The sequence below is a fragment of the Strongylocentrotus purpuratus genome, unplaced genomic scaffold (genome assembly GCF_000002235.5).
Source record: "Strongylocentrotus purpuratus isolate Spur 01 unplaced genomic scaffold, Spur_5.0 spur5_scaffold_10, whole genome shotgun sequence".
NCBI lineage: Eukaryota > Metazoa > Echinodermata > Echinoidea > Camarodonta > Strongylocentrotidae > Strongylocentrotus > Strongylocentrotus purpuratus.
Window position 1 is genome coordinate 1,246,620 of NW_022145595.1, and position 114,233 is coordinate 1,360,852.

Genomic DNA, 114,233 nt, shown 5'->3' on the forward strand with positions numbered 1-114,233 from the left:
TTAATAAGCCACTTTAGATACAGTCTGCACATGGGCAGATAAAGGTCATTTGTACAAACTGTAAATAACAGAAGAGACGAATCAGGGAGATGAACGAATGCTGGATACGTGTTCATGAAGGTAATGTATTCGATATTCATTTACGCGCTGACGATAGATTTTCTTTTCAAGAGGGCAAACAAAAAGGTATATGAAGCGCCTTGATCATCACTTTGGCACTGATTATTCGGCCCGTTCTCACATAACAATTAGTGCCAATTGGATTGCGATGCAAAGATCGATTATTTTTTGTTGTCCTTTGGCAAGACATTGATCTACATTTGCCACACTCAACCCATGTGATGTAAATGGGTACCTTGCAGGAATTAATTCCTTGGAATGCTAGAGCGCCGTAATTGCAGCCGTGCTAAAGCTGGGGGTAATAATCGGGAGCGCCAGAAATGTCAAGTGTGACAGACATGAGCGCTATACAATAACCCACTATTATTATTATTAAACCTCTCGACAAAGACCTGAGACCCGAAGAATCCATGATTCCATCAAAGATCAAAGGTTCAAGCAGTTTAATTTTAGCCATTACAAGAAGTGGGTTATTGATGTAGACAAATGCTCATGTACCCTTTACAGCTCATTTTATGTATGTTATTACCAAAGAAGAAAAAAGCCAGCCAGTCACTCAATAGTGTCCGACAGTGAAGTCTAGCAAGTATACGGGTTTCCTTGCATGAGTTGAATACTAGGACACTGCTAACGTTTAAATTCCACAGATAGGACATACATTAAGTAATACAAAGTTTTGTGAAATTTTGAAAATTGGATGGATAGTATTTCTTTAAAATGTTGACATATTTTGATGCCCTTGTGGATATATTATAACCACTAGAAAATTTAGCCCCTAAAACATTTTTGCTTTCGAGTAATATTGAATAACCAAAAAATTACCGGTGCTCCCGGTAAATTTCAAATATTTCAAATAGCTCCTAAGGCCGTTCCATGGTAGCGACGACCATGAAAATCTCAGAATATGCAGTTCTGATGTATAATTTCCGAACGGAAATAGCAAATTGGTTGATTTTAGTCAAAAAACTTTGTTTTCAAGCTAAAGTAATATCAGTCCTGAGGGCGCTATACAACTTAAAGAGTTTATTATTTACAATTTCATCACTTTAAACTCGATTTCAACCGCGACAACGATCACTGAATATTGTTAAATCGCATATGCTTCTAATATGCTTATTTGAACCAAATTCATGACCCCATACCAAAACTTTGTATTACTTTGTCATTCATTTAATACGCAGGATGTTTTACCACAACATTTTTTGAGGCAGCCTATCGTACCTCGTTTGAAAAGGATCTTACTCATAATGCCCTGGGCAGAAGAAGAGCTTCTTTCTAAGCATGGTGACGGGGGCTGGCATCTGCTTATGCCTGTCGGCGGCAGATTCGAAAGCTCTTGCTACTTTGTCATTGACCTGAATAGACGGATGAAGAAAAATAAGCACACTTACTATTGTACCTATCTGATACAATATCGGGAAGTAATGGCCCGGTCCCACTGGACGTATACATAAAGGACACAGCGGACGAGCAAAATTTCGAGGGTGGCTCAATCCGTTTTCATCCGCTCCAGAAATGGACAAAATTTGCGAAAATTTGCGAAAAAAGAACGGAAAATAACGGACGTGGGTAGTAGGCCTATGTAGCGGGGATGTTAAACGGATGTTCATCGGAAGCCTTGCGGATGAAAGCGGATGGAAGTGGATGACAGCTTTGAATACTTTATATACGAGATGCATACGCTTACATCCTTTCCATTTCCGTGCTACTAACGATGTATAGACGTTCCATGTACCTTATCTTTCCTCCCTCTTTCCGTTTTCAGCTCCAGCGGATGTGAGTTGCGAGGATGCCCAGAGGATGCAGAGAGGATACAGCGGATGTTTAACGGATGATAACGGACATATAACGTTTGTTGCTCGTATTTGTGGCGGATTTTCATCGTACACGGCGGAAGTTCATCCTTTCTAAAAGCTTTGTGCAGCTCAAAACTTTTTGCGCGGATGAAATCACAGTGGACGGATGCTCGATGGATAGAGCGTATGAAACACGCATGCAATGAGTACACAACGGATGCATAGCGTTTTCCAACGGATGGCAAGATATTTTTACGTTTTACATCCTCTTTGCATTCCTAAGTGCAGTGGGACCGGGCCTTAAGTAATAAAACCAATGTCAAAACTGTGCTCCACATGGCAAAATGTAATAAAAGGGAAGTTTGAGAATTCGTTAACAATATGTTGCGTAATGCATTAACCCCATTTGCAGGCCAAAAATAAGAAAAGGTTAAATTCCAACGGCATTTGAAAATACTAATTTAGAACTTGCCTAAAAAGAGGGGCTTGAAAATGTCATTAAGTGGGAAAATAACGACTATTAGTTGTCGAATCTGATTTTCAGACCATCGTACCGAATGGTCGTACATTTTATGCTGTGCAAAGATTCAATCAGTTTAATTTGGGCCATTACAAGAAGTGGGTTATTGATGTAGACAAATGCTCATGTACCATTTACAGCTCATTTTATGTATGTTATTACCAAAGAAGAAATAAAGCCTGTCAGTCACTCGATAGTGTCTGACAGTGAAGTCTATCACAGATAGGACATACATGACATAATGCCTGCAAAGTTCTACAGAATTTGATGTTGGCTGCAAAAGGGATATAGTATCTTAACTGACATGTGCAGGTTTCAGGAATGCCAAGCTCTTTTTTATTCAAAGAAATTGATGTATTTCCATGTAACTTCTTTCATTCGCGAGCTCTCTTATTTGAATATTTACATTTGCAGTTGTAATACAAAAGCACATGTAAATACATGATTAATTACATGCAAAATAACCCCCCGAGCTAGGTTGATAAGTATGCATAATCTCTGGCAGTTCTTCACAGGCAAACAAGGAGTGAACACGTGTTTTGTCATGCTCTCTGCAAGATAGTAGGGACTTTTAGATTTGCGTGGACTGATACGTGGTACTTCCATTCAAATCAGTTCTTTAAAAGGACGTCGATCGCAGCATAGACCTATTGTCTTCGTGCGAATCTAAAAGTCCCTAGTGCCACACACTATGAACGTGACTGACAAAGAAAGCAGACAAAATATACAGTTCCTCAGGTAGACAAAGGAACAACCCTTCACTGCTATTATGTAAAAATGTGTAGAACAGGTGTCACATGCATATTCACCTGTTTACATAATAGCAGTGAAGGGATGTTCCTTTGTCTACCTGAGGAACTGTATATTTTGTCTGCTTTCTTTGTCTGTCATGTTCATAGTGCCACACCTAGCCTTGGCTGCAAAGGCCAGCCTACAATATTTGTCATGATTATGGATACATTTGCATGAATTAGCATATTATTCCTTTGTGTTACAAAGTTATTAAGTCTTGAACTACATGTGCATGTAGCCCTAGATTTATCAAGTGAACAGAAAGAAGAAAAAAAAAGATCAACAAATGGGAGCAGCATTTTATTACAATTTCTATTAACTGTGAATAATTCATACTAAAGGATAAATAACCCCCAAGAATAAGTGTAGCTAATCTGAAAAAGAGACAAATTCCCGTTTTTAAAAATAGTAAAATATAGCGGTTGAAAAATCTATTGAAGTTATTTATTTATTGATCTAAGTTTCAAAGCCTGAAATGACGATTTTAATTTTAGCTAAAGAAGCATCAAATTAAAAACCATTTACTGCTAATCTTAATAATTTTCACAACTAGGGAAGAAAGTTGACCCAAAATTGTTGTATGAATACATATTGCACAAAGATACAAATTTTGCTGAGGTAGATGTTAAGCATCAGAAGAAAAAAAACAACAGAACTTACTTTTTTCTTACTTTAATTAATTAAGTAACTCCCTTGTAGTCAAACGATCTCACAGTATTTGTGTGCGTGTAATATGGGGGTACAAGAAAGTACACAAATATATCTGTCCCATGATTGATAACAACAAAAAGGAGCATGTATAAGTTAGAAATACAGATGGAAATAATATAGAAAAAATAACTCCTGATGAGGCTTTAAGCACAATCTAATTATATGATACTGAAATACCATATAAATGAGAGCCAGCTTTGGGTGAAATTTTTATAAAATAGTTGGGTCTTAAAGGTACTATGTCCCTTTTGCAGCCAACCTCAAATGCTGTAGAACTTTGCAGGAATTATGAATATGTCATGTATGTCCTATCTGTGAAATTTAAACGTAATTAGCAGTGTCCTAATATTCAAATTATGCAAGGAAACCCGTTTACTTGCTAGACTTCACTGTCAGACACTATTGAGTGACTGACTGTCTTTTTTTCTTCTTTGGTAATAACATACATGAAAAGAGTTGTAAAGGGTACATGAGCATTTGTCTACATCAATATTACATCAATAACTGATTGAATCTTTGCGCAGCATGACGTATGACCATTCGGTACAATTGTCTGAAAATCAAGACTATTACTTTTGGGCTCTATAGCCCTAAAGTCGATTTGACAACTAATAGTCGTTATTTTCCCACTTGAAGACATTTTCAAGCCCCACCTTTTTTTAGGGAAGTTCTTAATGAGTATTATCTTTCAAATGCAGTTGGAATTTAACTTTTTCATTTTTTTGGCCTGCAAATGGGACATAGTACCTTTAATCGCTTTGAATTAGTTACTGTAGCACATTCTATGAGAAAAGTAAAAGGGGGCACATACCCAAAGGGAAAATTAGCACATGTTAAATTCAAAGGGGAATTACCAGAGGTGAAAGTAAGGTGCTCCATCACTTAATAAGGGGCACTCACCAGAGATGAAAAAGGCTCTTATCACAAGGGAAAAGGGGGCAATTATCAGAAGGAAAATGGCACTTATTAGAAAGGATATGGAGCACGTGTCAAAATAAAAGGGGCAATTATCAGAGATGAAAAAGGGGACTTATAAGAATGAAAAGATCTCATGGACATCTATCACCATGCCAAATTTGGAATGTATCAGAGTTTCTATTGCTGAGTTCTTGGGGGGGGGGGGGGGGGGGGGGGAAGAGGGCTTTTAGCCCCCCCCCCCCCCCCCAGTTTTGATGAAGGTTAAAATAGCCCAGTCTTTTTAGGGTTAACATGTCTGGTGTGCAAACTTATAAAAAAAAACACCTTGTTTACTCTTTATAATAGAATGGGCTCAGGCTGAAATGAAACTGAACAAGCTTATACAAGATTGGTTTCAGAGGACCGGAAAGAGACTACCAGGTCTGCAATCTGTCCACATCGGCACGAAGACGAAAGCTCACCACTTTTTACTGAAATCAAAGTACAGGTCCTTGTTCAACATACTTCTGAAATCAACAGCAGCCAGAGATGCCATGACCACCACTACTAAGGTTGAAATCAGAAAAGAAATGGCATACCTACAACAAAAAAAAACCTCTACCCCAGGAACCCCAAGAAGGCCAAGTTCGATTGGACAACTTTTCTCCACAAGATTCAGGTTGCAGCACCCACCCTATACAGTGTTGTAGAAGCTGCAATGACAAAAACAAAACAGAGGTATGAACATACAAACAATTCAATTATATGTCACCTAATAGAGAAAGAAAAACAAATCATAACATTGTAGTAATTTGACAAAGTTTTTCCTATCTCGCATTTCAAATCAAATTTAAGAATCTACTTACATTTCAAAGAAAAATTTATGTAAATTTTAAGAGATGAATGTGACTGAATCCTTAATAAGCCTCCATTGATTTTCAATTAATGAATACTCCTTTAGCTTTTAACATCTGACCTCATTATCTCTTAATCCTTTTAGTTATTGGTTGTTCTTGAGCAAGCTAAGTTTAGTTGAAATTGCCTCAACAATTCCTAAGTTGTCACTGTAATGAGATTTCTTCTAATTATCTTGTCATTCTTTTACAATTTTACGACCTTTGGCTTATACCGTCCAAATACTATTTGGCACATCATTACATTCTCATAAACATGTCAAGGAGGGGAAGCTGGTCTTAATGACAAATAAAAACGAGAGAAAAAGATTTGTGAAAGTTTGAGGAATATTTAGTATAAAATAAGTTATCAACATTTTGTAAATGTGTTAATAATAATAATAATAATATGGATATTTATATAGCGCCGGTATATAACATAAATTGCCAACTCCATAACATACTTTTCATGGATCTCTCCCATTAGTTTGTGCTGGAGTTTCCATAGAATCTCATTTTCTTGGTTGTTGAGGAAGGGTTACATTTATATCAAAAGCTGTGCAAAATATATATATTGCAATAAAACTATTAAGAGTGCATGGAAATTAATGAATTGTTTAGTTCAGAGCAAATTTTTAATAAAAGACACAATAATTTGAACTAATAACATTAGTGTTCAACTATAATTCATGTTCATCTTTGGATATTATGTAACAACAAGAGAAACTATTTTCTATCAGATAAGACAGAGATGTGAAGAAGGGAAGATAAGGATTAATATGACCATATCAGTCAATATGGCTATAATACATTATAATGCATGTAGATGTATATCAATATAATCCTTAAAATTATATGTTCATAGCGTTCATAATAGACTTGTGTTCTATAATTATGTAAACTAATTTACCAGATACCCCATTTTCATTATTCAAAATTTAATCTGCATAATGCGATGTACCTATTTTCTTTTCAACATTATCCAATAGATCAGCGCAGCTAGCTAGCTAGCTGTTCTGAATTTTTTTAGCAAGCGCCCTCAACGTTTGATCACAATAAGGTCAAGGAAAAAATGTAAAAATTCTACCACTAGAGTCTACTTGTACTTGTACTGGCTGAGCAGAAGCTGGTATTGTTAGCTTCATATTTTGCAGACAAAAAGGTGGTGTAACATTGAAGATCCTCATTATGTTAGTCAGACATGATGACGACCCTTCTAAGATGGAAAAAAGTGAAATTTGCAATTATAGCAGTCATCATACTGTTCCTTTTGTCGCTGTTTTGTTCGCTGCAAATGCAGGTGAGTTTTCGAGCGGAACACCGAGAACCTCCCTCCCGTCGCACCCGGGGCGCGGGGTCGGCCAATATAATCCTACAATGCATATGCATAATTATGCTTGAAGTCTAGTCTAATTAGTTTATAATATAATAAACAGTATCATGTTGGGTCGGCAAGGATACAATTTCATGATTGGTACTTTTCAGGTGGTGGCCGCGATCGTTTGTCTGTTTGTATGAATGATAATTGATCACTGATGTTGAGTTGTTGATGAGAATCAGAATGTCAATCCAACTTCCATGACAACAAGTTACCTTTTTGTTATTAAGTTTTATCTTGTTTGAATCTATTTGATTCCAAATGCTGAATTCGTATCAAGAATTTTTAGAAATAGAATAGATATTACTTTGATATTTATCATTAATATAATAAGGACTTGTTAAAGAATTTGGGGCACTAAATTTTGTTAGATGTCTGTTGTCTTTGAATTGCTCTTTTAAAGACAGTTAACATTTACAAAAACAGAATGAAATATTTGTTTTCAAATGTAGTATTAGACCTTGACCTACAACCGTAGTAAATTATAAAATTGGCCTCTCTTTTCCCATGATTTAGGCTGTAGGATGGGATGAAGAAATAATCTACACAGGAGATGGACCTTTCTGGCAGATGGAGGATGTGGAATATGGAGGGAAGCAAGTGGACATGGGTGAGTATTAGAGACTTCGATTGAAAGCGCTTTATAAGCAATGCTTTATGAGCACCGTTTTTATTATTTATTTTTATTAAAATGATGGCGATGATGACAATTGATGTCTGATGATGATGAGGGTATCGCTTTGATCATTGGTGATGCATTGGATGGTGTGGTGATGATGATGAGGGTATCGCTTTGATCATTGGTGATGCATTGGGTGGTGTGGTGATGATGATGAGGGTATCGCTTTGATCATTGGTGATGCATTGGATGGTGTGGTGATGATGATGAGGGTATCGCTTTGATCATTGGTGATGCATTGGGTGGTGTGGTGATGATGATGAGGGTATCGCTTTGATCATTGGTGATGCATTGGGTGGTGTGGTGATGATGATGAGGGTATCGCTTTGATCATTGGTGATGCATTGGGTGGTGTGGTGATGATGATGAGGGTATCGCTTTGATCATTGGTGATGCATTGGGTGGTGTGGTGATGATGATGAGGGTATCGCTTTGATCATTGGTGATGCATTGGATGGTGTGGTGATGATGATGAGGGTATCGCTTTGATCATTGGTGATGCATTGGGTGGTGTGGTGATGATGATGAGGGTATCGCTTTGATCATTGGTGATGCATTGGATGGTGTGGTGATGATGATGAGGGTATCGCTTTGATCATTGGTGATGCATTGGGTGGTGTGGTGATGATGATGAGGGTATCGCTTTGATCATTGGTGATGCATTGGGTGGTGTGGTGATGATGATGAGGGTATCGCTTTGATCATTGGTGATGCATTGGGTGGTGTGGTGATGATGATGAGGGTATCGCTTTGATCATTGGTGATGCATTGGGTGGTGTGGTGATGATGATGAGGGTATCGCTTTGATCATTGGTGATGCATTGGGTGGTGTGGTGATGATGATGAGGGTATCGCTTTGATCATTGGTGATGCATTGGGTGGTGTGGTGATGATGATGAGGGTATCGCTTTGATCATTGGTGATGCATTGGGTGGTGTGGTGATGATGATGAGGGTATCGCTTTGATCATTGGTGATGCATTGGGTGGTGTGGTGATGATGATGAGGGTATCGCTTTGATCATTGGTGATGCATTGGGTGGTGTGGTGATGATGATGAGGGTATCGCTTTGATCATTGGTGATGCATTGGGTGGTGTGGTGATGATGATGAGGGTATCGCTTTGATCATTGGTGATGCATTGGGTGGTGTGGTGATGATGATGAGGGTATCGCTTTGATCATTGGTGATGCATTGGGTGGTGTGGTGATGATGATGAGGGTATCGCTTTGATCATTGGTGATGCATTGGGTGGTGTGGTGATGATGATGAGGGTATCGCTTTGATCATTGGTGATGCATTGGGTGGTGTGGTGATGATGATGAGGGTATCGCTTTGATCATTGGTGATGCATTGGGTGGTGTGGTGATGATGATGAGGGTATCGCTTTGATCATTGGTGATGCATTGGGTGGTGTGGTGGTGATGACGAGGGTATCGCTTTGATCATTGGTGATGCATTGGGTGGTGTGGTGATGATGATGAGGGTATCGCTTTGATCATTGGTGATGCATTGGGTGGTGTGGTGATGATGATGAGGGTATCGCTTTGATCATTGGTGATGCATTGGGTGGTGTGGTGATGATGATGAGGGTATCGCTTTGATCATTGGTGATGCATTGGGTGGTGTGGTGATGATGATGAGGGTATCGCTTTGATCATTGGTGATGCATTGGGTGGTGTGGTGATGATGATGAAAAATTGGTAGTGATGATGATGATGGGATGGGGTGGTAATAATGATAGTGATGGTTAGGAGGAGGAGGAGGAGGAGGAGGAGGAGGAGGAGGAGGAGGAGGAGGAGGAGGAGGAGGAGGATGGGAATAGTAATAATCGATGATGATGATGATGATGATGATGACAGTGATGATGATGATGATGAGGAGGAGGATGATGGGGAAAGTGATACATGGTGATTGTGATGATGATGATGATGATTAAAGTGATGATGGTGACAGTGATGATAGTAATGATGGTAGTGATGATGATGATGAAAATGGTGGTGGTGATGGTGATGGTGCTTACCGGTATGAATTTTTCAAACTACATGTGCAGCAAAGCTATGGCAAATAACAAATTGTATCCCTATATTCAAAGTGGCAACAGCCACAGTATTACACAGTTCATGTTTAAGAGAAAAATCAATTGGTAAAGTTAATAGGTAAACTATTTACTGTAAATGTATTTTACATGAGGTTCCCAAGAAAGTCGTGAGACTAATATTGTCATATTTACAGTAAAATACAAGAAAACATGAAATAAGGTTGAATAAATTTTTCATTTATATACATTGTATACAGGTGTAGTACAGTAGTTCAATAACATCTGAAAAGAAGGATGTGACTTCATGCATTAAAAAAAGACAATATTAAACAGTAATTATTACATTGAATTCAATTGGATAGATTGTCTGGATTTATAAACAGAATGTAAGAATTCACTGAAATGTGATGGTAATCATTAACTTAATTTACAGCTGATGTTTGCAACTTTGCACATTACATGAAATTAGGGATCCCTGATGAGACTATTTATACATCATATTAACATGTAATGTATTATCTGAATCTAAGTGCCCATTACTCAGCTATAGTTCTGTCAAAATTGTTTTTGCGAATGTAGTGTTGTGGTACAGACAGTACTTCACATGTGCTTGCACTGTGTACATACATGTACATTGTACATATTTTTTTGTACACATTTTGGATATTTTGTTGTATTGTTAGAATACATTTGGTAGATTCTGATAACTTAAAATTACCTTTTAGTCAATAAAATGTTTTGTATATTAATTCTATGTAAGTCTGTTCCCTTCACATCAAAGTTCAAATCCATCTTAAATCTTTGAATATTTTTCTTTAATGAACGTGCTCTAAAGTCTAAATAGGTCATGCCTGTATTAAAAATGACTGCATCTAGAAGGCTTTAGGGGGTATACAGGGTGAACTTGTAAGAGACCTGCCCAGCTCATGACTAAGTAAACTGCGCTTATTAGTAAGCTTTGATATGGGTGCTTAGGATACACAGGTTCTATCATGATGATGTCATCGATCTGAGATGTGTTTACATTATCCCAAGTTCATTACTGATATGCAGTTCTGTACACTATACCTGTTACATAATTTCTGCATCAACACACAATAATGAATATGTTTATGCCTTGAGAGTTCATAAAGATGTCAAATTGGTCAGTTGTGATCTGGAAAATTCTATAGTTCTGTGTCTGTATTACATCTGTATAAAACATGCAGACTATCTACTTGTACATTTCCTTGTATTCAGGAAAAAACTTGAAATGGAAAATGGAAATGTGATTTTGTGATACTTCTGGAATTCGGCATCTCTGATTTAATGGAAGTTTGTTCACATTATCTGAAGTTTAGGAAGATGTCAAAATGGATCAATTGTGATATATGGAAATTTCGTGGAGCACTGCTGACTAAAATATCTAAATCATTAACTAGAATGTGCATATTTTTACCACAAGCACTTGAGGATGTCAACATGCATCATGATCTGGCAAATTTGTGGAAAACTGTCTGCTTTTGTGTCATGATGTCATCTCACTAAAATGTGCTTGCATTATATGACAAATATGTGAACATGTCTACATTCATCAGTGATGACCTGGTAGATTTAGTAGGTCTTTACTTTTGTGTCATCCTCACGTGAAAGTGTGTTCACATTTAATCCAAAGTTCAGTGAGCCTACTTGATGGATTAGTGGCAATCTGTTACATTCACAGTGTTGTGAAATGTCTCTGTTCACACCAGTCCCAACTCCCAAATGTTGGAAAGAAAATGTGCAGAACCTCTATGCTATTGGATATTGCCAGGTCTGAGAGAGTCTGGAAAAATCAACAAGTGCTTTTTTTTCTTCTGCACTTGACATTTAGTAAATAGTCCGTGACTTTTTGGCATACATGTACAATTTTGTTTAAATAAATATGGACACATGATATACCTGAAAAAAACACACAGCTATATTTACATGTATTGTGTAGTCAATAATACTTCAATACAATGGCCCTTCAGAAGGAGGTATTTGCACAAGATATATCATCTTGTATAACAAACTTTGGGAAGGAAGTACACATGGTTGGTTGTATACTATTTTCACACTGTATGACAGCCAGGCAACTGCAATTTTCTGTTGAGTGCTTTTATGATACAGACCTCTCTAAACACTTTTAAACAGCATACATGTTGATAATGTATACAGTCAGTGTTCTGGGTTTTCACACAAGAAAATAACTTAGACCCCGTTCTCATTCACTTCGTTGGAGCGGTCTAACTAAGACCCGTTCCTCAGGAGCAGTTCTTAGGTGAGTGAGAACGGTCAAAGTGGTCCAGGAAGTGAACTTCTGGACCGCTCCAGAAGACCACCTCGGGAGGTGGTCTTGAGGAACGGGTCTTATTAAGAGCGGTTTGGACCGCTCTAACGTGCAATGTGAACGGAAGCGTACTTTGACCGGAAGTGAGCTAGTGACGTTCCGTGCGAAACATGTAGTACGGTACATACGGTACATACGGTTTGTATTCCGCACGCGAAAAAATTGACCTGCTGACCTGAGCTGCCATAGCAACAAGACTACTTTGACTCGTGGAGCGGTTTGAGCCATAAAAAACTGCTCGGAGTGTGAACGCTCGCAAACCGTTCCTCAAGACCCGTTCCTTCGGAGCGGTCTAACTAAGACCACTTTCAAAGTGAGTGAGAACGGGGTCTAAATATTTAAACATTACTTCCATTTAATATTGATAGACACCATAACACCATAGTTTCAATATCTGAAAAGGGATTATGATGACATTTCTGAAGTTACAGAATGTTGGCTTTGTTAGAACTTTGGTTTTAAAAGGATTACAATTTACAAAGTTTCATTCTCCTTTGAACTTTATGCTTGACACCATCATAATGTTTTTAAAAACAGAATTTAAAAGTTTCAAGAGTTTTTTTATTAGATGGGCTGGACTAGTAATATCCCCTGTCCGTAAGTACATGTAGTATATTTGTTCACAGCAAACTTTGAAATTATTGAACTGGGCATCATCTGGCAGGTATTTAATACTGAAATAGAGGCATATTGTCATGGCAACCATGTATGCATAATATTCATCCTTTAAAATTCTTTATTTCTATGAGTGGCATGTCATGACTACATGCAGGTTTTACTGAAAGAAGACCCGGTACATGACTAACCGATAATCAGCTTAATTTCCTGAGACAACCTGAACAGCATGGTAGAAAAGGAAATTCTCTACTGCAGAATTAAAGATAAAGCTCAGACTTTACATTTATGTGTAGTTCTTACTTTATACAATCTGTCATCTTGTTTAATAGCTTAGCTAGTTTGCTACCTTCTTTAATTTTGTATAAAGTCTCCCATTGATAAAACATATAATTTTTCTTTTGTTGTTATGCATTGTTTATTACTGTAAGTTTTATCATACCCAAACTGTAATTTCAACTTGTTGTGGTCTCTAACATACAATACATGCAGCCTGTAGGACTACAGTTAATGAAATTTAAAAGTTATTTCTTTAATAGCCTGAGACTGAGAGGGTCATTTATTCTGGTCTGTCTACCATGACTCAATGCATTTTGTTGCAATTTTTGTGTGTGTTTATATCATGTAAGCGATGACTTTTCCTGTAGATGAATACTATGAGGTGACCTGCAAAAAAAATACAAGTAACTTCCTTCCTGACATACTTAGTGCTGACTATTATCCCCCAAACAATATATGAAAGTGAATATAAGACATTGTGTCAAATATGGTATTATCAGGTGAAAGAGTTAAAGGAGAGAATCTCTCCTAAAGATGGACAGGAGGGGGAGAGAGAGAGATATAGGGTGCGTTTATCGTGCCTTGCAACTAGATATGTACATATCGAACCCCACTATACGAACATGATTTGCGGGATGTCGCGTTTATGAAACAAAAATTTACATTTTACAAGGAGAAAACTGCAAGCTTTTATATGCATATTATACAAGACTTACTACTTCAACATAGTTGGTATTAGTACAGTCTGTCAGTGTGGACAAATTCTACTTGATATTAAAGGGAAAGTCCACCCCCAAAATAAGTTTGTTTCGATAGAGGCAGAATAATAAGAAAATCAGGTGAGTGAAAGTTTGAGCAAATTCTGAATGAAAATAAGAAAGTTATGAATTATTGAAGTTGTGATCAATCAAATACAAATTGACAACTCTGTGACTTATCATACGAGCTCTCCTTCATTTGCTTTGTGCATAATATTCCATAAAATCATGTTTTCTTCGTTATTGATGACGGAATATATATTTGTTCCTTGCAGGGGGAGTAAAGAAACATATTTGCAATTATTATATTTAGGGTGCATGTATGGTTGAAATTTTTCTTGAGGGAAAATGAAAATTTTAGATTTTTTTAGTACTGAGCAAATGGAAGTTGAGCTTGCATGATACGTCATAGAGTTGCCAATTTGTGTTTGATTGATCACAACTTAAAAAATCCTAACTTCCTTATTTTTAATCGGAATTTGCTCAAACTTTCACTGACTTGTTTCTCTCATTTTTCTACTCCTATTAAAACTAACTTAATTTCAGGGTGGACTTCCCCTTTAAGCAAAACTACAGATAGCCCAAGACTAGGAAGGAAATACTTTTATTGTAGCTTCCCTCTGGTATTCAGTGCTTTCAAAGATCCCTATTCTCCTAGTCTTAGATAGATACAGTCGTACAGTATATGCCCACACTTTGATAAAATGTCGTTAAAATCCAGCAATTAAATCACAGCTGAGGTAATTAAGAACTAATTTGTTTTACCGGTAATTACTTGTAATTTCCTGTAATTTTGATTCTGATTTCAGTACATGTAGTACCATAACCTGCCAACTAATTAATGCAGACTTGTGAAGCAGTCCCCTTGTTCAATGAGGGCCAACATTGCATCAAGAAAATTGCCTCAATCTCTTTTTTTTCACCAGAGCTCTTTCATATTTTGTTGAAAGTCGGATTAAGACATTTAGCCAATGGGCATGATGACAGATGTCATACCCTGACAATTTGCGTCCAGACAATTTGCCTCCAGACAATTTGCCTCCAGATAAACTGGCCTGGCTAGATAATTACTCACCTAATAACAATTACCCCCCCCCCCCCCCCCTGAAAAGAATTTGCACAAATTTCTTGCTGTGAAAAGGCTAAGTCACAAGCTATCATAAGTTTGTAAAAGATTCATGCATGCAAAGTTCTAGATTTAGACTATGGGGAGGTGAATGTCCTAAGGGGGGGGGGGGGAGTACATCCTATAGATGTGTTGCTATGGCTCAGTGGTAGAGCAGTGTTCTCATAAACGGGACGTCTGGGTTCAGAATCAAGTTGTTGCGCTAGTGACTTTTGTTTTGTAGGCATAATTAGTCCTCATTACCCAGACCCTCAAAGAAAACTTAAAGCCGTCAGTTGCTTACTTCCAACAGTACAATACACATGCTTTCTTAGCAGTCAGGTAAAACAAAACAACAATACAAGATGTCAACCTTTGTCTGGTCTGAAGGCACAAGCTCTAATTTGACACTTTACCACAAGTCCTAAAGCCTTGAGCAGAGCCTAGATCTGTCAGTTTCTATCTGTGCCAGCTTAAAGAGAAAATTGAGTTCTGGGAAGAGGTGAAAAAATAATTTGTGAGCATTATCATTGTATTGCATGCAAGTAAAAAAATCAGATAAAAAATGTTCCCTGAGAAGCATGGCTCTGCTGCTCTTCAAATGCCTTAATATTCTAAATATGGCATGTAACATCATAGAAAGCGGGACAGATTTTTATGCCACATGTTCGTGTACTCTCATACATCTTTCTGCTTGTAACTTTACCAAGACTGGGCCAAATTTCTTACCTTTTTTAAAAATGACTCCAGAACCTTGCAGTACACACCAATACTTCCATGTACATGCTAGATGATCAACCTTTTCTGATTGATTTCACAATGTTTCTTTCCACAATGCAATCACATGACCAGAACTCAACTTTATCTTTAAGTACAGTATAGAGCCTAATGTAGTCTCATTTTGCAGATACTGAGAAGGATTTGTGCCTGCTAACTAGTAAATCAGGATAGTTGTCATAGAATTGTACTGGTACTCTTATACAATAGTACATCCCACAGGCCATAATCCCAAGGTGTTCATTCCCTGTTTAATGACGCTATTTAGTTTCCAAGAGGAAGGGAACAGTTATCTGAGACAGTTAAAGCACACAATAGGCTTTTTCAGAGTTTCAGAGTGGACAAATTGTATGCCTTGGTTAACAATAAAGCTCTAATTAATCCCTTCTTTTGTGTTTCCTTTTTATACAGTAAGTGCTTTTTAGGTGATAAAATCTTGCTTTACCTGATCTAACAATTGCCCATTATTGCTTAAATCTGTCTTTGTCTGCCACCTTGAGTATGGACTTGTATAAATAGCTTGAATGTGAAACTGAATAATGACATGTTACTGTATTGATTTTTGAGGAAGGACAATAAATCTTTTTCAGGGGGAGATCTTCTTCTTCTTCTTCTTCTTCAAAATAATCTGCCTCCTTCACTGCTGAAGATTCTTGCAGATGTGTGCGAGTGCATGTGTGTGGCGACATGGGGATGTCCAGGTGTGCAGGTGAGAGGTGTATATATATACATAGTGCCAGTAAAAAAATTGCCGGAATTTACTTCCCCCCGGTCTTTTAATAGTTGTCGCTGGAAGGCTTCCACTGATGGAGCCAGGACAACCTCAAGAGGGAGAGCGTTCCACTGTCGAACAGTGCGAGGAAAGAAGGAGATCAGAGGACCACTTAACATTGTCCTTGGTGAAAAGGACAATAAGAAAGTTCTGTTAAAAAGATGGTGTAGAAGGAGCTTGAGCATAAGATCCAATGTAGAGTGTTATAGTTATTAGCATAAACTTCCATATGCACTTTATTTATATATTTAGGAGTCGATCTGGATGATGTATTAATCAATTCAGTTAAACAACAGCATCAAGAATGAAATGTATATGTAGTGCATTATGGATATTTTATGCTGTCATGCTTTCTTTTTTTCAGGGTGTGGATATAAATGTACAATTGTAGTATTGTAATAATACTACTATACTACATTACTTATTATCGTTCTAGTAAAATAAGTAAACTATTCTGAGGCGCAGAGGGAGATTAATACCAAGGCTTTAGCATTGCTACCATTACGGCACTCTAGCATTTTAAGGAATTAATTCCTGCCAGGTACCAGTGCCCAATGTGTACATGTGTCTCATTTTGTTCTTGACAGATGTTGTGGGTTTTACCCAATGATGATATCTAACACTGCCTCAAACAAGGAAATTAGAAAGTTCTCACAACAATCATGTTCTGATTTGTCTAACACAGACATATCTCAGATCTCAACCTTTGCCCTCTTGTCTGTCTGTGCATTTCCGTCTGCCCGGCTCCCTCTTGTCTGAATCTTAATTTATGGAGACTTCCTGACCTGTTTCTTTCTTCCTTCTCCTTTCATTCATACCAATTTCAATTTCAATTCGTTTATGTTTCCAACAAAACATTACAAATCAATTATAAACATTTACAGCAAATGGATCACTAAAAAGCAATGCTTGTACAAGTGTGGACACCTCAAATGATACCTACGAATAATGAGTAATTAAATTAACATGTCCGTAACTACAAAAGGAACTACAAAATAGGGGGAAAAGGGAGGGGGAGGGATGCCAACAGAGACGAGACAATGACCAGTGTACGCGTGTACAGTAGTTTCTATCTATCTATCAGCTTTGGCCATAGGTATATACATGTACCGGTAGGCACAATCATTGGGCCTTTTGCAGGTGCGTGTGTGTGTGTGTGTGGGAGGGGGTGCTGACATTTCTTGCCTGAATTTCAACACCTGTTTGCTGTTTCTGTTTTGTCAATGTATTCATGAACAAAAATTGTAACACTTTACATTTTTACAACAGTAAAAATGTAACTTTTTCCTGGAATATTGACACCTGGGTCTAGTGCTTTTGAAGTGGGTGAACAAAAGTTTTAACACTCTACTAAAGTGATAATGTAATTTATTGTCCATGTACTACATGTACAGATATGACTTAGAAATTACAGAGACTTTACCTTGCTGCCTGCATTCGAGATGACAGCTGTGAGCTGTCCAACTATTGATACTTTCAAAATTATGTTGGGGATGGTGCAAGTTACTCCAAGTCTCCCACTCTTTTTTGTATTTTGATCAGGTCTCATCTGTGCAAAAATAAACATGCCAAAAGCTCTATTATTTCCCACTTTCAGATCATTTTACTTATTTTGTTTGGGTTCTCTTTACTTATTCTATTTCATAAGCATTTGGGTTACATGTACAGCTACATGTACATACGCTGTGGGTCTACATGTCCCTAAATGTCCCTATTTGAAGTTTCCTGGCTTTTTGCTGTGCATATAGCTATCATTGTACTGGTATTGCTTAAGCTCGCGACACCCTATTCATGCTTCAAATGAGGTTGCTATTGACAGGATTCGCCAAGGAGAATGGTTCAAGTATACTCCTTTGAGATGATGCTTTTGCACTTTCTTTGTGTGCTGACTTGTATGTTTGCTTTCTGTTTATTTGCACACCTACAGCGAAACATGTCACTGGGCCACCTCTTGTCCAGATTCTGTCTGTTTTTATAAGTTTATTGTTTAATTGTCTTCATCCCACTCCCTTCCAAGCATCCCACACAGTATGATTCCCCAAATTCACACCAGGGGGATTGTCCATGGGGTCATTCTCTGGAGGATGGGGGGGGGGGGATGTTCAAGTTGTGAATCCTAAGGAAAGATATTATCTCGTCAAACTACAGTAATCTCAATTTTATGTACATGTACCTGGACATTCATTTTTTCATCCTACATGAATTAAAATCTGATCATTAAACCCATTCATTCTCATTTCTTTTCCTCCTCAGATGGCCATGATGAGCATGACATCAACCATGTGGATGCATCCAAGCTGACCATACCACACCCCATCATCATGTGGTGGACTCCATTCAGCGGCGAGAGAGGTGAGGTCAAGACATGTGGCAACGACCGATGCTTCTTCACCATCGACCGCCACTTCCATCACCATCCCAACACCAGCGCCTTCATGTTCTACGGCACCGACTTCAAGCCTGACGATGTCCCGGTGCCCAGGAAGCCGCATCACGAATGGGCACTCTTCCACGAGGAGTCACCGAAAAACAATTACATGTTGACGCATCCAGAATGCCTGACGCTGTTCAACCACACAGCGACATTCAAGAGGAACTCTGACTTCCCCATAACAACACAGTACTTAAAGAGCTTGGAGGATCTGGAGAGTCGGAAGTATCTAAAGACTCTGGAGGAAAAGAAACGGGCGGGGCTGGCCCCTGTCTTGTACGTCCAGAGCGACTGTAATCCACCGTCTGATAGGGATAGCTACGTCCAAGAGCTCATGAAGCATATCCGTATTGATTCCTATGGCGCCTGTCTTCACAACAAAGACCTCCCGCAGGAACTCACAAACCCTCTCACCATGTTCAAGAGCAACTTTTTTGAGATCGTGTCGAAGTACAAGTTCACGCTTGCCTTTGAGAATGCACTGTGTGAAGATTATGTCACTGAAAAGTTATGGCGCCCCCTCATAGCGGGGTCAGTGCCTGTATACAGGGGCTCACCGTCTGTCCGTGACTGGCTACCTGACGATCACTCTGCTATCGTTGTGGATGACTACAAATCACCAAAAGAGCTTGCAGATCACCTGATATACTTAGACAGCAATGATGAAGCTTATGAAAAGCTACTGAATTTTAAGAAAGTCGGTGCCACAAATCCTCATCTCATCTCGACGATGAAAAATCGAGAGTGGGGCGTGAATGACTATACCCGGCCAAACTTCATAGAGGGTCTTGAGTGTCTTGTCTGTAATCGTTTACATCAAAACCTCAAGGCAAAGAAGGAAGGCAAATCTGAAATCTCACACATTGCCAAACCGGAGCATTATGCCTGTCCGAGGCCTGAGGCTTTCAGCGCTAAATCACGTAGCTCTATTCAAATGTACATTGAGTTACATGATGAGCATGCAAAGAGAGCTAAAGCTCTGAGAGAGCTGGTAGAATCCAAGACCAATTTTACATCAGAGCAGTATTCTGCGTTGGTTTATAAATATCTAACGGGGGAAAGACACTAAATCATGCTATAACAGTACAATTGTAAAGCTGTACAATTTATTGTCTGTCAAGAGCCAGAGGGGTATTAATTCATATATAAGGAGTAAATGCTCTTTTGACTTCTAACAGATATTATGTTTTGATGAACATGTACATGTAGGGTAATACCAAAGATTTTCTACTTACATTATATTATATCAAAAATTAATAATTAACTTTACCCCACACCCTTAAATTGCTCCTTTTATGATACAGGAAACTTTCATCAAAACATATACTTTAGGTTTCTACCAGCCTTTAAATTTAGTAGTCAAGCTTTCATCTACTCTTGTGGAAGTTCTCAAGCCAAGTGATTCCTTCACACAGTTTCTTGTTTGTAGGAGTAGTGCAGTTAAAGGTAAAGACCAGTAATGGTCATGCGATTGCATTGTGAAAGAAACGTTGTGGAATCGATCAGAAAAGGTCGATCATCTAGCATCTAGCATCTGCAAGGTTCTGGAATCATCAAAATGATAAGAAATTTGGCTCATTCTTCGTAAAGTTACAAGCACTATACACAGAAAGATGTATATGGGACTACCCTATCTCTCTCACCAGACCATGAGAGAAATAAATTTACCAAATATATGAATTAGTAGGCGGTTTCCCGGCAAATTTTTTATCATCATGTATTAGTCAAAACATATTCTTTCACATGATTGGTAATGAGAGCTTCCATTTCATTTTTTGAAATTGGGGCGTTGCCAATACTGGTCTTTACCTTTAACTTGTTTAATTTAAACTATCAATAATTTATGATAATATTCATATTGATAAGTAAGACTTCCATCGGTTGGGGTAATTGTAACTTCTAGTGTAGACTTCCTGTGTACTTTCCCAAGCCAAGTGTTTCTTGCTGTCTGCTGCCTCAAGATCACATGCAAATGTAGCTGATAATGAATAATTGTTGTTTTAAAACAAAATCAAATTAATGCCAACTAGACAATCATTTGTGAATTTCCAACCCCAGCATCGGATTACAGGTTACCGGTATGTTGGGTTTTCATTTTTTAAATCTGATTATATGATGATCAGAATTTGCTACTTACATCTAGAAATACTCTGTTAAATACTTAAATCAATCAAATTGTTATTTTGCAATGTCTTGAAGATATAATTATTCTATCTTTCATTTCTATTACATGTGCCATCTTCCTAGTTTAAAACCTCAATGTGTCAAACAACCATTGCAATATTTTTTGTTTCTATGCAGAACGTTAATGCTTAATGCTAACTGGACAATCACATGTGTATTTCCTACCCCAGTGTGGGATTACAGTTATGCTGGGTGTTTATTTTTTAAATCTGATTATGTGATGATCAGAATTTGCTACTTACATGTAGAAGTACTCTTTTCAATACTTAAATCAATCAAATTGTTCTTTTGCAATGTCTTGAAGATATCATTATTATATCTTTAATTTCTATAACATGTGCCATCTTCCTAGTTTAAAACCTCAATTTGCCAAACAACCATTGCAAGAGTTTTTTGCATCCAGAATGTGTTAATAACAATCATGTTGTTGTTTTTAACCTGTTAACTACTGAAGTCTCTAATTCCCATAAGCTTAATACAGGGACTACCCGGGGAGTGTTTCACAAAGACTAAGATCGACTTTAAATTGGACTTACATATGGCAGGTCGTTCATGCCACCATTTGCTCTCACTATTTACTGGCATTTGCCTCTCAAGGGACGTATAAATCATGGTCACAAATCTACAGAATTTATGTTTTTTGATAATTCATTATTGAAGGAAAAAATACTATGTAAAGATCCTAATTGTGAGAGCAAATAGTGGCCTTAATGGCCTGCCACAGTTACATGTAAGTCCAACTTAAAGTCGATCTTAGTCTTTGTGAAACACCCCCTGGGCCCTGGCTCCCATTGATAATGGGTTATAGGCATTGATGAGGTGTGTTTTAAAAGAGAGTTTTTATTATTATTATTTCTATTTTTGGTTTTGATGATAGAGATTTAAAATGTTCATATATTTTAGAATTGTCTATTGAACAATCATTTCTTTCAATCATGCAACTTTTATTCTTTACTCGAAACATTACATTTATTATGCATAAAAACAAGTTCCAACTTGAATTTAGGAGTTAAGTGAGATTTCATTACAAAATGTATGGATGCATAATGGATGGTCAATGTCTTTTCAAAGATTTTAGCAAATATTCTTTTCTATGTTTTATGTATTTATATATATCCATGTATCAGCTGACAGTTGTTGGCTTAGATGTGCTGTGTGGACAGTGTAATAGTGCTTTTTAAACAATCATTAATGTATGAAGTGTATTTATTTTAACATTATGCAAAATACTTTTGTTTATCAGTGTGTAATATTACGTTTTTTATCAACAGTGTAGAATTTGTTTGCTTCTGTTAGATTTTGTCAAAATATGCTATCAACTCACAGTTTTCTATGACTTCAGACTTTTTATGTTTCTTGTGTGTAATGCTAATATTATGTTTTTATCTAAAGTATGAAATTATTTTGCTTCTGTTAAATCGTGTCAAAATATGAAAGCAACTCAAAGTTTCCTACAATCTTTATGCAGACTGTTTATATTTATTTGTGTGTTTTTAACCTTTGAGTGATATCTTTATCTTCCTTTTCTCTGCTGAAATCTTTTTACCTGTGCTTTTTATTCTCAATGGTGAGAAACGTCTTCTTTTTATTTTTCCTGTCTGAATTCTTGAACAGTTCCATGGTATTTTCATATATTTTCAGATCTAAAGAATGAGAAACACTATGTCTTCATTTGATGCCCTTGTTTATACTTCTTAAATTAACCCAGTCATTATTTTGCTGTATACCAAGATGTATTGCAACTGATCATGTGCCACTAATTCTTTTATGATGAAGCGCTCATGCAAAGTTTATAAAATTGAAAATCCTCACTGTAGTGTGGAAGCCAAAATAAATTATGATGTGTGAATTGCCAAAATGTAATCTACAGGGCATGAAGTTCCAGATATCTAACAAATCAAATGAATAAATAAATATAATAATGGTTCTTCCTACCAATGACACATGTTGTGTATAGAACCCACTTTACATATTTTAGTTGTTCCTATAATTTCTTTAAGGTTTTAAAAAGCTACTTTTGTTCAAAACTCAAAAGGTATTCATAAATTAAATTAAATACATTGCACTGACTAAACTGGTTTATTATTACTCCTGCAATACAGTGTGCTGGTAGGCATACAATACATAGACATCAAGTGAACAACAATTCTTTTATAAAATTCTGGTCATCATAGGACATACTTGATAATCACCTATTACATATTCATCTATTAAATGCATTCTTGTTTTACAAGGTCATTCGTGGATCAGAAAGTAGAAACCAATATGTTGGTATGGGGAAACATTTATTTTAATGTAACAAGGCAGAATATAACTGTAAGGGCTGAACATGTATCTTGATGTACCATGTATGCTTCTTTATGGTAGAGGTAAATATATATTATATATTTTTGACATACTTTTATAATAAAAGGTTATTTCTTCTACTTAAATATATTGATCTACAATTTGTTTTGTTTTCTAGAACGTTGTGACTGTATTAGGCAGCGTTTTTCATCCGGGGTGCTGCAAGACATCTCAATGATTTTGTGAAACACCAAATATTAGAAACCGTTATATATAGGGAGCAGCGTTATAAGAAGAAAAGTGTATATCTTCTTTGTTCGCTTGCATTATTTAGAAACGGATGATTTCAGGCAGCGAAGTGCTTGAGTGCATGCATATTTTAGCAACGAGGTGCCTAAATATCATTCTATTGACAGCGATTTGCCTGAATTATTTTATATAAATCTTTTACATTGAAATTGCATTTTTGCCATGATCGCTTCACTCGCTCTAAACATTTAGAAACATGAGAGTTTCGGGGCAACAAGATGCCTGAAGATCCTCATTTCATATATATTTGGTGGTGGAGTGCCCGCATATATTACATTTCATATCTTATCTAGTGTTGATTACATCAAATATTTTTAACATGATATTGAAGGTGTCATTTGTGCTCGCTCGCTCCCATAAATTATGAACATAATTATGTGCACATAGGTGGGTACTAGACGAGTTTCAGAGGAAAGGAGCATTTTTTGTTTTGCCCAAGTTGTGAGAAAATATTTAGCGGCAAATAAGCGGGGGGGGGGGAGTCCGAAATAAGCCCCTCCCCTTTTTTGCCTTTCCCATAATATTTTGAGTAAAATTGTACCACAAAATCAGATGGCCTTCTTCTTTTGCTGTTAATGTCAAGAATACACAATCCATGATCCTCTATGATTTAAAAATACTTTGATCAGATGATAAAGAAGAGATGTTGAGAGGACCAGTGGCCCCCAAAAAACTTGACCAAAAAACTATTTATGTACGGTCAATCCATCCTTAGAGTAGGTTCAATCATGTGAAAGCAGAAAAATTAGATAAACAGGATGGCGAAAGTTTGAAATAAATCAGACCAATAATAAGAAAGTTATGAATGTTTGAAATATGAGATCATAAGTGAGTCTATGCGAATTTCAAATTAGCAATTTAGTCAGTGGATTGTGCGCTAGTCGCAGATAACTCTCCCGTTTGTCGTGTTTTTTCTCCTAAGTGCCTTCTCCCGTTGGGCACTACTCAAATATTTTATGGATAACATATACCAGTATTATAGGCAGGCACGTAGCCACGGGGGGGGGGGGGGGGCATGCCCCCCAAAATGTTCAAGATCGGTTGAACTTTTTTAGACTCCCCAGGACGTCGATCAATCATCATGTATGTGCCCCCCCCCCCCCCCCCCCAAAAAAAAAAAAAAAAAAAAAAAAAAAAAACCATCAAACTCTGGCTACGGCCCTGATTATAGGTCCACCACTAACGAGAAAATTAGACCCTCCTGAGTCATCCATTTCAAAAAAGAAAAGACATTTCAGTAATTATTTTTGTGTCAAGGAACAAATGGAAAAGGTTCAAGTTGGCTTCATCGGAGAGATATGACCGATTCAGCCAATTCGAAGAGCCCGTAACTAATGTGATTACAACTGTATAAAATCATAACTTCCCCATTTCTTTTGTCCGATTTCATTAACGGTATTACAAGGTTTTGGTATGGGGTCATGAATTTGGTTCAAATTAACATATTGGAAGCATATGCGTTCCTACAATATACATTGATCGTTGTCGCGGTTGAAATCGAGTCTAAAGTTATGAAATTATAGATAATAAACTCGTTATATTGTAGAGCTCCAAAGTCAAGATATTAATTTAGCTATGAAACAATGTTTCTTGACTAAAATCGACCGAGTAGCTATTCCCGTTTGGAAATTATATATCCCAACTACATATTCTGAGATTTTCATGGTCGCAGCTACGATTGTACGGCCATAGGCGCTATTTGAAATTTATCAGAAATTTACCGGGAGCACCGGTAAATTTTTATATTCAATTTTTCTCGGAAACAGAAGTGTTTTAGGGGCTATTTTCTTCAGTACTTATAATACATCCACAGGGGCATCCCAATTTTCAAAATGTCCAAAAAATTGGTATTACCTTTAAAAAATTTCACCCGTCTACTTCTCTGATTTTTCTGCTCCTCTCGGAAAGTATTTGCATCTTCGTCCCCCAAAATAAGATTCTTATCATATTGGTCCACCACTTTGTACCTGGAAAAGAAATAATTTTCATTCCGTTTTCATAATTCTTTTTTAGTTGAACCCGAGGAACCGAGGGAGCTATTCCGTTTTGATTCCACGGAGGTTTAAGTACATATAGAATGGAAAATGACCTAGCTAAATTATTCTGTTAATTTAGAAATACAGTGATTAAAGCTATAAGCTAACAATACCCTCCCATATCCTTTCCATGCCTCTGATACAAATAAACAAAACAAAAAGGAAAGAAGAGAGCTAGAGAAAGAAAGAAATAATGGAAGAAAGAACGGTTGAGTCGAAATGAAAGGTGAAAGATAATTGGAGCCTAGATAAATTCAGAGAGAGGTAGAATTAAGAGAGTGATCGAAAGAGAGAAAAGAAAAGAAACAGCTAGAGGAGAGGGAGGGGTGAGAGAGAGAGAAAAGGAGAGAGAGAGAAAGAGAGAGAGAGAGAGAGAGAGAGAGAGAGATGCAGATTTAGTAGGCCTAATGTGAGACGGATAAAGTTACTGTAAACGTAAACAGTGAACGTAAAGTCATGCTCATTTTACTAAAAAGTAAACTGAAGCCAAGAATTTAAGTCCCTACTTTACCCTGCTTGGAATTTCATTGAGATATATTCGAAGGGGGCGGGGTCGACAGTTTTAATTGGTGCCAAGTTTCAATTCTTAGTCTCCGTCAAGCAAGCATGTACATAACGTGCCCTGAGCCAAACCGAGAAACCCGTCTAAATACCTAGCAAGTTTGACCGTGCAAGCATATCCGGTAACCTCCGCAGTCTTTTCTACGTACGTGCGAGTATTGCTTTGTAGTAGAAAACTAGATGACCTCATGCGCGTTCGTTGGGTGAAGGCCATTTAAAGCGTGCGCGATTTATCTCCATAGGAAATGCACGTGTACTAGATCAATTGCGCGTACGTTAGCTTGCAACTTCTACCGGCGTCTTGCTCAATTGGTAAGGTCGAACTCCACACTTATTTTACTATTTTATGCATCTTTTGGTGAATATGTTGACCCTATGATTTAAGTTTGTAAATCTTGATTGTTTGATGTTTTCTTTTTGTTAATTTTTTCAGCTCAGAGTGTTGTTCTTTTTAATGAATAAAGCGTAAACATGATCGAAACTAGATGTGAATTTGTCAGTGCCTTGTTGCACACACAGTACACACACGTACACACACGTTTCGCTGTGATTTTGATGAGCTCTCTTTTTCTGTTATATCCTAATTTAGCATGATGAACGAAGAACAAATGAAGTCTGATTGTAAAATGCTTTGAACTGTCCAGATCTATTAGTAGAATGCATAATTGTTAATTTTATTAGTTCATTGGAGTATTCCCAATTATTTGTGTCTAGAAAAGTCGGCGCTAACGTTAGTTCAGAAGAACAGAACGAGAATCAGGAAAGGTGCCGCGCGCTGGTCCGAGAATAATGATCGTCCAAATCATAAACAAGGATATCCTTGTAAACGCTGACAAATTGCATTCTAATAAATAAGGATCGTCCAATCCACGCATTGGTGATGTGAAAAATGGCTTCTGCGATGATGTTCCATGATGAAATTGTCACTTAGGGTCTACGCAGCACAGAGACTTTCACGTTATAAACGATAAATCTGTGGGAAGACAGACAACTCATATAAGTAGACGGCTAACCGGGGGTATATTGTTACACAGATCAGTAACCCAACACTTGCAGAGCGCCGAAGAAAAAAAACTTCCACAAAAATGCAGACAATCCTTATTCTTCATGTTCTTCAGGACGCGATTTGTCCACGTTTACAAAGATATCCTCGTTATGCGGATGTTTCTTAAATATTCTTGGACCAGCACCCCTACTGAGAATCATATCCAGACTTTGATTTTGAACTCCTGACTGGAGATACCCTATATAGGAGTCAGGCTAAATAGGACCAGGGGACAACTCTGCCCAGCTGCAAAAACGGTCATTTTTTGCATGTTTAGGTTTAGGGTTAGGTTTAGGGTTAGAGTTAGGGATAGAGTTAGGGTAAAATGACAAAAAATGACAGATTTTTGCAGCTGGGCCGAGTTGTCCCCTGGTCCGAGTTAGCCCGGATCCCCTATATACAGTAGGGTGTCTGATCGCGCCCTTGATTTGTGTGCCAGATTGCCAGAATCCTTTCCATAGAGATTGCATGCATCCATATGCAGTCTACATTTACGTGCATTGCGCGATCATGCAAAATTAAAAAAATATCTTGGTCAAAACGGCGATTTTAAACATTGTTTCTGCCTCAAAAAAAAATCGAGCCAAAAAACAAAAAAAAAGAGAGAGAAAGAAGAAAGGAAGAGGACGTAGGAAGAAAAAGGATTGAGAGTCGAGAACGGTACAACGTATCGTCTTCTAATAATTTAATGAACTTTCAATAGAAACTGAATTTAGACAAGGCTTAAGAGTCGAGAACTGTACAACAAATCACCTTCTTTCTCTAGTAATCTAATAAAACATCAAGGCTTTCTCCCCCCTCCCTGCACCACCCCCCTAGGGAGCGCGTTATGCGCAATCTGTTAGTGATTAGCGTGCTCACTACCGCAGCCCATAAAATAAAATCCTGGCTACTTGCTTGCAGGATATATCTTTTATGTAGGAGATTGTTGATCTGATACATTTTTGCGTATACAAAATTACAAATATAGCTATGTCGTATGTGGTTAACCATTTCCCCTTGGTTTTCCGCTGTTTGGCTGATAATTTACAGAAATTCGACCTTTAATCCGATTCCCTGGAATACAGGAAATGCATTAAATAACACCTTTCCTCTTTTTCTGCAAGTGCTACTACACTGGTCTCTGCTATACACAGACCCATCAGAACCAAATGCAAATTGAATTGCGCAATTGTCAGTTGTAGTTCCATCATCACAAAGAAGCATGTTTATAGTCCTCCTTAAATGTACTTCCAATAAAACTACTTTATGCAGCCCTTCAGGGTTTAAACAATCTTTTGAAAAGTTGTTCTCATGTTCAAAGGTTATTAGTCTACATGTACATGTACTACCGGTAGTAAAAAATGAATTTTGCTCATTGTGATGTGCATAAAATGCTCACCTGTTACTCGAGGGCTGTTTTATAGAGACAGATGTTCATGTAATAGACCATTTCCATAATGTAATTAAATTCAGCGCACAAATATTTGTTGTGCCATTTTACACATTTTTTCTTTCACCCATTACAAAAAGTTTCAATAGTCAAAATTCAAATTGCATACGAGGCACTTAACAAAGCTTTGTGCAATCAATTTGGTTACATTACGTAATGGCCTATTATGTCATCAATCATCATACATGTAGTTGACGACCAGCAGCATCATTTTAATTCCTTGATTATACACAGGTGTCAGGTAACTGGCGAGTACAGCTGCCATATCATTGATGTACAATGTATTACTCTGTGTAAAACCATCTGTGTTTTATGCAATGCATTGGTTTAGCGCCCTGGGTAGCGTTTCATGAAACCGTCATAAGTACAAGTCCAACGACATCCAGTTGAAATGTGTGTATTAAGTTTAACACACGTTTCAATGGGATGTCGGGGAACTTGTACTTATGACGGTTTCGTGAGACGCTGCCCAGAGATACATGTACATGCACTACTTCATGTGACATTCAAAGAAGGGGAGTTGTAATTGTGTACACTGTACATGGTGTAGGTCGGGTGCATAAATGATGGTAAATGGTTGACAGTTTCACGGCACATACTATGTTGGTGATTGTTATGTGGTCAATTGCCTATCCTAATCAAATTCTAATTTCACTCCTGCACCAAATACTACACCAAGATAATTAAACTTCCCACTTGCCAAATGCGCATATTAGATAGGCAATTGTGACTATATATTTTTTTTATTGATAAGTTTATATTTGTGAACGAATGCATGCTTGCAACAGTCCATTAAGCTGTATTTCTACCTTGAATGGATAGAGAGTGGGTGCTACAAGAATTTTTTTCACCACTTGCCCTGTCGGGCAAGTGGGTTTTCAATTTACTTGCCCAAACAATATTTCCACTTGCCCAAAACTTTAAAGCGAAAAAGGACTCGAGGTTAAAGCATTTATTATCTCGTAATGATAAGTTAGTGTTTTAGATAGCAAATTAATGCACATACATGTACAGTGTAATTTGGGTCAACTCTTCCATCAAGAAACGTCATGTAAATAATGGGTAATCAACTATTTTAAATGAAGTACGGACATTTTTATTTCATCATTCACTGCTATAAATATCATGCCAAAATTTGTAAATTCTTACTAAATAATAATATTGAAGATATTTTACGATAAATCTCGGATAAGTATGCGAAAAACTAGACTAAACAACGTCGCTAAAACCATGAAAACAAAACAACAACGGCTTATATTCTGGGGGTCTCGATACTATTATCAAAATGACTCGCTCGGTCCGATCTTGAGAACGCAGTAATAAATTGAAAACGAGACAAAAACATTCATCTGATTTATATGAGCAGCGAGTTTTAAATAATATGTTCACAATCATTAACAGTCATTATGAATAAATATCAAACATTTGACTTTTTGTACTTACTAGAAAATCCCTGTTGTTTATTCCATTCCGATTCGCACGTGTTCATTTCCCTAGAATAATGACGTCATATTTGGCGTGATTCAACCAATCGGCAATCAGAGAATAGCAAAGGCCTGTCGGTGCGGCCTGCAGAGCTAGAGAGAGAGAGCGCGAATAAGCTCGCAGCTGGTACGATCGCGCTAGCTGTCTCTAGCTAGCTCACGGCCGGCCGTGCGTGGAGGCGGAGCGGCATTCATGGCTTGAAGTGTCACTGTTGCATGCGCGCTGAGCTAGCTGAGCTGGCTAGCTGTCTGTGAAGTTTTTTCGAAATCGGAACGATCGCTTTTTTGCTTCTGGATTTTGACGACGGGTAAGAAGTTGACGGGTGAATGGTAGAGTTCTTGGACACTAGGAAATTACTGTAAAAGTATCACTTGCCCGAATCGGGCAAGTGATAATTTGATTTACTTGCCCGACGGCTCAATTTGGTTGCCCCGGGACGTCGGGCAAGCGGGTTTGTCGCGCCCTGGAGACTATATTGAATTATTAGCTTGCTGCCATTTTTGGCTTGAAGTTGTGTTAAAAAGTTGTACACTGTCATGTACCTCTTGATTAGTAACAATTTCTTTTTTTCTCTCTCTTGCATTCTGCAGCTCCAGCAACCACCACCAACATCAATTCAAATATGGCTGTCCCTTCTTCATATTCCGACCTTGGAAAGGCTGCCAGGGATATCTTTGGCAAGGGATTCGGTAAGTCTCTTTCTGTGTTTCCACCTCCAACTTGAAAACTTCCTATATGATTTTTATTAAAATGTCTCAACAATATCCATCGATTTCTAAATAAAATTACCACCCAGGTCGACAGACTTTAATTTTTACAGGTAACTTCTCTATGACTTGACGACTATAGACTGGTAGATGGAAATAAAATATAAATTGCTAATTTGCTATAATATGAGAATTTTGACATTTTATTTATCAACTTTTTTCCCCTTTTATATTGTTACAGTACACATTGAGTATTTATTAATGACTCCATTATAAATGAGTTTAGATCTTCACCCTCTTGTTTCACTGCTTGATAAATGAATAATATTGTTGTGAAAGGGGTCATTAAGATTTTAGATGAAATATTTAATCAAAAATCAAACATCAACTTGTCAGTATAAAATCAAGTAAAAGATATATAGATAAACCAAAATTGCTATGTGTGAAAGTTTTCTGAGTGAGCTGACACTAATCTCATCTTTATTTTCAGGCTTTGGATTTGTAAAGCTGGATGCTAAGACAACAACGAGCAATAATGTGGTAAGTTTCCATTCTAATATAAATTTGTTATCACATTAAACCATCTAGTTCAGATCTAACTACAGTCGTGCACTTTTGGGTGTGTGCTCTTAGGATAGGAATGCCTGATGAATCATATAGAGGAAATCTCTGAACTTTAAGATATCTTTTTTAGATCCATATGATAAATTTAGAACTGGCTGGAAATTTTATCAATAGTATGTAAAACTATATACATGGGAAAACTTAATTTGACCTTCTCTGTATGAAGTTAATTTCAATCATTTAATCAGGAATATTTTGTTATAATGCCCCATGTACATGTACGTTACATGTTTTTTTCAAATTCTCATTAGCTCTCGAAGAAAAAAAACAGAAAAACACACATAAGCAAGAAAAAAAAATACAAAAAGAAAATTGTCCAGATTTTAATGTTTGTTAGTTTGTACATTCTTGCCATGATTCTTTTCCTTTCTTTTTCATGTTGTCTAGTAGCAAATTGTGCAATATGAGGACTTTTATCTCAATTGTCCAAATAAGTCTGTCATCACCTGACGTGGATTAATTTACAGAATGTTAGAAGGATTCTGCTGAAGACATAAGTTTTGACTAGTATAGGCTTGATATGTACTTATTCAACAGTCACTTTGTATTGAAGACAATATGTTTGTTTCTTTCCTTGTAGGGCTTCACCGTGTCATCAGCCTCAAATAACGATACAGGAAAGGTTGACGCCAGCCTTGAAACCAAGTATTCATGGAAAGAGTATGGTATGTATGTCCACCACTCAGTCAGAGAATCTTTGATTTGTTTTATGTGACATTGCAATTGAAGCTAAATGTACAAGAGAAAATTACATGCTGACAGGCTATCCTGTTAAAATAATGCAAAATCAGATCAAAAAGAAACAGGCTTCCGAACCACTTTTATAATACTATTAATTTTTTCAAAGGAAATTCAAGTTAGTATAAGGAAAAACGTTAAAAGCCCACCCTGAAATCAAGCTAATTTTAATAAGTTTTTAGTAAATACAAGAAATTGAACATTTGAGAGAAGTCTCGTGAAGGATTATAGAGTTACAGAGGTTTATGTTATGTTGTTGTTCTTTTCGAAGATCCCTACATAATTCCGCAGACAACATGTGCTCTGTACAAACAATTTGTTATCAATATTTTAATTGTTTTATTGTAGGAAGACCTTTGATACTTTTTCCAGGTACAGTTTGACATAAACATCGTCTGTAAAGAAAAATAGCAATTCAAGAATTCTTTCTGATTACATCTATTATAATCTGTTCTTTTATGAAACAAAGTATCTTACACTTAAAATTGAGCAGTTCATTTCTCCTTGGTGTTTTTCATTAAGAAATTGATAAAAAAATCTTCTATTTGTTATCAAATTCCGTCAAACTTTTAATCACATGTCTATTCAAAGCAAATTTATGTTAGGGTGGCTTACACTGAACATTACTGTAGAGTAATTTTTGGCGTGACATGATCATATACATTTACATGTACTCATGTGATATTATGTCTGTACATTATGATTGATAGGTCTATCATTCAAGGAGAAATGGAACACAGACAATACTCTAGCAACAGAAGTAACAATTGAGGACCAGATTGCACAGGGTGTCAAACTCACACTTGACACGAGTTTCTCACCACAGACCGGGTATGTGTGTGCTTTACAATCTTCATATTCCATTTCTTTGGAATGCCAAAAGGTTACATGTACCTAATCATTTTCACTGAAATTCATTCTTCATAAATCTCTGCAAATCTCTGCAAAAGTCTTCTTGGGGAAACAGGAAAGATGGCAACTGTACATAGATATTCTTTTTCTACCAATTTGTTTGTAGAGAGAGACATTCTGATTATCCCCCGTTGCAGATGTGACTGTAATTGATCAAAATTTGGGAGGCTAAAATCCCAGCATTAAGTGTCTGTCACATTAGTATGAGATGTAGAAGGGAAAAATCTGTTACTGGTAATGTTAGAATAAAAAAACAAATGAAACTTGCCGAGTGCTCTGATATTGAATAGTTTAGTTGATCCAAAACAATAATTTAAAAAGTCTCGCTTTATTTCTGTAAGTGTGCAGACTGCAATTAGTTAGTATTTTCTAAAGGTTTAAATAAGAAATCTTTAATTTAGTAATGTATGTTGAGAAGGGAGAACATCTGTGACATGTGTCATATGGTCACACTTAACCTTATAACTGCAAGTCAGTATGACGAAGTAAATAACTTAATAATCTACTAGCGATTGTATAAGTGAATCATTAATGTGAACATGTTGAAGTGATTGTAAAACTGGTTGCTAATTTCAGTTTGCCAGTCAATGTCTGAGGAAGGTGTTTATACCATTGCTACCTGAGAGAGATAGTTACTTTACCAGAAGTTGCTTCTAATTGGTCTATTATTTTATAAAACTCCAAATAGTTTCCCCCTTATAGAGATTGTACGTTGGAGGGAACTGTTTGGAGCAACATGATGTAACTTATGACCCGCTCACTTACGGATAGATGCACATGTCACAACTCTCTCTCATTGTGCTATGGTATGAACCATAGACCTTGACAAATTGAGAGTCAAATACCTTTTAGATGTGTCATAGAGTTCCTAATAATCCTCTAATAATTTATTTGTTTTATCTTTGTTTTATCTTTTTTGCAGTAAGAAGAGTGGTCAGATCAAGACCGCATACAAGAGGGACTTTATCAACATCACCACAGACGTAGACTTTGACTTTGCAGGACCAACAGTACACAGTACCGGTGTAGTAGGGTAAATATACATTCATTAATGCTGTTTAGTTTTTAGATGATAGCAGTTTATGAACATGACCAATTTGGAGGTTAAGTATCCAACTTATCCAAGTATGAAATCACAACTTATCAGAAAGAAATTTTTGGGACAAGACAAAGATTTGTTAAATTCTGCATTTCAAGTGAATTGAGAATGTCTTGCTATTTTCTACTAAGCAAAGTAACAACTAAAGAACATCTGGAAATTCAAGTTTTGTGTTTTGCTTAAAATGTCTAATACCCGATAAGCTATGAAAATCTGGTTTGCATGGATGTAAAATTCCTCACGTTTTTATCCTTTGTCCTTTTTATTGTAACAGGTATGAGGGATGGCTCGCCGGTTTCCAGGTTTCTTTCGACACAGCTGAATCAAAACTGAAGAAGAGCAACTTTGCTCTTGGCTACAAGACAGCTGATTTCCAACTTCACACAGCTGTGTAAGCTTACTTTATTTGTTTTTTTATGCATTGTAGGAGAATACTGGGAATTTAATATTTTAGTGATCATATACTATATTACCTTTTGTGTATCAGAATTTCTTTTCTAATAAAATTCCTCGGATCTGTAGTGCAGCGGGGGTGGGGGGGGGGGGGGTACACCATCAATGAATGTGAAAAAATTGTAGGGGCCTCTTGCATAAAATGTTAAGCTCAAGTGATTTTCAACCAATTAGAATAGCGCATTCAGGACTTGGATTGTATTCTTTTAGTTGCATAGTTCTGTGCACGGTAACCGCGATAACCCAATATTACAGTCACTTTTAATGTTATTATTTTTAAAGTGTTTATGTATGACGGTCATTACATGAACTTAATCATTTCAAAAGTGTTCTGGGACAAATGTGCAAATATAACTTATGGATATTTTCCCTTGGACCCTTGTTAAAGGCATCGTTTAACAATGTTAAATTTGAGATGCATTGCCCTACGTATTATCAGTGTCTGTTAAGGCTGCGACGGGTAGTCGAATGCTCGAGTACCCGCACGGTTGACAACTACTCGGGTACGATTTCTTGTACCCGAATATTCGGCCGCAGAAAAAAAAAATGTCCAGGCCCACGCTTAGCCGTGCCAGGGAGAGCAGCATCCGCTGGCATGGTACCGTCGGTAAAAATGTTTCCCAACTCAAGCACTGTCAAACTCACCTTTCAGAAACTGGGACCAAATGTCCAGATTTCTGTTTGGACTTGGAGGAAAATGGATTATTCTGCCATCTTTGGTTTTTAAAACAGCATTGTTTACTGTTATTATTCTTATTAAATCGGCGCCTTCAACTGCAACTCAAAGTAAAGTCGCATGCGTTTTCAGCGAGCTGCGCGAGGGACCTGAGAAACTGCCGAGTGGTGTGGTAGTGGCAAAAAAAGAAGAAAAAAGGAAAAAAATCCAAAAATCCAAAAATTAAAAAAAAATCAAAAAAATTAAAAAAAATTTAAAAAAATTAAAAAAAATTATAAAAAAACATGGCGTCCGAATACTCGAGTATTCGCCTGTGAGCCTGGGAGTGTACTCGGGTACCTCATTACACTGTTGTGCACAGCCCTAGTGTCTGTGATATGGTGTAATATTGAATCCCTAACAAAAATTGAGCTTCAAAATGATCAAAAAAGATTTAAATCTTTTGAGTGACCGGTTTTACCTGACTCATTTTAGACTGTAGAGTTGTAAAAAGCATTAGGAAAACAAATTTTGAAATTTTAATTTTCAATCATAAATATCTTGATAATCAGACATGCGATCATCTTGTTAAAGTCATGGGGTTCCTTACTGACCTAAAAGTTTATAATTATCATTGCACAATGAGCTAAATGCAAGATTTTGTTTCAGAATCTGAGGCAAAGTTACCCCAATACCTATAAGAGTAATTCAGTGCTTTCATGTTCTCTTGCCTTAATCTCACCCACAGGAACGAGGGATCCGACTTCAGTGGCTCCATCTACCAGAAGGTGAACGACAGCCTGCAGACAGCCATCAACGTTGGCTGGGCTTCCACCACCAACCAAACCCGCTTTGCCCTGGGCGCCAAATACGTGCTAGACTCTGAAGCCTCCCTGAATGCCAAGGTCAGCAACACCAGCCAAGTTGGAATCGGATACACACAGACCCTCAGGCCAGGTAAGAAATGGCGATGGTGATTGGGATATTACGTAGAGATGTTGTGGTGGAGTGGATACGTCACTGGACTAACAATTACAAGGTCCGCAGTTCGAGTACCGCCACGGCACTAATGTCCTTTGGCAAGACATTGATCTACATTTGTCACTCTCCACCCAGGTATTAAATGGGTCCCGGTAGGATGCGAAAGCCAATGTAGTATGCTTGGCAATTTGAGCCTAGTAGCTTTTGCTGGAATGCTCCCCAAGGAGTGGAGAAAGTGCACACATTGTGTGCGGGCAAGCCAGAATTTGATGACCGGTGTAATAATGTAAAGCGCTTAAAAACTTTGACATTGCCGATGAATTAAGCGCTGTATAAGCAGAAATATTATTTACGTTTCATATTTAAATTCAGGGCCTGTTTTGTAAAACTCGAAACTCAATTCCCAAATGACTATGACACATTTGCTTGTATCATATACAGTGACTTGAGTAGTTCATTCAGTTATTGCAACATGTTATGTGATTACTAGTTAAAATGCTTCTTGAAATTTCTGTCATTATACAGTGCGAGTCCAAACTTCAATTTTTCATCATATCGAATTGCGTAATGCAGGCGAGACCGCCGAGAGCGTTTCCCTTGTTAAAATAATCAGCAATTTCTAGGTGTAAACTTTTTTTTTACTCACACGGTATAGGGTGTGTTTTAATACAGAAAAATGCTGAAAAACTATGCAACATTTATAAGAAGAATCAGTGAAGTTACTCTGTATGCTTTCTTTCATTCTCATTGAAGTAAAAGTACAGTTCTAAAAAAAATAATGTTACAAGATTGTTAAAGCCCCTCGAAAGTGTTGGGAGCCCCAAGTTTGCCAAAAATTTGGTGGCAAAATTTCACTTAAATTGTATCATAATGTGAAAGAGGTTGTTATTTAAGACACACTTCTAGAAGCAAAGATCCCCCCCCCCCCCCCCGCAAAAAAAAAAAATGTTTGAAGACAAATATTGATGAAAGAATATATATAACCTGGGTTATCTGTTGTATGTCGAAAACCTAAATTTTGTATTCTTTCATCAATATTCAACTTCAATCATATTTGTTTTGAAAATCCTTTCAGAAATATAAATGACATCCTCTTTCACATTATGTTAATTTAAGTCAGATTTTGCCATCAAATTTTGGGGGCTCCAAACAATTAACCTGTTGACTACTGAATTGTTGAATTCTTATAGGCTTAATACAGGAGCCACCCGGTCCCAGGAAAAAGGGTTAAGAGGGGCTTAAAACTTGGAGGGCAATCCAACCTCCCTTTCAGTGAAATCAGAAAAAATCAGCTCAAAATAAGAAGATGAATGGTGACAAAATATTGAAAAGAAACTTGGAATTATGGATACTCAAGGCAAGATCCTTGAATATACTAAATTTCGGAATTGGCAAATAAGGCATGCCATTGTGATGTAATACTAGTAGAGGACACTTCTTTTGTTAACTCTATTTCATCTGTTTTCTTGATGACAGGTATGAAGATCACTCTTTCAACCCTCATCGATGGAAAGAGCTTGAACCAAGGCGGACACAAACTAGGCTTGGGACTGGACCTTGAGGCGTAATGTCGGGCCTACCTCGTCACTTTCGTTGAATATTTAACAAGACAGATTGTTGTATCTAAAGAGTGTAAGAAAAGAATGATCTATGGTACCCCTTTGCATGGGCAGGGAGTAGCAAGGTCACCAATGCAATGAATATAGTAACAAAAAGGCAAGGAAGGGAATGGTATGTTTGCAATACAAGAAAGAAGGAGAAAAACATTGTTTGCCCTCTCCTAAATGGCAACCCCCCACTTTGAAATGCCAAGTGGAAATATCTCAAACCTAACTTCCTCACCAACTCTCCTGCGGGGCTTTCGCACATACTTCTTTACATGGAATTCAAAGGTGATAAGGGTCACGCTAAATTATGTGCTAAAAATGACCACATTCTTGATGTGTGTATTTACTTACACTCCGTGGAGATTGTAAATGTGTGATTGGAATAACATAGAGTAAAATCTATATATATATTATGCTTATATGCACTGAAGATTTGTTTATACCTAGTAATTTGATACCTTAATGAAAATGTTTTAACTTCTAATGTTTGATGAATTTGCACTGTGGTGCAAGTCATTTCATTAGAATTTTAAACCACCATAAAAATAAAGAACCTAACTCTGAACCTCTTTCTAATTGATAAATGATAATCTCTATCTTATATGATCTAACCCCTCTATGTGGTATAATCCTGTTCTAGAAATTGATAAAAAGAAAATATATCTATTGTTAACATGTGAGTGTTGACATCTATTTGTATGTAGTATTGGTAAAGGCTTTCTTTTGTAGTTTGAAGCTTTCTAAATTTCCTTGTGTATTATATAGTGATATTTTGTGGAATTCAGATTGGTCTGTGTTTGTCATACACCATTTCAAAAATCCCTCCATACTTGGCAGTGGGGTATTGCAAATTTCAGGAAGGATTTGAAGAGGAAGAGTAACCAATTAAACTTGGAATATGTACGTGTTACCATGCACTGCTCCATATCTATATGTATTTTTTCCATAACGAGAGCTCTAGCTGAACTCGCTGCTATGGTGGTTGTATCTCTAACAAGCAGCCTCTTCTGTTAGAGGTCTTTAAAGAAAAGTGGGAGATGTGCGACATTTAACCCTGGAACGTGATGTGTGTATGCAACGCTTTATTTACAGGAAAAACTGGTACAAGTGATGTTAGTGAGATGACCGACTTGACTTACCGACTGTTCGTGGGAATAAAGTCTCTGAATAATTCAACCAACTATGTTTCTCTTTCGAATTTTGTTGTTCATATATCAAATATTTTGCAGAGGGATGTTGAATCCCTTGTCGCGTATGTCGATTCCGAAGTGAGGGCCACAACCTTTTGAAAGCAAAACTCTATTTTTTTTAGTCCCATCATGCGCAACGGCAGAAGCTATGCATTTGAGTGTAATGTGTTCTTCCTTGGCTGTGAACTTTCAAACAATTAATTATACAGTCAAACCTGTCTATTGAGGCCACCCAAGGGAAATAAAAAAAACTGGCCAGTGTACATGTAGACATGTGGCCTTTCTATACAGGGTCTGCAACACACATTTCTTACTCGAGGGAGGCAAAAGATGTGGCCACACTCGGAAGAGAGAGGTGGCCACTAAGACAGGTTTGCCTGTATGTGTACATGACATTGCTTAGCTGACAACCATTCCTAATTTAGAGAATAATTCTTACTTTTTGGCCCTTGCACTAATGTTCTGAATCTTACATTCCTCTTTTTCTCAAAACTCTGTTTCGATTCAGTTCATTTTTTGAAAACTTCTGTGTATAAAAGTATAGATAATGACTGTATTCCCAATTTTTGCTTTGAAAGGTTGGCAGGTATGCATAGTAGTACTTACCTGTAATTCATGACCAAAGGGACAACACATAATCATATTTTGCAGTAGAATAAAGGGATTGCAAATTGTATTCACCACGAATACGTTTCGGTTGTGGTTAATAGGGAGTAATTTATATTCGTAACCCTCTTTGCAAGATTTGTTTGTGGTTGCCAATCGTAGTGATAATATAAATAATGTTCATTATATCAATGAGGTTGTAATGGGTGATAAAGATGTTGAACATTTGTGGGTGATGGTGCAGTGAGGTTGTGATAGTGTAGGATTGTGTGGAAATGGAAGCATTCTGGAAAGGAGTGATTGACAAGCCTTTGATGAGATATACTCCTGCCATCTCAAGCTGTGATGCAATTTAAGTAAACATTGCCTAAAAGGATTAATATTTAAATCTCAATGGTGTACATTTAACAGCTATTATCATAGATTAGTATTATAGTACACAACTCCTCCCCCTCGGAATAAAAATTTTACCCTCCAAAGTTTGACTTCTTTTAAGGCCTGTCTGCAATAGTTTGACCAGAAGGGAATAGACCTACCTGACGGGAGTTTATCTCATCAAACTGCACTCAATTAACTAGAAAAAGGGGGCGTGGGGGACCAACAGATACTGTTTAGGCAATGTTTGCTATATAGAGGGCGCAAGTAGATACGAGTAGTGCATACAGGCTTTAATACAAAGTACAAAAACCCATAACCAGAGGAAGGCAGAAAACTATCAGTTTCAAATATAGATTGAATTATTTTTCCTTGCTAATTTTTATAAATGGGAAGCAGCTTCATCAAATGAATCGATACAATATGAATGAATTAAAAAGAAAAGAAAAGTTGTCTCCCTCAAGAATTTTTTTTTTAAGCAGATGTTTTTGCATTTATTGATAAATCAAATATAAAATAATAATATAATATACCGGTAATTGATTACACAAAGAGTGACAACTTAAATTCAAACCCCAAAAAATGCATATATATATATGTAATTGAAAACTTGAAAGTACGGAGGTAAGTGAAATAATCAAGATAAATGCAGAAGCCAACTATGATAAGCATGAGTGCTTGAGTTGATAGCAGCTGGGAAGGGGAGGGGGTACATGTTGCTGGTTATAGGAGTATGTAGGGGAATAGAATGTCACATATAAAGATTCTGTTCAGAAAGTATCTAAATAAAAAGTAGAAAGAAATTAAGAAAGCTAGTTTTGAGATTTATTGTGATGTGTTGACACAAACAATTTATATATACAAATGGAAGTTATTCAGGTATATGTATGCCTCCCTCTCTTGTCTTCAAATGGCAAACTCCATTGTCCTCATCAATATCTATTTTTTATGTTCTTCTTGTCCCATCGACTGTCACATTTCTGGTTTACCTCATCTTCCCTTATCTGTACCTACATGTATACCCTTGTCTTAATTTTTATTTTCCCTTAAAGGTAAAGACCAGTATTGAAAACGCCCCAATTTCAAAAAATGAAATGGAAGCTCTTATTACCAATCATGTGAAAGAGTATGTTTTGACTAATACATGATGATACAAAATTTGCCGGGAAACCGCCTAAGTACTAATTGATATATTTGGTAAATTAGTTTATCTATTGATGTGTGAGAGATAAACGCATGTGTCGCGCACGTGTGCGTAGTCCCATACACATCTTTCTGTGTACAGTGCTTGTAACTTTACAAAGACTGGGCCAAATTTCTTATCATTTTGATGATTCCAGAACCTTGCAGTACACACAATGCTAGATGATCAACCTTTTCTGATCGATTCCACGTTTCTTTACAATGCAATCGCATGACCAGAACTCAACTTCATCTTTAAGCTCTCTCTCTCTCTATCTCCCTCTCTCTCACTCTCTCTCTCTCTCTCTCTCTCTCTCTCTCTCTCTCTCACACACACTCTCTCTCTCTCTCTCTCTCTCACACACTCTCTCTCTCTCTCTCTCTCACACACTCTCTCTCTCTCTCTCTCTCTCACACACTCTCTCTCTCTCTCCCTCTCTCTCACACACACACTCTCTCTCTCTCTCTCTCTCTCTCTCTCTCACACACACTCTCTCTCTCTCTCTCTCTCTCTCTCTCTCTCTCTCTCTCTCTCTCTCACACACTCTCTCTCTCTCTTCCTTTCCATCTCTAATATCTTCAGATTTCATCTACTCAGAGCCAGAAAATTAATCATTTCTGATTTCTTCGTGCAAACATGAAGATGTTTATCAACCCACTGCTAGCTAGATGATCCACTTCCTTCTTCCTCCTCCATTACTATCAAACACATAACATCTTTATTATAATAAAAAAAACAGATCAATGTCTACTTTTCAGAGTAAATAGCATTTTAATGGTTTTCAAAGCATGCAAACAAAATAGAAGAATGGCATAATTACAATGGTTAACCTATAACATGAAACAATAGTGTGGAAAATACACACTATTTGGATCAAAATGGCATAAGAATGATAATAGCAGAAATTAACAAAAACTGATTCTGAAACGTATGGAGCAGCATTAATATATTTACAACTTTTATGAGTGAAACACAATTCTCAGGGGAAATTGACCAATGTTTTTCGATTTTGAAATATTATGTATCTGGAAGTGCAGTATATTGTACTTCCACATTGTGAATAGATACTGTGGATGTATACATTTAGACGAATTGAGATTGAAAACTGTTAGATATACATTAGGCCCTATCGTAGAACCAATTACATTTTTACCAAAAATCTTCACCTGTATCCCAATTGGTGAACTGGGCTTTTTCATTAAAAAGGAAAGTTAGTTTATTAATGAAGTTCATATATATATATATATATATATATATATATATCTTTTTGCAAGAAAAGGTGAATTCAAAATAATCAACTAGCATGTACAGGCAATAAGAGAATTATTGATTGTTACATGGTATAAAACAGGTTATGTTTTCAATACAATGATGGCATAATTCTTATACAGGAAGTACGGAGCGGTTGTTGATATAAGCTGTCCAATCTATCCACTGTTATTCATCATAATATACATGTTCTACCAAAGTTGAGAAATCTCTTCCACAAGATTTGATAGTTTTTATATATAATGGATTTGATCCAATTGCAAGGATACCGTATGTTTACTGCTTTTCTGATGACTGTAATACCAATCATTACATGTTTGTAGGGTTTCTACAATTTAACACCACATCCAGATAACTACTTTGTACATCTTTCTCTAACTACAGGCAGGGTATATGACAATATAAATGAAGTTCATATTCCAAGCTCAACTTCCGTTGTTAATTTCTGTTTCACAATAAAAGGCAGGATAAAATACAACTGAGAACGCTGATGTACATACTTTTCCACAATATTTACAATTATATTTTTGTTGTAAATCAAGGTACAGACATATATTTCCTTTTTTTTCTGCAAATACACATATTAAAATTTGGAAGCCACTGATGTACTGATAAATTTTCAAATGAAGAAATGGAAAAAAATAATCTGAAGAAGAAGAAAAAATGCTACAAGCCCTGCTTTGTTTAAGTTGTTTCATCTCCTTCTGCAAAAAGAGGTAGCCTTAAATAAATTTTGTTTAGAAGACAGAACATTTTCAACTATATTACTACTGTAACAGTTAACCATTTTATAATTTCATATTTTTCATGTCAAAGAGAACAAATTATAAAGGAAAAAGAATACAATCTAATTAAAATATTCTTCGAATAAAATCCACTCTAGATAAACAAAGGATATTTTGTAACAGAGACTGCAATAAAATCATCTACCATATTTTCCACTTCAAAAATTTATAAGACAATTTTTTGCCCCGATTTCTTTGATCTATTTCCTCATTTACCATATAGCCTTTGGATCTGTGCGTTCAAATCATATCATGTTATTGGAAGGCTTACAAATAGCTGAAAAATTCATTTCATGATATTGAAGAATGACATTTCTACAAGAAATTGTTACAGTGAAAAATCATATTATGGAATTCTACTGGATTTCTAGTATGGCTAGGTTTGTATAAATGCATTTAATAGGAAAGTCCAACCCTTGTAAAGTCTGAACAAGAACTCAAACTAGTAATGACACATGATTTCTTTACTAGTGTATTGATGTTAATCCAACTCTCAATAAAATAATACTATTTATATGAAACATCCAATAAAACTATGGTATTGTAAAAACCCAAATATATATAAAACACCTCAAGCCTTGTTAAGTACCACAACACTGCAAATGAATGTTGTAAATATATGCATCATACTTCTTGTAAAAAAAGAACAATTTTAAACAAATCTATATTATACCTTCTTTTCAACAAACGACTTTGAACACCTTGATTTTTTTTATAAATTATGATATATCCATCATATCTATGAACAATTACCAGTAATTCGTTTTGGAACATCTTGTGTACGTGGAAGCACAAAGCCACAAGGAAGAACATAACTTGATGAGTTTAAGGTTTCAATTTTTACATAAACCACATGATCCATTTCACACCAAAGACATAAATAACCGAGTTGGGATAAATGGTTCCATTATCTACCGGTAAAAGAAATAATGGCTATTTGACCTATTTTAGGTGCCTAGTCATAACTTTTGATCACAGTTTTGTTGGATTCCGAGGTGAAAACTACATTTGCAAATGCTCAAGACTATCTAGAACAAGCAGTGTTTGCATACGAGCATTAATCATTTGATTCTTGGAAGCTTTTTCTTACTCCATTTTTAATTTGAGAAAGGATTTAATGGAAACTGAAGGCAAGATACCTTGTGAGTTGTAAATCTAATTTCTACCTGATCAGTTTGGTTGGTTAATGCCCATTCTCCCAATGGCAAAACCCTGCTTAAAAACAGAGAACTACTACCCTCCCCGTTTACCTCGTGCTTGCAACGAAAAAAAGTGCAAATGTTGATAATAAGAGATGTGACTTGGCAAGTATGCATATTTGGCCTATTTATATAGCAAATTTTAAAACTTTTTTCATGACTATTACCTAATGCAGTATGTACCAATAGAGAAGACTTTAATATTAACATTATCTAATCATAAATCTATTACGGAGATGAACATAATGTGGGTTTCTACAGATATTACAGAGGGAGAAATAAGAGCTTTGCCCTAAACATAACCGACATCCAAATATCCCAAGAGATGAACTGATTCATTTCCTATGTATTCAATGTGAAAGACTGCATGCCCGAGATTGAAAGCAGATTGAAAACCTAATTATAGCTAATTTTAAACTATTTTAACTGGTCCTATTCTAAATGATGTACTGAATACTACTGCATGGAATAACCCTAAACAAATTGGAACCTATACTGTAACAATAGCCCATGAAAATAGGATGGCAACTGTACTGATGTTTCACTGGAGGATGTAAGTGTCGTGATCTGAGATGTGTCATTTGACCTATCGACCTCAAGGTCCAATCTCAATTTTAATTATTCCAAAGAATATACACTGTATTTTCCCACTATGCCACATCCTTGAGTAAAATCCCTTTTTAGATCATTATTACCTTGGGATTATCAGAACTGATCCATTTGATTTTAAAGCTACCTCAACAGTGGAGTGATCATTTTACTTCTTAATATTGAGTGAAATTACTTTCCTTTGGTGGATAACCCCTCTTTATCAACCAGATATAATAATCTGGAATTTTTCCAAGTGAGTTATTTTGTCATCTTCAAAATGTCTCACCTCCTAGGCAGTGTAATTGCTTTAAATGAGTGTAGCAAAAAGCAATTTCTTCGCTTGAATATTACTGTAAAAGTCTAATGTTTCTAAACCTACTAATCTTTGAGTTGCTTAATGTATAGGCAAGATAAGTATAGCTTACAATTTGGCAAGATCAATGATTGTATTCTGCACTCAGATTTCCAATCAGTTCAAAATAACAAAGTAATATCTACTGTTATCTCGGAGCGATAAATTACTGTAGAACGAAAGAGTCTGGAACTACAACATACTGTGAAAACAATTTTTTTACACTAATATATTAAATTATGAATTGCAACTTAAAGATTTCACCCATGAAACAAACATAATATTTTCAACTATTTAAGATTTTCTCTCCCCTTTTCCATGTGTTTTCTATTTCTTTTCAGAATTGACATGTTAACAAACTTATTACCTAATTCTGCATCATATTTGATGTATTTTTCCAGTTAATACTGAAACCTTGTTAGGATGTCATAGTTCATAAAATGACAATGAAAAAAAAACACTTATATATTAGGACCTTAATAATTATGATGAAATGAACAACTTTCTACTCTAATGAAAAAAATGTAATGGTAAAAGGATGAAAAGGCAAAGTCTAAAATGCCAGTATGAACACTGAAATTACTGTTGAACATGTGTACAATTGTAAATGCAATTTTATGTACATAAATATGTTTGTACAAATATGCATATTTATCAAAAGGGATCAAAAGAAATACACCATTTTGAATACAATCAACAAGAAAATGAAAGAATCAACAAATATCAATCGTTAAAATGAAGAAACAGCTCTGACGTCGACTATTCCAAAGAAATATAAGCTGTAAATTCAAACCAACCATACACATTTGAATATAAAGTCCATAAGAAAGAGCATTTAGATATATCTATTGAAAAATATTGACAATTGTTCTTTATAATGAACTCAGAAGACAGTTAGTACCATAAACAAAGATATATTTGAAATCATGAAAATAAGAACAATAATGTACATCCACTATCTCTAAATATTTAAACCATAAACTGTAACATCTGATTTGTCTAAAACTACCCATTTATACACATATATCAAACTTAAAATGACAATCTCTTCTTTGCCGTAAGAATAAGATAAGAAAAAAAATCCATATGAAGTTACTGACCTAAATACACATATCACGTCTATGATAGAAAATATGACAAAATATTATCCCCTCTTCTCGGCTCTTAAAATACTGAAGATTATACACATCCGATAAATAGCACACCGATCTTGTATGGAGGGAAGGCAAGTAGAAACAAAAAGAATAGATCGCTTCCTAAAAAGCAGTGATTTTTTTCAGTTTATGAAAAGAAGATATACATCTAGGTGGTGAGATAGGGATGGAGTTTCTGGATTCACAAAAATGCAACAACAACAAACATAGACAGAAGTTGGCTTTTTTACACCTTCAAATATGAATCATGATTGAAGAAAGGAAATCAGACCTGCCAACCTCTGGAGTTCAAAAAACTGTATTCTTTAATCCCAAAAGTTGTATTTTGCTGACAAAAGTTGTATTCTTAAAAATAAACACGGACTGTTACGCGGATCAATGCCTCTTACAGTTCCTACATAAAGGAAGAATTTTTTTTATGGATCATTGGTTGAATATGCATGATTTCGTCACGACTGGTGTGTTAGATGAACCAATGATGAACCAAAAATTGCCGATGTGAGATGCTTTATAGGACAGAATGGGCATTTTGCCATTGAAAATGGCACACACACACACAAAATACCAAATTTTTTTTTTTTTTGAAAATCATATTTTATTGAGGAAAATCGTACTGTCGTATTTGCTTCTAAAAATCGTACTAAATACGACTAAATCATACTGGTTGGCAGGTCTGGGAAAGACACGAACCTGACATTTTAAGATTTCTGACCCCTTTTCTGCCACGAAACTCGAACTGTCATTGACTCTTAGGTGGTATTTCAAGAAACAGAATGTGTAGATCAAAAGGCAAGTGGCACTGTGAACCAAAAGTAACTACTCCCTTAAGAGGAAATCAAAGTCAGATTGAATTGGAATCAGGCAATTAAAAATATAGAGAACTGTATCAAGAATTCTCACGGGGTTCAATTGGCACCAAATTTGGCACAAGACGGTTTACAGCACTCAGCATATGTTTGAATACTTGGAAGAAATGGGTTACCGTGGCATTAATTACCCCTCCCAATACCACAACTGACTTTCTATATGATAACTCAATATTTAGAAGGGTTTTTTCTTTTCCATTTTAAAGCCCCTGCTTGAAATAAATACATAAAAAGATATAGCTGAACAACATTGACAGGCAATGTTGAATTTTATCTAAGATTTGTAGGTCTGTGCTTATAAATGGACCGATAGTTTCTTTAAAGATGGGTCATCATGGAGTGCTGTCTGTATAAGAGTACTTCAGTATCCTTTTGTCTATGGAGAGTCATGTAACGAAATGTTCTTGTTCAAGATTTTAGCATAATCTTATCATTATCTTGGCTGCATAAGTACATAGCCCATTATGAAGAAAAATGAAAAACCACCTAGGCCCATATCATACTATATATCACTAATCAACCCTTTATAATCATTCAGTTTTCAAAAGCCAACTCCTGTCGATTCTTTTTGTATGATGTATTATTGTGCAGAGAAACTCTGGCCGATGGACACAAATCTGATATAACCATCCTTTCCACCTTCACTTCATCCTTCCCTTCAGATATCAAAGGCAACATTATTTACACATCTTGGAAAGTAATAATAAAAAGGCAGCAAAAAGACAAATATGACAGACAACAAATTTTACAGACACAAGCACATTCTGAATCCTTTTGAGCAAGCAATGCTGCTTATTTCCTCTTTGAGCAATATGTGCAAATATAGTTCTGTAAGATAAAATTCAATATCTCCTGTGGATTGAAATACATTAGCCCTTCTGTTTTTTCTTCACTAATATACAACTCTGCCAAACCAAAGATGATGATGCTTTATCTGCCACTGTGTGTTATCACCAAATCTGTACAGCTTAAGATCTATGGCAAGATAAAAAATGACTTGCAGTACCGAAACAAGATATTTACACTGTTCTGATCAAAAACAAAAACAAAGAAGTGTTAAAGAGGGTACAGCACCAGACATGTTAAATTGCATTACCGGTAAATATATACACTCTTGATTTATAGCACTTTCTAAGCCTTTTCATGATCTCTGCAGCAACCCCCCCCCCCCCCATAGCATTACTCAGTAGGGATAGCCATATTCATTAACTTTTGCACCGATTGCTTGTGGCTCAAAAAATTTCATAATTTGAATGATTGCCTTAGATTAAAAGCGTGAGTAAAATGGCTCTATGATTAGACCTACAGGAGAAATGAGTTGATTATAGAAACAAGTTATAGGTAATACTTCCAGAGATCCCATTTAGCTTGTGTAATGTTCTTCTTAAAACTGCATAGAACCAATCTTTAGCACACTCAAATGAATCTTATCATGATAAATATATAGCCATCCCTTAGAAATGCATATACAATAAACCGTCTCTTGCACTTGTCAATTTAGCACACATTGCAAAGTCTCATAGATATTGTTAATAAATATGAAATAATTGAAATAAGAAATAATGCAATAAATTTCTTGCCATGATATCTGTATCAATTTAAAATCATCCGAATGGAACGTTACTTCCTTTAACATGATTATTACATGAAGTGGGAGTAGAATCACAACAGGTTTCTCTTTATGACTCAGTTACCTTGCTTACACTGATTTAAAAACTTCATGAAAATCTTGAATTATAATAACTTTCCTCCAAAACTAAAAGCATGATTTCATTTAAAATCTGTACAGCTATTCAAACTTGAGAGATTCCACCCTCCTCTATTCACGCAATGCTTGATTTTCTTATATACCTCAACATTATGGCTTCAGTGACTTTAAATCTGTTGATACATAAGGGCTCCCCATTTATATACATTACTTATTTTGTGCTCTGTCTCTTATATAGTTACAGCTTCAGTCCTGTCCAGCAAATATACAACACTAAACAAAGAAAGTAGTACACATCTTTATCAGAAACTATATATATTTACAACTTGTGGGTTACATACTTGACTTTCATAGCTTTAAACATGAACAATAAAAACCCATTTAAGGTATGACAAATATATAAATCCATAACTCGTCGATAAAATTTGCATAAAAGTGAACACCCAACATGTACAATCTTTTTAATCTAAATATACATAAGATCCTTTATTTTTCAGCCAGGTTTTTTTTTAAATGTTTGAATAGAAAAAAAGAAAGGAGGCATATTTCATCCTCTTTGGCAGTTGTTACACTCATCTTTGTAACGTTTGTAATGGTTACTTTGTTATAGTAATCTTTGATGCATTTCAACATAAGTGTATTTCTACATACAATGTAGCACGGCTCCACTTCCAAAAAAAGGGGAATGGACAAATGTTCATTAAATAAGTGTTGGTTTCATCAGTGATACATATTAGTTTGGAAGCAGTATTTAGCACTATTGCAAGGATAATAATACTTTTAAAGAATACAGCAAAAGAATCATATTTTACAATTGTAACCTCATAAAATACATTCCATTTCAAAGAATTTAATTTTCATGTCTTTGATTTGTCTGTTAATGAAAAATCCTTAAGGGTTGATACTTCTGAGACTCAAAATAAAAGTGGGTCAAATCTTCTTGAAATCAAACATTATGTTTAACATAATGAAACAGATATCTCAATTCTATAAATCTCACATGATATAAGTGTCTGTTCCATATATCTTTTTTCAAAGAAGAATTCATCACTGCTGTTTGTTATTTTAAAGTTGCAATCAAATGAATAAATTTCACAGCACTTAAATCAAGTAAGTGAAAACTATAGAAGCTGCAGCCCCCATAAAGGTGGGAGATAATACCACATATATGATGTGAACACAAGTAATTTGTTTGAACATCACTGATAAATGTAATCCTTTGAACCAAAAAGAGAGTAGAGCTTCTTTAAGATTCCTGTAGTAACTCAACAATTAAGTACTGGCACAAAGCAAAAATAACAGGGGCAGAATACACGCCATTGCAAAAGTACTGAAGATAACTTCTTTTTAGAGAGAAACAAAAATTGATCACTTAATCATCAGAAAATGCTACAATTTTGGAAGTGTACCGGTATTCAAAATATGTTGTTTGAAATTAGATGTTAAACATTTTGTAGGTAATACCACAACTACTAACTGCATACTCTGATAAAAATCATAGATGTTGATGCTATCTATAGAAAGTGACAAACAAATTATCTAATTCTATGACAAGTCACAACAGTCAGCCACATACACAGAAAGGCTAAGACTATCTTATCTTTAGTTTAAATTTGATTCTTTTATAAGTGTCTTTAAAAATTTGATGATTTGTTGTTTTGTTAACACAAAATGCAAACAACCTGTTTTGTGCATCGGGAAAAGAAATAAATGCATGAAAATAAGCATGAGAATTATGGGACATAATGTACAGAAAGGAGCTTTACATCATCTCTTCTAAATATCATATTACTTTTAAAGGGAAGCCCACAACTTCAGCACCCATTTTGTAAATGCTATACACTTATCTGAATAGTTTCAAGACAATCCCTCTGATATCTTGAGTAAAATATATCAGTACCAGTATTACGTGTATCTTTCAATGATCCCTCCCCTTCAACTAGGTACCTGCAGAATTTCTTTGCGTCATTTATTTGTGCATAGTTAAAGACTACTAAAAACCTACATTCTGCATTTATATAGCACTTAAAATTGGACAAAGTTCTCTAACATCAAAATAAACAAATATCTTAACATCAACAACAAAAAAGGACTTATTACATTTAAGCTGGTATGCATAATATGACTGTATTACATAAAATCATTTCAAATCATAAGATCTTACGTATGGAAAGCAAAACAGAAAAGAAGGGAATGAAAAAAACCTAGCATGTAGAACTAGGTCCATTTTAAACTTATAGATCAAAAGAATTACACAGAAGAAAAGGGGACAGTATCGTTTAGACTCTCTTGATAATAGAATGATTCTACTCGGGATTGAATCTTTCTCTTGAAGTATGATGAATTCCCTTCTTGATGCGACCAGTTTGGACAAGACGGAGAGTTCAGCGTAACGGTCAGTCCTTTGGTCACGCCCCCCTCACTGTACCCGCCGACAGTAGTAACCCAGCGCCTTACACTTCTCACACAGGTGCTGGGGGTGCTCCTTGCTCTGGTCCGAAACATCTAATCCATCAGGTTTCTCAAGAGGGCGCTATAATTAATTAGAAATTGCAAAAAGAAAAAAAGAAGAAAAAAAAACAGAATGAAAAATCTGGTGAAAGAGCATATTCTATAACTGAGCTTTGCCACTTGAGGACAACTGATCGAAAATTCTCATTAAGAAATGTTGTGTATCTCCATTACCAGAGTAAATATAAAGCACCCTGAAAAAATAAGAGCTTGAAAATTTTCCTCCATTTTTACTTTGAAGTTTAATATTTCATTCTGTTTGATACACAAATGTGCTTTGATGCATGATCAGAGAGCATGTTTTGAATGACAGCTTAGTAGAAACATATCACTTGGCAGCCCCACCTGAAAGGTCACAAATTGATAATATCATGACAATCAGAAAATATCTTAGAAGAGAAATATACTAATCATAGATGATGATTGATCAAAAATTGAATTTACATCTAAAACTGAAATGTTCAGGCATTAGAAAGGGGTGTGAGCCACACACAAATCAATTCACTTTGAAAAAGATACAAAAAAGATACAATACTCAAATGTGCCAAAGCAATCCTTGACTGTATATCTGATGTGTATTGTGATAATCTGCAGATGTTAGGTGCATTGGAAGGCACCCACTCTGATTTATCCTCAGAAATCAATCAAATTTACAAACATCAAAAATTATATTAAAAAAGACAAGTTCTCAATCCCGGTGCAGTTTTATTGGTGACCTTGAAAGAGAAACCATCTCATGAATCATGATACTGAACGTCAAAAGTTATGAATCATGATACTGAACGTCAAAAGTTATGAATCTGGGTTGAATTTCAAGATAAAAAGAAACTTTTTGTTGTCCACTCAAAAAAATATCATATCCAACAACAACATTTTGGCAGTTCAAATTAAAATGAAAGAGTTAAACAAGGCAGGCTTCCAAAAATGCTCAGCCAAACGTGCTATGGGCAAGATATTAATATTTTACAAGCCAATGAACGATAAACAAAAAAAGTATTATCCAAACGTGGGTCACAATAAATAATAGTAATGACAGCACATGAATTAAAGCACTTTTTCACTAATTGATATATAAAACATAGATATATATTCATGACTTCTTTCAACTACAACAACAATTTTATTCCACATAGAGGTTATGCACTGTTGTAAGTTTGAATGATGACGCCTTCACACAAAAGATCAGTGATGCGTGACATTCCTTTTACAACTGGAAAAAATCTGAAATGATTTTTGAAATGCATTAAACTTGAATTTTTTAGAATTTAATTAAAAATATACAGCAAATCTTGCTTCGGTTGTTTTGCAAAAACAGTTTGCAAGGCAGCAAAATGTTATCTCTAGCTTCAGAGTTCTAACAAATTTAAGAGCTAAAATTAACCCACTATGGTGTAAAATGGAGATATATATATATATGGAGGGTATATATTCATTAATCTTATATAATGAAATCATCTTTATTTTTCTACCAGCAACATGATGAAAATAACAGTTTCAACACCATTCCTGAGTGACATTTGGACAAATAAGATATTTAACACACATTTTTTTCTTCCATAATGTGAAGATCTACAACAACGACTATGTAATTGTCAGTAACCTAATAATGCAAGTATTCATATTGTTATAAAATCACAATGTTTTCTGTTTTATAAGTCAATTAGACTTCAAACATTTCATCTGATTTAAAGGTTAGTCTCAGACTGTATTATCAGGAACAATGGTGAAAGAACATTTTGAACTTCGATTTTATTCAAGTATATTAGGCTACAAGTTGGACAAGTACGCACCCACGTAGAAACTTGTCACTTTTTTTTTTATTTCAGAATACTTACACAGCTTTCTATTTCATAAAACTGAGTCCCACATTGTTATTCCTTGATATACTACGAAAGTAGGTATTTTAATGTTGTGTAAAATAGTCTGCAATATTGTTGTTAATACTTTTACTTCAATTTCTGTCAGAAAAAACTAATTGAAAAGGACTTAGTATTAGACTGTTATAGGAGGAGTTCTCGTTTTATTTCAAAACTTCAATGTGCATTTGCCGAATAGATGTAGAAAACACGACATGAAACTTATGTCGTGATCAAGTTTGGTATTACTTACATGTCCATTTCTTCTTGGCACTTTGGTTCATAATCACAACCCTTCAAATTCTCTCTCCACCTAAATGAAACTTTGAGACAAAAATGAAACTTCTTTCAATGAAAGTAGAAACTAAATACGGTAACTCTCTTTCATGACTAGGAGTACGTTGTGTGCTACGGACAGCCAATGCCATCAAAAGTGCGAGAGAATTATTTACAGGAATAGAAACTTACTTGAGAATTTTTGTTTTTACATCTCATACTGGGGTCTTGTTTTTGTTTATAAATGCAAACCCTATTTATGCCCTATTATTTTCATCTCCATCTTTTGACGAAAGCATGAACTTCCCATATGTATTGCCACTCAGGAATGGTATGCGGACCCATAACCATAACAATTTATAAGAAAAAAAGTAAACAAATAAGAAGAACTGTGCATAACCTCTATACCTTGGTCTTCAGGTGGTCGTACGCGGACACGTCCAATCCGTCTAGTTTCTCTAGGGGTCGCTGCAATGGTTTAAGAAAACAAAGAAGGGGGAAAGCAGAAAACAGGGAGAATATAATAGGCAACAAGGAGCTCTATAAGCTACACACAAAACACATGCAAGATGAAATATATGGAAACATCAAAATGCGTAGACCATTTTCTCAGGTTGTTTTTAGTCACTATGCGAAATAGCATAATTTTCTAGGGCAAATAGTACATTTCAATTTCATGTTCCTGCTTTTCAATTTTGCTATGATTTTGAGGCAACACCTAACAATGTTGACAGAAAAAGAATTATTTCCATCATTTAGGATTATGTTCCATTTTAAGTATTTTGCAAATGCAATGATAGCTGAACTGATATCAATGCAAAGCATTGGGGGAATAAGGAATGTGTTTCCTTTTCCTTTGTAAACAAAGTCAGGTTGTTTATGACTAAAATGCCTTCCTCCAAATAGAAAATAGACATAAACAAGATATTTTGTCACAAGTCCAACTTGGCAGATATCCCTAGAAAATTGAATCAAAACAAAAAATAAGAAATGGAAAGACTATCGAATGTTTCAAATCTTGGAATCCAAATCACCAAAATGATGGATACATGTGGCAAAATCATCCATGCAAATGTGGCACTGGTTATGATATAAAATAAGAATAGCACATACATTTTGAATTAAGGTGGGCTTTGTGTATTTTCGAGTGGAGTAAATGCAAAACAACTTTCAAACAACCATGCACAAGTGATGAGTGATAACACGTACAAATATCAAAGAGTGCACAATTAATATCAAATACTTTGTTAACATATAAACAGTGCACAACAAGGAGGAATCTGGAGCTTAGTATAACTCTTCTGTAACTCATAAAAGGAAATAAAAACACTCTTGATTCGGGAAGGAAACTCTGTTATCCCTTTAGCTTTTTGTAAGGCTGTTCTGACTCATGTGTGTTTGCAATGATATTAAGAACAGGTTATTGTTTTGTCTGTAGAAGTGTCTTTAGGATTTCAAGCTTAATCTTAAACCATTGAATCGGTGCTTGGAGAATGAGTGGGGAAAGACCAAATAAAACTTTTAATTTATCAATGAAAATTGATCTGTAATTTTCAAACTCTAATATTCCTACATGTATTTCTTGTTATGAGCCGTCAAAATACTTTTCAAAATACTGAAATATCCCAGCCTGCTCCTATAGAATCACTTGCTCAAATCATAAAACACTTCTAACAAATTAGAATATGTACATTTGAAGACACTTCCTCTTGTATTAAAAGAATAATAATCTTTTAAGTCTCCTACATGTAGCAGTATTTTGTTTCTGAATCATTGTTAGTTTGATTTTAAATGTTTTTTGTTTCTTAACAAGAATTGGTTAGATTGTCTCTCTATGGAAATATATACAAACTGGTTGTTGTATACCATTATGCTTTATGAAATAACCCTTATACATCGCTTCAAAAAAAAGTTTCAAAACAATGCTTTAACTTAAAAGATAACAATTAACGTTTTACTTCATACTGGGTTATACCTGTTTGTGTGGATAAACGTTGATGTGACATTTGATGCACTCCTGACCCATGTTAGCCCAACTGTTCCCACTCATCCACTTGCGTTTACACTTGGGACATTTGTATTCGCCAAAACATCTCTTCTTGCCTTGGTAGGGGGTTAAACCTTCGCCCTTCGGTCTCGCCTGTCATAAGGAAAACAAGAGCTAAATGTTAACAACGAATCAACAGTAACAGGAGAGTGCAGAGACAGAAAGAAGACAGAAAGAAGAAAGAAAGATAAAGATAGACAGGGAGAGAGAGAGAGAGAGGGAGAGAGAGAGAGAGAGAGGGTGGGAGTGAAAGAGAGAGAGACATATTATTTATTAGTTAAAATTTAGTTACATATCTTTAAAGGGATAGTTGAGTTCTGTTGCAGAGGGCGCTACACAAAATAATTTTGTTGTGAGATAATGAAAAAGTGAGTGTCAAATTTGAAAGAACATAATATTTAAATGACAAAATCATCTTTGTTTGATCAAAATCAGTTCAGAGACGGCTGAAATATAACAATGTATACACACCACAAATATTAGATATTTTGACAAATTTGAAAAAAACGTTGAAAAAAAAGAAATAACGCCTTTTACGTCGTATTTCAGCCAATGCCGATGTTGGATTTTTTTATGGCATTTTCGTGTTGCTTTTAATTTTCCCACAATAAAATTAGCCGGCTCATGTATTGTTATTTTTATTTAAATAATTAATTGATGGTCACCATGTTTTTTTTAAAGTGAAGCTGAATTGGTATGATTATTTTGGCTAAATTTCACACATTTTGGGGTCTAAAATTACCTTCATAGCAATTTTAGGTTCTAAAAGGGCACTATAAATGTCATAGATAAGAATAAGAGCAATAACCATGCACTTTGAAGGCATTTGCAGTCTGAAAACAGAACTCAACTATCCCTTTAATTTAGAGAGTTATACGTAGAGCACATGTACACATTCAGCATCTAGGGATACCAGATGTTGAGGCACCCCCTCTCTTGGTGACTACATCTTCATGACCTTTGACCTTTCTCTGCCCTTAGCATTTACAGTCTGTCTGTCTACACACACAGAAATAGATGCAAAGGGAATGACCGACATACTGTCATGGTGGTGCATGGTATATGAATGCTTCTTACCGCAGTGTCCACGTAGGCCTGATTATGAACGAAGAGCCCTTCTAATATATTATTATTTCTTCCTATCAAATGCAAGTAGTTACATGTAACTGATTTCATTTTTCTTATCAAACTGGGGACTAGCTACTGGGGACCCTATTTTGTAATTCTCTTCAATTTCTCCTCTGAACAGAAAAGTTTTTTTTTTGCCAGATAACAGAAGTGTTTATCTTACACTATAAATGTAGAGAGAGCCTGTGAAAGAAGCTTTACAAGGGCGATTAAACTCCAGAAAACACAAAATAGTCCTGGTTACAAAAGTAGTAGTACAAACAGCAAAACGAACAGAGAAATACATAAAAGATTGTAATCTCAAAAAGACAAGCTCATGTGGTCTTTATAAACCCTAGCTAGATAACAACAAGCATCCCGGAGAGAGTTCTGTGGTATAAATATGTTTGTAACCAAATTTACCACTACCTTTTTTCAGAATGAAAATACGAATGAAATATATATTCATAAATATGAATAAAACAATTTCCTTCAATAGCAAGACACATTATCTTATTACAACAACTCTTTCCTCAATTTTCTAAAAGATAACAAGCAAGTAATCATTGATGTTAAGAGTGCTTACTTGCTCTGCTTATTCAATATACATTCTGACACTTGGTAGACTATTAAATGTGATTGTTGTCATTTTTTCTTCATTAAACACTACAGAATTGAAGAAGGGTGCATTATTGATATGCCAATGGCTTTTTACTGTTTTAGGAATTACACAGAAAGTGCTCATGTTATGCTAAGATTGACTTCTTATTATTTTTCTATACCATCACTAAGCCTAAAAAGAAAATTAAAGGCAAGAAAATGAATCTACAGTACAAACCGTACAAAACTGGAGAAAAATAATTTCAGCCCCTCCCCAAATTTTTTGTAAAAGGTCCCCCTACATTTTATCCATTTGGAATATATTCTTATCTTCAATCACATCTTAGATTCATGGGGAGAGAAAACAGATGGTATCTTTTTCAAGTCACATTCTTGCATCTAAAAAACATGCAAATTACAGAGTGTAAAAGACTGTAATTGTTGTTTGCAAATAACTGTTTCAAGTTCAACCCCATTGGATATCAATTGAAAGGACCTACATTACAACCGGACACGGCTTGAAAGCCTGGTAGTACACTGAAGCTACATGTATGTTATAGCAGTATGCTAGAACCTGCTCTCCATTACGCCTTATATTTGGATGTGTACCAAGTATACCGATACATATCTTGGGATAACTTGACTGAGAAAATAGGAGAAACAAAAAGGACCAACCAGGAAAAAAATATAGACATAAGGTTTTCCCATTCTGGCGATGGAAGGCAACTGCAAATCTGACTCCGTCAGCAGTTCCAAAACAGGCTATGCATGGTCAGTCGCCACTCTCTGTCGAATCTATGAAGTTAAATGAAGTATATCGCAGAACCATATGCCTGTACTTGGCACTGCTGAGCTTCTATATACCACTAGAATAGGGGTTCAGGGTTAGGGAATGTTCCCATAGCCTACAACGACACAAGACATCTTGCTCTCTCTTCCCAACCAGTATCATTTCATCCATCAAACAGAGTATAACTGTACATACATGCTAAAATAATGTTTGGTATTCATTCAAAAATTTGATAAGAGAAAGATGCCTGCGCTTATATTTCGTCCAAAGGAATAAAATAAGAGATCCAATGACTATAAAAATAAGACAATTCCCAACAAGACATAGCTTATACTTATAGGTACTTCTATATTGCAGAATTTAGCATATATATATATATATATATATATATATATATATATATGATAAAATGTTTGATTCCATTCATGAATACTATGCTTGAAAAGATGGAATGAGATGCAATCATGATTTGGAAAAAAAAAGCTTATTTTGAAAATTACATTTATTTCCAAAATGTGAAAAACAACTTTTTTGATCCATCAACTGAAAAACATATGGAGGGGTGACAAGACAAACTATAATTGCTTTATTTGAAATTGTCTTTAAATTAGTTCTAACCTGCCCAATGCCTGTAAGAGATTTATCATATAGGGCTAAGCTCCACAGAACCATACTTCTATCATTCACAAACAAACAATCCTGGCAATGAGAACATCCCTATAAACATGAACTTTAACAACTGGTGGAGAGTTTGGCAAGAACCAGCAGACACAACATATACTTTACAGATGCTTTAGCACTCTCTTTTCTTCTCCATTGTTTTCCCCTTTTTCAGAAGTGCTGAATCTCGTTATAAAATTGGACTTCATCCTCTTGGTGGGAAAAAGATTACTGGCTCTTGCACAATTTGTGTCCATGGACTCCATGACGTTATAACCCAAAATGGGGAGGTTCCACGGATGTGGCACTGATGAAATTGCTCAAATGATGCAAAATTTGAGACACCAGGGAAAGGCAACTCTTTATTTATGTACACATTTATTTCCAATAACAATTTTTTTTTTGGAAATAGTGAAAAGTGCAGGCCTGCAATAAATTAGACTATGAATGAATGTCCTACCCAAGAGTTTTAGAAACTAGAAAGGATGACAATAAATTCTTATTTTCACCAAACCAAATCTGAGATTTAATTGTATGAGTCTAACACCCAAGTTCCCAATATCTAAATGGCTTATCATCGAAAAGCACTAGTATAAGCTTAATTAATATGAACAATTATGATATCATTGTTCCTTTTAATTTTTTTTGGGGGGGGACAAATCAGAACCAAACCTAATTATCATTCATTCAATAATGGATAAATGGTACTTATATTCAAGCAGTATGATATACATTTCTACATTTCTCTGAAAGTTACTATCTAGAGCTATAGCAATATTTACTAATTGACAGTTGGCTAAAATTGAACTTTCTTTGCAAACCTTTCTCAACAAGTTGTACATTTGTGTGATTGAAAGTTTTCACAAAACCTAGATTTTTACATAAATTGGGTCTATATTAAAATCACAACTTAAGTTATTATGAATTGTCTACAATTCTACTGTGAGATATTTCCCCTTTTGTATTCTGAAATCATAATATCTATAACTATGGATCATCAAGAAATCTCCTTCATTCAAAAAAGGTTACTCAATAGTAGCTTACATCCCTACACTGTTCTTTCCTGTGCTTTGATTAGGCCAATGACATTCTGGCTCTCAACAGACAAATGCAAGCTGGACACAAAGGCCTAATAAATTCAAGTTTGCAGGCACAGGCATTTGACAGGCGTTGTGCGTAACAGTGTCTGCAGAATAAGACTACAATAGGCACTGTACTTAAATCACTCCCTATTTGACACAGTCAGAAATTGTCAGATTATTTTAGGATCTGCTGAAGCCAAAGTCTTTAAAAATTGTGTTCTCACAGTTTATAATTAAAATGTGACTAGTGATAATGAATCTCATTTGTAAAACGCACAGCTCGTGAAAGTTGACATTTTGAAACTGATTTTCTGATGCTTTGTAAATGGTAAGTAGTATAACAACAGTCCCTATCAGAATTGAGTGTGGTAGACCATTCTCATTTGACTGATGCCTTCCATGGATAGCATCCAGATGTCATTTCCCCATGACCCAGCTCCCCAGGAATGTCCGGTCGCCATGGCAACTAAACCATCCTTGAGTGACTGAACCCCAAGTCCTCATATTTCTTGCCAGGGAGTAGATTAGTTGGGATATAAAGAGGGAGCAACTTGATACTTTTTATTGCTTTCACTCTCTACATCAACAGAAAATTATACACAGCCAGAGGAGCCCCCTGACACCACTATAGAGTTGCAATGTACATGTATATAGGCTACACAAGAGGCAATACATGGGACTGGCTAAAGTACATTTCTCCGAAGAGTCCCAAGTCGATGCAACATCCCGACTTCTGATAATATATACAACACTCGAAACTTTCAAAAGCATTATTTAATATCAAAGCTCAATAACTACCATATCCGTTCATTACAGGCAGTAAGATAAACAAGAAGCCCTGAACACTATTGTTCATAACCAATTTATTAAGTCAACCATCCCACCCCACCCATCCCCCACCCCCACAATAACGTTGAGAATAATTCATTAGGTCACAATAACAGAAATTAAACCTTGTTCTCAACATCAGATTTGTAAACACAAGATTTACGAACGCTTAAAAATCCAAGGTAAGCTTTAATTTGAAATAAATTCTGAATTACATGTAGGTCTCCATATAGATGTACTTTACTATCTTATTTTATCTTGCATTGTTTTTATCAATAATAATTTCTAGCTAAAAGTATATAGAATATAGACTATAGTTGTGTGTGGAACATTTGTACTTTATGACAATAAAAAGAAGCAGTCTATTCTCTCTTGGCAGTCTGCTGATCACAGAAATGCCACGTTTGTCTTGTTTCAGTAAGCAATGTCAATGTTTATGATAACTGATCAATAATTGCACAAAGATCATTAAGTTAATAAGAAACACATGTCATTTTCTGCTCTTTGCATTATCATGCTAATTAAAAAGGACATCTCATTGTAACAGCAGACTTGAAACATATCAAAGATTTTAGTAATAGATCAAAATAGACTTAGCTAATTGGCTAAATGATCAATGAATGCTATCAGTAAATGCAGGAAATTGCACAATTGAACCGAGTGCCATTAGAACAATTATTATGGCCTCCAGATATTATCAATAGATTTCTTTTACAGTTTGTTTTTGGATCAGTTTAATTATTCTATTCAAGATGATTCAATAATTTGGCATTTCAGATTTATATCTTTATAGATAACATATGCATTTACATGTAATATAAACTAACATTTAACAAAAGTTTTAAAAATAATTATTGCAGCATATACTAATTGAAATCAAATTGAAAGACAAATCTTCAATATCACATTATGTTGAATAATATGTACGGTATGTCTACTTATATAACATTATGTTATATCATATATTTGTGTCTACAAATGGTTATGTGCTTAGTCATCCAGCCACCAAGTCTCAAAATATCATATGAGAACCATGCCCCTTCCTTGTTGCACAACTTTTAAAAATAACTTGAAGATGCTGCAAATCATGAAAACCTGTTTCAAAATGTGGAATACATACACCTGTTCCAACTAGCCTGCAATTAGCCTTTTTCCAGTTCAGTAGAGTTAAGTTGATAATTTTGTATCTCCATTCCCTAAAGATAAAGCTTGACATAAGCAAATGCAATGACAGTTGGGAAATTAATCAAATTAGAAGAATTTGATTAACAACCCACAGGAAATCCAGTAATAATCAGTGTCCACCAAGAAATATGTGTTAATTTTGATTCTATGACTTTCATCTTACATGGGTATGAACTATGACACATATCAATAAATCGAAATAAAACTGTTTTGTTTTAATATCTTAAATTTTGTACAACAAAAGTTGTGAAGTTAATTTTTAATCCAATATTCTGGCAAAAAAAATAGAAAAGTGTTGAGGCAGAGTATGGTCTATGTATGTGACTTTTAATTGGTCTCCACAGAAATGATACATTCCTTTGTTACTTCTAGTCTGTCTCGTTATATCATCATAAAAACAACTTATGTAATTCATTCTCTTGGAAAGAAATATTAAATTCCAGCAATTGTTTAACTTCACTGGTATCATTTTTAACACTGATCAACTTTGCCTCAACGGGAGGCCATAATCTATCATCATTTCCACCTTTATCTCTCTCCTGCTTGATCACATTCTCTGAGTAGTGATGGAGACACAATAGAGAGGTTGTTCTTCAAATAGTACCAAGGGAGTGACATAAAAATACATTTATTCCTTGGTGCATCAGTGATGGATCACAGCAGGTTTAGAATGGACATCAGTTGAAGCTCATGACAAGCCGCCCATGTGAGTTCACACTCAGTTCTCTTGGGCATTCTATGGAACGTTTCTATTGATTTACACTACGATTTAGGTTATACTACGAAGGCAATATTTCTTTTATACTAAGTTGAAAATCCAATACGTTCAACTAATATTAATACGGTAGCTGTTCATTTTTATTCTATTTCCATCTAAGCCACATTAAAGTTGTACAGTTTGTGTTTTACTTCATTTATATCGAAACAATGTTTCATTCACAAGCCTAAACAGAATATGGCATTTCACCTGGAACATGTACACAATGTAGCCTACTGCAAAGATGAAATGCTATCTTGATACAATCTTTAAGTAAATGTCCTATCTAACTTAGACCAAATGAATAGACCTAAATATTATCATTGATATGTACCAACACATCCATATAAATTTGAAAGATTACTTCAAACTTGCATGACAGCCCTTTTCTGACCAACGCATGCCCATTGTACATAACTACATCGTCTGTACAAAACTACTTCATATCGACAAAAACACCTCCATATTTATAATTCAACTGAATAGCTGGGGGCACTTTTTTGACCAACACATGTCCATTGTAAAAACTACATCGTATCTCGACATAAACACCTCCACATTTATAATTCAACTGAGTAGCTGGGGGCCCCTACCTCGAAGTTGTTATTTTCTCAGCAAGGAAATTATCAATTAGGTATGATAGGTTCAGACTAAGGTCAAAGGATCATAACATTTCTTGTTTTGAACATTCAACCACTAGTATTATTCATCAACATCGTCTTTCTAGCTCTATTATTCTGGTCAGTTACAAGACTGGAAAGAAAAAAGCACTTCCATAAAAAGTAGGTGATAAAGTTGATGTTTACCCAACATGAGTCATCTGTATTAATATACATGTAGGCCCTGCCCTGCCTGCATAACCATTATTATGCTGGTTATCAGTGATACCCATTTCTCCTTAACCATTATGCTTTTATAGTTCAAAGGAAAACAATAGGTCGAGTGTTAACCTGGGGTTATTATGCTGAACATATTTTTTTTCTGATGAAAATGACACAATAAAATTGTACCAAAACCTGAAAAATGTATGGTTTTGGCAAAAGTTGATCATTTGCATAAATAACAGAATCTATATCTTTCACATACAGCAATATGTGAATATCAGCCACGGAACAGTAGTCATCCTTGTCAGATTATCAGTCACTTAATCTTTATGAATATTCATTACTTCTGGAACTTGTGGAATTTTGAAGAGCTCTTCCTTTCCTTAATTCCATCACAAATTTCATGTACCGGTACCCAATTACTGGGGGTGTTTCACAAAGATCCTAAATAGAACTTAACTCTAAGACCCCATTCTCATTCACTTCGTTGGAGCGGTCTAACTAAGACCCGTTCCTCAGGAGCAGTTCTTAGGTGAGTGAGAACAGTCAAAGTGGTCCAGGAAGTGGACTTCTGGACCGCTCCAGAAGACCACCTCGGGAGGTGGTCTTGAGGAACGGGTCTTATTAAGAGCGGTTTGGACCGCTCTAACGTGCAATGTGAACGGAAGCGTACTTTGACCGGAGGTGAGCTAGTGATGTTCCGTGCGAAACATGTAGTACGGTACATACGGTTTGTATTCCGCATGCGAAAAAATTGACCTGCTGACCTGAGCTGCCATAGCAACAAGACCACTTTGACTCGTGGAGCGGTTTGAGCCATAAAAAACTGCTCGGAGTGTGAACGCTCGCAAACCGTTCCTCAAGACCCGTTCCTCTGGAGCGGTCTAACTAAGACCACTTTCAAAGTGAGTGAAAACGGGGTCTATGTTGGACTTGTACATTTTGGAGTGCTATTTGTAGCCTTCAAATGAAATATATTAAAAAGCAGAAATTCAAGTATTTCAGATTTCTATAAATTCCACATCAAGAACATGAAATCTTCTTGATAATAGAAAATATGAATGATATAATTGAATCAACATTTTATGCCTTTTAAAATAACTTTTACAAAATATGTTCATAGATGCTCACAGCTTTCCATAACTGTTAAGTCCAACTTAGGATCTTTGTGAAACACCCACTAGACTTGACATTATGCATAACAAAATTCATATACCCAATCCCTGGACTTGTACATTCTGCATGATCCGATGGCCTGCTGTTTTAGACCTCCACATTGGGTTCAAGTACAGGTTAGGCTTCTATAAGCAGAAGAAGAGGCAACATGACAATAGAAACAGCGCAATGGTTGCTTCCTTGCATGTATTTAGGCTCAGTCAGTCATAGTACTGATAGTTCAACACAATCTAATTGATGATTTACTCATGACAGATGAACATGGATGACACATAATATTCTCTCAATTTTTCTAGTTCATCAAGCTCTGGGTATCATAAGTGTCTGTCTAGGGCCCAGAAGGACATTAATTAACTTACATGATTTAAGTGCAACATGGACTTAATGACCATCTGGCTTTGGAGTCTCAACAGATTTGTCATCTGTTCATACTTTCATCCAGAACTTCCAGAAGGGCATTAACTCATGATTTAACCTGTTAGCTACTGAATTCTCTCATTGTGATAGGCTAAAAACAAGGACCACTCAGTTCCTGCAGTCAAGGGGTTAGGTAACTGAATGACACAGACTCAATAGAGTGTGACGTCATCAAAATTCTATTTTTAGAATTTCTCAATTTTTTCTTCATTTCCCGAAAAAGCATCAAAAATAATGTCCAAATGTCGAAAACCAATTGAAAATGTCAGGTATTAGCTGCGATATGACCATCTGAATGAATATATTTCGTATAGGAACTCAGTGTTATATGCTCTGGCTCCTAATGGTGCTCTTTCGGAAAATGAAGAAAAAATTTAGAAATTCTAAACATATAGATTTTTATGACGTCACAGCTTCGGTACTCTATGCCCTTCTGGCTCTCAAGTCTGAAGAGATATGTGAGAGAATGAATCTCCCATCCTAGCACATACCAAATGGACAAATCTAAATACTTGAGACACAAGAAGGTCATTCGATAATGCATCAGTCCGAAACATACCTAGGCTACACATACATGTAGGCCAACAGGGGCAGATATAGCTATACACATTACTGAATAACTTTGTACAATACCAGATGCTCCTGTAAAAATGCTTATCTCTGCATGCCTGCCTGGTCTATTTATGTACAGAAACAGATAAGATTTACAGCAAACATCTTCAAGGTAGATAAAAACAACAGAAGCCAGCTATAGCAAGCTAATCCATTGTATTGTAATTGGGGGATAAAAATAATATGGGTAAGCTGTTTTGTATACAGTAGTTAATTATATGTGTTGGAATGACCCTAGTGAAGGCTTGTGTTACAAGGATACATCATGTAGTTGTGAAGAGTGGTACAATATGTGAAATAGTCAACCTTGAAGCTTCCAGAAGACGCTATGCTAATGTATTTACATCGTTATTGGGAATTGATGTGTTGGTAAATCCCTCAAGTTTAAACAATTAATCGTCTGTCTGTTCATTCTCTTGCTGGCTAGATGGGCGTTACTTCTGTATTTAATACACTGGGTATACATGTATGTACATGGTTATATGTTACTGCCCTTTCGGTTCCCAACAAATGAAATGTGTACTCATAAATGCCATGTATGCTATCAACTTTTCAGGAGGTATAATATGCATTCTACCCTTTTTGCCCTTTTTCGTCTCAGGATATGAACAATAAACTACATGTATTATTAAAACAAACAGCAGCCAGACATGCAGGCAAGGTGAACCCTGCACTAGTATACTATAGGGTGAAGAAATATTGTTTTGGCTTCCCTGGTAACTTTCCCCCAAAACAAGTTTATATCAATGTTATTAGTTTCATTGAAAGAACACCAACACTGTAATCCTTGTGTTAATGGAGAGACCAGCAACGAGAGCCATTTCCAATGCTCACATTAATGCTTACTGCTGCTATAATATGGAAGTGGACTTCCCCTTTAATCTACATCTGCTGTTACATCTGCCTCATATCATTTGTATATGCGGCTCATATAGTCCCACATACTGGGCTTGGTGCGATAACAGAATAATGTTGACATTGACTACCCTATTCAATAAATGTGATTCATTATTTCCTTCCTAAAATATATTTGTGGTCCAATGATCCAATCTAACATCTGCCATTGAGCTGTTAGGTTATGACATCATTAATCATTTAGGAATAAACAATAAATTTGAACATTGGAAAAAAAGGAATTGTTAAATCCATGATGTATACATCCCGTAAATTGCTGTCTGGTCTCCAATCAGTTTGTCTACTATCTCATTAGTCTATTCCCATATGGTCTACACCCAGCCCATCTACTTACGGTCTAATAATCATTTTGTCTACTTTTTGGTCTAGACAAAAAAAAATGATTATCAGAAGTGCAAAGTTTCACTTACTGTAGTATACAACTACATACAAACGGATCGATGCCCAAACCTCTGCATTGTTTGTTGTTATACAACATATTTGATCTTAGTTATATAAAGTTGACAGAAAAACAGAAGTACTACTATATCTAACAAGCAATGCAGCCACGCAGGTTGAGGGTTTTCTATATATATCTGGATGTGGGTACATGTACCAGGTAAAGGGTAAAGAACACAAAGAAATCATTATTGCTGGAGATCAGGCTAGTTCACTGTACAAAAGCATCCCCTCCAAAATAGAGCTGGTTCATGTCAGCGCATCGTCATCTGTCTGGAATCTTACATACAAGGCTACAAGCTTATCACACCATAGGCATGAGAAAACTAGATGGAATTCGACTGCGCGCAGTCGAAAATGATGCCTCCGTTATAGAGCAATTTTACAAACCAAAACAGAAAAAAAAAATTGAATTCACGTTCAATGGTAATCCATTGACAGGTTCTCAGAATATTGTGATTACAAGCAATTTCTCATATACATATATGACCCTTTGATCTTTGACCTCATGACCATAAAATCTACTCAGTTCATTGGCTCTGCAAGATGTTCTGAGTTAAATAGTAATCCATCTGTCAGTTCTAATGAGAATGCGTTCACAAGCTATTTTTGCATACATAATGGGCCCATGACCTTTGACCTTATGAACCAAGAATCTACTCAGTTCATTGGCTCTGCAAGTAACAAACATGACCTAATTTTGGCATGAATCCATCAATCGGTTCTTGAGATAACGCGATCACAAGCTGTTTTTGCATTCATAATGTGCGCTGTGGCCTTTGACCTTTGACCTACGTGCTCCAAAATCTAATCAGATTGTCTTCTTATGGTGATACACACTATCATTAAGTTTGAAGTTTAAATCTCCAGTGGTTCTTGAGATATTATGATAACAATCTCAATGTATGGAATTTCATAAGTTGACCTCTGTGACCCTTGACCTTTGACCTACGTGCTCTAAAATCTAATCAGATCATCTTCCTATGGTGATACATACTATCCTTAAGTTTGAAGTTTTTACATCTCCAGTGGTTCTTGAGATATGATAACAATCTCAATGTATGGAATTTCATAAGTTGACCTCTATGACCCTTGACCTTTGACCTACGTGCTCCAAAATGTAATCAGATTGTTTTCCTATAGTGATACACACTATCACCAAGTTTGAAGTTTAAATCTCCAGTGGTTCTTGAGATATCATGATAACAATCTCAATGTATGGAATTTCATAAGTTGACCTCTGTGACCCTTGACCTTTGATATACGTGCTCCAAAATCTAATCAGATCGTCTTCCTATGGTGATACATACTATCCTTAAGTTTGAAGTTTAAATCTCAAATGGTTCTTGAGATATCGCGCTAACAAACTCAATACAAGGAATTTCATAAGTTGACCTCTGTGACCTGTGACCTTTGACCTACGTACTCCAAAATCTAATCAGATCGTCTTCCTATGGTGATAAATACTATTCCCGAGTCTTAAGTTTAAATCTTAAATGGTTCTTGAGATATTGTGATAACGGTCAAACGGGACGGACGTACGGACGGACGGACGGACGTACGGACGGACAACCCGAAAACATGATGCCTCCGGCACCACCTTCGGTGGCGGAGGCATAAAAACGATAACCGGCATCAGAAGCAAACTTTGCTCTGATGGAATGATGGAATTCCATGTACATGTAGCTGTATGCAATGGAGACATTTAAAGGGAACATCACCTCTCTAAATGACAAGTTTGGTTAAACAATTTAAACAGACAGGTTCAAGGAAAGCTTGAGTTCTGGTAATGATAGAAAATGAATTCTCACAGAATCCAACAAAACTTACACTGATTGTTCCAGATTACAAATAAATGACATTTGGTAGAAAATGTATAGGGGCAGAGGAATGAGCATAAAATATAAAGAAATCAAGGTAAGTAGGCCAGACACTATGTGCTTATCACAGGTCACATGTGCAAATGAGAGTTGTGGTTTTTATTGAAGATGATTTCCAGCAAGATTTCCAGCAAGTTTTTGTGAGTTTTTTTTATTTTACTGGTTCAAGCAATCAATCTACTGCAGGATAAACAATCTAGAATGAATTATAGCTATGATGGTCATACTAGAGCTCAAGACTAGCTTAAAAGTTCAGAACGGATAGTTCATTTTGTATTTCATTTACCTTTGATCTGCATGAAGAGGTCCCCTTATCACACATTAAAATACATGTACCCTAACCCTATACTGTCTTCAAAAGGCTTGGTATAAGACATTGAATTCAACGCTTTCTTGTACATCATTCAATGAATTAAGAAAGGAACCATTAATTTACATGATGATGTCAGCTAATAATAAATACATGTATGGTACCTTACAGAGTAATTCAAGGAAAATGTTGCAAAATCATAATTCTATTCCCAATTGTAACAGTACACAGCCACAGGTATAACACTGATTTAGCACAATAATCAAAAGGAAAAGCTAATTACACACAATACTCCAATGGGACAATGATTCAGACCCTATAGTTAAGATGGTTTTAAAACTATAACATAATTTGGTTAGGATATATCATTAATTAACTGTTGTGGTTTCGGACTGTTTTTAAAAGCGCCCCACAGAAGTACCACATTGACCCAACCCAAAACCTCAGTAACAAAGTCACTCACACCCTTCTACTATGATCTGCTGAAGTTAAACTGATGTTGTTTGTCTCTACAATCATTGCTTTCATATTTTTTAATGGTCTTTCAGTTTTTAAAAAACATAAAAGTGAGTAAAAATGTACTGAATTCTTTACAGGCAATAGTGTAGAAACAAAGGAAGTAATATATTATAAAGCTTTCTCCCAGAGTTCTGTTCATTCTAGCCCTGTTTAGTACCTCAATGATTTGTTAGTGTAATTATAGATTTTACTAGCACACCCAAGGTATAATATGAGATTTTCTCACAGGGATTCATTTTGTACCATGACTTACAAAGGTGTGATAGGGCTCAATGGATTAATATAAGAATAAGCCTACAGATGTCTCTCTAAGAAACATAAGCCCTTTCAAACCACATAAACTTAAATGATTGAGACAACATGAGGTTTTTAAACTTGCAGGATTTGTTTCCAAAAGCCAATTCAGAGATCTTGTTTTGATAAGGATTTCTTTTCAGGAAATGGGCAGGTGCATAATGATGGGTAAATACAAAAAGGAAGGAAACAAACCACGATAAGAGGGGTGGAATAGGGGCTGGATACTTGTGGGAAAATAAACAGCCAGAGTCAAGAACAAAAACGTCCCACAATTCTGCCTCCTGGAATGTGTTATCCTAGACTGGCAGTTACATAATAATTAGCATTGTGGTAGCTAACCCAATTACAGGCCAATCAAGTTGTATTTGTGGAAGTGTGAGAACATGGGAAGTTCCTAGTAAGATATTGAATCCTTGTGAATGAAAGTGCTACAAAATATGTTACAAGTCATAATAAATAGAAGAAGGTAGCAAGCTCTTCACAAGAATAAAATATCACAGATATCTTAAGGACTAGACACTTGACAGTAACAGTATCCCTGCCTCGGCAACAACAGTGTGCAATTTCATAATAGGCTTTCATTCTGAGAGTTTACTTCCCAGATGTAAACAAAACTTTGTTCTGCATTTGATATGAATAAAATCTATTATTTTATATTTATTACTTGTGTTATTAATAATTATTTCCCACATACAGTCATTCTTCTCCCCCAAATGATTTAATATCAAGTTATTTCACGTAATTTATTCCCAAGTTACTAAAAGTTGGTAAATTTGTAATCTAGCTATATACCCTAGTGATGCTACTTAACTTTTCAAGCACATTTGCTATAAGAGTATAGGCTTCTCCCAAGCATATCACTCTTTGGTTACATTTCACATTTCATTTTCAGGAACCTCCCTCCAAATCATGTTGCAATACAGATCCGATCACAATTTAGATTTCAAACGTTCTCTTCCTATACAAGCATGGGGGTTTGGAGGTGGAAGGATGCGAGGCAGGCGAAGAAGAAAAATGGACATCCCCTATGCATAGGAAAGTGACAAAGCATACCCCTAATTAATTTGACAGCTAAATGATGTCTGGACTTTCCATTCACCAGGAATGCATCCAAGAAAAAAAAAAGTGATCTATCATAAATTACTTGGGGCTTCCTGTTGTTGCCTAACTTGTAAGCATGTATAGAAGGTCAGACTGGAATTCTGAACACAGGAAAGTGTGAGAGGGAGTCGACAGACTGGCCAAGAAACGGCTAATGAGTGCCAAAAAACAAAACAAATATCCAGAAATATTTTGCCAAGCTGAAAACTAAATACTTCTTCTTTTCTGACAAATGGCGAAATAGAAAGTAATCTAGTCGCATCATGGTACAGGCCCAGAGTACACATGCATCAACCTTTTCAACAAACTTTCATTAATTCCATTTCACTTGTGGCATACTTATCATTGAGTATATCATTAAACTTGCAAAATTCTTTTTCTTTCATTTTTAACAAAATATTTTGAAAAGGTACTATTTTTCAAAGTCATAACCATATAAAAAGTATGTTCAACTTTAAGACACATGCACATGTAGCTCTGCAGTGTGAGAGCAATAATTTCATGTATAATAAACCAAAGCTAAACAAAACTCATAATATGAAGAATGTATTATGCGAAGTGACTACATTGTAGAGTAACAATTTCTGAACTATAACTATACCACCATAGAGAATAATATCTGTAACTTCTATGGAATTCAATCAATGTTGATATATTTGGCATCACAGTTTGGAATGAACTATCCATGTACTTTTGATTGAAAAACTATTTCAAGGCACACCCACTGCCCTGTGTTGCACCATGGTTACATCATGGACCTACTATGCACTCACATGATACAATAACAATATAAAAACAACAACAATAACAATGATAACATCAATAACAAATATGAACAAAGAAACCACAAACTAACAAAAAACAAATATATCAACAACACCCCCCCCCCCCCTTCCCCCACAGTAAATATAGACATTTAAATTGTTAACTAGAGCTCTTTCAAGATTTGTTGGTATAAATTCAGAGATTTTACCATTTCATTTAACAATTTTTAAGAATAGCTCCCAGCTCCTGTGTATTTTCATTCATGCCCCCCCCCTCCCCCTTCCCTCCCCCTTCCCTCCCCCCTCCCCCCCCCCCCCCCCCCCCCCCACTGCATCCCTGTCCCTCTAATCAGATCTTTCCATCAAAATTATAAGCCTGACAAGGAGAACAAGATGGGATGGGAAATCCACATTTGCTTATGGGTATCTTTGTGAATACTTGAGATTACATATGGCTGTCAATCAGTAAGGGCTAATTACAAGGCACTGTGCCAAACACTATCAATTAAATCCCCAAAATATTCACTTTCTCCCCCTCTCTCTCTCTCTCTCTCTCTCTCTAACTCTTGTACTATCTCTAGTAGAGTGAAACAGCAGATATATGGCTGGAGGGAGGCAATACAAAGAAACAGAGACAATCGAGAGAGAGAGAGAGAGAGAGAGAGAGAGAGAGAGAGAAAGAGAGAAAGGGGGGGGGGGGGGGGGGGGGGGGAGGGAGAAAGAAATCGAAGTGGTAAATTTTATCTAAAATTTAAGTGATTCAAGTAGTATTGCATGTATTGTTTGTAAGACCTGAACAACAATAGATCTATGCTCTTCTTCTAAAAACTACAAGGATATACATGTATGTAGCATGGCCATTATTTTGTACCATGCATTATATCTGACCAGAACTTCTCATCATATTCATTGAAGGTAGTGTACTTAAAAAAATGACCCAAACTATTCTTTCTTATTCTTAAATTATATTAAATTGTATATAGTTATATCATAAAACGAATACTATGAAACCAAGAACTTCATTTTTTTAAGTACACTACCTTCAATGAATATGATGAGAAGTTCTGGTCAGATATAATGCATGGTACAAAATAATGGCCATGCTACATACATGTATATCCTTGTAGTTTTTAGAAGAAGAGCATAGATCTACTGTTGTTCAGGTCTTACAAACAATACATGCAATACTACTTGAATCACTTAAATTTTAGATAAAAGTTTCTGCCAATTGCAAAAAATGTGTTCTTGTGAGTTGCGACTCTATTCCTTTGTGTGCATAGTATAGGACAGAGGCAAATGTGGATCAACCATGAAAAGTCACTACATCTTCTAGACTAGGAAGTGAGAATGTAGATACAAGTTTTAAAATACCATAAGCACATGGACATGTATTAACAAAATGCTTTTAAAGTAGATATATGGCGGACACCGGAAAAGCTGCGTACTCTCTTATTAAACAATAATACCTGTAATTACATTACAATTTTACAATTGGCAACTCAATATTGTCCTTACTCCATTGCCAATATAAACAAATCTAGACAAGGTTCACAAAATTATAGGCCAAATGTAACTATCAAATTGTGGGATTAATTTGCTATTTTTGAACATAGTTAATAAATGGAGGGTCACTCCGTCCTGTGCCAAATTAAGTTATCTTTTAATTTGCAAATATGAAAATAGTAACGATTAATGAACATCTTTGAAATAGTTAAATTGTTTTTTACTTTTTTACTTTTACTGCTGTCATTTTTCAGGAAAATTATAAACTGTAATACAGGAAAAATTATTGCTAATTTTCAATACAAATATTAAGAAAGAATGCTTTTCATACAGTGGTGTTTTCTATTTGAATTTATTTATCTATTTTTCTTCATGATCTTTTTCCAAAGGTACAAACTAATTACAACATAAATCATGATGATAAGCAAATTTTATGATTAATACATAATCGACATTAAACACCTTCATTGTAATACTAACATAAACCAATCATGAAGAAGGATCGCCACATAAGCTAAGCTTGAAGGAATGGTAATTCTTTATAAAACTTCATAATTCGTACATGCAAAAAAGATGTCGGGAATGGGAGTGAAAAGGATGTACCGGTATGAGAAGATGACAGGATGTTAATAGGGGATAACCATATGTAAACAAATATCTGCAATGTTACTCATAGACACAATAATTAGTTTTATTATAGAAATATTAAAGAAATTACATTATCCCCAAGTTAAATGTCATTCTTGCTTTCAGTCGACTATTTGATTAATTTTTCTGCAAGAATTTGTCCCCAATAATAGTAGGGCCTACAATTTAAAACCAGACGATTGGTATACGGTACATGGTGCATTAAAAAAAAATCTCAAGAAATCAGAACGGTCAGAACTGTAATGAAAGCTGTGGCTCATATCTCCTGTTCTCCATGTTCCTCTTCTTTACATGTAATCCAGGCAGCAGCACGCTGTTCTCGAAGCAAGCCTCGCAATTAATTGCTCTGTGAAAACAGGGCCATCGGGCCGCTGATGACTCAGGCGGAGTGGAATGAGTGCATCTACATGACACCAGATACATGTGCTGCATGATATCATATCTAGAAGATATATTATCTCTCCCTTTCTCCATCTATCCCTACTCCCTAGACCTCTTATCTCACACTTGCTCTACACTATACACTATGCAGTATACATACTGTATGTTTTTGTATTCTCTACAGTCATGGACCAAATCTCTCCCATTTTCTGCCTGTCCTTGCCCGTCATTCTCTTTAAACCACTGCCCATGTTTTGCCTACCATACATGTATGTACATTTAATTGTACAATCATAAAGCTCACCTCGCTACAATTACAATCTATCCCTCTTTCCTTCTCTATTTCATTTCCACTTTTCATTCAATTCCAGACACTTTCTGTGGCATCCTTGAAGAGGATTGCTCTTCAAATGCCCCATTGTGCATATTTGACATATAACAACAAATAGCTGAAAAGTTTGGATCACAAATATACCCATTTCTGTGAGCAGGGTACTCTAACATACAGATTGAATTAAATTCTTTTCATTTTGATCATTACAAACCGAAGCCGTCACAGTAGGAATATATACAAATCAATGCTTAAATTACTTATGTAATCAACTTTACTCATTCCAGATATTTCCTTTCACACTGTAAAAGCATGATCAATACTCAACTTAATAATCTTTAATAAATGTAGTTGGTCAACTTCAATCTGAAAGTAGTTCCTGTCTCTTCTTCTAGGCAGAAGGAAGTATGGAACTACATGTATACACACATATTTGGCATGTAAGTTTGGTCTAGACTGTTTATATTTCATCATCATACTTTAAATATGAGGGTGGTCTAAATAGGAGCAAACCTTTTCATGGAGACGTTTATACCCCCAATATCAGGGCTCGACACTAAAAGGCGTCTGGTACAGACAGGCCCCTAAGATCTACATCATATGGGTCTTGAGCCCTGAAATTTCTTAATTTTTACAGATGGCTCAAGACATTAAAAAATTGAATTCAATAAAGTTAATGTGGAGTGGCTGAGCCCTGCCCATTACTGGTATCCTTCATCATTGACTTATAACAATTAAGAAAGCTCACTAATAAGTTTTCCTTTTTCAATACCACAACTTAATTGACATTCTCTTTAAAACACACTGGCTGCTAACATAATTGTGACAAAGTGAGGTTCACGCTTGCATCATACAATGTTCCACCTAAGAAAGATACATGTATATCACGGTGGAAGACCAGGTGCTAATTATCTAACTGGTGACTGGTCGGTAAGTTACCCAAACACTGTCCAGCTAAATGTATCCCACTGAAATATTTGAGCCTGATGGAAAATTAATGCCTGAGTTTACAATCCAAGAGGACTGGAGAGGGCAATATGAAATCCTTCTGGAATACCAGAGGATATTATTCTACGCCTACCCTACTACAGATACATGGGTGCGTTCGGTTCCTATAAATACTACTATATACATGTACCTCACTCTGCAACTACAAGGCTATAGGGAGGTTTAATTATTTCAAACAAGAAAATCTTAAAATGTAAAACTAATTTATGCCTTCTTTCTAACTTCATAAAGATTGTCTCCCTTCCTCATGCATCCAATGGTTGATTAATTTATTGATCATATTAGTCTTTCATAGAAGATCTTTTAACTTTTCTGCTCATAGCTTTCTTTGATTTTCCGTGCCCAAGCTGCTTCTCTTTATCTTTGTCATGATTCGACCTACAGTGTGTACTCTTTGCCTATTTTCCTCTTTCCTCTTGCTAAATCCTTCTTCTTCCTTATTCTACCTTCCTCTACTTCCACACCCCTATTTTATTATCCCTTTTCCTTTCCCTCATTTCTTTCTACATCCCTTTTGCTTCCTTCCTCATCCAATTAAAATGTGCCTTGATACTTGATAGTGCGCAGACTTTTAGACTGCAATATATCTACATTCCCTTTTCAAACAGTATGTAATTATGTATTCCTCTTTAAACAATCTATATGTGTATTCAAACATTCCCATGGGACACAACAAATAGATAAACTCAAACAAGACGATATTCTTTCATGCAATACATGATCTTTAGAACAAAGCAACTGGAAAAACTCCAGAAACAAAACAGAAGCAGATGCTTGACAACTCCCATAATTCTCCTCTGTCTTGCATCAAAACCTCTCACAGGAGAGAGAGTCTCCAGTAGACCGTAGAGCTGGAACATAACACCATGGACAGACAGACTGCAGTTCAGCAAACCCATGGACCTACCCAAGCATTGGGATGAAGCTTACTACACAAGGAGAAAAACCTTCATGTTTATCCATGGAAATTTCAAAACAAAGTCATTATCTCTAATGGTCTTCTCCTTGGAGAGTGTTTAAATTGTTCCCACTTGAGATTCTACAGGAAAAACTCTTCAATCTGGCATCAACTTTTTGACAGAAACAAGAAACCAATTATTTTATTTTTATTCACATCCACATTATCCTTAATGTTTCATTAAAGGTATTACAAAGTTTTGGGAAATTTTGAAAATTGGGTGGGTAGTGAATCTTTGCAATTTTGATATATTTGGATGCCCCTGTGGATGTATTATAAGCACTAAAAAAATTATCCCCTAAAACACTTCTGTTTTCGAGAAAAATTTAATATAAAAATTTACTGGTGCTCCCGGTAAATTTTGATAAATTTCAAATAGCGCCTATGGCCGTACAATGATAGCTGCGACCATGAAAATCTCAGAATATGTAGTTGTGATATATGATTTCCAAACAGGAATAGCTAATCGGTCGATTTTAGTCAAGAAACATTGTTTCATAGCTAAATTAATATCTTGACCTTGAGAGGGAGCTATACAACATCAAGAGTTTATTATTTATAATTTCATAACATTATGACTCGATTTCAACCGTGACAACGATCAATGAATATTGTAGGAATGCATATATGCTTTCAATATGTTAATTTGAACCAAATTCATGACCCCATACCAAAACTTTGTAATACCTTTAAGGTAACTTTTTCTCCAGACAATGTAGCCAGGCTCTAGAAAGAAGGGGTGGTCAAAAGTAAACTTTGAGTTCTTTATCCCCCCCCCCCAAAAAAAAAACTTCTTTTTTCTGTCTCACTCTTTTTGACAGTCATATTTCATACACTATTCTTTTGTTTTCTTCTCTCTCTTCCATCTTCAAGTTCATGATGATCCCCATTTCGCTTCCCTTCCTCCTCTTCTCCTCTTTATTTCCCAATCCCTCTACTTGTTTACCCCTTCTCTCTTTTCACCCCCCCCCCCTCTTTCCCTTCATCTTTTTTCCTTTTCTTTGCTCTCTCTTTTCTTTCAATATTGTCAGTATGCACAACCTGTACACCATCACAAATCACTCCCTCTCTCCCCTACTTCCCTCCTTAAACACATACTCCCTCACTCCCCCTCCCTCCCTCCCTCATACCCCTCCCTCCAGAGCTCTTTCCCTCATACCCCCTCCCTCCCTCTTTCACTCCTCCCCTCCTCTTTCCTTTCCCATTCCTTCATTCCCCACCCTGCACCACCCCTTTTTTTCCCTCAATTTCCATTTTGTCAGCCCTACTAAGGAGTAAGGCTCCTAATCATTTGGTATGATGACCTCTACATCAACACATATTACTCCCTCACCCCCCCCCCCCCTCTTCCATCCCCTTCCTTCCCTCACCTGTTACCCTTCCCTCTTTCTATTCCACCTTGTCAGTCTGTAGTACTCTGTGCAACCTGTACATCAACACACAATGATAGCCTAGCAGATTCCACTTGTGTATCAACAAGACACTACACTCTGAGAGCAACCGGAAATTTCTTAGGAGATAAATTTCCTCTGGGGTTTCCTCTCCAGCTATTGCATTGTTCCGTCATACCTCAGACATCCACTTGTCTAGGTATTAACCAAGTCATGACTTAATCTTGCCTAAGCATTTATCTAAGCTACCCCCCCCCCCCTCAAAAAAAGTTTTAAAAAAATAATATATATATACACATGGTCATGGTAGTATTAGTACTAGGTTGCCCTTATTTAAATGAAATCACGTATGTCTTAATCCTTAGTCCTTCATGTCTGGTAATTTTTCTTAGAATGCCCCCCCCCCCAATTATACCCCAGATATGAAAACAAACCTTGTCTCAGCATTTCCTCCTACAAAAATAAAACATCCATCAACCTCAATTTGCTCTCGTTACAAACCAAGTCATGATTTAATCTCTTATGGACGCATTTTCTTAGAGCCCCCCCCCCCCCCCCAAAAAAAAACTTTCTTTACCAGTGCACTCATGCATCAATTTTATTTCCTGTAATGTTTTTTTCAGGGTGGCAGCATAGATCAGAATCATTTTCAAGATTACATAGCATAGGAAACAGTTGATCCTATAAGTACTTTGAGGGAAGCAACTTTCCAATATTCATTAAGCCCCCCCCCCCCCCATCCAAATTGTTGTGGCTACCTTCCCTTCAGTAGAGAAGGTGGATGGAATTGGAAACTCACAAATATCTTCTTCTTTTTAAATCTCTGTGCATATATATTCATAAACAGACCTATACTCTAATGGCTACATGACTTAACATATATATTTCTTCTTCTCTTTCTTTTCTCCTTGTCTGATACCTGTATGTGATCATCTGTCTATTCCTGCTCCACATGACTGTTCAAAGAAATCATTCACACCTTTTACTTTAGCTCTTATCATACAATCTGGGATTTTCCCTAACATAATGAACTCATTGAACTGTACTTCATTTGTGCTACTTGATACGTTTTTTGTGTTGCTTAATTCATATTTTGCCTTTAAATTCTTTTTATTATAATCTGTTTAGTCTAGTAATATTTGTTTATGTTAGCTTGATTTATTCCTACTTGACAATTTTAACTGAATATTTGCAACTCTATCATCTTCTTGAACCGGTATCTGTAATCTGTATCTATCTATACAAATATTTACCAATCTATCAAGACAATATCAGATCTACTACCCAGAACTACTAACCAGCTACCGAGACAGGTGCTCATATCTCCAGCACAGGGGTCAATTGCCTACTGCTGTTCCTAGCCTTCGAGAATCTAGGTCAGTCTCCATTCCCACTGATTCATAACAAAACATCTCTGCATGTCTGAGCATGGTGTACATACACTTGTACAGTCCTACATATACAATGTAGACTGCAATATCTAGCAGTACATGTACATATATTCACTTCGGGTAACCAGAACAACTTTTACAGAAAATTAGCGCAAGAAATGAGAGATTAGTGCACTGATTCATCATTGCTGCTACCTAGTACCTACCTACATGCTGGACCAGGGCAAAATGTGAAACACACATTTGGTCCATGATTTTTTTGTTTTCTTCAGTGACAAAGCAGTTTGAACTAGTTTAAAAATGCAATGTCGAGGCCTAAAATGGTCTATATCTTAGAAAAATACTGAACTTACCAAACTGCTAAATCCCAATCTAGACTGTTTAACAAAATGTATAGGATAGTGGTACACAAACATAATAGGTAGCTATTTGGTTTTTGAACAGCTACACACAAGTAGATGTTAAAAATCAATTAAAGTGAGGGCTGTGAGGCACATCTGGAAGATGAATGCAAGAGCTTGATAGCCCCCCCCCCCCCCCCCCCCAAAAAAAGGTAAAATATAAGAAACTGTGTAATAATGGGAAAGTGTACAGGGGTGGACAAAAGCTTCCCTACTAAATTCTAAGGTTAGTGGAAGCTTGAACTACATGTTTTATATAATTTATAAACATATACCAGTATAAATATATACTGTATATACTTGTACACAATTTCCCCAAATGGGAGAACAGCAATGGGGAACTTTGATTTCAGCCTTCATTTCGCATTATATATATATATATATATATATTTCTGGCACCAGCCTGCATGGCTTTACAATATATTTTGCTAGTCTCAATGAGGAATTATAGACACAAGAACCAGAAGAATATATCTCACCTCTGGGCAATCCTTGATGTAGTGACCCTTGTTGAAGCACAGATGACACAGATACGTTGGGGGCGGTCTCTTCCCTGGTTTCCTATCATTGACGGAGATGAGGGAAAGATCATTGAACTGGTCAGCTAAATCTCCTACGCTGCCATATGGTGATGTGATGAGTTTGGTTTGCTGAAAGAAATAAATCGATTAATGTTGATTAATTAATTAGCTGATTAACAGACTGATTCTATCAATCAATAGTAACAACAGGTTTACTGATCATGCATTTCAGAAATATGAGAAAAATAAAAGAGAACTTTAAAATAAAATTATCATAAGCTGGTAAATGGGACAAGAAAATAGCAAAACTGGATTGTCAAGTCTGGCCCCTCTACATCGATTACTGTGGAGATGCTCAACATGCAAATATGAGAAACATACTGATTTTGCAATATCTATTCCATAAAAAGTTGTTTGTAATATTATTGTCTTACTTGGCAAATCACTGATCTACATGTACCTGAAGAGTCAACACTTTTTTAACACCAACTTGCCAAAGATTTTATTGTTAAGTATACTATTTTCCTTATATTTGTAATTTAGCATTACCTCTATAAAAAAAAGAGTTAAAGACGCAGTCATCCTCTGTTCCGCATCACCAATTCTTCGGATGTTGCCTTGACATATAAAGTTATTATTATTATTTATTTATTTATTTTTTTTTTGGGGGGGGGGGGGCACAAGTGAGCTATAACTAAAAGAGTCCTAATCTGTTGATGCACATGTCATTTACATGTACATGTATGCAAGGCTTTTTTTAAGGAAAGCATGACCAATTGACAACTTATTTCCTTTTTTAAGACTTTAGTTACTCATTACATACATGTACAACTTTTCTTTCAGGATTGATTTCATTTTAAAACTTTACCGTATGTGAAATAAAATCTGAAAGAGAGTCTCACAAGATTTGCCTACGCACTTAAAGCAGTGTTGCAAACAATATATTGATAATTTGGCCGATGGAAATTTGAAATACATTAAGGAACAATGTTGCCCATAAAGTTAGAATATTTTGTTCTTACATCTTTTCATGAAATGATTCTGAGTCTGACAAAACTTCAAAGATTAAGTTAATTATCTTCATAGACCATTATTGATTAATCTAAACTTTCTAAAGAGTCATATAATTTGAGCAATAAACTTTTAATTAGATATAACCTGTACAGCGTATTTATCATATTCTCCCAATCACTCATGAAAAGAGGTAAACAAAACATTATTCTCATTTTAAAGATAAACTCCAATACTGGTAAAAAAATAATAATTCTCACAGAATCAAACGAAACTTACACTGAATGTTCAAGATTACAAATAAATGACATGTGCCAAACAATTTTGGAAGAAAATGTGTACTGGCTGAGTAATGAGCATAGAAAGACAAGGAAATCAAGATAGTACTAGCCCCGACACCATGCGTGTTGTCCCATATATAGCTTTCTATGTGAGTGCTTGTTACTTTACCAAGACTCGGTCAAATTTATTATGATTTTGATGACTCCAGAACCTTGCAGTGCACACCAATACTTACATGCTACATGTACATGATCAACTGTTTCTGATCCTTTCCACACCTTTTCTTTCACAATGCAATCGCATTACCAGTACTAAAGTTTATCTTTAAGGGCAAAAGTGTATGATCAATTTATCATACCAAGTATAGCCCTATCAACACAAAATAATTAAATTCAATTAGATTTTACTTCTGTTTCCAACAAACCATTACAAATCAATAATAATCTTTTACATAAAATTAAGGAATACATATTGGAAACAGAGAGGTCCACTAGAAAGCAATGCTTGCACATATAATAAAAGGAAACAATCATCATCCTAGATAAATCTCATATAATGATATATGTTCAAGTGCTAAATAAACAATGCAATATATCAAGTACAGTCTGTGTACATACTTCACAGCATCATAAAACTATTATCATTTCTATGCAATATGACACTTCAAGCACCTGACCTTGTGACCTTTGACCTGTGTTTGTAGATGAAATAAACACCCTCTCTATCATCACACACACACACACACACACACACACACACACACACATAGACTTTATACCGAGCTGTGTACAGCGACAGACACACATACATGTATGTACATAACTGGAAGAGTTCGCAAGTCCATGTAATGGTGTATCTTCTCTATGAACTTTAATTTGTTCTTTGCTAGTCTTCCATGAACTCTCACTTAAAGTTGGAAGTCGACTTCTTAGAATTAGAATCGACAAATTCTCTTCTTCATGGACAAGATTGTGTTTCCTTTAAACTAAGATAGTATTAATATCAATTAGATGATGCAGTAAATTCAGTCTGAACACAATGTAAACGAGAAGTGGAAATGAGGAATATTCAATAATTCTTTTTGTAAATACTGAATTTATTTTACAATTAAGTGTCTCCACAAGGCACATGGCAAATATACAAAATATTGAAGTGATTGTGACAAGCTTTTATTTCAATTAACAAGTCATAATATTAATATCACTTTGTAGTTTGTAACTACCAAATGATAGTTTCCATGTAATAGCAATAAATTATAGTCTACCAGTAACTAATAGAGTTTAAACAAAATTAAATTATGAAGTACATGTATATATTGACAAAGAAGACTTCTTGCTAAAGTATGAACAAAACAAATACATGATAGTAAAAAAAAATAAGGTGGATAATTTCTTAATGAATTCTATCTGATATTAAAGAAATCAAATCAAATAACAATGAATACCCCCTCAGCCCCCCCCCCCCCCCCACATACATTACGGCTGGACAACAATTCAAATATTCACCAGCTAGTTATTGTTCTTCCGATTCTTAGATTGTTTGTTTGTTTTCAAATCAATCTACTCATAGTTTGGCATTGGTACTTTAAAGTTCTTGAGGTGTCTAGGTGTCTACTGTGTTTATAATATTTCATTCCAGGAATATTCTGATGTGTCAAGAGCACCCTATCAAATGTGGCTTCGACTTTCAATCCTCAGGCATTTTTGTTTCTAGAAAATGAGAATTTGAAGCTTTGTAAAGGTCATATTCACATTATATATTTGTGCAAGTTATGTCTTCAGTTTCCTTGGCTTTCAATAAAGAGTGTAAACATTCTGTTCAACTTTTGTGGATAAAGCAAAGTTAGGAAACTCCCCAAATGTGATTTAAAATATATTCATCATAATTCATATGTATTATGTACATGAAGGACTCCTATGGTGAACTTTTTTCTTAAGATGTAGAACAGTTCATTAGCTCACGTCTGAACATTGTTTAAGAATTCATACTCAGCACACCTTAGACTTACAGCAACCCCCTCCCCCTTATAGTTCAAGTGACAATAGACAACTTATTATATAACAGAGACAAATTTCACCCAATCTCTACATACATTATACACAGTACATAAAACATATCAATCTCAAGCTGAGTTATAGCAAACTAAAGTATAAAATTTGTAGTTTTCTTCTCTTCTTGCACTGAATACTTGTGTATAGTTCTACATCATTGACTTGTACTACATGTATGTAGTCTTGTATAAACCCACGGTCCATGATAAAACACATGTCAACAATAAATGTACTTGTTCTAAAAGGCAAGCACATTTTATTGGAATACAGCCATGTTACAGTTTGTATTGTGAGATTGTATTCCACAAGATTGTCCTCATAGTCATATTGGTACTTCTAAATGTACATTTACACTTGGCTGTCTAAAACTACAGTGTAGTAAATAAGCAGCATGTGTATACATTGTGGGACTTTAGGATAGGAATAGAAAAACAATATGGTGATACATGGTATCTTTCCTTACTTTTACAACATACAGGCACACAAGTATAGTGGCTACATGTAGCTGCACAAGTGTTGTTATCCCATTGTTGGTAGTGTGACAGGTCGAAATGTTTCTCAATTCCATTTGTTGAGGAGGTCCCTGAATGAAGGGATCCATGTCTCTGAATAAGGAGATCCCTTTAAGTGTACTTCTGAGGTGGTCCCTAAAAGGGAAAGTTCACTTTGACCTGAAGTCTGAGAGGGGTGATATGGGGTGATTTGGAGAGAAGAATGGTGGTCCCTGAAAGGGGAAGTTAACTTTGACCTTAAGTCAGAGAGGGTATGGGGTGATTTGGAGAGAAGAATAGATTTTTTGCCACATCATAGGGGAAGTGCACTTTGACCTTGAGTCAGAGAGGGTATAGGGTAAGGAGAGAAAGGATATTTTGGCAGATCACAGATTGAGAGGGATGAGCATAGACCATGCATCCACTCAGGACTTAGGAGGTTGGATTTGACAGAGAAGCTAACTCTGAGTAGAACTTCATACTTACCGTAATAGTATTTCTGCAGCATCTATGGTAAGTTCTAAGTGGAATTATAATATATTTGACATGCATCATTAGATTGAAACCGTATAGAGGAAACTTGATTTCATGTATAGTTGACAACTCTTGAGTGTCTTATTGAGTTGTGAGTTGTATTTCACATTCCTTTGCTGTTATTATGTGATACTACTAGAAGAATCTATAGAGAAACACTCTGTGTAGTACCCAAGTGAAATTATGTCAATATTTGGAGGCCTATCATTAATTGCTGTTCATAATGAGTTGGTTTAGAAAACCAAATATGATACGATCTGTGCTTCTCTGTATAAAGTATTGTGTATGCAAAAGAAGACCTGGTATACAGTAATAACTAGGTAAAGAGATAATTTGTATCATTAGTATTGGATATTTTGTTAAAGTAAAATATTTGTTATATATCAAAAGCTTGCAAGTTGCATGTCACTTTCTAAGAATTTGAAAGTTATAGAAGTTATCATTTAAGTTACCATTTAAGTTACAGTCGCTCATTACTCAGCATGATGAAGTGTTCAGTAGGGGAGATCATGACATGGGGTACTGTGACAAAATCAGACATTCGATTAAGACGGTGGACGACATTCCAATCAAGCTGCCTTACAGACGAGTTCCACCCAGCCAATGGGAAGAAGTTAAGAATTTCTTAGAAACGCAGTGTTCCATCGGAGTAATTCGTCCCAGTATTTCCCCTTATGCTGCTGCCATGGTTTTGGTAAAGAAGCCGAACGGAAAGATAAGAGTTTGTGGTGACTTCCGACTGTTGAATGCCAAGACCATCAAGGACGCTCACCCACTTCCAAGAGTAGATGAAGCATTGGAAGCTTTGAAGGGAGCCAAGTACTTTGCCACTGTAGATCTGGCACATGGGTTCTGGCAGTGTGCTATTGAAGAGACAGACATACCCAAAACGGCGTTTCGAGCTGGTCCTTGGGGTTTATTTGAATACACCAGAATGCCTATGGGTTTGTGCAATGCCCCAGCAACCTTTTCCAGGTTAATGCAAGCGTGTCTGGGAGATGTAAACTTGCAGAGTGTAATAGTCTACCTGGATGATGTTCTTGTGTTTGGCAGCACTTTTGAAGAAACTTTGGAGAGACTGGATATGGTCTTGCATCGCCTGCATGAATTTGGACTGAAGATAAAGCCTGAAAAATGTCACCTGATGAAGAGAGAAGTAAAGTACTTGGGCCATATCGTTTCTGAAGCTGGAATAAGCACTGATCCTGACAAGATAGCTGCTGTACAGTCGTGGAAAATCCCGGAGACTGAAACTCAGCTGAGGTCATTTCTTGGGCTGGCAAGCTATTATCGTCGCTTCATACAGGGATTTGCCTCTATCGCAAGGCCATTGCATGCCCTCCTAGGACCCACCAAAAAGCAAATGACCAAGAAGAAAAAGAAGCAACCAAAGACCCATGATAGCCGGCCATTCCAGGATAAGTGGACAGATGAGTGTACCGCGGCCTTCAAAGAAATGAAACGCTGCCTGACGTCTAGTCCCCTGTTAGGATACCCGGACTTCAAATCTCCCTTCATCATTGAGACTGATGCCAGTTTTAAGGGGCTTGGTGCTATTCTGTCGCAGAAACAGAACAACAGGACAGTAGTTGTAGCATATGCCAGCCGCTCCCTCCGTCCAGCAGAACGCAATGATGCCAATTACAGTGCCATGAAGTTAGAAATGTTGGGATTGAAATGGGCTGTCACCGAGAAGTTTCGGGATTACCTCCTGGGAAACGCTTTCACCGTGCTAACGGACAATAACCCCCTCGCCTACCTAGACACTGCCAAATTGGGAGCAACTGAAATGCGGTGGGTGGCCCAGCTAGCCCAGTTCAACTTCAAGGTGAAATATCGTTCTGGACGAACCAATCGCCATGCCGATGCTCTTAGCCGAAACCCTATTCCATTCAATGACAATGCAGTGGAACAAGACGAGATGGATGTCTTCTCTCATATAACCCTAAGCAGCGAGTTACCAACCGAGTTGAAGGTTAGGGTTGAAGAATTGATGACGGAAGCTACATCAACACAGATACATTCTACCGTGACAGTTGATGAAGTGAGAACCAGATCTTGCAACATCAACCCCGTGGGATGCTCATCCTCTCTTCCAGGTTTCAGTCAGGCAGATATCTGTCTGTTACAGGAAACTGATTCAGACATCAGTCACTTTCTTCAACTAAAGAAGTCAATGCAGAAACCAGGTGGGAAAGTTCTACATTCACTTTCAAGGAATGTAAAGCACTATGTTCGAGAGTGGGACCGCATTGTTTGCATTGGTAATGTGTGGTTTCGAGAGGTTCAGTTCCGGGAACAATTTGTTCAGCAACTTTTGCTGCCTACATCTCTTAAAGGAAGAGTCTTAGGAGAGTTACATGATAATCTTGGCCATCAGGGAGTAGACCGAACACTGTCCCTATGCAGGAGCCGCTTCTTCTGGCCAGGTATGTCAACAGATGTAGAGAGATACTGCCAAAACTGCCATCGTTGTCTGGTGGCCAAAACCAAGCCCAAGGTCCGCCCCACTATGGGGAGTATCATCGCCCAAAAGCCACAAGAGGTGGTGGCTATCGACTTCACTGTATTGGAGCGCTCATCCAATGGGTTTGAGAATGTCCTAGTGATTACAGACGTCTTCACTAAATTCTCTCAAGCCATACCAACTCGAGATCAAAAAGCACGGACGGTGGCTGAGGTTCTGGTGAAGGAATGGTTCGTGCGTTATGGGGTCCCACGACGCCTCCACAGTGACCAAGGGCGGTGTTTCGAAGCCGACATCGTAAAGGAACTCAGTCACATGTATGGAATCCGGAAAAGTCGCACAACTCCATACCACCCTGCCGGTAATGGACAAGCTGAACGTTTTAATAGGACCATGCATAATCTTCTCAGAACCTTGGAAGTAGACGAGAAGCGGAGATGGAATCAGCATATTGCAGAACTTGTCTTTGCCTACAATGCAACACCTCATGCCAGCACAGGTTATACCCCTTACTTCTTGTTCTTTGGTCGAGAGCCGCTACTGCCTGTTGACCAGCTCTTTAAACCACCAAGCGAAGGGGATAATTCCTCCAACCTAGATGAGTGGGTATCCAAGCATCACACTCAGTTAGTAGATGCCTGGGAGAGAGCTACCCGAAACTTAGAGAAGGAGGCGCGCCGACGTCAAGATGCCCAAAAGACAAGTCGAGATGTTGACTTGGAAGTAGGTCAGAGAGTGTTACTACGTCAGCAGGCTTGGACGGGAAGACACAAAATCCAAGACATCTGGCAAGGAAGGCCATACCTCATCAGGAAAAGAATGAGCCCAACAGGACATGTATATCAAATCGAACCGGTTGATGGTTCAAGGAAATTCAAAACGGTGAACCGAGCTGACTTGTTATTAGTTCCAGAGTCAATTCCGGAGTCAACTCCAGAGCCACCTAGTTCCAAGACTGGAACTCTTCATACTTCAAGGGGCAAGCAAGATAGATTTCAAGATGATGTATCTAATGCACAATGGGAGGCACGTGACATTGCCCAGGCACTAAACCAGCTAGAGGTAGAGAGTGTGCCATCAGCCCCACACGCATTGTCAGATAATGATGAAACCAACGATGGTAGGGAGGAGCACGCATTGTCAGATAATGATGAAACCAACGATGGTAGGGAGGAGCACGTGTTGGAAAACGAAAATGAACTGTCACAGATGGAACATGAGGAGTTATCTTTAACTCCTGGCCCTCACACATTGCCGGACAATGAGGAGACCAATGATATGGAGGAACACATGATGGCCGGCGAGAATGAACTGCCCCAGATGGAACAAGAGGATATAGGGATTCCTGGACCTCGGAGGTCAACTCGACCGACTGCGGGAAGGAATACTAATCCATATAATTTACCAAAATCTGTGTTGAGTGAAGGGATGGATATGTCATTACAGGGTTCCCACCTGTTCAATGTATTTTGGTAGCTGGTAATATTTCACTAATGTCAAAATTACCTGAATTTATATATATGTTTCTGTAGGAAATACGAGTATAATACCTGAATTTATATATGTTTCTGTAGGAAATATGAGTATAATACACGATAAATATATGTATACATATCTAGATATTTGTTGCTGAGACAGCAACTATTTAGCATGGGAGAATGTGACAGGTCGAAATGTTTCTTAATATTTGTTGCTGAGACAGCAACTATTTAACATGGGAGAATGTGACAGGTCGAAATGTTTCTCAATTCCATTTGTTGAGGAGGTCCCTGAATGAAGGGATCCATGTCTCTGAATAAGGAGATCCCTTTAAGTGTACTTCTGAGGTGGTCCCTAAAAGGGAAAGTTCACTTTGACCTGAAGTCTGAGAGGGGTGATATGGGGTGATTTGGAGAGAAGAATGGTGGTCCCTGAAAGGGGAAGTTAACTTTGACCTTAAGTCAGAGAGGGTATGGGGTGATTTGGAGAGAAGAATAGATTTTTTGCCACATCATAGGGGAAGTGCACTTTGACCTTGAGTCAGAGAGGGTATAGGGTAAGGAGAGAAAGGATATTTTGGCAGATCACAGATTGAGAGGGATGAGCATAGACCATGCATCCACTCAGGACTTAGGAGGTTGGATTTGACAGAGAAGCTAACTCTGAGTAGAACTTCATACTTACCGTAATAGTATTTCTGCAGCATCTATGGTAAGTTCTAAGTGGAATTATAATATATTTGACATGCATCATTAGATTGAAACCGTATAGAGGAAACTTGATTTCATGTATAGTTGACAACTCTTGAGTGTCTTATTGAGTTGTGAGTTGTATTTCACATTCCTTTGCTGTTATTATGTGATACTACTAGAAGAATCTATAGAGAAACACTCTGTGTAGTACCCAAGTGAAATTATGTCAATATTTGGAGGCCTATCATTAATTGCTGTTCATAATGAGTTGGTTTAGAAAACCAAATATGATACGATCTGTGCTTCTCTGTATAAAGTATTGTGTATGCAAAAGAAGACCTGGTATACAGTAATAACTAGGTAAAGAGATAATTTGTATCATTAGTATTGGATATTTTGTTAAAGTAAAATATTTGTTATATATCAAAAGCTTGCAAGTTGCATGTCACTTTCTAAGAATTTGAAAGTTATAGAAGTTATCATTTAAGTTACCATTTATGTTACAGAGGTCTTACTTCATCACTTGGTTGGAGATGGCAGTTAGTTGGAGATGGTGCACTATCTACATGTAGTTGGTCTAATTCTAGTCTCGTTGTCTCGTTAGGAGTCTCTCCTCGAGAGCTCAAGAGGGGTGAGTCATTGTAATAGTAAAGAGAACTATACAAAAAGACAATTTATATTTCTGTATTCATGATTACTTATGCATATTTGGGCATTTTATTGTTATACCTTGCTTATTGCTCTTGGATGTTACAATGTTAACTATAAACCATATATGGAAAAGTATCCAAAATGTATAGTATTTCTATGGTGTGGGGAAAATGCCAAGTAGGGCAATAGTTATTATTGATGTATCTATTCCTATGAATGATCATAATAGTTATTGATGTATCTATTTCTATGAATGATCGTATAGTTTTGCTGATGTTCAATATGTGAAAGAAACAAAAACTAATCTGTTTGCCTGTTTCTTTTTGTCTCATTAAGGGTTGATCCATCCTCAAAATAAATACCACTTACAACTCTAAATGACTTCGTCGAGTGTCATATGTGCCTGCTGTTACAGTAGCAATGGGCAGACTAGCCCAACTACTGTAATTGAGGAAGGGACAAATTAGTTGAGACAATTTGCTGGCAGCATGCAGAGTTCAGTGCATGAAGCAGGTAGAGTCCGTTGAGAACCAGAGGGGAGCTTACTCAAAGGTAAACAATGAGAGTTAGCGCCTTTCTGCCTCTCATTAGATCTATGTGAAATGCCATCAGGAGATCCTTGTTGACTTGAACAAATGAATGTCAAAGTACATACTGTATGTGTGCTTTCAAACTCTACTCGCCAGTTTGTAACCTTAACTTAGAATACAATCTGTTAGTTCCTGTTTTCTTTGTAATTGTTTGTTTGTTTGTTTTAAATTGGAGAACAAAAATAAGGACATATACATGATACATATTAAATCTAAATAATATATTCATAAAAATAGTATGTATGTTTCAAGGCATCACTTTTATGGAAACTAATTTCATTTCAAGACATTGATAATGATATAGTGATATACTGTACATGTACATGTACATGGAACAGATCTATTGAACGCTTTTATCTTAAATGTATCAATTGATGTTAAAATTGAGTTCAGAAGTTTAGTCCTACATGTATGCAGGAAAAGTTCATACATGTACATGCATGGTACAATATGGTATATACTTTCTAAAAAATGACTTCGCTACTTTTGGTAATTGACACATGTATATTTATGACTTATTCCTATCACGATAACAAATAAATATTGGCCTACTATAAAAACTCAAAAAGTTATCAATAATCCAATATTCATCATTTTTAATGAATTGTTTTTTTTCCCGTAATACATCTTGGTAAGACCCTTACAACTTTAAGGGATGTCTTTAGTCATTCCTTTCAAGACTGTGTCAACAAAAAATAAAACCATCTTAAACAAGAGAAAAGAATGAAGGAAAAAATGCCTCTGTGCCAAAATCTTGTATACCGTAATAAATGACCTCAAATTACCCTAAGATGACCTTTCACCTCAAATTTCTGAAAAATATCATGATCATCATGGTCACTAACCATCAAGACACACCATTACATCCTCTCATTTTATTTGGATAACAATTGGGCAATGACCTCTCATGACCCCTGCATTAACCCTCTCTCTCCCCATTTTCAAAAGAAAATTGTGTCATCTTAGGCCTTAACAGTAAGTAAGTATTGTACACTGTATCATTTACTCTAATAATCATAAATCATAATCCTTTTAAGTAATATCTTGTTCAGATGTCTTATTGTGTGATTGTGAATCACGAAATTCATCATTTTAATTGTATAATAGTTGTATAATTATTACTTATAATTTGTTCTTAATTACCCAGGGGGTACAATGTAGCCACATCTGAATAAAAAAACTGCTTTTCCTGCAGGCCTGCAATTATTATTACCCCCGGATTTCTCCAGGTACATTTTGTACCCATTTATAATACACCTGGATTTAGAGGGACAATGTCGTTAGCAGAACACCTTGTCTAAGGATGTAAGCACCAATGATTAAGGATTAAAGCAGGGATTATCTGTATGAGTCAAGAGCCTTCTTCATTTACAATAGGACTCCCACATAGGACCAAGGAGGTACATGTAGGATTAAACCTGTAGGGACTATATATTATTGTGCTCTTGAGGTCATCATTTTAGACTTTAATTTTTTTTTTAATAGTTTGTGCAATTATTTCATTTACTGGTATAAAACGGTTACCGGTATTCATAGTCTTTTAAAACAATTTGCTTTCCTCTCTTGGTGTAAAAAACTGCAGAAAATGTTTGAAAGATATGTATGTAAATTAAGGAATACTTACTGTTGTTTGTGTTACTGGGATATGCCTTTCTTCCCTATAGTGGTGATGCTGCTGTGGATGGCCGAAGGGTAGGTTCTGTTGATCAAAAAAAAAAAGCAAAATATGAAACTAGAATCAAACAAAAATCTTAGATTTTAGCTGTCATATTATCTTTTGTACATGTATGTTACAAATAATATAAATAATATTACAAATCTGGCATTATTTCTTTTAAACACGGAGAACAAGGGTACACATTATAATCTCCTCATGCATACATGTACATTACAGAGAGGATCTGGACCCCCCCCCCTTTTTTTTTGTCAACAAAATCCTAGAACCAACAATGCATTAACACTGTTTACTTTGGGGCAACCAAAAATATCAATTATTAATCTAATGCAAAATAACATCAATGAAAAATACAAGGGCAAAAGAAAATTAGGGTCAATCAAATATTCTTGAGGGAAAAAACTCCTCACGAATTCATTTTTATTATATTGCCTTACTTGGGCAAATTATTCCCTGTAGTTGTTGAGACACAAACAAATTCAGGAGGATAAATTACATAAATGTAGCCAAACATTACGATTAGGATGCTGTTTGAATAATTATCAGCTAGGGAATTACAAATAAATTTGTTTGAGTTTTAGAAAAATGTAGGTTGCCAATTTGTATGAGGGGAATGAAATGGGCAAATAAGTTTGAAAGTGGATTATCAAACCTTTCTTGCTTTCTTTAGATTTATTAGTTTACTCTTTAGTCAAAACTAAATAGTCAAAAACTTGTTGACAAAAAATTATTTAAAAAACAGCAGAGATTTTTTTTTTTCTCAATTTAAAAAAGTCTATTTCCAGATCTGAATATATTTGTCATCTTTCTTTTGTTCGGTTGTTCTTGTTCCAAATACATAGCCTAAAAAAATGCATACTTTGTGTATTTCAATTTTTTTCTCATGACAAAATAGAAAGGAAATGTCTACTTTTCTCCCATGGTTCAAGTCTAACTTAAGTCGATATTAGTATTTGTGAAACACCACCCAGGTCCGACTTCAGAGTTTTTTTTTCCTCTCTCTCTCGTTCTGTCTTGATTTTGGCCCCAAAATGTTTCCCCTAAAATATGTCAGTTACATAATCGGTGTAAAGTTGGTTCGGCGGTGTGACTGAGCAGGAGGTACTTATAATAGACAAATATTGCCAAATAAATGGATTATCTTATAACTATAGGTCAGTTGGCCCATGAAAATAGGCCAATTCTTAGTCGAGGATTTATTGTTCATTTCAAAGATCACGGCAAGTTCAAAGCCGACGTAAAAACTTAATCTACAACATTAGAACAAAGGCTAATCGCTATCTTTTACATTAAAGCGCAAACTAATACGCGTGGGAAAAAATTAAAATGTTCGGTCATCCTAAGTTCATAACATAAAGGAAAGTAAGACATTAGATAACACCATAAAACTAATAATTAATAATCGGCATAAGACATGAATATTAATTCGATTCGTACGTGTACATGTAGCTAATATTCTTAACAATGTAGGCTTAGGATAATAAAGATTTGGTTCCTAGCCATAACATTACAAATTACTCTTACAAGAAACACATACCGTTTTTTAACAAAATTACGAAAAAAGCCCTCATCGACTATTACAAATATTGTAGTTAGAAAAATTGAGGGTCAATAACAGTGTTCGCACTAAATAGCAATTTTTACATATTTTCTGATAGCCCCTTAACAATACTCAATACTGCCATAAACGGCACCACCAACACAAAAACCCACATCACCATCCTTATTAAACTCCGTCATATCTTAATCCAACATCAACCCACTACCAAAGCCAAAAAAAAAAAAAAAAAAAAAAAAAACATGTTTAGCGTCCTGTTTTTTCGAAAAATAGGAAGGAGGAGGCCCTTTTTTTTTTCTTTCAAAATGGCCGCTCGGTACATTTTCCCTGGCAGTCGGGGCTATTTTTGTTCAAGATGGCCGCCGACAATTCTTTTTTTTTTTTAATATCAGAAATAGAGCCATTTTAGCAGTGTTTTTCATGTTTTTTTTCTTTCAAAAAATTAAATTAAAAAAAATAAAAAATGTCAACAACAACAAAAAAAATAGCAGGCGGCCCCTAAAAAGGAAGCGGGCGGGGACGCTTAACATGTATATTTTTTAAATGGCACAATACACTATCATCATCTGCATGCACCACCACCATACCCCACCCCGCCCTCTCTCTCCTCCCTTCCCTCCTCTTCACACAATGTACGTCAGATTGGTGAGGTGATAGAGGAGAAGTGGGAAATCTTAGTTCTAAAGCGTAACAATGGGATGCGGAACATTCCACTTGGCTTTGAAGTTCCATGCGCTGAGCCGCTCTTCCACTACGGGGAATTTCGGAAGCCAGGCACTAGTTTCATATTTATCAAATTACCGGCAAAACTACAGTGTAAATTATAAATTTTAAGAATAGCGCATCAAACAATTTTAAAATGTAGTACTCTGCCCTTCCTATAATTCGTGTGCCAGAGTTGGTAAAAGAAAAAAAAATCAATATGTTAGAATGTTTGCATGTTTTAATGCCCCGTTATTTAATTCAATAAATCCATGATTTACCATCTTTGATATCTTTAAATTTGCTAATGCCTGCTTTCTCGCACGTTTTTTGTATTTTTGCAGTTGGAAAAAAGCATCAAATCACAAAAGTTTGTGTTCGCTTCTTCAACTCATTCAAATTTAACAATATTGATGAGAAATCTTTGAAAGGGGTAGCGGGGTAGAGTAGTAGATACCATTTTCTGATGTAGGAATTCTAAATCCTGATATTTCATGCGCTCTTTTATTCGGGGGCTTGGAGCAAGGGGTCAAAGGAGAGCCTCTTGATTCTACCCCTTCCCTATCACCTTCCTGGTCAGATCTAAACTCAATACAACTTGCACACTTTAGAAATATTACACATGAAGTACAGTACTCTGTAGGCCCAGTGGAAGTTACAAATCTAGCATTCGTAGATGATCAGTATGCCGACTGATCAACGGGTAGATGGCCTTGTAAAGCTAGTCTAGCGGCCAGAGACTACTTAGTACTCTGTTAAAAAATATCGGGTTTTGTTTTCTTTATTAATATTATCATAACAAGACAGCGTTCGACACCAAAATGAGCCCAGCGGTAATGACACCCAATTTGTCAATGACCCCTGATTTGAAACTATATGTCGAGCGACAATCAGAAGGGAAAAAATAATATAATATTCTTGATCCATAAACAAAAGTTTAAACTTCAGAGGAGCCATGTACTTGGAGAGAACATTTATGAAAATTGCAAATCTTGTTACAAAAACAATATCAATAGGCAATAATGCCACAGCATAAACGTATCATATTAGACGACACGAATACATGTACATGTACGTGGCATAAACAAAAAAAACTCGTTTTGAAACCAACACAAAATACACAAAAGTTCTAGTGAAAATAAATGTATGACAGATAGCATGTGAAAAAACATGTTTATTAAAGTAAAAGTGCTCCCGTTTCATCCTTTCAAACAGACATAAAGAAGATGTATAAAATGTGTCTGGTATTATTATCTTTACGTAGTTATACTCATAACCTTTAGAAAAATGGAAAGTACATTCAACTTGACCCATTCATAAAGTGATAGAATGATTAACCTCATCAACAACACATTCGTAACGCATGGTTCATTCGAGAAGGGTGCAAAGATGCTGAATCGCAAAGAAATAGTCTCATGTAAATAGAAACGAGGGTTGGAAATGCAAAGGTTGTCACTTTCGAAATTTGCGTGTTGAAGCAGGAAATCTTTCTGGACTTGGCCATGTTCAGAACTTTATTGAATTCCTTAAGGGAAATGCTGGCAAATAACAGACGTTTCCTCCTTCGTCTCTACTGGTCTAGTTGTATGTTTACTGTTTTTGGTTATTTTTGGCTAGATAGATACCAGCAAAAATAAAGGCCTGAGTCAACAACGAATGAAAGGAAAGAGGGCGTTATCAAATTTTGCAAAGGGAATATACATGGGTATTAACATGGAAGGAAGTTCTATAGTCATAAAAATCCAAGTTACTATTTTGGTTTTGAATGTTGTCGATGTTAAGCTGATAATAATAACGATTTTAATCATCATGAACAAATACAATCCAGATGGCGATGATGATGACGAGGTTGACGACAGGTGATCGTTATTACGATGACAATGTCATTATTTGCTATGGTATAATCAGCTAATAAAGGTAATGAATGATACAGATAATTATGATGATGATGATGATGATGATGATGATGATGATGATGATAATGATGATGATTTTGGCAATATGTTTGAAATGGATTGATTACTACACCCTGTATGACTAAGATTTATAGATGACGATGATGATAATGAAGACGAAGATGATTACTGATGAAGATGATGATAATGAAGATGATTGGTGATGAAGATGACTTCAATGATGACAATAGTTACGATCACGAAGGTGACAATCACGATCATGACAGAAATAGAGGGTTAAAATAACTTCGAAACAAGATGATAAAAGTTAAAGAGAAGGTTGAGTTCTGGGAAGAGGTGAAAAATAATTTGTGAACTTTATCATTCTTATTATGCAAGTGTGGAAGAACATCAGATAAGACATGTTCCCTGAAAAGCATGGCTCTTCAAACGCCTTCATATTCTAAATATGTCATGTTCATCGTAAAACTCGGGGGGTAGGTTTTTTACGCCACGTGTTCGTGTAGTCCCATATACATCTTTCTGTGTAGAGTGCTTGGAGCTTTACCAAGACTTGGCCAAATTTCTTATCATTTTGATGATTCCAGATCTTGCAATACACACAAATTCTTATATGCTAGATGATCAACCTTTTCTGGTCGATTCCACACCGTTTCTTTCACAATGCAATCGCATGACCAGAACTCAACTTCATCTTTAAAGAAACGGACAACTGTCGACATCACCAAGACCAAAGAAAGAAGCTCGCTGGTGAAGACTAGAGCCTGAATTCCGTAATTGGAGCCATGCAAAATGCCTCGCCATCCCCACAACAAACCAGATGGAGGTTATGACCCCTGTACCGTAGTGCTGAGCTTTCACCATCAGCAGACCTGATAAAACCAGAGCCAAGCGAAGAGAAGAAGATGATGATGACGGGTCGACAGGCAGACGACACACGGAGCAGTAATAATGCTGAGGTCTAGATACATAATATAGACTTCTTCAATTCTTTACATTTAAAATTACAATTTTGTATATCGCCGAGTTCGTCTCCTATTTCTTGACAAACATGAACTCTCAGACATACTAGACCGAGTATATCATAGTTACATGGATTATATCATAACAATTTCATGACGAATACTATTTCTCTGTGTTTTCAATATTTTTCAATGCAGTCCTTTGAGTAGTTGCGAAGGACATGCACATGTTTGTAGTCGCAATATGTCACCATCTCGATTTATAGTTTAGTTTTTTGGAAAATAAATGTTTATTTTTATGTTAACGATCAAACGATGGAATACCAAGAAGAATAGCATCGAAATAAAATAAGATGTTGCACAATCTGGTTGACTACCCAAAGAAAACAAGTTATTTATAATAAACATATTCAAGATTTTTTTAGTGGACAAAATATCGAAACACAGGGAGGCAGTAACATTTTCCAGTGTAGAAAATGCATTTAGGCAAGGAGTTAACAAATGTTTGCCTATTCCCAAAAATAAAATAATCGACAGCGTTTCATAATAAATGATGATGTGAAGAGTACCCAGGATACGACAACTGACTAGACAACTTCCAAAACATAACTTGTTGGGTCTAAAACTTGTCTGTCTTTTCAGTTTCTGACCTAGACAATGGACTGACAGATACACAGAGCAAGATCAAAACAGAAATATAGGAAGTGGTTCTAGTTCAACTCCAAATCCCTAAGCAATTAGGTTAGAGATGGTTGTCTCGATTTTTGTTCTCGTCTCGACTTTTTTCCTCTCCCTCTCTCTCCTCGCTTTTCCATCCCTCCCTCACTCCCTCGCGTTTCCACACCCTCCTCCATCTCTCCCTCCACCTTTCTCCCTCCCTCAATCCTCTCCGCCCCCTCTCTTTCAGACCTCAAAGTTCAGACTTGACACAAAAAAACTGCCTACCCTTTCGACTTTTGACTGGATCAAAAAGCTGACTCGCTGGTTTTCTCAGTGGATTTTCTGGATGTACTAGGCGTTTTAGATCAAGAAACTAATTTTCATAAATTGTATTCCGTATGGATAACCCACGACCTTGCCCCTTTTCAGGGTTTTCCTTTGGACAACTTCTGCCGGAAGAGAAGGAGAAATCGCTGAACAGGTTCATCAGAAATCAATTCTATTTTCTTTCTTCATCTCTGCCTGTATTGTTCTTCCCCAATATATCACTTGATTTTAAAAGCATAATTTTGTTTTATCACCCTAAATGAAATTGTCAGTACTTCAGAATGCTAATGACTATTATGGAATTCATTCACTAGGCCTACATGTATAACTCAAACCATACTTTGTTTAGTAATCATAATAACAACAACAATAATAATAAAAATGATAATAATAATAATAGTAATAATAATACTACTACTAATAATAATAATACTAATAACATACATGTAAATAATAACAACATAATAATGATCATTATTTATATTGTTATAAAACTATCAATAAAATATTCCTTTTCTTGTAGACCTAATCATTATACCGTCATCAAGTGATAACATCTAAACTACTTTCATTGTAACTATATAAAAAATAATCATCATCATTCTTCAAATCTTCTTCTTCTAATATTACCACCACCACTATTACTACTACTACTACTACTACTACTACTACTACTACTACTACTACTACCACCACCACCACTACTACTACTACTACTACTACTACTACTACTACTACTACTACTACCACTACTACTACTACTACTACCACTACTACTACTACTACTACTACTACTACTACTACCACTACCACTACTACTACTACTACCACTACTACTACTACTACTACCACTACTACTACTACTACTACTACTACTACTACTACTACTACTACTACCACTACTACTACTACTACCACTACTACCACTACTACTACTACTACTACTACTACTACTACCACTACTACTACTACCACTACTAGTACTATTACTATTTCTTTCTTTCATCATCATTATTAATGCCTGCCATTATACATTGTCATTATGGTTATTATCATCAAGTCTATCATCGCCTACTTCTCAACAATATTATGACTTCCCATCATCCATCATGTTCCAATAACACATGTTTCATTCCCACGATATCCATGAGTATCATCCCTAGCTATTAAACCCTTCATTAATCATTCACATCAAACTAATTAAATAAACAAACTTGTCGGGGGAATCCAGTAGTCAAACAGTTAAAGCAAGTAAGCAACCTACAATAAAGGTCTGTGAATGTAGTATCGAACCCCATTGGCCATGCAGTTTTGGAGCCTCGATTTGTGCTACAAAATCATGTTTTTTAAAGGTAAATAGCACACTTTGAGAATGGCAACATATTATGCCATCAGTGTTTCTGTATTTTTAGTAACATTTACGAGCTACATGTAAGTTCAGGTGAAGCTAAATCATGGACCACGAAAAGGAAGATTTTCAGTGATTATCCCATTAGTCTCTACACCTTCTTTATGATTTCTGAGCCATTAATGGCACTCACATTGTATTGAGAGCACTATTCCAGCAACCACACAAAAACGAATAATTGTTTTATTTTAATGTTAAAGCCCTTTGTTTTAAATCAATACATTAAATATATTCCTTGACATTATTACAAGTTTTATTGCAACAAATCGGTAGCACCGTAGCAGGCAGTTTAGCATCAATAAAAATTGATACACCAAACCTTTTTGTCCCATGTAGTGCCTAGTGGCTCTTTAACGCCTCCAATAGGAGGATTAGTGTGCAGGTTGTACCACTTGATATAAGTACATTGTACACACCGTTTTGTAAAAGGGTCAAAAGTTAGTTGACATGGCCGATTAGAGGTATTGTGCAAACGACAATGTCAACAATAAGCCGATAATTCTACTGCAGAAAAGAACTACCGGTGTCGGTATCGAGCACTTCTTTACAAATAAAGCATGAAAGGGCGTCTATTTATTATCGAGTGCGCGTGCGAGGGCTATTGTGTGCGGAGCTTTATATAGCGTTTACAGCTATTGCTGGCAATGGCAAGGGTTGAAGACACGTGGAGCGGAAATAGCAGTACGGAAAACGAGCAGTCATTGTGGCTACATCTCTGGGGTGGTGACATGAGAGTTTCCGACAGCAGTAGCATCTGCTCGAGCTATCATGTAGCTGGTATATGATTTCGGGACTTTCAAATACCATTGCATGATATTCAAATAAATGATTGCCTCTAGCCTCAGAAACATTAACTATTCAGAAGGCCTTCAACTATTAAAATATAAAAACATCTTAATCATAACTATTATTATGGTATACATGTACAGAATAACAAGCTATTTTGAATAGGCCTACAAATTAAAACAAGGGTAATATATTCATTGTCAGATTGTGTTCCCAAACAAAAACAGGCCTTCATATTGCAATAAGATTGGTTTCATCATGGCAATGTATAAAACATACCTATCTATTTATTAAAATAGGTCTGTTTTTGTTCATGAACTGAATCAATAAGTTTCAGTATTTATGGCAATTATTGGGTAATAAATCAATAAAAATGTATGTACATGTAGCTACTTCAAACGAACAGGGAGAATGTAGTTATATATTTTTTTTAAATAAATGTTTTTTGACATTATTTTGTAAAAGGGGAGATAATCAGAATCAGTATGAAGGCATGTACAAATCATATAAGAGGTGTTATTTTCATCAAATAGCGATCATGATTTTCATTTCATCTGCAAAATATGCCTACAGAATTGAATGATCACATATTTTCACTAAATAGCTAAAAGTGAACATGGACTCGTAACCAGGTCAAGGATAGTAAAAATAGTGATTGTTTATATTGCCATATAATTATAAATACTAACTCTATTCTGCTTCATATTACCTGAAAACTGAGACTTTCTCTTTCTGGTTAATTTGAGCTATAATAATTACATAATTGTTTCTATAAATATTATTTAAATGGAACGTGAAAAAGGTGTTTACTAATAATTCATTAAACTTAAATGTGCGATCATTATTGAAAAAGTATGGAGAAATGCAAGAGAAGGGAACATTATAGTTTTATACGCCACGTATAAAACGTGCACGTCGCGTCGTTACGGGTGTAATATAGTGGGTGTGTATACGTTTAACGAATTTCGCGCTATTACCTATAAATCTTTACTTTTTACAATCGATTTGGATTGTCAAAATATACACCAATAAATATAAAATATAATTAAGTCATGTTGTATGGAAATATGGAGTGAAATTAGTGGGGAAAGGTGAAATGGTAAGTGAGAATGACATAGAAAAAATGGGTATTGTGTATATTCGTTCAGCATCGTGCGCGCACTGTATGCAGTGCTTGTGCAATGTCTTACGAAATACTACTGGTTATGTTTATACCTCATTGATATATTTCTCGGGCCAGTTGCCCGTCAACCCAAGACTGGATTGGTGCTGCTCGCCCATGATGTTGTGATGGTAGCCATTCGTTGTGGCAGCAGCTCGATGTGCACTCAACTCGTTGCGCAACTGTGCTTCTGTAATGGTACCATTCGTTGTGGCATAGTTCGTGGTGTTGTTGTCTCCCGGCCAGAAGGATACCCCGTTGTTGGAGAGGATCTGTCGGGATTGGTGCGGGGAGTATATCGCTGAGGTTGCGTTGAGGTTCATATCAAACATCTGCGGCCACGACACCTTGTCGGCGGCCATTACCTCCCCCATGCTTACGGCTGAAATGTGTTCACCGATATACTCCAAAGTAGTAACATCCAACATGAAAGAAAAATCAAACGAATATTCAGTCCCCCTTCGATAAAACTAAATTTCCTATTCCTTAAACTCCTTCGACTCTGTTCATAAACATGTTAAACAACATCTTGGGCGAAAATCAAAAGTCAGCAACGAAAAAACTGCAACACAACATGAAGATTATCTCCACACGCACGGGTTTTATTTCCAAAAAAAGTTGACGTTTCGCGAAATTCGTTGACATTAGAGCACGTATATTATTCCATGATCATTTCCCCTTGTATAGTTGTAAATAAAACAATCTACATTGCCCGTATACTCATTGAGTATTGTCAACATACACGGGTTCGCGATTTTTCCGGACAGTACATTACAACACTTGCGCACATCTTTGCCAATCCTAACTCTAGTTTCTAGCAATGCACATAGCCTATCCATTCACTGGACTTGCGCAGTGCACACACATCAGTATGCATTGTAAGCAAGTCTAGTATCTGTAAAACTGTCAATCAGCACGGACCCGACTGACCAATCACAGCTCGCCTTTTACCTTGAGGGGTCACCGGAAGTTTGAACTTTATCATCATCTCTGTTCGGGTCATTTCAGCTTGACTTGATTATTGTTGCGTAACTCGCAAAGTGACAAACCTGGGGAATTTCTGCAGATCCCAAAAGTAAACAAATGATACCAGTGGCAGTACATAAACTGTGTCCGTGCACTGAAAGTATAAATGGGGGGCGTGGACCACAAAGTTTATTTGGCAAAACGTGGATCCCCAGACTTGTACAGATAAACCAGGGATAAACTCTCTACTTCGGTTCGGTCAGCATATAGTTCCAGACGATTATAATGTTTTGGATGAACTAATAAACTGACGTTGTACCAAGATTATTATTGAGGAAATAAATCAGACAGGATAAAGAAGACTTGACATCTTGTTTTGTTTTGTTCTAATTTCTCTTCAACCGGAAAGAAGAAAAACCACAAAAGCAAAATAGTATGGAGAGGAATCATCTTGAAATGATACTGGCTTTATTTTCTCCAGGTTTATATTGAGGTTTATTGCGTATATACACTTAAAATATTGTATCAAACCATATTATGTTCATGAAAATGTATGACGAAAAAAAAGAAAAAAGATGCAGAAACCAATAAATCAAATCAAATCACATCAAATAAAAAAAACAGTGTACATCATGACATGATTTTAAAAAAATATATATAGGGAGTCAAAACTCACATCTATAGTAATACACTCATGTACTTATTTTGTTCGCCCATATTAACCTCATTAGCTCCAATGCTGTTCTTCCTGATTGAGGGCCCTGTTTTTTTTCATTGCTCCAGCAACTGACAGGGATCCATTTACACCTGGGTGGAGAGTGGCAAATGTTGACTGACGTGTTGCCTGAGGATGTTGGTACCGGGCTAGAATTCAAACCCTCAACCCTTGAAATTGAATTGGGAGTCAAGTGAAAGAACTACTATACTACCACACCTCCATATAAGACTCGGTGGTAATTTTTTGTAACACGTTTAATGGCGAAACTTATCATAGAAACCATTCTATTGGGGGGATCCAAAGGTTGAAAGGAAAGCTATCAAAAACAAATGTACAGTCTTCATTAATTGATTAACTTGAATTGATGAGATTTAAAGGTACTATGTCCCTTTTGCAGCCAACCTCAAATTCTGTAGAACTTTGCAGGAATTATGAATATGTCATGTATGTCCTATCTGTGAAATTTAAACGTTAGCAGTGTCCTCATATTCAAATTATGCAAGGAAACCCGTTTACTTGCTATAGACTTCACTGTCAGACACTATTGAGTGACTGACTGGCTTGTTTTCTTCTTTGATAATAACATACATGAAAAGAGTTGTAAAGGGTACATGAGCATTTGTCTACATCAATAACCCACTTCTTGTGATGGCCAAGATTAAACTGATCTTTGCGCAGCATAAAACGTATGACCATTCGGTACAATTGTCTGAAAATCAAGACTATTACTTTGGGGCTCTATAGCCCTAAAGTCGATTTGACAACTAATAGTCGTTATTTTCCCACTTGAAGACATTTTCAAGCCCCACTTTTGTTAAGGGAAGTTCTAAATTAGTATTATCTTTCAAATGCAGTTGGAATTTAACTTTTTCATTTTTTTGTCCTGCAAATGGGACATAGTACCTTTAATATATGTAAGTGAAATTAATAATGTAATAAGCATAACAAAGAGATAAAGAATACTTGATAGAGTATCGGTTAACAGGCCTTATATAAATTGCTTATAGTGCACCAGATTGGACAGATTGCTAAGGCAGCGTTAGCATTCGTGATTATTTCCTCTTTTTAATTGTTATTTTAAAAATGACTATGTGTTGAAAATGATAACAATTCCTATGCAGTGAAGCCTTCAAAGTGTCTATATACATGTACAAAATAATTGCTGTTTATTTATTAACTTTCTACTTCTCCTTCTTCTCTTTCTTCTTCTTTAATAATAATAATAATAATAATAATAGCCTAATAGTCCACTCCAAATTTTATTAAACCGAAACGGAAATTCTTTTTGCCCAATTGATCGTGAGCCCGGCAGCCACTGAGCAGCGCCAGATCGACGTTGCTCTATCCCTTATTGTTGAACGCCAAACAAAGTAGCAACAACTCCCATCTTTTAACGTCTTTTGGTATGACGCGGCCGGGGTTCGAACCCACGACCTCCCGGTTGTGAGGCGGACGCTTTACTGACTGAGGAAAACTTTCAATACGTCTTCATCTGTAGACCGAGTTTCTTTGATAATCATAATTCATGGTAGTAGGAGGCCTAAATTCATCGACCCGTATTTGGTGACATTTCTAATATCAAATTACTGAATAATAAAAAATATTATCTGCTGATGTTATAAAGCATGCATGAAAACACAGTCAAAGTTAATAGGGCAACTGGGCGAGGTAGAAAGAACAAAAGACAGGAGGAAAGAAAATGTTCATTGGTTTATGTACAAGACGCTCAGAGACAACAGATCTGTCAAATAAATTCATCGATACAATTAAATAATCTCGTTTATTTACCCTTATCTTTAGGGGTGAATAACTGCACAGTCAAAGTAGCGTAGATTGGGGCCATTCCTTAGGAACCTCCATGTCCCAAAGTACATATTCCACTGGTAAACAGTGGTTAAGGAACGTTCGGAATTTCAAAATGTATCGTTATTCACTGTGTTTTTAATGCTTATACAATCAGCTGAGAATATGAAATATTGTCATTGATTACCATTATTTTTCATCATTCAGTAATTTGATATCAGAAATGTCACCAAATCCGAGTCGATGAATATAGGCCTCCTACTACATGAATTATGATTATCGAAGAAAGATAATATCAGAACGACGCTCGGGTATAGATGAGGGATTTGTATTTTGTAAGAAAATGTTTTGAGGACGTATTGAAAGTTTTCAAGAAGGAGGAGAAGGAAAACGATTGTCATCAGCTCAGCAACAAAGGGCATACTTGGGAAGATGAGACACACATCCCAATGTTTACCTCTCACGGTCCGATTCCTTGAATTTCAGTTGAAAATCTCTTCACATAATTCGGGCTCAATCAACAAAGTACCCTAAGCCTTGACCCTACATAACAATATTTGATCAATGGGCGAATACAAATGGCAAGTGCTGTATGAACATTAGACTGTTTTAGTGTTAGTACATATAATTGATATGCTCATTTTATTCATAATTATTATGTATCTGTAGTTTTGTATAAATACATTCATGTATATGATTTTCTCCTGCACCAAAATTTCTCCCAATTTCAACATTTCGACTAGTCCGATAGATGCGGTTCGGTTGTGCTGGAAAAAACCATGACCAAATATGGCATATTGCGGTTACACGGGAGGGCATTCCACCCAAGATTATAGAAAGTTGATGGCGATAACAGGACAACGTATTACTGGCCATTACCTATACCCATGACTGGGAGCGTGAATTTTGAATTCACTTTCTGTTTCTGTAGAGTTTGTGGAGGAACTTGTGGATGGATATGCATGTAGACCTATATGGAACGCTGGGCAGTCTGTGGTACACGAACTGTATATGAAATAAAACGTTTATCAAAATTTGATTTTTCTAGCTAGTAAATTTTAGGGGCTAAAATGAGAATGAGATGCCATGTCCCCTTGATATTACAGTGTTTGTCTATACCGTTACCCGCCACCGCCAGACACAGACAGTCGCTTTTTTTCTCTGGAATATTTGATTATTTGTATTATGTTATTGAACGCAGCAATACAAATTTCAATCAAGCAAACAAACATATACATGATGAAGATTTAAATTGTAATGGGACATATCACGTTAAATACGAAATGTTGAGAACCCCCCCCCCCCCCCAAAAAAAAAGGAAAAAATAATAATAATAATAATAACAATAATAATAATAATTTTTAAAAAATAATAATAATAATGATAAGAATAATCAAAACAACAACAAAAACAAAGCAAAAAACAATCGAAGACAAAATTGAAAGCAAGATTACATTGATGGGGAAAATTGTATTTCATTGGAATAAGGGATTAATTCCCTCCTCCATTATGTTTTCACTTATTATCCGTACCACCAGCTAGGGAGTTGGCATGTAAAATAAATGTTGACAAATCCTATTAATTGATTATTGAATTTCAATTATGTATTTCTATGCAAATTACCCCCCCCCCCCCTCCCCATTTGTAGACAGGGTAAGTTCATCACATCATGGAGCTCCATGGTCATATCAAGCGTTAACGACAATAATCTTCTTCGTCTCACGAATATCCACTAAAGCCCTCATTTATCCCATTGTTATGACATGTTCAAAGTAATATCATAAAGATCAACGATAGCAATTCGGTTTGCGAATCGCAATTTAAGCTTCACATTCGAAAATAAATTTATTCTAACGACACACTGATATGGGAAGATGTGGGATTTTATTGCGGGGGGGGGGGGGCACACAGTGGCGGATCCAGCCGGCGGGAAGAGGGGGGGGCCCAATCCGTGAGAAAATATTAGTTGCGACTGAGCCGTCGGTGAATAAGCGGGGAGGGGGGGGGGTAGGAGGCACTTTTTTTTGGTCCAATTTTTCAGCAAATATTTTGCGCCGACTCAGTCAGCTGTTTTATAAAGGTTAACTTTATGTTATTATCCTATTTTTTTTTATCGTTTTGGGGGGCTGGGGGGGGGGGCCCGAAAAATCGCTACGTGGATCCGCCCCTGAGGGTACATGCATTTGATTTTGTCCGAAATCGCTGTAAACCCGAACAAAAAGGAGGGGGCGGGGGAGGGTCAGTCTGACCACTACCCGGGCACACTCGTTTGTCTGACGTATGTATGTATGTGTGTGTCTGGGGGGGGGGGGGGGAGGGGCACACGCCCCAGTTTAGGCAGATCACCCGGCTGGGGCATGTGCACCCCCCCCCCCCTCGCGCCCCATAGTAATATGTGCAGGGAGTTGTATGAACGGTATGTACAACTGTATATACAAACATATAATGAGATTATTGAGATAATAGCATAGTCACTGTGCAGGAGGTAACAAAATTAAAGAACTGGCGTCTAATCGTTTTGATTGGAGATATAAACGCAGACTGGTCTGCCTGTTATTGTCGTTATTCATCATGCATCTGTCTTTAATTAGATGCCTTCGCTAATTGTCGGCTGAAGTCGCAAGAAGGAGAAGCTACTGGAAAGCGAAAGTGATTGGACGGCGGCGGACCCTGGCTTAGAGAGCTGGAGCGAGGAGAGCCCAGTCTTCCAGAACTCACCCCTGATCGGTCAGCCGAGTTATGGCGATGAATAATGTTTCCATGTTTAGCCTGTCATCAGGTTTAAATAACACTATGGATAATTTTCATGAATTTTCACCTTTTTGTGACCGTTTACAAGGGAGAAAACAAAGTCACAAAATGTCCCACATGTAAACAGAAATATGTTTCCATAAAAATTGTATACCCCGCTCTCGGATTCGGATTATCATGTCACGAAAATGTAGTTTCATGATTTTACTTTTTAAGGGTCGCAGAATCAAAGCAAGTATCTCTTTAAAACACATTACACCCGATAATGTTGCATTATTAGTCATCCAACAAAAAACATGACTGAAATAATAAACAATGACCATAACGGATCGAGTGAGACACGGGAAACCTACTCAAATTACATTAATTGTCCTAGTGGCATAATTATTGTGATATATACTATTCATAGCATGTTAAACAAAAGGAGGGAACCATCTCCTGAAACCGCTCTTTTAAGGGAAAAAATATAGAAATTTCTTTGCTTCAATGCTCTTTTCATAGTTGATAATGGTCCAAAGAGATTGCATAGGGAATGAGGGGGGAGGGGGCGTAATTTTAATACCCCTCATAATCCCTTCAAGTATTGTAACTTCTCAATCTGTAGCATGATCATCTGTATTCATTTTTTGAAAATGAATATTCTGTATTTGCTATTGTTATTATCGTGTATCATGTAGGCCTATATTTAAAGCGCACTGAAGGGCTGTTACGAGTAGTATGCGATTTATAAACATTTATCACCATTGTTATATCCTACAAAACTATAATATCGTCCTAATAAACGAAGCGAAAAACTAGATTTAAAGAAATGTATTAAGAGAGCTGAGCACTTGGAATGGAATGCCAAATAATATTTGACGGAGGCACCGTCCAAAATGAAAGGGTTTTAAAATAACTATCCAGCCAAACAGTTATGATATTCCAGTTGGACAAAATTATATTTTATTTGTTGTTTATTTTTAATTTCTGATTTTATCAACTCTTTTTTGGTCGTTTCGGTCTGAGCATGATATCGCGGGTTTAAATCTGGTGTTCACTCCATATTCAAACCGATCACACTTCATCATGTCATTTATTATATGCGGCATTCACCAAAATCATAATTGTTCCGAAATGGGACAATTCCAACAAATCAAATTAATCGTAGATGGCAGTAGACAATACTGCTGTATAGTACACTACTCCTGTTTAGGACATATGCCATGGAATCTGCTGTAATAAAAAAAAAATGATACGAGTAAGTTACTTTTCTTACAGTTTTGTTAAGAATATCATGAGCTGCACTCCCAGACCTAGAGGTTATCTTATTCTGCATTTGAATTGGATGGAAAAGGAAGCAGGATTCATATTTACAAGCATGAGTCAAATCACCAGGACTTTAGCCTGTCAGATTTTATTTTATTTCCAAGCGCAATAAAACCAAACCCGACCTATCATGTTCTCTGTCATTATAGGCCTCATACCATGTAAGACAATATTTCACACTGTGAGGAATGTATGGTATGCATTTAGTGTTACTATTTGTAAAGTTATTTATTAATCTCTAAATTATGACAAGGATTATAGCCAAAATTCCCTTTAGAAAAAGAAGATACTTTAAGCAAGCAGCTGGAAAATCTTGATTTTCAGATGCTTGCGTAAAGTATTCTCCTCGCTTTATTTCACTGCGGTTATCCTCCCGTCTCTGTTTTTATCTCTGTACCTCTCTTTTAAATCAACTATATCTTTCTCTGTATCTTTTCTTCATCTCTCACTTAGTTCTAAACCCATCTCATTATTAGTTCTCCCTCCCCATCTCTGAGGTAGATCATCATCCTCCTCCTTACACCACTCCCTTCTCTGTACGACTCTCAAACGTTTTAACCTCCCACCCCTCCCCCACTCTCTCACTCACTTAGATCTTCCAATATCTTTGTTTAATTTCTGGCTACCGATATAATACAACTTTTATTTTCCTTCATATTCTTTTTTTTCTCTCCCTTACATTCATTCATCCATCCATCTATTCACCCTTTCTTTTTCTTTCTTTCTCAAAGTTGTAACCCCCCCCCCCCCCTCTCTCTCTCTTAGATCTTCTCTACTCTTTCTTTGGCTACCCATATGATCCACTTTGTCTTTTTTATTCATTATTTCTGTCTTTCCATTCTTGTTAACTGCCTCTTTATCTTCCTATCTCTTTCTCTATAAGTTACTCTCACACCACCCCATTTCCTTTTTATGAATTTTAACTTTCCACTCTGGTGTAAATTTTAAGGTTTAATCCTGATAAAACAAATTAATAAGGTTTTAATCTCTCTCTCACTTAGATCTTCCCTACTCTTTTTGTCAACACGATCTACTTTGTCCTACTTTGTCTTTTTCTTCATTTTGTTCATTCATTCTTCCCTTCTGTCTTACTGTCTCTCATTGCAATCAACCCCTTCTCCAAAAGCTGGCAACTGCCTCTATAACTTCCTCTCTCTTTGAGTTACTCTCACACCACCTCCTTTCCTTTTTATAAGGTTTAACCTCAATCAAACAAAGTAATCAGTCAAAATCTTTTGAGCACAATACCTGGAAAATTTTATTCATACAAAATATAATGAAGAGTAAACAAACACAATAGCAAAGACGCTCAAGAAACCAACATAAGAGCAATTTTAAAGGGGAGGTCCACCGTGATATTAAGATGGCTTTAATAGAAGCAGAAAATGTGTGGAACAGGTCAGTGAAATTTTGAACAAAGACGGATAAGAAAGTTATGAATTTTTCAAGTTGCGATCAATCAAACACAAATTGGCAGCTCTGTGATGTATCTTGTGAGCTTCCCTCATAATAGGTAATCTAATACACTTTTAAAATCGCCCTCTAGTTGGTATTTTGATAGTCTTTGCAATATTCAGCCTTTTCACACACGGGGAAAATTCTTTAAAGCTGATTAGTTTAAAGAGCTTTAAACTAATCAGCTTTAGATACAACATCATTCACACACAGAAAATTTGGTGCAGTCATTCGAGATTCACTGCTCTGTCACTGCTTGTAAATGCGCAATGGCCCTACTGAGCGTTTAAACACGTATATCTGTTCACACACAAAATGTGAAGCTCTCTAGATACGCATTTCTTATCTGCAGCCTGCTTTGAAGGGCGTATGAATCGCGACTTCGTATCTGTCCGAACATCGTATAAATGACGTTCACACAGGGAAAATTTTCTTTAAAGCTGTTTAAAGCTGTTGAGTTAAACAGCTTTAAACTAATCAGCTCTAGAAACAATTAATTTTAGCTGTGAGTGAAAAGGCTGTATGTAATAAATATCTGGCAAGGAAGGTGCTTCTTGAATTGCACAACTGAGTTGATGAAAGTATAAAACACAAATATCAAAACATACCAAATAAACCCATCACTGCATTCTAAATCATATTTGTATGATATTATCTGTTTGGAGCCAGAAGGGTGTTAACTCTGTATATGAATTAAAGCCTTTCAGGTTCCAAACAGACATCACAATATTACCATATATACACTCATAGATTTATTTTATACTGCTTAATTTTTCTTGACAACGAAAGGACAAAATTCTCCTGTTGCCATATTTCACACCAATACTAGCCCTCTTAGTCATAAATATAGAAGAAAAGAAATATTGCATATTGATGTACATTATAATATCTTTCTGAATTTGTAAAGTTCAATACACCACATTTAGAGTGATAGACATATCTTTAATACAGTCAAACCTGCTTTAGTGACCACCTCTCTACAAAGACCACCTGTCTACAAAGGCCACATTTGTTGTTTCCCTTGAAAATGGTTTCTCATTGAATCATGTACTAAAGGAACCTGTCTACAAAGACCACCTGTCCACAAAGGCCACTCTTTGTGTTTCCCTTGGGTGGTCGCTATAGACAGGTTTGACTGTATCTCATTTATGCTTGTTTATTTCAACCTCTTTTTAATCTACTAAGTACATCACACTAACACACAAGAGCAAAGACATTTGAAGTAACACATGCAACATTATTCCTCTGAAAATCCTGAAGTTAATACTTTTCGAATCAAATATCAAAAAACTAGTAGACTATTTCAATGGTATTTTCATTTGAAGAAAACAATGTATATACCCCTGTATTATCTCCAGTTATCTCACATTGGAAGAATAACACTCCAGTAAGTACTTCAATAAAAGTTCATTGACCCTTGTGGTAATGCTAAGTGGTAACAGGTTGTATTATTGGACCTGTAGCCAACTCTTTACTCTACTTGTACTTGTACAGGTTTTCTAAGATTTTCTGTATATGCACATTCGACTCTACAAGAGGCATAGAGAACTGTATTCCCTATGCCAAAATGACACCAGTATACATAGGAATAAATAACATATTACACATTCATCTACACTGTACCATGCTATACACTTGATCATTAGTCTGGTGGCCCCAGACTACAAAACTAATCTGTAGGGCAGCCTATAATATAATATTAATAATAATAGATCTGGATTTATATAGCCCTTAATACAGAATACCATCTCAAAGCACTTTACAGATATTACTTACCCTGGTCATTAGATTCATTCATGCAACATTTCCACTCCCTGGGGAGTATTCCTAAGCATATGGTCACTAGGAGGGCATATGGCAACACAAAGGCCTTTGTCATCCTACCAGGTCCCCATTACTCTCATGGGTGTAGATGGGCAAAAGTAAGTTAATGTCTTGCCAAAGGACATTAGTGGTATTATGGTATGATAAATTTAAGTGAAAACCTTGCTCTATTTTCTTTTCACATGATTACTGTGCATTTAGGAAGACAGTGAATACAGATAGAAGATGCCTAAATGCAAAATGACAAATATTCAACCAATCTTGGTGATAAATTGAACATTGAGGCGACAAGAAGAGCAAAATCAATACTTCAGCCGCTCAAAAGGGAACACAAATATTAACTTACCGTAGTGTCAAGCCCTGTATCATGTCAAATCAGTTTTCAAGATAAATAAGCACAACAAGCGATTCAGCATTCTTTGGTTTACTAGTATTCTCCTGCAAACAGTTTCATACTCAGGACAGTAGAAACTACAATCCTTTCAGCCAGTAGATACCAGGACCCTGTTTCTAAGCCTGGTTATCCATAACAACTTACAATAATCTATACAAGCTACTAAATTGATGGAATTTCATTTGTTGATGCCAAATTTGATCAAGCATTATTGCTGGCGTGTTCAAATCAAGTTTTGTAAAACGGGATCCTGTAACACATAATTTTTTGATTCTCTTCAAATCCCCCAAGTTAATTGTATCTTCTTCAATCAATCGCAACTTTACAATAAATAATATCTTGCAATTGATTTCATGTTACACATAGATACAATGCATGGTAAGATGCAATTCATTGCAGCAACATTTGAGATGCAATAGACTATTACAATTTTTGGTTTGCAAGTCAATTTTTTTATGTAACAGGACCCTGATGTAAGGAAAATAATCTTTCATAAATTAACTGTACTACTACCTGAAGTACATATAATTCCCATGAATTATTCAAATTACACCATATCCAAACTTCATCGAAGCAGAGATGATTTGGAAGTGAACACCATCACAAATCCTCTTATCAAAGGTGATGGACAACGTTTTCACAAGTTAAAGAAGTAGAAAATGTTCTTTGTATACTTCAATTGATGCTCTTTGGATTTATTTCATAGGGTAGACCATATCTCCGTTGTCACTTTGGTATAAAAGCCTCATCAAAAATTTGATTTTTCTCAATTTCCCTTGACACACGCACAGGTGACAATTGCTCTGTTGCCAAATCCTAAAAAG

At 36.1% G+C, this 114,233-nt stretch overlaps 3 protein-coding genes across 5 annotated transcripts; 2 read left to right on the plus strand and 1 right to left on the minus strand.

The window, feature by feature from the left end:
• Window positions 1-6,824: 6,824 nt before the first annotated feature.
• On the plus strand, window positions 6,825-20,350 carry LOC592395 (alpha-(1,3)-fucosyltransferase 10). Its single transcript, XM_030979055.1, has 3 exons — window positions 6,825-7,029; window positions 7,624-7,717; window positions 18,735-20,350. Exons 1-3 carry the CDS (start codon window positions 6,931-6,933, stop codon window positions 19,979-19,981), a joined length of 1,440 nt encoding a protein of 479 aa, XP_030834915.1. The 5' UTR covers window positions 6,825-6,930; the 3' UTR covers window positions 19,982-20,350.
• Window positions 20,351-26,469: 6,119 nt separating this feature from the next.
• On the plus strand, window positions 26,470-39,206 carry LOC576005 (voltage-dependent anion-selective channel protein 2). Its single transcript, XM_030979056.1, has 9 exons — window positions 26,470-26,600; window positions 30,841-30,939; window positions 31,448-31,497; window positions 32,162-32,246; window positions 33,030-33,150; window positions 34,154-34,264; window positions 34,605-34,721; window positions 36,187-36,395; window positions 37,896-39,206. Exons 2-9 carry the CDS (start codon window positions 30,873-30,875, stop codon window positions 37,985-37,987), a joined length of 852 nt encoding a protein of 283 aa, XP_030834916.1. The 5' UTR covers window positions 26,470-26,600; window positions 30,841-30,872; the 3' UTR covers window positions 37,988-39,206.
• An 8,719-nt stretch (window positions 39,207-47,925) lies between these two features.
• Window positions 47,926-103,047, minus strand: LOC578332. 3 transcript variants are annotated; one of them, XM_030979059.1, is made up of 7 exons: window positions 102,247-103,046; window positions 92,662-92,736; window positions 80,748-80,918; window positions 55,923-56,087; window positions 54,356-54,415; window positions 53,925-53,994; window positions 51,724-51,837 (listed from the first exon to the last, which is right to left on the minus strand). In XM_030979059.1, the coding sequence occupies exons 1-6, from the start codon at window positions 102,619-102,621 to the stop codon at window positions 53,968-53,970; spliced, it is 873 nt and encodes a 290-aa protein (XP_030834919.1). In that variant the 5' UTR covers window positions 102,622-103,046; the 3' UTR covers window positions 51,724-51,837; window positions 53,925-53,967. The 3 variants fall into 3 exon arrangements, with proteins under 3 accessions (XP_030834917.1, XP_030834918.1, XP_030834919.1); XM_030979057.1 differs by lacking the exon at window positions 53,925-53,994 and having other exon boundaries at window positions 47,926-51,837; XM_030979058.1 differs by lacking the exons at window positions 53,925-53,994; window positions 54,356-54,415 and having other exon boundaries at window positions 47,926-51,837; window positions 102,247-103,047.
• Window positions 103,048-114,233: the final 11,186 nt, after the last annotated feature.

Coding starts and splice junctions, on each gene's coding strand:
- LOC592395 (XM_030979055.1), top strand. CDS start 6,931: ATGATGACGACCCTTCTAAGATGGAAAAAAGTGAAATTTGCAATTATA. Junction 7,030..7,623: donor TTTGTTCGCTGCAAATGCAG/GTGAGTTTTCGA, acceptor CCCATGATTTAG/GCTGTAGGATGGGATGAAGA. Junction 7,718..18,734: donor AGGGAAGCAAGTGGACATGG/GTGAGTATTAGA, acceptor TTTCCTCCTCAG/ATGGCCATGATGAGCATGAC.
- LOC576005 (XM_030979056.1), top strand. CDS start 30,873: ATGGCTGTCCCTTCTTCATATTCCGACCTTGGAAAGGCTGCCAGGGAT. Junction 30,940..31,447: donor TATCTTTGGCAAGGGATTCG/GTAAGTCTCTTT, acceptor CTTTATTTTCAG/GCTTTGGATTTGTAAAGCTG. Junction 33,151..34,153: donor AGTTTCTCACCACAGACCGG/GTATGTGTGTGC, acceptor TCTTTTTTGCAG/TAAGAAGAGTGGTCAGATCA.
- LOC578332 (XM_030979057.1), bottom strand. CDS start 102,621: ATGTTGGATGTTACTACTTTGGAGTATATCGGTGAACACATTTCAGCC. Junction 92,737..102,246: donor CCGAGAAATATATCAATGAG/GTATAAACATAA, acceptor TTTGATCAACAG/AACCTACCCTTCGGCCATCC. Junction 80,919..92,661: donor TCCCAGTAACACAAACAACA/GTAAGTATTCCT, acceptor TATTTCTTTCAG/CAAACCAAACTCATCACATC.